This window comes from Ursus americanus, chromosome 34 (genome assembly GCF_024610735.1).
Source record: "Ursus americanus isolate L20-20 chromosome 34, mUrsAme1.1.p, whole genome shotgun sequence".
In the NCBI taxonomy this organism is placed as follows: domain Eukaryota; kingdom Metazoa; phylum Chordata; class Mammalia; order Carnivora; family Ursidae; genus Ursus; species Ursus americanus.
In genome coordinates, this window is record NC_142160.1 from 5,516,862 (window position 1) to 5,661,040 (window position 144,179).

At 41.7% G+C, this 144,179-nt stretch overlaps 2 protein-coding genes across 6 annotated transcripts in view; both read right to left on the minus strand.

The window, feature by feature from the left end:
• Nucleotides 1-1,304: 1,304 nt before the first annotated feature.
• On the minus strand, nucleotides 1,305-98,212 carry PDCD1LG2 (programmed cell death 1 ligand 2). Of its 4 annotated transcripts, XR_006775358.2 has the most exons (9): nucleotides 97,850-98,212; nucleotides 85,717-85,785; nucleotides 75,821-76,126; nucleotides 66,815-67,084; nucleotides 59,568-59,702; nucleotides 55,315-55,364; nucleotides 32,733-32,806; nucleotides 22,753-29,346; nucleotides 1,305-22,533 (listed from the first exon to the last, which is right to left on the minus strand). XR_006775358.2 is itself a non-coding variant. In XM_045772462.2 (7 exons), the coding sequence occupies exons 1-7, from the start codon at nucleotides 97,869-97,871 to the stop codon at nucleotides 32,795-32,797; spliced, it is 864 nt and encodes a 287-aa protein (XP_045628418.1). In that variant the 5' UTR covers nucleotides 97,872-98,212; the 3' UTR covers nucleotides 1,305-32,794. The 4 variants fall into 4 exon arrangements, 2 of the variants coding, with proteins under 2 accessions (XP_045628418.1, XP_045628419.1); XR_015722955.1 differs by having other exon boundaries at nucleotides 22,753-32,806; XM_045772462.2 differs by having other exon boundaries at nucleotides 1,305-32,806.
• Nucleotides 98,213-133,285: 35,073 nt separating this feature from the next.
• CD274 (CD274 molecule) overlaps nucleotides 133,286-144,179 on the minus strand; it is a 20,953-nt gene continuing 10,059 nt past the window's right edge. For both annotated transcript variants that reach the window (XM_045772531.2, XM_045772530.2), the window contains exons 4-7: nucleotides 141,328-141,618; nucleotides 139,239-139,346; nucleotides 137,503-137,562; nucleotides 133,286-136,135 (exon numbers count right to left, since the gene is read on the minus strand). In XM_045772531.2, the coding sequence (XP_045628487.1) occupies nucleotides 136,113-136,135; nucleotides 137,503-137,562; nucleotides 139,239-139,346; nucleotides 141,328-141,618 (482 nt within the window). In that variant the 3' untranslated portion in view covers nucleotides 133,286-136,112. The remainder of the gene's footprint in view (nucleotides 136,136-137,502; nucleotides 137,563-139,238; nucleotides 139,347-141,327; nucleotides 141,619-144,179) is intronic.

Sequence of the window (144,179 nt, forward strand, 5' to 3'; positions counted from 1 at the left end):
ATACATACAATGGAATATTACTCAGCCATCAAAAAATGAAATCTTGCCATTTGCAATGATGTGGATAGAACTTGAGAGTATTACGCTAAGCAAAATAAGTCAATCAGAGAAAGACAATTATATAATCTCGCTGGTATGTGAAATTTAAGAAACAAAACAGAGGATCAGAGGGGAAGGGAGGGAAAAATAAAACAAGATGAAATCAGAGAGGGAGACAAACCTCTTAATCATAGAAAACAAATTGAGGTATGCTGGAGGGGAAGGTAGGTGGGGGGATGGGGTAACTGGGTGATGAAGATTAAGGAGGGCACGTGATGGAATGAGCTCTGGGTATTATATACAACTGATGAATCACTGAATTCTACCTCTGAAACTAGTAATACATTATATGTTAATTAAATGAATTTGAATAAAAAATATTAAAAATAAATAGCTAAAAAACATAATAATAAAAAGAGCATCTCAGTAACTTTGGTCACATGTGACTCACCAGGCTACCTTGTCCCCAATCCTCCCAACAGCGTTAAATATGACTGGAAATCAATTAACCATAAAGGGAGGGTGGCTTATTTTTAATGGGCCTTTGTGGTTGTAAACAAGACTCTGGGCTGGAGCAGGAATATGAACTAGAAAAAACCGTGAGAAAGCCTACTGATTCCTAACCAAGCGAAATGGGAAAAGAGTTACTATTCTCTCCCCTCACTTTGTTCTTAGAAATTAAAAAAAAAAAAAATTGCTGGACACAGCAATTTTTTGAGTGAATTTCACTCAAATTCACCAACAATAACAATTGTTCTGTTTGACTATGTCTCATTTTCCATTATAAAAAATGTCATACCTGAATTTTCCATGTGCATTCTTTATTAAAATAGCAAGAAGAGTTGAAAAAAAATTGTTTAACTCCATTGTGTGAGATAGTAGAGAGCTTACCATAATTCTAATTAGGCCTCTCTCTCTCTTTCTCTTTCTTTCTCCTCCTCCTTCTCCCTCTCTATTCAGACAAACATGTCTTCACTAGTTTGGACAAAAATCCACAGTCATTGTGTTATTTCTTTATCTCTCATGTTTATCAGTTAGCTTGGAGTCAAATTTAATGCCTACTTACAACAATCCATTCCAGTGTCTAATAATTTTTACTTCTGTCCCATTATTGTTATGTTTTCCACTAGGTTTAATCTGACAACTTCAAGAATTAAAAACCCTGAGTGAATATAGTTCTAGAAATTAGCAATTTCCATGAAAATGTTTTATCAGACCAAACCTTAATGTTAACTGTATAACCTCAGTTTCGTGACAATCCAAAATGTTAGAAAAGGGCAAGGCTGTCTTTTTATTATCTCTTAGTATGGTTTACATTCTTTTTTTTCTTACTTAGCAATATATTTTATTTTTCTTAATTTGATTTATATTCTTTTATTGTGGTAAACACATAACATAAAATCTACCACCTTAACCATTTTCACGTGTTCAGTTCACTAGCTTAAATACATTCATAATTGTGAAACAAATCACCAGAACTTTTTCATATTGCAAAACTGGAACTATATTCATTAAACAGTAACTTCTCTTTTCCCCCTTCCCCTTACAAACACCATTCTACTTTCTGTGAATTTTTTTTGACTACTTCAGATTCCTCACATCGATGGAATTGTATGGTATTTGTCTTTTCATCACTGGCTTATTTCACTCAGCATGATGTCTTCAAGGTTCGTCCACATTGTAGCCTGCGACAGGATTTCCTTCCTTTTTAAAGCTGGATAATATCCCGTTGTGTGTGTGTGTGTGTGTGTGTACCTATCACATTTTGTTTACCCATTTATCCATTGATGGGTACTTGGGTTGCCTCTACATGTTGGCTCTTGTGAAAAAGCTGCTGTGAACTTTGGTGTGCAAATATCTGTTCAAATACCTGCTTTCAACATATACCCAGAGGTGAAATTGCTGTATGTATCATATGTAGTCCTATTTTTAATTTTTAGGAAACTCCATGTGGTTTTCCATAGAGGCTGTGCCATTTTATGATCCCACCAACAGGGCATAAGGTTTCCAATTTCTCCACTTCTTAAAAAAGTATCTGTCTTCGTCGATGTGAGATGACATCTCGTTGTGGTTTTGATTTTCATTTCTCTGATGGTGAGAGATATTGAACATCCTTTCACATACTTGCTGGCCGTCTGTATGTAATCTTTGAAGAAATGTTATTATTGCCTTTGATACTATGTCATGTCAGCAGGTTTGCACTTAAAGATTTGTTCACGAGCTTTGAAGTTTCAGAGGATGTAATTTTAGTCTGAACGGAGTTAATCCTTATGCTCAAAGAATGGCAAAACTCTTACAAGTATGACATCAGAGTCAGAATGGGCTTTAATAGTATCTAGTCCAGTTTCCAGACCCGACAGGAATATGGATTTTTTTTAAGATTTTTTATTCATTTGAGAAAGAGACAGAGCATGCGCATGAATGAGAGCATGAGCAGTGGGGCAGGGGAGAGGGAGAGGGAGAAGCAGACTCCCAGCTCAGCAGGGCTCAGAGCCTGTCTTGGGTTCTATCCCAGAACCAGGGGATCACACGACCTGAGCCAAAAGCAGGTGCTTAACCAACTGAGCCACCCAGGTGCCCCTGGGCTGCATGTTATTAAAAGAAAGTCTAGAGGGACAGCCATCAAGATATTGGTAATCATCATCTATAGAAATCATAATTACAAATGGTTTCTATTTTCTTTTTTATTGTTTGCATGTCTAAAGTTTTTCTTTTATAACGAGAAGAATAGTAAGTTATTTTTTTAAGTATGTTAATTTGTTGTTGAGGAGATCAGTTTTCACGAAGTGTGGTCCTCTTGTCACCTGCATCAGAATTACCTGGAGACACATTTAAAAGGCAGATTCCTTGGCCACGTCCTAAGCCAAGAGTTAGCATTTCTAACGAATATCCCAATGATTCTCATGCATATTAATAGGTTGATAAAGAGTTGATTAAGAGTGAAATAGCGGAAGTGCCCCCTGTTTATACTCTTTGCACATGTACTAGAATCTCTGACCCACATCTCTCCGTTGTCATGAGCAGGGAAACAAGTCAGAAAGTGCGTGCTGCCTTCCTAGTTGCCGTGGGCATGATCCCTTCTCTGTCAAACCTTAATGTTCTTGATTTCCTGATGAAAGGGCTCTCTGAAGGATGTAACAACCCTGCTGTAGAGACCAGATGAGAGGAAGTGGTTGGCACGATCTGAGGTCATTCAATAGCAACCTTCACCAGTGAGCTGGCCAACTCACATCCCCACCACTTTCATGCTGCCCTGTGGGCCCTCTCAGCTTAACTGGTCCCCATCAGTAGAATGAAGATGATAATACTTATCTAATCACATTTTCACTTTTTTTTTAATTTTATTTTTTAAATAATCTTGACATCCAATGTGGGGGTTCGAACCTACAACCCCAAGATCAGGATTCACAGGCTTTACCTACTGAACCAGCCAGACTGTCCAGATTTTCACTTTTTTTAGTGCTAGAAGCCAAGAGCCCAGAGCACTCCACAGCTTAGACACAAAGAAGACTTTCCTAATGGTTGGTGCTGTTTTACAAATAATAGTAACTAGTATTTATCCAGCCCTTATTGTGTACTAGAAACTGCTCTAAGCACTCGGCATTAATTTTTATCCTCTTAATAATTATATGAGGCAGATATTATCCCTATTTTACAGATGAAGAAACTGAGGTTTATAGAGAGGCTGAAGGTTCACAGACCTAGGAAGTATTGAAGTCCAAACTTGAGTCCAGAACCCCAACACTTAGTGACTTCACTCTATTGTCTCTTTCCACAAACTTATATCCTCACTAAATAAATGTACATAATAATTTATCTCAGGCTGACTTATTAATTGCATTTTTTAATTCCTAAGAATATTTGTTTCTTACTTAACCCTTCATGCAAAAAAAAAAAAAATTACTCTGCTAAGAAAATGAATGAGATCAGCCTTTTCACATTCACCTGGAGGATAACATCCTTTGTAGCTTAAGCAAAAATGGAGACAATAATTTATCCAAAGGGTCAAGTGAATTCTTGGAAATAAGCAGGGCAAGGAAGAGAGGGAAGAAGTAATCACATCACCCAGGAATGATGTCAGGGGCAATAAATAAATCAGGAATTAACCTTTTAATAATTGGATGGTATTTTAACAACATTAACCCACCCACCTCATTCAATATATGACTCACCAAAGAAAGACTCTCTGCCTACCCAAGTGACTTCCCAAAGATACCCAAGGTAACACTACAGGCTCCTACTTTCCTCCAAAGGTTCCTAGGGTTTGATTGTGTTCTTGCCTTGCGCTGCACCCCGTTGCTTCCCAGCACAGGGATCTTCTTCTGCAGGACTCTGAGAAGGGAGCACAGTGGCCCAATTTCTCCCTTCAACCTACACTTTCCCAGCTCCAAGCAAGCTCATTGTTCTCAGAGATTGTCTCAGGATTCCTCTATAGCAAAGAAGAAATGGTAAGAATGTTTTTACCTTAACCAGGTAAGGGGAAGCACCTGTGTGTAGCTCAGCCTAGAGTGTAGATTAGAAAAGGAAGCTGGCCATTGTCTGTACATATTTTGCTCTTAAGGCCATGTCTTTCCATGATATGGCAGATAAAAACCAGTTTATCTATTAACATCTGTTAAAAAGCAGTGAGGGGTTATTCAGCTCTGTAGCCCAGATCTCTGGTGAAAACACTATTTGGCTAAAATGTGGCAAACATACTGGGATGCTTCAAGACTCAAGGGATGGGGAATTGGGGAATGGGTGCTGAAATCCTCTAAAGATTACCTCAAAATACCCTATTTTGCTTATACGGTTCCCTCTTGTGGCTAAAGTATTCACTAGAAGAAATATTTACTAAAGGTTTTATCATCTTCTATTTTTAAAGAATTCTATTATTGAAGTATCGTTGACATACAATGTTATATTAGCTTCAGGTGTACAACATAGTGATTCGACATTTCCGTACATTACACTGTGTTCTCCACGGTAAGTGTAATCACCATCTGTTCCCATGCAATGTTAATTCAATATTGACTCTCATCCTCATCCTCGTAGCCTGCAGATTTTATAAAAATAATGGGCATTTCTAAGTTTCTTCATCATGAAAGTACTACTAACAATACCCCTGAGGAAAAGTTTCAAAACACACTTAGACCACACAACCAGCATATAGTAAATTTTAAAGTTGTCCAGTTTCAAGCAAAGCTCCATTAATGCAGACGTGAAGTTGAGTATATGAAATCAAAAACAATCAAGGAATTAAACTGTGTGAACTCAGTAGTTAACACTTGATGGTGCCATTAACCTTAGCAAAGCAGGGGTTTTTCCCACGCTCGGGTGAGTCCCTGAAAATGTATTTAGGTACCTTCGGAAGTTCAGTTAATCAATGAAGGGCATAGAGTCCCAACTGCAGAAACTATCCTGTAAGTGTAGTAAAGTTGGTAAAAGCCCTAATTTAATATGAAACAGTATATAGCATGATTACATTCAGGCCACGTGTTACCTGTGAGTTACTCCTCCACCGCGATTGTGTCTGTACTTTTTCTCTTCCGTTGACTTACGATTACATCCTCAGCATTCTATGGAGAACATGTTGACATTTCTACCTTGTTTTATTATTCCAGTTATTAATAATTGTATTTCTTGGGTTCTCTTACTTTTGATGAAACTTTGGACAAATACAAGTTAAAAAAGAATAGAGCAAAAGAGAACTTCTGAAAGAATTCCCCCCAACCAAGCAGTCGAGTAACCACCAGTGTGTCAAGATTCAATAATCCTCCAAAACCTTTCTCTAAAGGCGACACAAAGACACTGTCACCTTCCAGAACAGGGAACCATCTATGAGTAGCTTCCCCATGCTCCCCTTCCAGCAATGTAGTGCCTCTTCTAACTGGGTTCTCTTCCTTCATAGGCTCACCTTTCCTTTACTCTTTATCTTTTGTTTCCCCCAGAAGCTGACTCTGAGACAAGAACACACATACAGCTTATTTGGGTGGTGATGTGAGGAAGTGCCAGCAGGGGCAGGAAGACAAGGTGGGGAAGACAGCCCACAAAGGGAGTGTTTCCAAGCATGATAGCACGATGGGTAACAGATACTTAGTTCCTCTGAGGAATTCGGGAGCCAGTGTGGAACCCATGCCTCTGAGTTACTCTATCTGGGAACTGAAGGGAGCTCAAGACTTATACACCAACTCTTATCAGTCAGTAATGAAGGGCTGCTCCTGGGAGGTGTTAAATCTCCACATACTCAGTTTCCATGCTCACAGCCGGACCTCCAGCCACTAGAAAAAGCCATTATGAGGTGGTGAACCTGTTGGCAGTTGATAAAGCCCCATGGACACATGGTCAAGGCCCCAAGAGCATCTGCTACACTGGTGTCGGAGATTCTAACCCAGTACAGTGAAACCCATTATCAAAAGCCAGGGCTCACAGAACAGGCAAGAAGATCAAAGGCTCTGGAGACAGACTGGTTTCAAAACCGGGGTTCTTAACCTCTCTAAGCTTCAAAACTCCACAGAAGATTGTTGTGGGGATGGAAGCGTGTCATTCACGTAAAAGCCCCCAGTATTGGAATTGGCACATAATCCATATTCCCCCAAATGCTAGCTATGAACCTTTTTATTAACACCTGATCTCCTCAGAGACCTAAAGTCAGACATGACTTAAAAATGTTCTGCTTGACCAGGTTGTCCAGCGGGCACTCAGAAGTTTCCATCTTTTGACTGGCACAGCATTGACATTGGCATCAGTGAGTAGAACTGACAGAATTTCTGGGTTTCAGTCCAACTACTGTAGTCTTGAAGACATGGCCAGATGGAGCCCTGAATTATCATCAGAGCAGGGAGAGGGTTCTCTCAAGCTGAGTGGGGCTCGAAAGGTCACAAAAGAGTAGATAGATCCCCCAAGCAAGGAATAGGTTCTGGGGCAGACCCACTTTGTGGTTCACCTTACCCTCTCCACACTGTTTTCCTACCCAGCCACTCAGACAGTCTTTAATTTTTTTCTATGTTTATGAGAAAAAGTAGGGGAGGAAAGAACTAGTACTTCTTATTCTCCATAACAAGTTCCAACACAAAAACATAACTGCCCTTTCAATAAGCAAGTATTTTTGGAATTCCTTAGTTCAAATGAAATTACATGGTTCACATGCTCAAAGCATTTTTTCCAACTGTTTTTCCTCCCCAGTCAGCGAAGACCAGACTTTTGGAAAAGCTCAAACTTTCATTAAAGTTCAGCCATGCAGGATATAAAAGCTGGGTGGGTCCTGCTCAGATTTTTCTTTGTTGCTAAACATCTCTACCTAACTGACAGCAAGCACAGATTTTGGGAAGGGATGCAGAGGGCTATGGAGAGCCCTATGAGGCCATATAAAGACAACAATGAAAGCAAATTTGGAGGAAAAAAATCCATATTTTTTAAAGGGCAGAAAACACTAATATTCCAATTCTTAAGATAGTGTCTAGAATAGACAGCAAGTTTATTTCAGTACAGTGCTGTATTTTTCTAAATTGCTCATTGATGGTGAAGATTATAATTGTAATTACAAATTTCAAAAAAATATTCAGCAATGAGTATTTGCAGATCCTTGATGAAAAAGTATTGCCTGCCTTAATGAAAATAAGCATACCCTCCAAAATTGGCACTGGAAGGAGAATCTTCATGTGGAGAGGAATAGCTGGATCGCATGCCCCCCTAGGCTCATCCTTCCCGCGGCCCGAGGCGGAAGGCACTGTTTTCTGCTGTAATATTGACCTAAGCCAGGGCAGGAGACTGTTGGATTCCAAGAGCACTTCCCAATAAACTTCCTGTACCCTAATCTCTGTCTCAGAGTCTGTTTCCCTGAAAACCCAATTTGTGGCAAGTACCCATAGCCCAGGGGCACATATCCAGACACGTTAACTCGTCAAGTCAAGACACACAGAAGACTAAAGGAGGGGAAGGTCAAAGCATTCTACTATTATCTGTTTGTGGACCTGTCTTTGCTTAGTTGATTGGTGGCTTTTTCCTCTTTGTGGAAGGAAGTTTGCCTATCTGCCTTCCGAAGTCTCTGAAAAATAACCATATCAGAATATAACCAAGAAGGATAATATTTATAAATCTGTGGGTTGTGGGGCAATGTGTTGTAAACTATCTTATAAATAGTCAAAATAAATTAGCGAAAAAAAAAATAGAGTAACTTAAAAGAAAGAAGTACTGACATAGCTCACTTTGTAAAAAACATGTTCCTAGAAAGGGGGACTATGAATCACATTTTGATGAATTCAATTATATTTTAATGTCTGTAGTAGAACTTACCATTTAAAGATTTCTATGACAAAATTTGGCAGAGAAAAACTGCAAATTTAAATCATCACCTTCCAATTTGTTATTTTACGAAACTGGATTTTTGTTTACTGAAATGATTTAAACTAAAGTATTTGTTATTTACATCTAATTTCATTAAAATGTAAGTGTTTGTAAACATATGTGTAGAAGCATACAGGAATAGCCCTGTGCTTAACTCATTAAAACTATATTAATGATAAAATAACATGTTTGTTTTTAAGAATATAGATGGACTTTTTATTATCTATGGTTTTAGAAGTATCATTTTTTAAAGAAGTGTATTTTATTATAGGCTGATTAGTTTGTCCCTATTTTTTTAAAGCATTAATAAAAGCGTTGTTTTGACATGGAAACAAAAAGAAAAAAACTACATTAATTGTAAAACAAAATAAAGTATTTGTTATTCAAAGTATAAAACCATAGCAAAACATCTAACATAAAATTGCATTCAACTCTACTTAATTACTCTTGGCCCAGTGAATTTAGATACAGAGGGAGGAAAAGTCACTATAGGTTATATATTGTTGTAATATTCTTGAGAAGATTAGCCAAACTTTTGGCCAGTACTGGAACTTTGTTTTATTATTATTGCTCAAAATAAAGGCATTGACAAAGACATCATTATCTCCCTTAAATAATTTTAAATCTTTTTTTTTTTTTTTAAGTAGGCTCCGCACCCAATGTGGGGCTTGAACTCATGAACTGGAGAGAAAGAGTCACTCTTCCAACTGAGCCAGTCAGGTGCCCCAAATAATTTGAATTCTAATGCTGTGTTTTGGCAGTGGATTTAAACTGCATCCATATGAGTAGTCAAGAAGAGAGGAATGAAGGTTAAGAATTTACTCTTGCCTGGGTGGCTCAGTCATTAAGCGTCTGCCTTCAGCTCAAGGCGTGATCCCAGAGTTCTGGGATCAAGCTCCGCCTCGGGCTCCCTGCTCTGCTGGGAGCCTGTCTCTTCCTCTCCCACTCCCCTGCTTGTGTTCCCTCTCACTGGCTATCTCTCTCTCTGTCAAATAAATAAATAAAATCTTAAAAAAAAAAAAAAAGAATTTACTTTCCCATTCTGCCAGTGTTCTTTTCCCCCTCAGACTAGCAGTCACAGAGCAACCATTGATAATTTGATACTAGATTTGGATAGAGGATTGAGAAGTTGGCCTTAGCTCAAAGCCAGTAATTCACATTTAAATAAAATGAACATTTGGATGCAGTGCCCAAATTTAGTTAAGGTTATATTATAAAGATCCAGGTGGAAATCAGTCCCGAGATCACAACTATTTGCAGTGGAATGAGTAACTTCCTTTGAAGAATAATAGTAAAGGTACACCTGTTATTGTAAAGTTACCTAAGCCTGCATATATGATATCATCAGAGGCAACAGGCATGAATACAAGGGTCAGGAATGTCTCTTGGAGAGGAGGAACAGCGTGCACCCAGATCCAAAATACTGACATGTACTCTTTTGAGAAGAGTTTCAGATGCATAAGGGTATTTGTTAAAAACAGACTTCTAGAAAACTACTAGAACTGATAAATGAATTCAGTAAGGTCACAGGATACAAAATCAATGTACAAAAATCTGTTGCATTTCTATACACTAATAATGAAGTAGCAGAAAAAGAAATTAAGAAAACAATCCCGTTTATAATTGCACCGAAAAGAAGAAAATACCTAGGAATAAATTTAACTAAGGAGGTGAGAGACCTGCACTCTGAAAACTACAAAACATTGATGAAAGAAATTGAAGGTGACACAAACAAATGAAAAGATATTCCATGTTCATGGATTAAGAGAACAAATATTTTTAAGAGTCCATACTGCTCAAAGCAATCCACACATTTAATGCAACGCCTACCAAAATATCAACAGCATTTTTCACAGAACTAGAACAAATAATTCTAAAATTTGTATGGAAGCACAAAAGACCTCAAATAACCAAAGCAATCTTAAAAAAGAACAAAACTGGAGATAACATGATCCCAGATTTCAAGATATACTACAAAGCTGTAGCAATCAAAACAATACTGACAGAAAAATAGACACACAGATCAATGGAACAGAATAGAAAGCCCAGAAATATATCCATGATTATATGGTCAATTAATCTATGACAAAGGAGGCAAGAATATGCAATGGGAAAGACAGTCTCTTCAACAAATGGTGTTGGGAATATTGAACAGCTACATGCAAGAGAATGAAACTGGACCACTTTCTTACACCATACACAAAACTAAACCCAGAATGGTTAAAGACCTAAATATGAGACCTAAAACTATAAAACTGCTAGAAGAGAGTATAGATAGTAATTTCTCTGACATTGGCTGTAGCAACATTTTTCTAAATATGTCTCCTGAGGCAGGGTAAACAAAAGCAAAAATGAACTATTGAGGGTACATCAAAATAAAAAGCTTCTGCACAGCAAAGGAAAACATCAACAAAACTAAAAGGCAACCTACTTGAAAGGGAGAGGATATTTGCAAATGATATATCTGATAAGGAGGTAGTACCCAAAATATATAAAGAACTTTTGAACTCAACACCAAAAAACCCCAAATAATCCAATTTAAAAAATGGACAGAAGACATAAACAGATATTTCTCCAAAAAAGGCATATAGATGGCCAACAGACACATGAAAAGATGCTGAACAGCACTCTTCATCAGGAAAATGCAGATCAAAACCACAATGAGATATAACATCACACTTGTCAGAATGGCTAAAATCAACAACACAAGCAACAATTGTCAGCAAGGATGTGGAGAAAAAGGAACACTCTTGCACTGCTGGTGGGAATGTAAACTGGTGCAGCCACTGTGGAAAACAGTATGGATCCTCCTCAAAAAATTACAAATAGAATTACCAGATGATCCAGGAATTCCACTTCTGGGTATTTATCCAAAGAAATTGAAACCACTGAGTTAAAAAGATACATACACCCCTATGTTTTTTGCAGTATTATCTACAATAGCCAAATTATGGAAGCAGCCCAAGTGTCCATCAATAGATAAATGGATAAAGAAAATGTGGTATATATACACAATGGAATATTGCTCTGACGTAAAAAAGAATGAAATCTTGTCATTTACAACAATGTGGATGGATCTAGAGAGTACTATGCTAAGTGAAATGTTAGTCACAGAAAGACAAATACCATAGGATTTCACTCATATGTGGAATTTATGAAACAAAACAAAGAAAAAAAGAAACAAACAACAACAACAAAAAACTGATTCTTAACTACAGAGAGCCCACTGATGGTTACCAGAGAGGAGGCAGTGGGGTGAACTAGGTGAAGGGGATTAAGAGCACACTTATCATGATGAGTAATATATAGAATTGCTGAATTACTATATTGTACACCTGAAACTAATATAACACTTTATGTTAACCATACTAGAATTAAATATATATATATGTACATATGGGCTTCTAGGTTACAAGTCACTTCACTTCTCCAAGCCTCTTAGACTTCTCATGTGAAAAGATAACAGACATTTTGTGCCCAATACAGAAGGTGGAGGTGAAGGAGGGGCCATATTTCCTCACACTGAGGAGATCTGTGCAGGCTCATAGTTCCTCTTACTCCTTTAGGATCTGCTTCAGTTTCTCCAGCTCTTGGGTCTGGTCCATGTTTAAGTCCATGATGAATGCACTAGAGATTTGGAAGTGGTGAGAGACTAATGCAGAGTCCAGTCCATCCTTGTGGGTTCCAGTCTGTCCTTGCTCCCTCAACTTACATCCTTACTACCCACTACAGGGACTATTACCAAGGTGCAGTCCCAAATGGAGGTGCTAAAAGTGAGGGTAAATGAGGAAGAAGAGAGAGTCGGTGATATAGAAGATAAAATGATGGAAAATAAGGAAGTGGAAAGGAAGAGAGAGAGGCAACTACTAGATCACAAAGGGAGACTTAGAGAACTCAGAAATTCCATGAAGCAAAATAATATGTGGATAATAGGGGTCCCAGAAGACGAAGAGCAGGAGAGAGGGGCAGAATGTTTATTTGAACAAATAGCTGAGAACTTCCCTAATCTGGGAGAGGGAAACAGGCATTCAAGACCAGGTGGGACAGAAAACCACCGTCAAAATTAAAAAAAAAAAAAGTCAACACCCTAACATATAATAGTGAAGCTTGCAAATTCCAGAGAGAAAATCCTGAAAGCACCTTGGGATAAGAGGTCCTTAACCTACAAGTGTAGAAACAAGGCTGGCAGGCCAGAAAGGACTGGCATGACATATTCATTCAATGTGCTAAATGGGAAAAATAGGCAGCCAAGAATATTTTATCCAGCAAGGCTGTCATTCAGAATAGGAGGAGAGATAAAGTGTTTCCAGGACAAACAAAAACTAAAGAAATTTGTGAACACTAAACCATCCCTGCAAGAAATATTAAAGGGGATCTTTTGAGCAAAGGGAGAACCCAAAAGTAACAAAGGCCAGAAAGGAACAGAGACAATCTACAGAAACAGTGGCTTTACAGGTACTACAATGGCACTAAATCATATCTTTCAATAATTACTCTGAATATAAATGGACTAAATGCTCCCATCAAAAGACATAGGGTATCAAAATGCATTTAAAAAACCAAGGCCCATCGAAATGTTGCCTGTATGAGACTCATTTTAGACCCAAAGATGCCTGCAGATTGAAAGGGAGTGGGTGGAGAACCATTTATCATGCCAATGGACATCAAAAGAAGCTGGAGTAGCCATCCTCATATCAGACAAACTAGATTGTAAACCAAAGATTACAATAAGAGATGAAGAAGGACACAAGATCATCATAAAATGGTCTATCCAACAAGAAGATCTAACAATTGTAAATATTTATGCTCCTAACTTGGGAGCAGCCAAATATATAAACCAGTTAATAATAAAATTAAAGAAACACATGAATAATAATACAATAATAGTAGGGGACTTAAACACCCCACTCACAGCAATGGGCAGATCATTGAAACAAAAGATCAACAAGGAAACAAGGGCTGTTAATGACACACTGGACCAGAGGGACTTCACAGATACATTCAAAGCATTTCATCCTAAAGCAGAATACACATTCTTCTTGAGTGCACATGGAACATTTTCCAGAATAAGTCACATACTGGGTCACAAATCAGGTCTCAACTGGTACAAAAAGATTGAGATTACACCATGCATATTTTCGGACTACAATGCTTTAAAACTTAAAGTCAACTGCAAGAAAAAATTTGGAAGGAACACAAGTACATGGAGGTTAAAGAGCATCCTACTAAAGAATGAATGTGTTAACCAGGAAAATAAAGAAGAATTAAAAAAATTCATGGAAGCAAATGAAAATGAAAACACGACAGTTCAGAATCTTTGCGATGTAGCGAAGATGGTCCTAAGAGGGAAGTATATAGCAATACAGGTCTTTCTCAAGAAGCAAGAAAAGTCTCAAATACACAACCTAACCTTACACCTAAAAGAGCTGGAGAAAGAAGAACAAATAAAGCCTAAATCCAGTGGAAGAAGAGAAACAACAAAGATTAGAGCAGAAATCAATGATGTAGAAATAAAAAAAAAAAAAAAACAGTAGAACAGATCAATAAAACTAGGAGCTGGTCTTTGACAGAATTAATAAGATTGATAAATCCTAGACTTATCAAAAAAGAGAGAGAGAGAGAGAGAGAAAAGACCCAAATAAATAAAATTATGAATGAAAGAGGAGAGAACACAACCAACACCATACAAATACAAACAATTATAAGAACATATTATGAGCAATTATATGCCAACAAATTAGGCAATCTGGAAATGGATGCATCCCTAGAAACATAAACTAACAAAATGGAAACAGAAAGAAACAGAAAACCTGAGCAGACCCATAACCAGGAAAGATATTGAATCAGTAATAAAAAATCTCCCAACAAACAAGAGTCCAGGGCTAGATGGCTTCCCAGTGGAATTCTACCAAACATTTAAGGAAGACTTAATACCTATTCTTCTGAAGCTGCTTCAAAAAATAGAAATGGAAGGAAAACTTCCAAACTCTTTTTATGAGGCCAGCATTACCTTGATACCAAAACGGGACAAAAAACTCACCATAAAAAGGGCACCTGAGTGGCTCGGTCAGTTATGTGTCTTCCTTTGGCTCAGGTCATGATCTCAGAGTCCTGGGATTGAGTTCCATATCGGGCTCCCTCTTCAGCGGGGAGTCTGCTCCTCCCTCTGCCTCCCACTCCCCCTGCTTGTGCGCTTTCTCCCTCATTCTCTCTCTCAAATAAATAAAATATTTAAATAAAAAAAAGAACTCACTAAAAAGAATTACAGACCTTGATCCCAAGACTAGACAAAGACCCCACCAAAAAGGAGAATTACAGAACAATATCCATGATGAACATGGATGCAGAAATTTTCAGTAAGATACTAGGTAATAGAACCCAACAGTACATTAAAAGGATTATTCACCATGACCAGGTAGGATTTATTCCTGCTCTGCAAGTGTGGTTCAACATCCACAAATTAATCAATGTGATTCACCACGTTAATAAAAGAAAGGATAAGAATCATATGATCGTCTCAGTAAATGCAGAAAAAGCATTTGAGAAAATACAGCATCCTTTCTTGGTAAAAACTCTCTGCAGTGTAGGGATAGAAGGAATATACTCCAATATCATAAAAGCCATATACAAAAAACCCACAGCCAATATCATCCTCAAGAGGGAAACACTGAGGGCTTTTCCCCTAAGGTCAGGAACACGGCAGGGATGTCCACTCTCAGCACTGTTGTTCAACATAGTACTGGAGGTCCTCGCCTCAGCAATCAGATAACAAAAAGGAAAAAAAAGCATCCAAATCAGCAACGAAGTCAACTTTTCACTCTTCACAGACATGATACCCTATGTAGAAAACCCAAAGGACTCCACCAAAAAATTGCTAGAACTGATACAGGAATTCAGCAAAGCTGCAGGGTATAAATCAATGCACAGAAGTCAGTTGCATTTCTGTACACTAACAATGAGGCAGAAGAAAGACAAATCAAGGAATCGATTCCATTTACAACTGCACCCAAAGCCATAAGATATCTAGGAATAAACCTAACCAAAGAGGTAAAAGATCTGTACTTTGGAAACTATAGAACATTGATGAATGAAATTGAGGAAGAAAGGGAAAAATGTTCCATGCTCATGGATTGGAAGAACAAACATTGTTAAAATGTCTATGCTGCCCAGAGCAATCTACACATTCAATGGAATCCCTATCAAAACACCATTAACATTTTCACAGAGCTGGAACAAACAGTCCTAAAATTTGTATGGAACCAGTAAAGACCCTGAATAGCTGAAGGAATGTTGAAAAAGAAAACCGAAGCTGGAGGCATTGGTAGGAGCTGGCTGAGACTCCCCAGGAGGATTTGGTGGCCAGGGCTGAGATACACTGCATTAAGAACATATGAAGAGGGGAGTGACAAGCTCAAAAGTGGGCTTATGGAAGATTTGCAGTCTTAGATCGTGCGCTGCTTACCTCTAAGTTTATTTAACAATTTGAAATATGGGAAAACATCGTAACTACTTAGTTCAAAATTGAATTTAAGAGAATTTCCACTATTTCTTTAAAAGAAAAAAAGAAGAAATATTCTGTGTCTCAAAATAAGTATTCTCTATTTTCAGGGGATACGATCATTCACCAAGTGGGTATAATTCACAGTGAAAACTGCTCACACAAGCCAGTGATTCTGGGCAGGGAGCGTGACTTGCGCTAAAATTCCCCTAAAGGAACATTGTGCTCAGAACAGTGAGGCACCGTTTGGACACTAGAGGGAGCCATGGGGTGTGATTTCAAAGAAGTAGGTAGAGTTTGAAGGGAGGGAGAGGCTCAGAAACCATGTGCTCTAACCCTTCGTTTCATGTTTACTTTTTAATTTCTTTTTTTCTGTGTGCCACATTGACTACTTTCCAAATAAGCTATACAATCATGTAGTTCTAAACATACAAGGTGAGAAGGCTGTATAGTCTATGTGGTAGATAGTCTATCTGCTCTTCAGATCCACCCACCACCCGCGTGGAGCTCTGGGACAATGCTCACCTCTAAGGGTGCCTTGACCATATTCTCTGCCCTTGGGCTTCTTGTAGATTTTCCCCAGGGGACAGCACTGAAAGGAGTTGAAGGCAGGAGGAGAATGGGATCAAGGTATTTATTTCCCCAATTCCTCCCTGCTGGGCTGTGGGTGCATCTAGGGAGGGCTCTGACATCTGTCCAGGGGCTCCTTCTCTACCTACAGCTCTCACTCTCTCTCTTTCTGGGTTCAGTTGACCATTTACTCCCTTGTCCCTTGGGGCCTAGGCATGGTAATGATTCACAAGGGTGGGCACAGCACCATCTGGGATAGGTTCCCTCCTCCCATCTCTCTGTTCCCCATCCAACCCATTCTCTGAAGCAGCCAATTCTATAGGTTTCCTATGTTGGGATGTACAGATAGATATAAAGAAATCCATAGATTCCTATCACCCTCATTTATTCAAATTGTACCATATGATGTACCCAGTTCTGCACCATGGTTTGTGTGTGTGTATGTGTAAAACAATATATTCTAGAAATCACTCTTTAGCAGTATTCAGAGAACTCCCTTACTCCTTTTTTATGGCCGCATTATATTCCATTTTATGGGTTTATAATCATTTTTTTTTAAAGATTTTATTTATTTTATTTGACAGAGATAGAGACAGCCAGCGAGAGAGGGAACACAAGCAGGGGGAGCGGGAGAGGAAGAAGCAGGCTCATAGCGGAGGAGCCTGATGTGGGGCTCGATCCCATAACGCCAGGATCACGCCCTGAGCCGAAGGCAGACGCTTAACCGCTGTGCCACCCAGGCGCCCCTATAATTATTTTTTAGCCAGTCTCCTCTCAAGAGACATGTAGGTTGTTTCCAGCTATTCACTATTACAAACGTTGCAATAAGGAATAATCTTGTACATGGATATAAGGAAAATGAAACAGAAAGAGATTCAGTCAATTGTCTGAGGTTAGTTCTGGGCAGAACCCATGTCATCACAGTCACTGGTTAGCAGGATGAGACTAGAGTCACCCGCACATGGAATATAAATTTTGCTGAGTGTCTCCCCACCCACCCCCACAGTTTCCTACACATTTCGACTCTTAAATTTCTATGCTTATGCTTTCATTCCCAGGATAGTGGTTCCAAAAATGGACTCCGGAACAACCATGCCAGGGAATGTTTCCTGCTTCATCATGAGTTGGCAGTGTGACGTTGGACAAGTCATTTAGCGTCCCGGGGCCTCAGTTTTCCCATCTATAAAATGTTTCCTATCTCAATGTGCTGGGAAGAGCATTTGTGCTTGGAGCAGCGCCCAGCTCGTAGGAAGAGCTGTAACAAACGCTGGCTCTGATTAGTGGTGTTATTGTCATTCCTCTGCTCTGAGCCTGTGCTTCCACATTAGCCTCGAGTGCAACATGAGAGAGCTGGCTCATTGTGTCTCATCAGTAGTTAACCTTTTAACTGAGATTTCCTGACATGATCAGAACACCCCCCCTTTTTTAAAAGTAGATTCCGTGACCAGCATGGAGCCCAGTGTAGGGCTTGAACTCACCACCCTGAGATCAAGACCTGAGCTGAAATCATGGTTTGGTTGCTTAACCGACCGAGCCACCCGGACGCCCCAGCCTGATTGAGTCTGAAGAACAGGTGTGGATGAGGATCAGCAAAATATTAGGGAACTGGGGCCCTGAAATGGGTCCTAAAAGAGAAAGGAGATTCTAAAGATAACCTTGCCCACTTCGCAATTTCATTTTGATTTTCTTGCTCACATGTACTTAAAACAGTGAGACCCACAAATCTATCAGCTGCAGGACAACCTCCCCGGGTGTCTTCCAGTTTCCTAACTAGACTCACTGTTCACAAGCCCTCCACCGTCCGCCACCCTTTACCAACAAACCAAACCCAATCTTCTTCTCACCGTCCCATAGCACATTTGGGTGGGTCAATTTAAAAAATCTCAGAATCATCCTTGACTGCTGTCTTTTACATGTTTCATGGCAAATTTGTTATCAAGCCCTGTAAGTGTATTCTTCTTAATAGTTTTCAACATCATTCCATCCCTTTCTATCTCCTCTGAGACTAACCTTAAATGAGACTCTTGTTATGTCTATGGGCCACTAACCCTAACCTTAACCTAGTCGTATTCCTTAATTCATGAAATTTATAATCCAGAGAGAGAGACAGACAGACATTAAACATATAAGTACACAGACACTTGGTTCAGGATAACAGGGATGTGGTCTCCTAGCCTTCCCATGAATGGAAGGAAGAGTACAAATCCAGGCTTTGTGACTTGGAGGTCAGAGCTTTCTAGCCCCAGGGATGCATTATCACCCTTGCTTTAGGTTTCCGGGATGATAAGAACTGGAGTTGGCAGGCGAAGAGGTAAAGAGGTGGCCTGATGCTCAGGAGGAGAAAGAATGTCTGAGACTGGCAGGAATAGGGAACTAGAAGCAGCAGACTCATGGCAGGTTCTGTGAGAGTTGGGGATCTGCTTGCACTTTTGCATAACGCTCAGATAGGATGAGACCTCTGGGTGGGGGAAGGGGGAGCCAGGAGGGGTGCCTGTGATGACCTGCCCTGAGCACCTGGACCCCAAGAGCAGTGGCAAGAATCCCTAGTGGTGGTGGGGGGGCACCTGGGTGGCTCAGTCAGTTAAGTGTCTGCCTTTGGCTCAGGTCGTGATCTCCAGGTCCTGGGATGGAGTCCTGCCTCGGGCTCCCTGCTCTGCGGGGACTCTGCTTCTCCCTCTCCCTCTGCCTGCCACTCCCCCTGCTTGTGCTCTCTCGCTCAAATATATAAATAAACAAAAACCTTAAAAAAAAAAGAATCCCTAGTAGCAGACCTGTGACCCAGAGAGGACCTTGGTGGAAGCGTATCTGCGGCCTGACAAGGGTAGTAGAGACCAGCAGATGCTAAAGGGCTGGCTGGAGATGGGTAGTGAGTGGCACGGTAGCTAAGGGACCAAAGTCTAGGCACCTGTCCATTTTCATGGCCCTGGGTAAACCTGAGGGTTTGAGATGACCCATTATGGGGTTGGGGTGGTAACTGCAGATCCTTCGTATGAGACAATAACATGCTGACTTTGTCATGAGCCTGACTCCACGAGCCATTTCTAGAAGGCCAGACAGGCTAATTAATTTCTGTTCTTTTCTTTTTTAAAAGGAAATAAGCCAACAAGGAAATACATATTTTTGAAGCCACAAATGAGTTGTGTTACCACAAACATGGGTCTCAGTTTCCTTATCTGTAAAATGTAGGGGGACGATGCTGAATTTCCATCCCAGCTCTGCCGTCCCGGTATTTTATGTGGTCTCATCCAAGAACAGCATTGTTAATATGGCCACATGAGGGTTTCTGGTTTTGCTTGAGTCATGTCGGTTATGCTCCCAGCTGAGAAAATGAAAGCTGATGGGGCTTATGCACGTCAAACGACAAAGTTTTTATCACTCACGCTCATTTCTTGAAACTCTTCCTGGAGATGAGTTGCAAGGGAGCAGTAAAGCTGAGGCAAGAAGCTGTGCTCCCTGGAGCTCTTGTCCCGTCTCTGTCTGAGGCTGATCACGTGAGGCCGACACCCAGGAGACCTTCTCTCATAGAGCTGGTGGCCGAGGGGGGCTGGGGCAGGGACCCCTCAACCCAAGACACTCTGTGCTAAATGAACAAGAAAACTCACCTTCATGCCCCTAGTAGCCCAGCAGAGTGTTGGTCTCCATTATGTCCTGTTGGACAGGGCGTACATGAGGCTTCACGGGCGAGCAGGTGGCTTCTCCCAGGGACCTCAAGGAAAGCAGTGGTTTGAGAATGCAGAGCCCCTGGACTTCACATTCAGTTATTCAAGTGGACACGTCAAGGGACGGACGTAGACAGAAGGAATCAATGTAATTTTCCAGTTAGGGAAATGGATTGAGATGAGACACTTGAGTGTTGTGGTTGGTGACAGACTGACCCGGGCTTCCTGGTTCTATCACGGCTTTGCCATTTACCAGCTCTGTGACTTTGGGCAAATCACTCTCTGTTCCTCATATGTGAAATAGGAAAATGATGGTATCTAGCTCGTGGGAAGGTTACGAGGATTTAATGTTGAGGATTAAATGAGTTAGTACTTGTAAAGCACAAAAAACAGTGCCTGACAAGCAGGAAGGATTTGGTGATTGTCGCCTCGAGGCCAAGCCACACATACTGACTCAAACTGTTTTGGTGCTTAAATCAAAGTTTGAAGTTTGAAGCTTCAGAACTCAGCCTCAAGACAATGCCAGTATCATCAAGTAAGACATCCAGCAATCTACTATGAGGTGTCCAAAGGAGGGAGATCACTCCCAATTTCTTCTGAGAACCAGGTAAAGAAGCTGAGAAAGAAGAGCTAAGTAAGAAGGAAAAATGTTGTGGACACTTAGAAGAAATGTCTTATAAGTAATAAAATAACCAGAGTCGATCTTTTTCAAAAGGGTACATGTAAATTGCCTGATAAATAATGTGTTGGGATTTCTCTAACTTTCCCGAGTGGATTTTTCCCTTTTTTTGTGTGTGCCAACCATAAGAGATATTCCAGTATCTGGGGAGGTGATTTCAGCTTTCCTCCAAAATGCAGAGCCAACAAACAAGTGTGTCCAAACCTTTCCAATCTCTTTTAAGACAGAAAGTCATGTTACAGATCAGGAAATGTGCACTCTTATCCAGGGAAAGTCACATGTTGTCTTCATTTTTGAATTTGACATGTAAGATTTCCAGATTAGTTTACTTCCATAGTCGCAGTGCTCCTCAAAGTTAAGAACATGGCCCGCATCTGATTCACTTAGTGGATATGTGAACGTAGCTTTTCCTCTGCTGATTTTCTCTACGACTTTTGAAAAGCTCCAGCAAGCTTTGGGTAAGTTTGTGCGACTTGCTGGCATTCGGACGGATCTCTCTTTTTTGAACTCTTCGATGATTTCCAAATTTTTCTAAAATGAGCATGTATTTTTTAAGAACTGAAAGTCTTTTTTTTTTTTTTTAAATTAACCTTTGCAACATGGCTTATTTTCTTAGGAAAAAAAAGAAATTAACTAGCCTGCCCTTCTTCTAGAAATGACACAGGGAACAAGTCTATGAACTTAGCATTTTTTGTCGCCTTAAAAAGAGGAAACTTTGTATTTATTGAGTTGTCGGCTCAAGAATAGCCCATAGGTTGTTGGGCAGCTTTCAGCGTTAACTGTTAACGGTGGTGATATGTCAGAAAGACCTTATCTCTCCATTCTTCTCCATGATGACTACACATCATCTGATCACAAAGTTCATCCCAGATAACAAGAACAGAAAGTCCCTTAGAGGAAAGATAAGGCCCAAAGAGCTGTTCTGCTCTTTCTGATTGTTTGCCACACTGGCTGGGCAAAGAAATCTGGGATTAAATTCTGAGAAGAGATAAATGGGGATTTAGAGACCTTACCCTACTTTCCTTTCTGTGTGTGTGAGTGTGTGTGTGTGAGTGTGCTGAGTTTAGGTTTTGTTTTCAATAACATGTTATCCTGAAGTCACATGATAGCATACAGTATTCAAGATTCTCACTTCCCCTTACTCCAGAACCATGGCTGTACCTTTAGAAACTGGCCTGAGCGAGAAGAAGGCGATGTAAGAGGCAAAGTCCAGATGCAAGGTGTCAGTATGTTTCTCAGAAGAATCTCTTGCACCATTCCAAAGTGAAATTCTGACTATGTTGACTGAGAATTATTAGACCTTTGCTCTTCCTTATTTTATCAGCAATGACAGCTGTAAACTCCCTGCAAGTCCAGCTCCGGCTTCATTTCATAGAACATCACGCCATCGTGGGAAGATAGAAGGGGTCTAACCCTGAGTCCCCACTTCCGGAAGCTCAGTCTTGTCAGAGCCACGCTCACCTGGAAGCAACTAAGGAGTTCTCGCAAAGCAGATCAGAGGAGCCCCAATTCAAAGACTGCATTGAGATGCTCCTTTATCCAGTCTGGGCCCTTCTCCACGAAGCCCAGAGCCTTCAGAGTCAGAGGAGACTCACCTTCACAAGCTCGGACCTTGGCTTCTGTTTCTGACTTCAGCCCCTCAGGTGAATTCATTGTTTTGTAATCACCTCTTCTTGTCCTCAGGATGTTTTTGCTGTAGAAACCGCTGCTCTCAGTAGCCTCTATAGCTTACGAGCAGTCTTCGGAGTCTCCCTCATCTTCCCCTAGATTTGGAAAGATGTTACAAGTCAGGTTTGCTTGTGGGCAGCCTCTTTCTTTGCTCGTTCTGATGAGTTGTCTACAGGTGCTGACTGCAACCTTTCTGTTTCTTTTCACTAAAACCTATTACAGTACTTTCAGTAAGACTGGGCTTTGAGGACCTTGCCTTTTCAGCAGCACATTAGCAAATCCCAGCTCTCTTGCTCACAGTTGAGCTGACTTACCATTAAGACTGAATGAAATTATTGTCTGTGCATTCCTCTCTGTAGCTCTTCATTTCTTTCTCTCATCACTCCTTCATTCAAGGAACATGTTACTGAACACTGAGCTGTGACATCTCTATTTGGAGATAGAAACCAAAAGATGGATGACACTCCATGTCTGGTAGGAAAGACCATCAGCCCCTATGGCACCTTTGTGTGATCTGGAAAAAGTCAGCCCTTCCTCCTGGTGGAGGCAGCTCTGTGCCAGGGCTCAGGGATAACATGTGGGGAACAGAATGGATTTCGGCCCCTTCTTGCCTCCTTGGCCAAGGACCCCTGTGTAGGGCATAATCTGAGTAGCCCTGTGCTATGAACAAGGAAATGTAAACAGTATATTATGGTACAGTGTGATGAACACAGAGTAGAGAGGATCTGACTTCCTGGTAGGCTGGGGAGTTGGGGAAGGTTTCATGGAAGAGGTTACATGTGAGATGAGCCATGAAGGAGCTCATCCAGTGAAGGGGGGTGAAGGGCAGAGGGAAGATGGACAAAGCCACAAAAGTGTGAAGAGCCTGGCATGTTTGGGGCTCTGCAAGTCACTGATGTCCAGAGCGTCCAGCAGGTACATGAGGGTGGAGGAGACCTGACAAGAATTGAAACTGGAAGACGATTTTGGCAATGACCTAAGCTGGGACCTAAACTCTAGGCCCTCGCCACTCAAAGTCTGCTTCTCCTTAGGGCAGCTTCGACGTCACCAGACAAACTGTTAAGAGTGTAGACTCCTGGGCCCCATCCAACCTACTGAATCAGGACCTGCATTTTATTCAGCTCTTTGGGGAGGAGGGTTTCAAGGTGGCTGTGTCGGAAGATCCTGAGCTCACCTCCTTTCCCTCTGAAAATGGTCTGAAAACTAGATGAACTGCTCCTGACAACAAAGGATAAAAGGACAACATCAAGATGGATAGAGAGACAGAGATATGGTCTCGGCAAAAAAAAAAAACACCGGCCCCAGCATGGGGGCATCTAATAGGGGAGAGCTCACCTGGCTGGGGCTTCTCCTGGAGGAACAAGGGTTTGTGCCTCACATCAGGCATTCCAACTCTGGGGATCTGCAACAGAGAGATGAGCTTCCCAAACCAATGGGGACCCAAAGTGCTGTAGAAAACTGAGGGTCTCCTTTCAAATGGCTTGTGTGTGGGCTCAGTCACCCCAGGATCCAGCGCAAAAGTACCAATTTGAAATTCCCCTAGGCTGTTCTTAAAGGAGATTCATTTGCTGGTCTGAGGGCATCTGCTGGAGCGGCAGGGACAGTTGAGTCGCCCTCTGAAGGCAGAGGTGCCAGTGGCTGTCATCTGTGCACTCTCCTGCTGCCTCCCGCTGCCTCCTGCTTCCTTGCTGAGGCTGGAGAGCACAGGCAGTCACAGCAACCCCCTGCTCCCTGGCTGGGGCAGGCAAAGGTCAAAGGTCCTGGCATTCTCCCACTCCCAGCCTGGGGCCAACGCATACTTGCAGTCAGGCTGTTTTCCCACTGCTTTTCTGAAGCTGGCCCCATCTCCTACCCTCTCCAGCCGCCCTGCTAAAGCCGGCAGGCCCCCGCCAAACACACAGAGGCTGCCCCTCGTTCACCTGGCCCTGGTGGCCAAGGGGGCAGGGATCCTGAGCTAAAACTATCAGAAAGATAGGTGTTGGCCAGAGCACTGCACAGACAGCATATTGAAATGCACCCCCAGTCTTTGTGTGAAAGAGGCCTATTTTCTAAATCTGGAGCTCAGCCGGAGAGACAGGCTTCAGGGTTGCCATACAACTAGAGGCTGTGGAGGTGCTCCCAGAAAATGTATTAGAGACACCATCCTTGCACACGCCCTGGGCCCTACTACAGCTCAGTAAGACCTCACAGAAAGGAGCTTCTCCGTTCATCTGGTGCCCTGATTTTTGAAACTGTTGCCCAGGGACACATCCAGATCCTACAATCCAGAGGCCAGCAGGGTTTAACAACTGTGGCCCCACGGGACTGTCTAATCTGCATACTTCAAAATCTTCTGTGGGAGAGTCTGACTTCCAGTCAGCCTGAAACTGGGTGCTAAGGAGATTATTCTCCTTGGAACACTGATAGACCTTGGGACACTCTTAACAACAGGGACTTACCAAGAATAAACCAGGCCCTTTAGATATCACAAAGGTTCAAGAGACAACCAAGAACGAGGGCAAGGGTGAATAAGAAATTTCATCACCTCCATAAGGTTGTTCCTTCAACACTCAAAGAGGTAGCTGTTTCACCGACTCCATAGAAACACAGAGTATCAAGCAAAATGAGGAAACAGACAAGTCTGTTCTCAGTGAGAGAGAAACACAAAACTTCAGAAAAAAGACCTTGATGATATGGATAAAGATCCCAAGTCATAGTCATAAAGGTGCTTGCTGAACTCAGGAGAAGAATGGATGAACAGAGTGAGAACTCCAAGAAGGAGACAGAAAAATATAAGAAAACAACAAGCAGAAGTCACAGAGCTGAGGAGTACAAGAACTGAATGAAAAAAATACACTAGAAGGGTTTGACAGCAGACTGGATAAAATGGAAGAAAAGACCAGTGAGTTGGATGAAAAAGCACTGAAACCCACTCAGACAGAGCAACAAAAAGTAAAAAGAATTTTTAAAAATGAAAAAAAAAAAAAACCTAAGAGACCTAGAGGAGAAGGGGGCGGGGAGCAAGAAAGGGCACCTATATCGATGAAGAGATCACATGTGTCAATAGATAGGTAATCCACTGACAGAAAATTAATAAGGAAACATCAGCCTCAAACATCGCATTAGACTGGAGGGACTTCATAGATATATATAAAGAACATTCCATCTAAAAGCGGCAGAATTCACATTCTCAAATACACCTGGAATGATCTCCAGGATAGATCACCTGTTCGGCAAGACAAAACAAGTCTCGATAAATTCAAGAAGATTGAAATCTTATCAAGCATCTTTTCCGACCACAATGGCGTGAAACCAGAAATCGATTTCAAAAAGGAAGCTGGAAAACCCACAAATACGTGGAGATTAAACACTGTGCTACTGAGCAACCACTGCGTCATCAAAGCAATTAAAAGGAGAAATTTAAAAATACCAGAGATTAATGAAAAAAGAAAAACGACACTAAAATCTATGGAATGCAGCAAAGAGTTTCTAGGAGGGAAGTTCATGGCAATCCCGGCCTGCCTCGAGAAACAAGAAAAATCTCAAAGAAACAATTTAACCTTACACTTAAAGGAACAAGAAAATGAAGAACAAATGAAAACCAAAGTTAGTAAAAGGAAGGCAATAACTAAGATCAGAGTGGAAATAAATGAATTGAGGCTAAAAAGATAACAGAAAAGATCAGCAAAACCAAGAGCTGGTTTTTTGAAGAGATAAACAAAATTGACAGAAGCCTTTAGCTAGACTCACCGAGAGAAAGGAGAGAGGGCTCAAATAAAATCAGGAATGAAAGAGAAGCTACAACTGACACTACGGAAACACAAAGGATTGTAAGAGACTGCTACGAACAATCATATGCTAACACATTAGACAACCTAGAAGAAATAAACAGATTCCTAGAAACATACTGAATCAGGAAGACACAGAAAATCTGAACAGACTGAGTACTAGTAAGGAGATTGAATCAGTAATCAAAAATCTCCCAACAAACAAAAGCCCAGGACAAGACAGCTTCCCTGGGGAATTCTACCAAATAGTCGAAGAACATTTAATACCTATCCTTCCCTGGAAGAGGTTACATGTGAGCTGAGCCATGAAGGAGCTCATCCAGTGAAGGGGGGTGAAGAGCAGAGGGAAGATGGACAAAGCCACACAGGTTTGAAGAGCCTGACATGTTTGGGGCTCTGCAAGTCACTGATGTCCAGAGTGTCCAGCAGGTACATGAGGATGGGGGAGACCTGACAAGAATTAAAGCTGGAAGACGCTTTTGGCAATGACCTAAGCTAGGACCTAAACAAACCAAACCAAACCAAACCAAACCAAACCCATACTCACAGATACAGAGAACAGGTTGGGTGTTGCTGGAGGGGAGGAGGGTTGCAGTGAGGCAAACGGGTGAAGGGGATCAAAAAGTACAAACTTCCAGTTGTAAAATAAGTAAGTCCTGGGATGTAAGGTAGAGCATGGGGCATGTAGTCAATAACATGGTATTAACCTTATAAGGTGACAGATGATAACTGGCTTACTAAGGCGACCATTTTACAACATATACAAATGTCACATCGCCGTGTTATAGACCCAAAAGTAATGTAATATTGTATGTCGAGTATACTTCATTAATGATATGGTAAAACTCCTGAGTGGTTCAAGGGCACATTAAAGTCTGAGGAGTGGTGGTTTAGGGAAGAGCGGATAAGAACTAGGGTCTGTTTTAAAGGTGTGTTTTCTAGATACTGCCAAATACGGTGTTTCCCTTTACAATGTCACAAATCTATGGTCAGTGGATTTACCATCCCGGTGCCTCAGTGATATTAACTACAGTTCATAGTTATAGAAAACAGGGCGTGAAGAATTTAACATCCACGGAAGCACCAGCAGACTGAAACAGAAGGAGGAGAATGCAGACTTCTTGGCTCACCTTTTCCTTTTCTCTTTTGTCTTACCGCTCAGGCTTGCTTTGTCGTGAGCCTTTGCCTGGGAGGTGCGGAAATGGACACCTAAGTCTAGCCAACACCGAGACTGGAAAGATGACTGATCAAGAAGCCTTCAGCCTGGAGGTGGTGTCTATGCACCATCCTGGAGCCAGTGGAAAAAATGGAAATAACTCTAAAAAAGATCCTAGGAGGAAAGTAAAGGTGAGTGTCGTCTGTACCCAGCCCTCCCATCTCTTATGCTTTTTCCCTTTTGCCCATTCATTCATGCACTCATTCAATTATTATTGAGCACCTACTGTCTGTCAGGCACCGATATCTTCATATTCCCAGTAACTACAGAGCTCTCTTCACACTTCCAGATCTCCTGAGAGATCGCTTCCCAAAGCTTCCACTGCCCTTCCTGCGCTAGACTTTTCTCCCTCCAGCCCTGTGTAGCTCATGGGAACGGCTTGAAGCTGGAAGGCTCTGGGGTTTCTGTTCTATGCTCAGTCCTCTGCGTGGGGGCTGTCCTGATTCTTTTTCTCCAAGAGGAATCCTGAGGAGGAAAAAATCCAGGTTCGAGTGGGGTTTCAGCTCCTGTGGGAGGTTATTACTGCAGTTGGCTGAGGAACTGGCCCTGGTTTTTGTGTGTTTTGGCCACTGGGGTAAGGGTGGGGTGTACAGGGAAACATAGATTAATTTCCATCAAAAGAATGGGTTGAAGAGTAAGTTTGAGGTGCATAAAAGGGACCTTTGGGGAGGGGAAGCAAAAGAGAAGTAACATTCTTCCCCCAAACTGTTTCTGCGAATTCAGCATAGAAATCCCTTAAGGTCATCACAGTATCATCACTCGGTGATGGAAAATCATGTTACCATAAAGCAGAGTTGAGAAAGGAAAGCTACGTTGGTGGTAGGGTGGTATTTGGTTTGGCTTTTAAACCTAATTGTACAATATGACTGTAGGAAGGCCAAGTCGGATGCTTGCCCTGAGCTGGGAACTCTGCTTACGTGTTCTCTCTACCTCCTTCCCACAGGTAGCTGGTTCCTCTAACCCCACGGGCGGGCGCAGGAGAGCCAAGGGGGATGGCAGGGGAAGAAACATGCAAATAGCAAGGCCCTACCCTAAAGCCTCTAGAGGCAGCTTTGATTTTCAAGATAAAAAATAACAGTTGTGCTCAGTTATACAGCAATCACTGTAAAGAAAATAGGGTCTAGATCTCTTACTCTCTTACTTCCTTCAGAACGTCTGTAGTCATTGAAGACTGCTTCAAGCAGGTCTGTAGGTTGCTTGAATTAAAACAGAAAAAAAAAGACAAAAAGAGGAAGAAAGTAATCTGCAATTAATTGATAGGTGGAGACCACCTCGAGGGTCAAGCGGTCAAGTGGTTGGATTTATCCTGGAAGGAACCCTGGTCTGGCCGTTGTAATTCAAAGTGAGGTGGTAACAGTGCTTCTCCAAGTGTGGTCTGTGCATTTGTGTTGAGCCCCAAAGGGTCCCAGGTCTGCAAAGGCCTGTGGCCGGTGCTTCCTGAGGGGACAAGAGGGACGGCTGTGAACATCAAAGTGCAGAACACAGATGTGCCTTTATATCTAAATGTGATTTTGCTTGGGAGGCAGGATGTTTTTTCAGCTTCAGCTGTCGGGGCCAGATGAAGACAACAACATGTGTTTGAAACGACGGATTGATATCGATCTCCTAGGCAACTGCTCGATGTCCTGGGATGCATAGACGTGGTCCCTTTACTCCTCTTGTCCAGGGAAGGTTAGAGTTTGCACATGATCAGCCTGAAACTGCTTTTCGCCACTTCTTTTTCCTTTATGGCCGTTGGCTGAGTGGAGAGGAAGTGTCTGAACTTGAGCCTGGGCAGCTCGGTTTCAGTCACAACCAGAAGTGAGTGTCCACCGGAGAGACAATCACTTACGTGTGCTTGGAAGTAGTGAGCCTTTGTCCCGATCCATTTCACTTCTTAATTATGTCTTACGTCCATGAGCCCTAAAACACGTCCTTTGTGGTCTCTGTAAAAAATTTTGGAGTTCGAGAAAAATGTACTTGGGCCCCAGGACTATTCCCTAATTACCAGACATGGTACTTTGGACATGGGACTCTCAGCTTCCATTTCTCATCAGGAAAATGAGGATAAGCCTACCTATCTTGCCAAATTGCTCTAAGTGGTTACGTTTAATGATTCATGCAGAACAGCTCGTGCAGTGTTTAGCACAGCAGACTTCCTTGTGTGCTCCTTTCGTCTTCACTTTCACTTGGGCACCAAAGAGCCAAAGCGTAATGAATGGTTAGCCACTAGGATGGTCATTTGTCTCAACACCTATATTGTGGGACAACAGAGTCTGCTCAGTCAGCCTTCATGCAGAAGGGAAAATCCTGGGATTTTCAGGAAATAAGCTCTTAACAGAAAATTGCCCTATGTAATGAGGCACCCCAGCTTAAACTGGGGTTCAGTGTTTCATGACATCTTAATTGCTGGAAATAGGAAGTTGGGGTGTGGAGGTGGAGAGAAGCTGCTATTTCCAACTCACCAGATTTTTTTTCCCAGAAAGAACACTTTAAGTTTACCTTTGAGGTTGACTGTTTCAGGGGGGGAAAAACCCTTAATAATTAGTTTAATCACATAAATGTAAAACCAAGATCCTAACTGGAATAGCTTTGGCTATTTGGCTACATACTAACCAGGGTGGGTACATTAGTATGTTATCCTTACTCCTGTCAACGGTGCTGCTGGGGAAGATTGATTATCTCACCTGTGAGGAAACAGGCTCAGAGAGGGACCCGCCTGCGGGCGGGTTTCTGATCAGTGACAGAGCAGCTCTGACTCAGGCCTGTATCTACCAGTCTCAACTCAGGTGGGAAAAGGTCATATAAACCCAACCAGGAAACTTTATGAAATCACTTCCGATTTCCCCCTTTCCCCATGAGATTCTGCCACGCACCCCCCGTGGTTGTATATCTCTGCAGAAGTTAGCCATTGTTACTGATGGAGAGTGTTTCACTATCCTCCAGTGTTTTGGGGTAAAAAGTCTGCTTTTATAGCATGCCACGTCTCTCATCTGCCTTCCTCTGTCTGAGGCTCCAAAAGAAAGTCCTGAGGAATTCTAGCTCTTTGGCCTTACCAGTATTGGCCTGGGGAGTGGGGGGCTCCTTACTTAATTCTGTAAAGGATTACCTGAAAACATAAAATCCTACAGAAAAATTCATGGCCCCAGCGCTTGACGGAGAGGTCCTGTTAGACATCCCTCCAGTCCTTGCAGGATCCCTGTTCCCTCCTTGGGGGTACTGCCTTCCACTGACCAAACCAGTGGTTTCTAGCTACCCCCCACCTCCCAGTGACGGGAGGGTAAAGGCCCATCATGGGTTACCCAACCACACATACCCCAGCTGCTTTCCCCATCTGAGTCATCTTAGAACATCTTTCCTTTCATATAGGGTACAACTATGTAAATGGTCAGAAAGACGACTTCTATGATCTGCAAGTCCCTTGAGGACAGGAATGATGTCTACTATTTCCGTCTCCCCCATGCCTAACATATAGTGCTTAGCACTAAATCGGTGGTAAATACATGAAAGAGAGTAACAGTGTGGTTTTCCCATGACTGCATCTTCCAAGGGGAGCCCTGGACCCTACCTCCCCGAAAATTACCCTTTCTCCCAGTCTTGTCTGTTGCCCTGGTTGAGTTAATGAATAGCTCCTAAGGAGCTTCTTAAAGTCTAAAAAGGCTTTGAGGCCTAAAGGAAATTATCTCTGAAGGTGAGTGTTCAGGCAGAAAGATGGAGACATGCAGGTGGTATGTGCATAGGGGAAGGGTAGGGACTTCCCAGCCTCTCTCTTCACACACCCAGGCACAACCACTTCCTTTGCCTGCAGTGCCTGATCCTATCTGGATGCAGTTCTCTAAGGGAGAGTGACTCCTGGCTACCGCCGTAAAACCAAACCCAGAACTTCACCTCAGCTCTTCCTCAATCCTGACGTTATTCTCCAGGTAAAGGCAGACACTGACGACCCTTTACGTAGTTTCTCGTTTGTGTCTTTAGCCTCGCTCTGTGTTTAGATACAAGGAGTGTTGAAAACGGGATGTTTGAGTTTAAAAACAGAGTTTAGAGGAAAAAGTAATAATACTAAGAGAGGAATATGGCTGGGTGCCTGGGTGGCTCAGTCTGTTTAAGGGTCTGCATTTGGCTCAGGTCATGGTCCTAGGGTTCTGGAATCCAGTCCTGTGTCGGGCTCCCTGCTCAGTGGAGAGCCTGTTTTTCCTTCTCCCTCTGCTACTCCCCCTGCTTGTGCTCTCTCTCTCTATATATATATCTTTCTGTGTCGAATAAATAAATAAATCTTTTTTAAAAAAAGGAATATGGCAAGCTGACATAGTTCTCAAGGAGCCATACCAATGAGGTGCAGAAACTGGGCTTATTTGATGGTAGATTGATTGGAATATCTGGGCAGAGGAAAGGTCATTTGAGGATGAGATCTAGAAAGTCATGCTGCTGATGAAAGATCTGGGTCTCTGGTATTGTTGTGAAATATAAGTGAAGCCCCACCCCAGAACCAGATGCATCAGAGAGGGTAGAGCTGGAAACCATCTCATTGCACCATCACCCTTCACTCCCCCCTGACCCCGAAGGAAGTTGAATGACAAGTTCGAACAGTTATAGAATCGTAGGATAAAAAGGAGACCTTACGAGTTTCCCTCCTCAGGGAAGAATACCTTCTAGAGCATCCTAAAAATGGTAGTTCTGGGGTGTGTGTGTTTCCAGGATCTGGGAGATGAACGTTGGTGAGTAGGTCTAGTTGCTAGTGAGATCCTGCTGGTTCTGGGTCAAACTCTACTTCAATGTCACTTGTACCTCTTGAACTTGCTTTCACGTCTTCCCTTGATAATTCTCCAGGAAAAATGCACCTAAGTCCTTTAAGCAGTCCTAATCCACGGTATTTTCCAGCCCCGTCACTATTTTGGGTGCCCCACCCCAGATCTATTCCCATCTATCAATGTCCCGGTTAAGTAGGGCCTCGAAGAGAACAAAACACTCCAGATGCACACTGGTCTACACATCGAAGTGACAGCAAAACTATTTGTCCCCAGGCCTGAACAGTGTCCTGCTCTCGGATATGCTAACGTCCTTCGCTTTTTAGCAATTGGATTTCAGTTTAACCCACCTTTGTCGTGACATGTGACACGTGTTATGTGTTATGACACATTTGTAGTTTATGAGTATGATGTCACTCATTATTTCATATTAAGTCCCCAGAATTTTTTCATATTCATTGCTAACAAAGCAAGCTTCTTCCGTCTTCTACCATCTGCCCACACACCTAAAAACAAAGACTTTTACTCTATCTCTTTGGTCTTGACTTAGTGAAGCTGGGATTTTAAATTAGAAAACTCTCACTTACCTGACTGACTATTCTCCCCACTTAATTAGCCTTCAGATAACACAGGCTCATCTTCTATTGTCCTATGTGGGTCGCTGGTTAAGACAGAGGTAAAGAGAAAAAAAGACAATTTTTTTTAATAGATGTTTTGTCAGTCTGACCTCTTCTCCCAGCCATCTTAACTGATGTACATACATATTAATGCAACTCTTTGTATGTGCTGTGGTAAAAATGAAGATATTCTGTGCTTACGGCATCTCCTTGAGCTAACCAACTGGTAACTCTGCTTAAAAAGAAATGGGTACATTCGGCAAGTTACTTTCCTTCTCTCAACCTGATTTGCCTTATCACTGAGATGAGAATGTTTGCACTGTTTGCTTTACCAATTGGCAGTAAGGCTCAACTAGATATTGGAAAATGCTTTGCAAATCTTAATGTGCCACAGAAATCGAAATGATGATGATGTTACTACTGTCGAGTCCAATTGGTTCGGGCTCCATTCGTTTCCTTCTCAAACCTGTTTGCAAAGCCGGACAGCCATCAGTTCCTGACAAAACACTGTGACTGGATTTCTGATCTGTCCTTGCCTCCCTGTCAGACCAGCCTCCCCTGAGGCCTGACTCGGATCCATACTGATTATGATTCACTTGTTTCCTCCTGTTGCCATTTGCAGATTCTGACCTGGCTGCATATCAGGGCTTGTGCCATGAGACCCAGTTCCCATGTGACAATTCCAGCTCTGGATGGACTCCTCAGCTGAGTGCCCAGCTGACAACATCCAGGGGCCCTGAGTTTGTGAGAGGAATGACGAGATGACTGAATGAAAGATGCGTGATGGCTCCCTTCAGACCCACGTCTTCATCTTTACCTATGTTTTTGGTCTCTGCGGCCAGACAGACAGAAAGATAGGTAAATATGCAGACAGAGAAACAGACAGATGGCTAGTTAGACAGGTAGATAGACTGACAGACAGATCAAATGAAATGCCACATACAAAAGCAAGTTTTACACATTGTATACATTTTGCCGTCATTCAAGGCTGATTTTCAGCAGATACTGGTATGGTTGCACCTTTGTAGTGGGTAGAACTATCTAGATAGAAAATAGTCACAGTCCAGAGCACCCTGAGTGATCCCCCGCCATCCTGCCATCTCCTGAGACTTGCTGCATCCCTTAGGTCCCCCCAGATAGCCCCCTGGCCACCACTTAACAACCAGCTTCCAGGATGCTTCTCCGCCTTTGGACCAGTGCCACTGCTGGGCAGGTCGGCGAAGTTTCTGAATTTCAGCCCTGCCACCGTTACTGATCTACTCCCTCCCTGTCACTAAAAACCTTCCAGGCCCAGTACATTTCTCTTTCCCTCCCTAGTCTTGTGCTTCTCTTCCCACTCACTTGAACTCCTTTGTGTCTTATGTTCTGTTTCCTCTCATCAGACCCTTAATTGTATGTGGCCTTGCTTTTTATTTTATTTATTTTATTTTATTTTATTTTATTTTATTTTATTTTATTTTATTTATTTATTTATTTATTTATTTATTTATTTATTTATTTAGTGGCCTTGCTTTTTATACAACCTTTCCCATGTGAATTTCTCCAGCCCCGGAGAATCCCTGAAAGTGTAGTGTATATCTCATAAATACTGTGTACCCCTCACATCTCCCACCGTGCTGACGGGGGTCCCAAGCCCCAACATGGAATCTGATGGATTGCTGGGACTAGACCAGCGGCCTTTCCCCCGAGGTGGCCCTGAAAGGGAGATGATGTTGTTGGGGAGTCCAGTGAACCCCCCGTCTCATCTATGAACACTCAGAAAAGTGCAGCGTCTGCCAGCCTGGGCTTGAAGTTTTCTTTCTTCTTTCTTTTTCTTTCTTTCTTTCTTTCTTTCTTTCTTTCTTTCTTTCTTTCTTTCTTTCTCTCTCTCTCTCTCTCTCTTTCTTTCTTTCTTTCTCTTTTTTTCTTTTAGTGTTCAACATTTCATCCGTGGCCATAACACCCAGTGCTCATCACCACATGTGCCCTCCTTAATGCCCATCACCTGGTCACCCCATCCCCCCACCCCCTCCCTTCTGTAACCCTCAGATTATGTCCCGGACCATGAGAGACTCTGGACTCTGGGGCTCGAACTTTTCATTAAACCTCTCACGGGGGCGAGCTGCAGATGGTCGGACCGGCATTTCCCCAAACAGCTTCCAACCGTCACATTCCAGCCCCTCACACTCACTGTTCTTTCCTTCTCATTTTTAGACAAGAACTCAAACAATGTGTGTGTTTTGGAAAGACCCCTCACACTCCCCACCCTTGAACTGCCTGGTCCCGGCAGGGTGGTTTCGGAGGTCAAGTCCCCAGGGCGCGACGTGGAGCAGACGGGAGGGCTCGCCCGTCACATGTGTGTGTCACACGTTCTGTCACAGGCCGGTCATGCGCTGTGCGCAGAGGCCGACGTCACACCTGACTGAGCGGGCAGGATGCTGGCAACCCTAGCGCCTCTGCACACTTTCACTCAGTCAACTTTTCTTTTAGTTTCTTTTTAATGTCTCTTAAAAACACGGGTGAAAGTGTGCGCCTGACGTAAGGGAAAAAACAGGCTGCGCGTATAAAATTTTTGCCAAAAATACTATACTCTTTGGCATTCATGCAACCTTTTGATTTTCAAAAGATAGACACTGAAACTCTAAAATTTCAAAATATTTTTGAAAGGATTTTATTTATTTATTTATTTATTTATTTATTTATTTGAGAGGGACAGACAGAGAGAGAGAGCGCGCACAAGCAGGAAGAGGGGCACAGGGAGAGGGAGAAGCAGGCTCCCCTCTGAGAGCCAGAAGGGGCGCGATCCCAGGACTCTGGGATCATGACCTGAGCTGAAGGCAGACGCTTAATGGACTGAGCCACCCAGGTGTCCTTAAAATACCAAAAAATTTTTAGGGGCGCCTGGGTGGCACAGCGGTTAAGCGTCTGCCTTGGGCTCAGGGCGTGATCCCAGCGTTATGGGATCGAGCCCCACATCCGGCTCCTCTGCTGTGAGCCTGCTTCTTCCTCTCCCACTCCCCCGCTTGTGTTCCCTCTCTCGCTGGCTATCTCTATCTCTCTGTCAAATAAATAAGTAAAATCTTTAAAAAAAAAATCAAAAAAATTTTAAAGAATCTTCTAAATTTAAATAAAATAATTTAAAACATCAAGTTTACTGTTTTTTTCAGATTAAAAATGTAAAATGTTAAGATGCCTGGGTGGCTCAGTTGGTTGAGCGTCTGCCTTCAGCTCAGGTCATGATCCCAGGGTCCTGGGATTGAGTTCTGCATCGGGCTCCCTGCTCAACAGGGAGCCTGCTTCTCCCTCTGAGTGCTGCTCCCCCTGCTTATGCTCTCTCTCTGTCTGACAAATATAAATAAATAAATGAATAAATGAATGAATGAATGAATAAATAAATAAATGTAAAATGTGTTTTTTAAACCATGAGAGACTCTGGACTCCAGGAAACAAACTGCGGGTTATAGAAGGGAGGGGGGTGGGGAGATGGGGTAACTGGGTGATGGACATTAAGGAGGGCACATGTGGTGATGAGCACTGGGTGTTATACGCAACTAATGAATCGTTGAACATTATATCAAAAACTAATGTACTATACGCTGGCTAATAGAACATAATAAAGTAAAAAATATTTAAAAAAAAACCTTTCAAATACAGGAAGAATATAAAGAAAATAAAAATTAACCATAATCTCATCACATTGACAGAGACAGAGATTGTTATTACCATTCTAATTTCACAGCTGAGACAGCAAAGGAAAGGAGGAAAGAAAAAAGGAAAGAATATGTGCTTTTAGATTTTCTTCCCAAACGTGCTAAAAACAGGACTTTGTGGAAGTCATCCCCCCAGTTTTTTTTTTTCTAAAGATTTTATTTATTTATTTAACACAGATAGAGACAGCCAGCGAGAGAGGGAACACAAGCAGGGGGAGTGGGAGAGGGAGAAGCAGGCTCATAGCGGAGGAGCCTGATGTGGGGCTCGATCCCATAACGCTGGGATCACGCCCTGAGCCGAAGGCAGACGCTTAACCGCTGTGCCACCCAGGCGCCCCCCCCCCAGTTTTTTTTTTAATTGAAGTATAGTTGATATATCATATTTGCTAGTTTCAGGTATACAACATAGTGATTCGACACGTACAGACGTTATGAAAGGATCAGCACATTAAGTCGAGGCACCATCTGCCACCATACAGAATTATTACAATATTATTGACAATATTCCTTATGCTGTGACTTATTTATTTGAGAACTGGACGTTTATACCTCTTCCTCCCCTTCACCTATTTTGCCTGTCTCCCCATCCCTCCCCTCTGACCACCACCAGATTGTTTTCTGTACCTCTGAGCCTCTTTCTCTTTTGTTCTCATTGTTCATTTCTTTTGTTTAGATTCCACGTATAAGTGAAATCATAGTTCTCCTCATCTCTGAAGAAAATGACAGATATTCCTATTTCTAATAACACATTGCCAGACGTACCATTGCTATTTCTGAGTACCACGGTGTTTCAATGATCAATATGCATAAAGAGCTCTGGCTTTCATATCGTGCTATATAGCTGTATTTTCATACGGAATGCTTTACAGAATTTTGTGCACAGGGCCATGCTAACATTCTATCTTTCCAATTTTAGTGTATGTGCTGCCAAAGGGAACACTTAAAATAATACTTTACAAAAGTGCTGTCCATTACCAAAAATTTTTGTAAAATAGAGAAAAGGGGGAAGTTCCACATACAGCTCCTCCACTTTAACAAAACCTTATTAATAATTTAGTGTATATACTCCTTTCCAGCTTTTTGTTCCATTCTTTTTTCTTATTTGTTGTTTATTTATTTGGACTTGACATTGTAATAAAAAGGAAACCATTAATATAAGACTCCCACGTTGTTGTTCCGGGCTGATTCTCTCTCTCTTTACTTTTGCTACTTATCCTCAAGTGTCTGGGGATTTATAGCATGCTAGTTAGATAAGGAGAAAGGGCTTCCATGTCAGTTAGCTTAGGTTTGAATCCCGGCTCTACTGACTGTGTGAACTTGGGAAAATTACTAATGAACTTTGTCTGCACCTTCTCATCTAACAATGAGGATCACATCCTTTCTGCCCATCAGACCGTGCGAGCGTGAAAAGAGATCATGTACATAAACTGAGTGACGTAGTGATGGGCTCAGGGTGAGAAATTATTTTTTTCACTTAAAATTATATTGTAACAATTATTCCATATTTCCATATAATCTTTTCAACTGTCATTTTACGACTAGATAGTAGTCTGCAATACAAATACTAATTACTATCGCTAACTCACTTCCATGTTGTTTGACAGGTTATTTCCAGTTTGGGACCATTTAGATAAGACTGTAATTAGTACATTTTTTCATATAAGACATATTTTACTTCAGTCTATGGATTTCCTTTAGAAAAATCCTTGGAATGGTATTTTTGGGTAGAAGTATAAACCTTGACATGGTTCTTGCTACATATCCAAGCATATTTTTTTAGTTCATTTTTTTATTTTTTTATTTTTTATTTTTTTTTTTAAGATTTTATTTATTTATTTGACAGAGAGAGACAGCCAGCGAGAGAGGGAACACAGCAGGGGGAGTGGGAGAGGAAGAAGCAGGCTCATAGCGGAGGAGCCTGATGTGGGACTCGATCCCGGTACACCAGGATCACGCCCTGAGCCGAAGGCAGACGCTTTAACGACTGCGCTACCCAGGGGCCCCTAGTTCATTTTTTTTAAAACTTTAACTGAGTATAGAGTTATATACCTTGCTTTTTTTCACTCAATGTTATGGAAAAGCTTTTTTAAAAAAATCACATATTTAGGGATGCCTGGATGACTCAGCTGGTTAATCGTCTGCCTTCGGCTCAGGTCATGATCCCAGGATCCTGGATCGAGTCCCACATCAGGCTCCCTGCTCCATGCAGAGCCTGCTTCTCCCTTTCCCTCTGCCTACCGCTACCCATGCTCGTGCTCTCTCTGTCAAAGAAACAAATAAAATCTTTTTAAAAATCACATATTTATATTTGCAGTGAATGTCTCCATGTCTTTAGCTTTCTATATCTTTTTGAATTATTTCCGATTTACAGAATACAATTAAACAAATGGTATGACAAATTGTATGGCCTCCAATCTATTGACAAATGTGCCTCAAAAAATTGTACTGATTTATATGACCACTAATAATTTATGAGTCTACCAATTTAATGACATATTCTGGAGCAATATGTGTTATCATTAAAAAACATTTGCCAATGTTATGATTGAACAGGCCTCCTTAAATTTCGTGCTGATTTAAACTTTAAATTACCCATAGGTAGAGCATTTCATGTGCTGAGTTTTAAAGCAAAGGGGGATCAAGACCCTGGGAAGTTGCCTGATTTGACCAGCAGTCTGATTATATTTCTTCTCTCTCTCTCTTTTTTTTTCTAACCTGGTTATATTTCTATTTGATCTGTACAACCCCAAATTCTGGGCATTAGTTGCTTCCTCTGTACTTCTTGCATCTGTTCTAACATGGAATTCTATTTTTATAGGACAAACAGAACAGAGCCGCAAACATGCTATTTGGAGTTTACTTCCCCTAAGAGGAGCCTACTGTTGAAAATACAAAGTCATGTTTGACAATAGATCACAAAAAGGAAGCAGAGGGAAGAGGTGGTAGAAAAAACCTGGATCCCGATGTCATCGTTAGACCCTTGTGCCCACCCACACCTTTGTCTGTTCTGTTACATAAGCAAATGCATTCTGTTTTTTTTAATATAAGCCCATTTGCTCCAAGTTTTCTTTCAATTGCAACCAAATGATGCGACTGATACAACTTCTTCTACAAAATGCATTTAAAAATAAATTTATTTTGTCCTATGCTCCTGGCCAAAGCAGTTCCCTATTGCTATCTTCTTCTCCAATTAATCAATAAATGTATATTAGGCCCTTGTTATATGGGCAAATGCCACAAAGTTTAAGAAAGTTCCTTGTGCCACAATGTAACTGGAATCCACTGCCTCTGTATTTTCCTCTCTCAGGAGATATATCTCTGTTTACCTAGATAAGTTTTGATGCAGGAATTGGTTATTTACCTCCCGTTCTCCATTCCAAGCCTACCTTCCTCTATTCTGTTCTGCCAGGCTCCGGCTAGAATTCAGCAAACTGCATTTACCAGCGTCCCTTGCCAGCTGGCTTCCTGTAAAGTTCAATAGATGGGAGGCCCTCGGGGATGGGAATGTGGGAGGCAGAGAATTCCTTCCTGTTTCCAGTTCCTGCGTTTGTCACTTCTGTCAGCAGCCCACAGCAGAAAGCTAGCTGCTTTCTGCAGCTTTAATATTTGGGTTTCTTTGGTATCTACTTTTTGCTCTTTCTGCCTTCTAGTATCTTTATAACAAATTCCTAATATTAAATCCACTTCACTTTCCTGACTGGACCCTGGCTGGTACAGGACTGGATCAGCAGTGGTCCTAGGAAACAGACTCTGAAAAAGAGGATGCTGGGGTTGATTTGCTTCGAACTCAGAGCTTAACTCTCTGCCAGTGGAAAATGGGAACCAGTAATCTACAGCATGCAATGGCATTGTGATTCATTACATTACGGTCTATTCGTGCTAGGTCTGAGTGCCAGCAGGAGGCAGGGATTTGGAGATGCACTAACGGTCACCTTACGGTGGCAAAGATGGTCATGAGGAATGCAGGGTAAGGTGGCTGCTTCGGACTGCACCAGGGTGCTCGCAGGAAGGAAACTAGGAGCCCAGAGCTCGCCGCTCAAATCGTCTTCAGAGCATCAGATGGCTTCTAAGCCTCCCCAGACCGTGTCTCTTATTCCTTTTAGTTACAGGACAGACATATCTAAAAAACCAGATCCAAGGCAAACAGTCACAGACTGGCCAAGTCTCACGTGTGGAAGTTGAGGCAGAAATTTGGAAGGAATAGGACTCTGACGACTAGGAACAGGAACGTTTGGGCGGACTTGGATGATCCTGAAAATCTTGACCTCCCCTAACCCCTCAATATCCCTGAGCTTCCCTGGGAAGAAGCCTCTTAAGCCCTATTTGATGATCCCAGCCCCCCTGTGCTTGAAAACCTGTAATAAGCACAGATGAGGCAGCTGCCTTGCATGGGGATCCCTGTCCTTTCTACACCCACTGCTCTCACCTCTCACGGTCTTGGGGCTTTTATTTAGAGTCAGATCCTAGCGTATTCAGGGGGAGAAGGGCAGAGTCTGGCTCTGGAGGAAAAGGCTTTACTCCAAAAGAATCACAAGATTTTGTTAAATTCATATGGGAAGAAACCTACCTAATAAACAATGGGATGGACTCTAAGGGTATCAGACCAAGAGAAACAGAATACAACCTTGGACTGGGGCCAAATTTAGGTAACTCTGATATAATACACTCTCCATGGATTTTTGGACTTAATGCTATGGTAGACTGTTACAGCAGTAGCCTCCAGGGAATCATACTATTTTATAGATCAGGCCCTCACGTAAGTCCCTCCCACATTGATTTTGGCCTAGCTACCTGACTTGCTTCGGCCAAAGAGACATTAGCAAATGTGATGCAAACAGAAACCTGAAGACTACTTGCACATTGGGGTTGTCCCTCTTTTTGCTGTTTTGGGCCAGCTTCCATACTGCAGAAGCATGGATAGACCTGCTGAAGGTACATGGCTCAGCCCGCAGCCAGCACCAACTCCAAGACATGTGAGCAGGGCCACCTAAGGCCAGCATCTTCCAAGCAATGTGTCAACTGATTGCAAATGCGTGAGTGAGCCCAGCTGATGCCCCATAAAGCAGAAATGAGTTGCCCCCGCTGAACCCAGCCTAAATTGCTAATTACACAATCATAAAAGCATACATGAGAAACATAAGCCATAAGCTGTGTTACACAGTGAAAGCAAGCTGAAACAAATGTATGAGTTTGAGCTGGAAGTGGTCTGTTTACTTAGTTGTTCGGCTGAAACTTGTGCTCAACAGTGACAATGAGTTGATAGAATTTCTGTGGAATAATGTACAGGAAGGATCCTAAAGGCTTAAGGAGTTAGAGAAAATGGAGTAATTTATCATATGTAACCCGTGCATCTTTCCTCACCTTGAAAGGGCCCAAGGAATATTCCCTTCACCAAAGCATTGAGAAATGCTTTAGTGAGGGAGCCCCAGCCACGTTGGACACCTCCAGGTGGCTTGTTTTCTGCAGGCCGAGGGTGCTGGAGGGAAATGCTGCCCTGGGATGGGCTTCCTGATTTCAATGGAGATAAGATCTCAGAAGAGCAATCAGAATCCTTTACTTGTAGGAAATCTTCAGTGCTGGTTGGCCCTAAGAATTAAGTTGATGGCCAGTCTATCAAAGCATTACTTGATCTATATGATAGAAATCTGACTGGAGTTTTCACAACGGAGAGTCATAGCTTCTTCCCCAGTTCTCAGAAAGGACCCTGCAACAACGCCACAAATACTGTAGATCTTCCTCGAAGCCATCCCCGAAGGGACTTGAGGTCATTTATGAAGGTGTCTGTGCACTGGGGGAAATGGAAATACCCAGGCCTTTCAGGGATTCCTAAACAACTCTGAACTGATACTAGTCCTTAGGAACCCTAAATGTCACTGTAGTCCACTAGTCAAAATACGGGCTTATGGCGGTCAGGGGATGAAGAGAGTTTGGGCCCAATCCTCGCTCACTATGATCTGTGACTCGTGCATCCATTAAAAATGATAATTAGGAGAACTAGTCAGCCACATAGGTGGGAGCCCGTGGTACAATGATAAATTTGGAGAAAAAAAAAGAATAGAAAATCACAACTATGGCTGAAATCGTGTACATGTCTGGACAAGGACCAAACGCCAACAGCAAAAATGAAAATACTTGTGTTGAGATGATGAGATCATAGGTGATTTTTGTTTGTTCGGCCTTTCTCAATTCCTCAAACTCTCCCAAATGCTATTTTTGCATCCTTTGTAAAAGGTACTTTTTTTTTTTTTTAAAGACCCAGAACTCATCCAGCTCTTTTGTTTTTAAGGATTGCCATTACATTCCTTTTAGCCAATCATATTAAGGTCATACAAAGTAAGAGTGTTATACGTAGCCATCCTCTTCCATATTAGGATGCGTCTTAGAGCTGATGGTGCATGAGGCATCTATCCCACCCAAGACGCTGCAGCACTGCCAAAATCCTGCTCCCTTCTTGCCCTCCAGGAGCTCGCAGTCTAAGGGGAAGACAGAACATGTGCTCCAGTCCTCATGGTTCCAAACTGAAAACAATAACCCACTAACCTAGGAGGACTCTGCTGTGCTCGACGATGCACACATTTGGATAGTTCATAGGTCAGCTAGTGCCCTGAGCTTCACGGCTGCAGCACACAGACCAAATTTAGCAGGATTAACGGGTTGTTGCTACGTGCAGTTACCCTCCCCCTCGACACACACATAAGGGGATTCCACAGCATTTCTACAGCACCAGCCATCAAAGACCTCGACTCGTGAGTGTCACTGTGTCACAGACGTGGACAGAGCACTGAAAGGTGGAGTTTAAAGTCAGAGAGAGGGCCAGGAAAGGAGCCTGCATTACGGGTACCCATCTGATATCTTTGCAGGGACAGCATATTAGCCAAATTTTTAAAATGTATGCCATTGGTTTCTGAGGTTAAAAAAAAAAAAACCAGCATTTTTAACAGAGAAGATGTAGTTTTAAAAAAATCATTTAATATGGTGCCATTACAGGTTAAAACAAATGCTTCGTGATTTACATCTCACAAAAATACTCAATGGCCTTTCTCCACAATTTGGAGTTGTCCACTGTGTACTTAAATGCTTTCTGTTAATTAAAATAACTCAGATTCTTTCAAGATTCCACTAAGCTGTATGACATATCAATTATGGCTCGACTTTGTTTAAAGCTCTGTGAGTTCATGGACTCAATAGGCTTTTCCGGAATCCAGAAGAAACTGCAGATAAAAATAACTCTATTGGCAATTGGTCCATTTCTGTAACTGAAAATTTCCACTCATCTCTGCTTCTGGAAGTCAGTTTGGATAAGTGTGGGGGGGGGATTCCCTTTGTTTTCAGGCTGGCAACAAGAAGGAGCCTCAGAACACGTATCGGGGTCTAGGATCCGGGCGGTCATTTTCTAAAGTGCTACAGTGCTTGTTTAAGTCACAGGCTGCAGAGGTGAGCGCCTGGACCTGTGAGGGCTGGCCTGCCTGCCTTCTCCTGAGCACACATGGCCAGGTGCTGCCTCTCTCTTGTTCAGAGTCCAGAAGCTTCTTGAGGATGTCCCATCAGGTCACCCCAGCTCCTGAGACCACAGGTTCAAATCTGAGGAGAGAAGTCCACAAATAGGAAAATCAGTTTTCCGATCAGAAAGTTTATAAGCTCTCAAAAATCCGATTGGAGTGAGAAACTGCTAAAGGGGAAAAGCTCATGTATCTGAGGGCAGCCTAGTTCCTAACCCTGTGCCCCTCTACCACTGCCCAGGGTCTGCGTCTTCAGCCTCTCTCTCCAGACCTATTACAAGAGCCTTGCTCCCTCCATTCTCTGGCCTGCAGTCAGCTCGGTTCGTGGGGCTCGCCTATTCAAAACCTTTGCTAGTTCCCCATTGCACCAGACATTTCCGTTGTTTCCTGCAGACTCATTCTCCTCTCTGCTCTACCCTGCTCAGGTCCCAGGAGGATGACATTGGACTGCTCAGTGGGCTCTCTTCTCTCTAGCTTCCATCCCATGCTTTCCGCTCAGGCCAGAAGGTAAATAAGATTGCAGTGGGCAGCACCGTGAGGTTTGGCGTGCATGCTTCAGCAATCTCCCAGACACGTTGCAGACTGGCTTTATCCTTGTGGGTGGCCCTCTCCTACTGCTGTTTCTCACCAGCCTGTGGTAACTCCTTCTTCCCTTTTCCCCTTTCCCCTTCAGGCCTTGGGCTGGTCCACTCTTCCCTGCTCTTGCCAGTTCCAGAGTGCTCAACCTCCCCCACCGCTCTCCCCCAACCTTGCTCCTGTCTTTGTAACTAGTAATAACTTGTAAGTGTGCCTCAGTCACCCCTCCTGAGTGTGCCCTCTGCTTTCTGCTGAGACCTGACTGAGGCACCGTGCCTGATGAGTAAAATCTAACCTCCTTTGCCTGGAACTCCTGGCTCACGGGATGACCCCAACAGTCTTTTCTCTTATCTCCCACCTGGCTCTTCCCAGGCTAGGAGCCCATGCCTTTTCCCACAGATGCCCATGTCTCCTGCCTCTGCCTTCCTCCCTGTTCTCTTCTATCTAGAAGTCTGTTGTCTCCATTCTTGCCTGGTTCAAATGTCACCTCCTCCATGAAAACTTCCCTCTTCCCTGATTATCCCCAGCCTAAAGTGATATTTTCCCCCATCTCTGAACTCTCATGGAGTATTTGTACTTCCTGTAAAGCCATAGAAAACTATAAAAAATACACTGGCTTCTGGCACAATTAAAAACTCATGAGTCCAGGCGAATGAGGCCATTACTGTTTCCTCCTCCAGTGCCCACCTCCCTCAATGGAACAGCTCTGCTCTGTGTGGAAGGAAGATGGACATGGGGCAGGCATTTCTGGGGATTCTGAGGATACATAAATAAGGTGGGTTTTGGGACAGAGTGATAGTCTGAGAGCTACAGGATTTTCTGAATATGTTCCAAGAAGCACATATGTACCTTAGAGGCATTTGCAGGGACATATGTAGGGTGTTTATATCCCTCACTCCAGTTTCACCACTGTTTTAATCTGCTTTTGTGAAATAATAGAAAATATATGTACTGGTCTCTGACTCAGGTTCCTGGCACAGAATTCCTAAAATCCTTGTGATTTCCTATGAGATAAGAGCACTAAGGGCATCTTTTGTTCTAATGTTTGGCCTTTGACTTCACTTCCTGACAGAGCTCCCAACGCCCTTGAAATTTCCTGGATGATAGCACTGTCTTTTGTTGTGAAGAGGTGACCCTTGCTGAGCTCCTGGATGGGGGCTGGTTACCAGAAAGACTGAGCTCTGATTAGAAGCTTAGGATTTTCAGCCCCACCCCTCACCCCCACCCCCCATTCTCCAGGAAGGGGAGAAGGGCTAAAGATGAAGTTAATGATTGGTTATGTCTATGTGATAAAGCCTCCATAATAATCCCTAAAGTAGGGCTTCCAAGAGCTTCTGCATTGGTGAGCACCTGTTGGTGCTGGGAGAGTGACGCATGCAGAGGGCATGGACGCCCCACAAACTTTGCCCTATGCTTTTCTTCCACTGGATGTTCCTCTACATCATTTGTCATAACCTTTTATAATAGATTGGTAAACGGTAAGTAAACTGTTTTCCTGAGCTCTGTGGACTGCTCTAGCAAATTCATCGAACCTGTGGAGGGGACAGTGGAAACCTCAGATTTATAGCTGATTGGTCAGAAGCACAGGTGACCACCCAGACTCACCATTGGCATCTGAAGTGGGGGGTGGAGGGCGGGAAGGGCAGTCTTGTGAGACCGAGCCCTTAATGGGTGGGATCTCATGCTATTTCCAGATAAATGGTGTTATAACTGAGTTAAATCACAGGACACCAAGTGGGTGTCGCAGAGAATTTCCTCGTGCAGAAGAAACCCCGTGTGTTCATGTCAGAGGTGTGTATGCAGTAGTGGGAATAAGGGAGATGCACAGGAGGACTGAAGTTTCCCCCACTCATTACATACAGGTATTCCATCTAATATTTCCTTTATGAAAGGGTTATCATGGGAAAAGAAGGAAAAGATTGGCAATCACAGATGAGAAAAGGGGAACAAGGCACCTGTGCCATGGTGGACCTGGGGGTTGTGGTCAGTTCTCAGATGGAAGTTCCTACGGGGAAGACAAGAGTCTCACGCAACAATAGAAAACAACAAAAACACAGACATCTGATCAATTGTTGAGGGTATGTAGAAATCCGGCTTCTTTAATTTTATCCCAAATTATGCTAATGAGAACAGTTTTTTGAATACCTTATCTCCAATACTTGATTATAAGAATCTTGGAGTACTAATGTTGTGCTTCATTCATCCTTACAATTCCCACATAGCTGACCTGAGAGTCATGCAAAGAGCAGACAGGACGTGTTTCAGAGTGAATGAGAGAATGAATACCACTATCCTGGGAATCATAAGGCCTTTTACTTTTCTGTCGTTATTTCATTCAAGAAAGTCACTTAACACCCCTTGGCCAAATCTCGCCGTCTGTAAAATGAGGAAGTCAGGTTACATGGTTTATAACTGCTAACAAACCATGTCATGATGACTAGGATAACTCTCTTTTAAAGGAAGCATGATATATATCTATGGTGTCAGAATCAACTCCTGAAGTTATATTGGTTGACAGCTTGGTTGCCTGCATGAGGGCAAGAAGCCATGGGCCGAGACCTGATCTCTTACATCCTCGGTGTATGTATCCACTCCTTCTAGGCTCACTGGGTTAGGAGCCTCTGAAAGGCAACTATGTGCCGTTGAAAGAAGACTCCCTAGGGTTGATGAAGGGGTTGATGAAGTTGATGAAGGGTTGATGAAGACCCAAAGGAGAGTTCTATACAATGCATTTGATATGCTGGGAGAGGAAAGAGATGATATATAGAATGAGAGATGAGGATAGTGAGATCATTCTTTGTCTAACAAGCACTGCTGGGTACTTAAAAATGATATACTGGGAAATTTAAAAATGTATTCAAGTACAAAGAAAATTCAGAAAACATAAAAAAAGAAGACAATACAAACTTCCAGTGTAAAGACAATAATTATGGGCATTCAAACATTTTCACTTCACTTCTTTGGGAGAAAGGGGTGTGGTGGTATATTAAAAACATTTTTTTAATAGAATAATGATACAGTAAGTATATATTTGTATTTTACCCTTCTTTTCTTTTTGTTATATAGAAAGCATTTCCCCATGTTATTCCTCAGAAACAGAACTGTAAATGGCAGTACATGCTGTATTAAGTAGAGGTTCCAGTTATTCCCTGTTGTATCAGTCAGGATGAGACTTGATTATGCTGCAGTAACAAACAATCCCCAAATCTCTGTATAAAAAACAGAGATTTAGTCCATGTTCACTGAGGGTCAGCAAGGGGCTCTGTTATTTGTAGTTACTCACAGACCCAGGCTGAGGAAAGAATCACTACCTCAAATGTTGCTGTTTATCACACTAGACAAAAAAAGAAAATACAGTAAAGCACAAGCTAGCCCTTATATCTTCAACCCAGAAGTAACACACATCATTTATGCTTATATTTAGTTGGCCAAAGCAAATCACATGACCGCACCTAACCACAACCTAATTGTAGAGAAGACCAATTTTACCATATACAGAAAAGCAAGAGATCCAGAACTCTGTGAAACTGCACTAATGACCACCACATCCCCTACTGAGAAAAATGGCAATGAGCTATCTCTTTGGCCACATTGAGTTTGATCTGAGTCTTCTGATTTTATTATATTAAAGTGAAGGCCTTGAAGGCCCATCTGGGAGAGAAGTCTGGATTTGGATTTGCACAAGAATAAGAACAGGCAACACCTCTCCCAGAGTTGCCTAGAAAGTTCAAGGCAGAGCCATGGAGTGGAAAACCTAGCTCTACACACAGCTGTCGCCTGAGCTAGTCCTGCTGGGCACTCCCACATGAATTGGGTCTCATGTCAGTCTCTGTTCAATGAAGCAAAACCACCAAGCTCTTCCCTTCTTAAGTGGGAAGGGAGAATATTTACCTGAGCAGAAGTCTTGTCAGACATATGTGTCAGGGCAAGTCCCAAGACTCCGTCTACTAGGTAAATGTGACTAAGAGCGGGGCGGGGGGGGTGGGGAGGGGGCGGCCAGGATGCCGCCTGCACAGCCTGCGACCTGACACTGTCTCCACAGAGGTGGCTTGGGGGTGAGGCAGAGTGGGAGAGTAGAGGATGGGTGTGGGAGAGTGAGAGCCCTGAGGGCCGTGAGCTGGCTGGACCCCAGTGGGGCTCTGTCCTCAGACTTTATGAAGCTGAGATGGGAGCTGGTGGTAGCATTAGAGCCTTGAGAGCAAGACCGAGTACATTCAGTGTGAGGGAAGGCATAGAGCCATGGAGAACTTCTGGGTCAGGAGCCAGCACACGCTATCTGTAGGGCCGGATTGTAAAATATTTCGACTTTATGGGCTATATTGTCTCTGCTGCAGTCCCTCAACTCTGCTGTTGGAGGCAGGGAAAGAGGTGTGAGGTTTGGGGGACAATGAGGAAACACTGAGCATGGCTGTGCTTCAATAAAATCTTGTTTACAAAAACAGGAGACGATTTGGCCCCCTGGCTGTAGTTCACCCACTCGTTTTGAGCTGACACATATCAATGGAGAGCAGAATGTTCACTTTGGTCGACCATCATTTCATAGGTAGCTACTGAAAGTATAACACATCCTAGGATGTAATAGTCTTTGAAAGGAAGAAGAAGACACTGCACCTGCTTTCTAGAAATGTGTAACTCGGTCCTCTGGGAACAGCAGATCCTATTCAATGTAAGCTATTAGGTAGCATAAATTTTATAATTAATATAGTTTTCTTATTTTTCAAGACTTTATTTATTTATTTGTCAGAGAGAGAGACAGAGCGCACAAGGAGGGGGAGCTACAGGCAGAGGGAGAAGCAGACTTGCTGCTGAGCAGGGAGCCAGACATGGGGCTCGATCCCAGGACCCTGAGATCATGACCTGAGCCGAAGGCAGACACTTAACTGACTGAGCCACCCAGGTGCTCCTATACTTACTTTCTTTTAATGAATATATGACATATAGAACATTAATGTTTATAATCTGGTCCTCTGAACCTAATTTTACTATACCCAATACCTGTTTTCTCAGGATAAGAAAAAAACAGCTTAACAGTAATTGACAAATCAAGGGGAAATTTATAAAATATATAGCAAGTAATGGGTTACTATTAGCTCTAAGTGAAGACATAAGTAAAAAGATGGACAAAAGATGCATAGAGAGTTCCCAAAAGAAGATAAAACCTATACATTTATGAAAATATTTTATCTCACTAATAACTTTAAAATGCAAATTAAAATAATAATGATGGGGTTGCTTGGGTGGCTCAGTCGGTTGAAGTGCCCGTCTCTTGATTTGGTTCAGGTCGTGATCGCAGGGTTGTGCGATTGGGCTCTGTGCTGGGTGTGGAGCCTGCTTAAGAGTCTGTCCCTTTTTCTCCCTCCACCCTTTCCCCTACCTCCTGCTCACACACACTCTCTCTCTAAAAGAAAGCAAGAGAGAAAGCAAGAGAGAAAGAAAGATGTACAGTTTTTAATTTCTAAGTTAGCAAAATTTAAAAAACAGTAATACCCAGCATTGGGACAGGTGTAATGATAAAACTAGCTCTTTCACATATTGCTAGTACAAATTGGTACAACTTTTTAGAGGGCAATCCAGCAATACATTTTGAGAGTCTTAAAAATGCCTATAGGTTTACCCCAGTAATTTTGCATCTTAGATTTTTACCCCTGGTAATAATTAGAGCTGCACATAAAGATTTATGTATAAGGCTATTATTGTGATAATACTTAAATAACAAAAATGTAAAACGACTCTATGAGGTAGACATGAAATGTCCAACAATAGGGAGTTAATAAGATAAATCCCAGTCCATGTATACAATAAAATATGGGAGCCGTTAGTTATATTTTCAGCACATAACTAATACTAATGACAAAATTAGATTAAAGAACTATATCAAGCTATACATATTATAATTTAACTTTATAAAATTTAAATACAGAAAAATGTTAGAAATTCAAGCAATCTTAAGTATTAACCATGGTAATCTGTGTGCAATGGATTATACGTTATTTTTATTTCCTGTATGCCTTTTTATTTTTCATTTTGCTCAGAAAAAATATGTAATTTAAAAAATGTTCTGAAAGTTGTATAAGTTATTTATTTTTGAGCTGGCCAACAACTAAAATTAAGCAAGATTTATCTTTTAGTAGTGAGACAAATTCGGTCAAAATCAGTTACCTCTTACATTTACTGTAGAATAAACTACAAGGAGTGCAGACAAATGGACAGTAAGACAAATCATTTCCAAACCCCTCAGTTTAATTTTATCAGGGAATTTTGGTGACAGCGTTGTTCCTCCCCCTCCATATTTACTTAGCTATTCATTATTTCAAAACACATGAAGTGCAGGATGCTGATACCACACACATCCTTTTGTTGCTGAAAGAGGCAGTGAGCTGAGCAGAAGACCCTAAACAGTGAGTGTGCAAGCACATGTGGGGTGGCGGGTTCATGGCTGACTGGGTTTTAGACAGAGCCCTGGCCTCTCGGACAAATCTGTGACCAGATAATAGAGAGTCACATACTTCTATTTTTTTTAAGGCTCAGGGAACTCTGACAAATTCACTTACTCCAGCCAAGACTACCCCCCTCACACTTTGGTGCCTGTGATGATTAATTTTCTGTGTCCACTTGGCTAAACTAGTGTATCCAGTTGTTCGGTCAAAGTTAGCCTAGATGTAGCTGTGAAGGTATTCTGTAGATGTGATGAACGCTTGCCATCAGGTGACTTTAAATGAAGCAGATTACCTTCTAGAACGTGGGTGGTTCTCATTCAATTAGTTGAAGAGCAACAGCAGAGATTTCGCAGAGAAGGAATTCTGCCTCAGACCCCACCTGAGTTCCCAGCCTGCAGGCCTACGCTACCGTTTTGGGATTCCATATTTCACGTCTTAGCTGAACTTCCGGCCTGCAAGCCTGCCCTACGTATTTCACACTTGCCTGTCTCCGAGTGGTTCTGTGGTTTTGTTTTTCCGGAGAAGCCTGAAGTACCCCTCCCTCAAAGACAGGCATCAAGTTTTCTTGGCTATCCGAACAGTGGGACCCAGACCCACCTTCTTTCCATTCCCCAAATCAGTATTTCCCTGTCCTGCTCCCTGTTCTTCCCAGGCGACAGTCTCCAAAATGCTAAATTAGTTCTCCATTAAGAGTCAACAACTGGTGAGCAACTTCATAGGGAGGAACTTTAAAAAAAATCTACTGAAATCTAACACATTGGTGTTAGTGTTGGCAAAATCATAAAACGTTATGCTAAAAATGAACTATTCCACCACCATTGATCATTGTCAATTTCTATATTTGAATCAATCCGCAAACAACTGAATGCAAATGGAACACGTAGAACACAATATAATATGTCAGCATTACCTAAGTGTTAAAATATGTATGTACGTGACATAGAGAAGCACAGATAAACACAAAACTGTTTTTGAAAAAGAGCATCTCTTCCACGTTTGGCAAATATATGGCCAAGATCTCTGTCTTCTCCCCATCCAAAGCAGACATCATTCATCAATCACCACACTCCCCGCCTAGAAATGGTCTCCCAAACCATCCTCATCGCTGCCCTAGGCACCTTCTGAACCTGACGGGAGGCCTATTTGCCCTCCTCTGCATTTGGTCCAACCTTCTCGGTTCACGGGTGACAAAACTGAAGCCCAGAAGGGGGTGGATCTTTCCTAAACGTGCATAGCTAGCTCACAGAAAAACTTGAATCTTAACCTCTTGAATTTTAATCATGACCTCTTTTTTATAAAAAGAAATATTTCAGGCATCCAACAGAGTATAAGAGTAATATCATCAATGGGTAGTAAGGAGGGCACGTATCGCATGGTGCACTGGGTGTTATACGCAAATAATGAATCATGGAACATTGCATCAAAAACTGGGGATGTACTGTATGGTGACTAATAAAATAAAAATTATAAAAAAAAGAATAATATCATCAACATCTGCATACCCACCCCCCAGGATAATATCAACATCTGTGTGCCCACCCACCAGGAAAATATCATCAACATCTGCATTTCCCACCCCCCTGGATAATACCATCAACATCTGCGTGCCCACCACCCAGCTGAAGAGGTTAAATTCGGTGTTTATAAATTCCATGCTGTTTTTGTACTTTTACTTCACATGACTGTTTCCATAAACACTACATAGAGGTTCTTTGCAAGCTTTTAAACTCTGTAATTGCCAATATATTGTCTATGTCTTTCTGGAATCTATCTTTCCTCTCAAAATTGTATTTTTCAGAGTTATTCATCTCAGAAATACATCCAGTTTTGGTGCTTTCATTTTAGTTGCTATGTATACTTCCTATTCACCTATTCTCCTACTGATTCACATTTGATTATTTCTAATTTGTTGCTCTTGTAAATAGTAATATCGGGAACATTCCTATGTGAGTCCTCTGTGATGTATACCAAAGCGGCCCTGACCTCTTAACAGTATACCACATATTCTCAGGTAAGTGCCAAGGAGGGGTGAAGAAGAGAAAGGAAGAGCATCATTCTCTCACCTCCTTGACTCTCCCCTCCCCAGGTTCGAAGCTACAAAGGGTAACTATATATAACCAGTTGGGGGGAAAGAGAATTAGTCTAATTTCTTTAATTTGACTTTTGACCAAGATATTTTATTTGAATTTCAGATACTACTGAAAAAGGGTATGAGATTTTTCTGTTTATAAGGAGATGTATTGTTTAAAAATGGGTGTGATACTGTTAATCCAAAGAAATCACACTATTAACAGTGCAAAATTCAGACCATGTGGGGGCCATGGGATGGGACATTTAGAATGGTTGCAAGCCTTTGAAGATTCCTCAGTTCCTCAGATGGACAGCTCTGCCTTCGTTACTCAGATTCCAAGCTCTTTTTTTTTTTTAATGATTTTTTATTATATTATGTTAGTCACCATTCAGTACATCCCCGGTTTCCGATATAAAGTTCGATGACTCATTAGTTGCGTATAACACCCAGTGCACCATGCAATACGTGCCCTCCTTACTACCCATCACCAGCTTATCCCATTCCCCCACCCCCCTCCCCTCTGAGGCCCTCAGTTTGTTTCTCATAGTCCATAGTCTCTCATGTTTCATTCTCCCTTCTGATTACCCCCCTTTCTTTATCCCTTTCTTCCCCTACGGATCATCCTATTTCTTATGTTCCATAGATGAGAGAAATCATATGATATTTGTCTTTCTCTGCTTGACTTATTTCACTTAGCATTATCTCCTCCAGTGCCGTCCATGCTCTTTCTGATGATACTTTCTCTCTAGGACAGAGGCTGCAACTGGTCATTGATGGGCTCAATTAGCCTATGGACATATTTTATTTGCCTTGTTTGGTATTTGAAATACTTTCAGGAAGCATTTAATAACCAGGACATTTTACATAAAAATCTGGTTTTCCATCTTCTCTGACAGCATTAGGCTAGTGCTAAATTGACAGGGAATATGCCCTCCAATTTGTCACCATTCCCGATCCGGTATTAGAGTGTCCTTTTTACTCATTTCAGCACCTGCCTGGCCCTGTGGGCATCTGAGTTTACCATCACTGCTCTCAAGACTTTCACTATTTCTTCCTCACATTGAGCAGTTGAAGGAGACACTTACACAAAGACTAGAGCTCATGAAACTCAGGCAAATGTTGAGGCTGCTCCCATGGAAACTCACCTGTAGACCAAGTGCACCCATCTACAGGGACACAGGAGTTTTGTTTCTCAAGAAACAGATGTTTCAATTAGGATGACCAGCATGAATCTGAAGCTTTTCTGAGTCAAGAAAATCTCACTGCTGATTCAGTGAAACTCAGCATAACTGGACCTCAAATATAGTCCAGGCCTGAGCTGCATTTGTTCCTTGGTTCTGTGCCTAGGGATGAGTATGACGGTAACAGGATGTATATCATGAGTGGGCCAATTTCATTCCTTCCGGTCATATTTTGTGCTTATGAGTTGTCATGTGTTCTGTATCAGCCAGACACAGACCCTGATATTGAAGGTTTTCTGGAATTGTTTTTACAGTTGGTGTCTCTGGAAATTTACAGATATATTCTGCAGAATTCTAAAATGACCGGTTCTGAATGTTTTAAGTAGCAGATAACAAAGTTATTTAGAACTTTCTGTGAATTGCCTATAATTTTGGTGAACTCATGAATTCATGTGTCACACCACGTGATTCCTAGATTACAAAAGGAAAGGTGGTTTTCCCAAGAAAGCTAGAAATATTCACAATATGACCTGGGCCTGTGGGTCCCCAAAACAGCATTTCCCCAGGGTCGAAACTTTTCATCCAACCAGCCTGAATGATTTTAGCAACTCCAGTTCTCCAGAACTCCACATCACATCTTTTCCCCCAAATTCCAGCTCCAAGCCTGTCAGCCTCATGAAGAGACCTCTACTCCCCAAACATTACAACCTTGACCCACAGTCGCCAACAACGTACTTAGTAATTTTTGCAAAACCACGAACTGTTGACTGCTTCATAGTTGAATATCTTTCCTTGCTGTTAAGTGTTAACCATGTGTCTAAGTACCTGAGCCCAGATGTCCTGGTGCTGGAGTGCTTAGGAACAGAGACAGACCAAAGGCTCTACAACTCTTCGTGGCTATACAGCAGATACCTTTTTTCTCCCAAGAACGGTATGGAACAACGTAAATTTACAACAGCAGCTAGCTGAAATGCCACTCAACAGGAAGATTCCATACAGGCTAAAACTATTCAGTTGCCCTTTGTGCATTCACAGAACAGGGGCTATTTCTTAATTCAAGCTGGGAGAGAAAAAGTTAAGAAAAATCATGACTACTCACAGCTCTGTCCACTTCCCTCCTTACGGTGGTGACAGATTTTTTTGTTGTGTCTGAAAAAGAGAAATCCCGGTGATGGAATAAGATTAACGAGAAAAGTTTTCTGTTTCTAGACTAAAAGATGGGAGAATAAAAAGTTGATCCAAATAAATCACATGTAGAAGTCCAAATGTGCACTGTGGCTTGAGACCTTAGGCTGAAGGACAGAGTAAAACTGTACCCTTAGGTGAAAATTGCAAACAAAGCAGTCCTCTACTTTCTGTTCCTTTCTCAGCCCCTGGTCCCAGGCACTCAAAGGCTGAGGGACTGCTAACTTGGGTATTCAGCCCAGGAAGTGTCCAGCTTCAGAATTCTCTCTCCTTTTTCTGCTTTGCTCTTGACTGCCACTTCCTTCCTGTCTGCCCTACACAGAGCAAGAGGCCTGATCAATCAATTTACACTAAGATGTACATGACAGATACTGTTTCAAAGCAAGTCGGGAGGCAGAGGCACAAGTTCACATAATGGGATGCTGCTCACCACTGTTTCCCTGGTTTCATCTCTTTTTCAACTTCTTTTTTTTTTAAAGATTTTATTTATTCATTCAACAGAGAGAGAGACAGCCAGCGAGAGAGGGAACACAAGCAGGGGGAGTGGGAGAGGAAGAAGCAGGCTCCCAGCGGAAGAGCCTGACATGGGGCTCGATCCCAGAATGCCAGGATCACGCCCTGAGCCGAAGGCAGATGTCTAACGACTGAGCTACCCAGGCGTCCCTCTTTTTCAACTTCTGACGTCACATGTTCCCCCCCACTCTGATTTTCTTGGAGCTTGATGCCCATGTCCCAAAGTTGCCTGGGTTCCTGAACTCAGTGCATCCCTAATTCTGCTTTTGCTCTGCACACCAGATTTTTAGGAACTCCCTCATGACAATGCTAACCTTGGCCTGGACTTTGAGGGCCTCCATCCAGCACTGCTGTCTCCTCTAAGAGGATTCACATTTGAAAGGAGCCTAAGAGTTAACCCTCAGAAATTGCCCTTGCATGGTAGAGTTTCAGGGCAGTCCTCTCTAAAGCTTGGGGTTAGTGCTGCCATTTTGTGGTTCTTATGCACCCATCTGCCAACATATTTGGTCTTCGGTTTAAATCCCTGTAAAGTCCTGGCTCAGTATTTTAGGGCATTGCCATTCAAAGTGTGGAGTCCGTGGGCTATTGGTGGTAGGTGACCTACTGCTCACCAGCCCACAATGAGACAATTACAGAGATTTAGCATAAACATTTAGAAGCTTTTATAGTAATTCTTTTACTGTGTTTTTTCCCCCTGATATTTATTGAAATGTCATATATTTATTGAATCCAGCAAATACTGAGCTTATATGTCTTTTTATTTCACTTTTTAGTAATTCCGTTTTTAGTATATATTGCAAAAGCATTGACCCTATCGTATTAGAAATATAAAAATAAATGGTTCCTTACCACGGAGAGGTTGAGAAATACTGTGCTTAAAATCTGCAGGCCTCTCCTAGAGATCTGGTCTCTATAGCTGGTGACTCTTCCTGGATTCTGTTCTTGGCTTTGCCATTGGCTCAGCCAACGATAAAGTCACTCAATTCTTTTGGGTTGAGATTCTCTCCTTCCATTGCCCAAAATAATACTATTCAGATTGAGTCAATTTTTCTTAAGCACTTTTTTAACAAAAGGCCACACATTTTAGTGTCAGACAGATCTGTGTTCAGACCCCAGTTACATGACTTTAGGAATACTTTCTGAACTTCCATTTCTTCATCTGCAATATAGACACTACTCCTTGTCTCAAGCAGTTTTTGTAAAATTAACTGAAAAGGAGTTTGTAAAGGGTCTAGCCCAGTGCTGTCTAACGGAACTTTCAGCAAAGATGGAAATATTGTATATCTGCTCTGTCCAATGCAGTGACCTCTAGCCCCATGTCACTGTTGAGCACTAACAAGGTATAAGCTCTTAAAATGTGACCAAGGAATTACATTTTTATTTAATTTACACTTAAATAACCACATATGGCTATTATACCATGCAGAGCAGGTTAGTGGGTACCTGCATACAGTAGGTTCAGTGTAAAATTTTATTGAATGTCTACATATGCCAGGTAATGATTCAGACAGTGGACATATATTAGTGAATAAGAGAAACACAGCCCTTATGCTCATGAAGCAGAACTTGACATTATTTTTACAAAAGAAGTTGCCTGATTCTTCTCCAGAATTTAGTGAGTCACCTGGAGCCCTGAACTGTTGGGGGCTCATCTTAGGTAGAGATGGTTAGGAGAACCTTTTATGGACTGATCCCGGCTGCCCTCCCCATGCATCATGGTGTGCAGAGCTGGTCATTGAGACATAGGTGGGTAAATGTGTTTAGGAGCCGAGGAGCCTTCTGGACAGAAAGGGGCTGAGATTGCCACCCTTTTACTTGACTCTCTCAGATAGATTGAGAAGTTCAGGATGGCACTGGCCCTAAGAGGAACTCAAGAGAAGGAAGTTAGGACTAGCATCCCAGGCTTAACATGAAGGCCTTGAGCCAAGGAGGCTGGCCGGGCACAGTTGTGTTTAAAGTAGGAAGCCCCTTAGGCCTCATTAGCTCTTGAGGGTCTTGCTTTGGGAGCAATGGCAGAACATGTGAGGGGACCCAAGTTGTCATCTTGGGTCACTCTGGTCTGTGTGGGGATCTGGACCAGCAAGCCTGGTGGATGGAGACCCTCCCTCCCCAGAGGGAACAGAGATGTGTATGGCAGGAGTAGAAAGAGCAGCAGCTCAAAACCAGGGCCCTCTGGGGAACTGACCTGGCTCTCCAGGAACTTCCCTGCCTGTTTGGAAGCAGCATCCTTGTGGGCTAAGTTAGCCTCCCGACAGTCCGTGGGAGGTAGGGAAGTGGAAGCTGTGAGAGGGAGACATTGGACTTCTGGCTAAGAGAGGCAGGTGGGTGCTCAAGGAATTAATTGGAACATTAAAAGGGATGCAATTGCATTTGGAGCCCAAGGTATTAAAACAGGTCCTAGATATCTAAGTGTGTGCTGAGTGTATTGAAAGGGGACGTAGGTACCATGGAAGCATCTCACAAGGGGATTTGCTGTAATGGGTGTGATGAGGGGGCAGAATCAGGGGAGACCTCATGAAGTGGCAGCTTTGCTGAGATTTAAAGGATGACCAACTTAGGTGAACAAGGAGAAGGAAGTACTTTAAGAACAAAAGCTGAGTATGGTGAGATGGCCTTCCTCTCCATTTCTATCATTTCTCTCTTTTTTTTCCTTTTCCCCTTCTTCCTCTTTTCCTCCCTCCCTTCTTCATTTCTTCTTCCTCCTCAACCCTCACACCCATTTCTGTTGACAATAATTCCTCAGATTTTATAGTAGAGGGTTTTGTGGTTAGCACCCAAGTTGGGGCATACAAGGGCAATGATATCTTATGGCAGAAGAGAATATAGAAGTTAGACTGTAAATGTAGCATGATGACCACCACATGGGAGGGTTTTAACCCTCCCAATTCTCAAATAGTGACCACCCCAAATTTCTATTGAATTAATCCCACATATCATTTCTTTTCTATAGACAAGGCCATGTCTAGACCCTGGGAGGAGCTCATTGGGTCCTGACAAAGGAACAGTTCAGGAAAGCGCCAGTCTGCAGATATTGTGGCCAGGGTTCAAAGGTTGCACAACAGGAGTGGGTGGGTGACAACAGGACAGGCTGAGGAGGGACTCCTGAGGAGCTGTTAAAAGACTTCAGGGCACCAGCAAAACAGGTGCTTTTCCTGTCCCAAATGGCCTCACACACTTTTCTCCTTTCCTTACCAATGAGGGGATTCAGATTCCTGGGGGTTAGGGGGAAGGCTTAGCCCAGCTAACACCCAGCCTGGGGAAATGAGGGATGAGAACTGAAGGAATCCTCTGAAGTGATCTTGGCATCCTCCCACCAGTGAACTCTGACTACATAGCAGTCTGCATTGCCAAAACAACACTGATCTCATGAGGCTAATGACACTTCTTAGCTCAAAGAACAAAGTAAACTATTTCAGCACAGGAACAAAACATTCCCTTTAAAATACTCAGTATGAGGATTTCAGCTCACTGAAGACTAGAGCCATTTTCTTCTGGGGAAAAATCATCAAGATGAGTCCCCCTAAGCCCAAAGTGATGCATAAGCCCTGAGGAGATTTGTGTGAAACTGGGAAGCTGAAGGCCATTGGGGCAAAGCAGAGCCTCAACACTGCAGACCCCCAGTCCATTTGGTTCCCTTGAATAAAACTCACTTACCTTTTCTAAAAGAAAGCTTTTGGAAGAGCTGTTTTCTTAGGCCTATCATCGTAGCTACGAACATCAGAGCAATGATGAAGGAAGGGATGAAAACATGAAGCAGCCAATTTGAAGAGATGTCAACTTCTTTGCCACCTGGTTGGAAGAAAAGCACCAGAAACCCATTACATGGTACCTTAGAGGTAAACCAACAAGTTGGCCATCTGAGTAGGTTACAACCAACACGGCCAACACGCAGAAAGCATTTATTCCATGCCAGGTACTGATCTATGTGTGCTGCAGGTACTGGCTCGTTTACTTCTCACAACCACCCTATGTAGCAGGATTTGCAATGAACCTCATTTTGCTGGTGAAGAAAATGAGGTGCAAAGAGTCTAGGAAACTTTCCCAAAGCTACACAGTAAGAGACAGAGCTCTGATATAATCTAGGCTGTCTGGTTCCAGATTCCGTGTTTTTCATCATTCTGATACATCTGTCTGTCTATCTATCTATCTATCATTTATCTATCTATCTATCTATCTATCTATCTATCTATCTATCTATCTATCATCATAATTTTTCTTTCCAGTAGGATAGTCCCTCAACCCAAACATGTCTTCTCTCTCCATTGTCAAGCATTTGCGGTGCTCAGAATCTATGCCATTAGTCATTCAATTTCAAGAATTAACAGGATCCTTTTGGGAAAATACAATATTGTAGATGGTGTTAACCAAAATCCAGTCATTCATACCATAGTATGAATTACTACAAAGAGCCCTTTCCTTGGTTCAGCTAATCAGTGTTCTGGCACTGAGGAAAATGTGAGCTTAGTAGAGAGATGAATGAGAAGAGCAATTTTGGAGACAGGGGAAGGCCTTGTAGAGGAGAGCTCTGGGTATCTATAGGTTAGAATAAGGGCTCCAGACTGACAATGGGGAGGCCTGGAGGGGGCTTCATAATAAGAAGTAGAAGAGTACCCAAAGTAAGCTGTGCCCTTTCCAAGACCCTGAGTTTTGCCCCATGGTGTAACTTCTACAGAATAAACACAAGAGTCTGGTCCAGGAAAAAACTGGCAAAACTGCTGGGGAGGAAGGGCTCAATCCTGCCAACTGCCTTCCCTCTCCCCCATCTCAATGCAATCTGAGAATCATAGATCATTTTAGCTGAGAAGGAATTAGACATCATTTAATCTGAGCCCCTCATTTTAGAGTTCAGGAAGTAAGGCTCAGACATGCTAAAATAATCTATCTGAGGTTATCACTGCTAAACAAGTAGCAAAGCCAGGATTGCAAGCCTGGATCTGTTTGCTCCAAAGCTCAGGCCCCACAGTTATTTGTCTCTATTGAAAACAGTGTGGTGAACAGTAAGGAAAAAAGGATTCAGAAGCCTGGCTCATCTACACACTGGATAACCCGCACTGACTACAAATGCTTTTACTTTTAGGAAGTGCTTATTAAGCACCACTGCAGTAGCACTGGGAGTCAAGGAGCCCTGGGACCTTCAGTGTCCTCACAACAGGGAAATCCCTACCTCAGCACCTTTGTGCAAACCTGTTGTGTCCTTTGCAAGTTCCTTCACAACCCCTTCCATGTACAGAAGTTCTACTCAACCCTGAAGACTTTCTAACGATGAACATTGGTCTGCTTAGATTGTAAGTATTTGGAGTGCAAAGACTTCACCTAAGTCACCTCTGAATCCCTTATAGAGCCGAGTACCATCTACATGAAAGATGTCAATAAGGATTTTGGGGGCTTAATTAATCATCTGCCTACCTAGTCTACCTGGTCCGATCCTCCCTGTCCTTAGTTATCTTGTGGTAGACCGATGCTTATCCCTTAAATCCATTCTCCCTTTCTTTCCTATTAGGACATTAGCTGGACACATGGCTTCTCAGAAAGACTACATTTTGGAGCCTCCCCTGAGGTTAGGTGTGACCAACCATGAAAACTAAGTTCAAGTCATGAGTCTTCTGAGTCCTGGCCTTAAGGCATTGGATATGTCTTCACTATTCTTTTCCCTTTCTGAAACATGGATGTGGTAGTTACCCAGTGACTACCCACACAATTCAACAGAGACAACATTCTACAGCATGGGGGAGCAACAAGATAGAAAGAACCCAGAAAGAATAGAATATAGATACTTCCCTGCTCTGAATCACCTTCTATCTCTGAATATTACATAAGAGAGAAATATGCTTCTATCTTTTGAGGCCTCTCTGTTATGGCAGCTTAGCCTATATCCTAATATATATTCTTATAGATTGTTTTATAATAATTACATGTTACTTAACAATGATATGATGATCCAATGGGAAAACCATGCTTTATCCTTGCCACAGTCCCATGCACTCTTGCTAAAGGCACTATATTTTTCCCCATTTCCATGCTTTCTGAGTGCTGAGGACTTTGCAAGCGTGTTTCATTCAATCCCTACAATCACACTCTAAGGTATCTATCATTATTTACCCTTATTCTACAAACGTGAGACCAGGCGCCAGGATGTCTCAGTTATATGTTCATGTTCTCAAAGCTAGTAGTAGTAGAGAGAGGATTTAAAGATTAAGTTTGTTTGACTTCAGAGCCCATGCTCTTGACTATCAGAGAGTCCCCTCCAGGTCCCTTGGGAGGGCTTCACTTCCCACACCACAAGAATGTTGTTAGAGTTATTTCCTGTCTCCATTTTCATTACATTTCCTCATGAAAATGCAACAACTGGCCAAGCAGAAGAACCCTTGTTTCAAAAACAAAATGGTCTCATTGACCTCTCATTTCTTGTTAAATGTTAGGATGTTCAATCACATTCTAGAGCCACTGGAGCACCTCCGACCACCACTCTCATTGCTGTATTTGCTTTATTCATTGACTTCTGGAGAAGTTTGTGATGGGTCACAGAAATCAGCAAGGAGCAGCTCAACTGATGAGAATGAGTAGAAAGGGGGCAGTCATAAGGCAACTTAAAAATCCCTTTGAGAAATAGAAGTGAGGAACTGTGGGAGGATGTGTGACTTTGGTCATTTGTTGCTGGTATTTGGACCACAAACTAGGGCATCATTTGATTGCTGAGACCTGGATGCCCATACAGTCTGGCAGCTGGGATAATGGGACTGGGATTATCAAGACTAATCCTCCAACCCACTAATCTGTCATTTATTGAGCACTTAGTACAGGCAGACTGCTCTGTTTTTGCTTTAGTCTGGGTATAAAGAAGACCCATGTGAACAATTAAAATACATGGAAAATAAAATAGCAATGAAAGATAAAAGACATGTATAGTCACAGGCAAACAAAGTCATGTCTGCATGAGACTGCAATCAGTCTCAGGAGGAGAAATAAGATAAAGACCTCTTGTGTCCTGGAGTTATATAAACTGCTCTGGAGAAAGGGTGGGCTTGAAGTTGGTGAAGAGGGTGATTATATTTTATGTGGGAGAAACCGCCTGAGCAAAGAAATCATGGAGGTGGGAGATGGGTAAGCAAGTTCAGAGAGCACACAGTGAGGAAGGGGAGCTGAATGGAGCCCAGGAACCATGTCAGGGGGTAGTAGCATGGATATAACTCTGGGAAGGATGGGTAAACCCAGGCTGAGAAATCTCTAATGGCACAAAGATATCTTTATCTCTTTGCCAGTTGCATTTATGAGTGATACCCTGGAAGATCCTGAGCTGATGCAGACCCCACAGGTCCCTCCCATGACTGTTGACTATGCATTCAGCTACGTTGGCTTCCATGGAAAGAAGGGCCACTTTACTTCATTTGTAACTTTTCACTGGTTCAAGGTTTCCAGAGGAATGGTCAGTGTGCCCTGCCACTTCTCTACCACAAAGAAAAAAAATACTGATGTAATCAGTGGCAGAAAGGCTACATTCTAGTTATTTCTAAATTCATCTTACTCAGGCCCCTAATTCCCTGACCCTTCTGGAAAACCACATTCCATCCTTAACCAGGCAGGAGATTCCACAAAGCAAAGGACAGTTAAGTAAGCAATTCTAAGAAAAATAAATTCCCCTGTGATCGTTAGCATTTAAATGCCTCCAAAGTTCTAGTATGAATTAGTTATAGCTCAATTTTCATAAGGTGACAAGTCTGGGGATCTTCACTGTGATAAAAAAGAGAGAGAATGTTGAAAGACCAACTTGCCTAATTCACTATTTTTACTCAAAGTTGACCCTAAAAATGAGGCATTTCTAATGGCTTCATTTCTACCAAGATTCTTAACACAACTCTTCTCTTTACCTCCTTATTTTATCACAATCGGTTAGAAAGAAGCTGGGCAAACTTTCGTGTTGGAATTGGGTAGTGAAGTGTGGATGGGGGAAGTAGGGAGTTGGTGATGACAATGCAGCTGGCTGCCCTGAAGACTATGTCAGGGAGGATATTTTCCCTAGAAGAAAATCCTGGAAAATTAATGACAAGATGGACATTGAGTCACTTCAACGTTCTTGGACTTGTCTGTAGACTGGTGCCAGTCCATGATGAGATGTCCTTAAATTTGAGATAGATAAGATATCTCTGATGCACCAGGTCCTATCCTGTCTGTCCCAGCCCTGATTTCAGCGAGGGCTGAATGTGGCTGAATGATGGATGGTTCTGGTCAGGTTCTGATTCACTTGCCCCTGACAATCTCGCTTCAAGCACATGCTGCTTCTGAGCCAGGGCTTCCTCAATGCTGAAGTTTGGTCCTTCTCACCATCATATCCAGTGACCCACTTGTGGAATGTTTGCTTCTTATCTCCACAAATGTAGGCTCTACTGGATTAAAGGTCCAGCTTCCTAGTGGCAAGTGCTTCTATCAAGGGTTATGTCCTACTGCATCTAAACTTACAGCTACTGCCCAGTCAGCTTGAGTTCTACCCACTGTGGACCAGCAGGCAGAGAAAAGAATTTCTGTACTGGCAGAGTGATCATTCTTGATGACCATGAAGAACTTGAATGCTGCTACCTAATGCAGGCAAGGAAGACTATGTCTGGAACTCAGGGATCCATGATTCTCTGATTTGTGTGACTTCCACGCTCAGTAATAACAATGAAAAGGTAATTGCAACAACTCTGTCTGTTCAGGGCAAGGCAACTAAAGGCTCAGTTCTCTCAGGCCTGAAAGAGTCACCAGTCCCCTCCCCACCCCCAGGGAAGCAAATTCTCCCATCTGAAGTGCTGAGTGAGGGAAATCTAGAATGTATGGTGGATGAGAGAGATCTCAATGATCAGTTATGGTTTGGGCTCAACTGTAGCAGCAGGAACTGTAGCTTGTTCTGTGAACTCTTGCATATGAAATCTTTTGAAGTGATCATGGCTGCCTCCCAGCCTTACAGCTTCGTCACAGTGGACTTAATGTAGGGTCGTAGGTGAACTTCAGCAGTGCAAGGGACAGACTGCTGCAGTCTTGCGTCACTGCCTCTCGGCTTTACCTCTAACTTCAGCCACGGCTCAGTAGAAGTCTAGGTGGACTTCATTCACCTCAAATGGCTATTTTGCTCTCTGCCCTGGGATGACTCTGACACTGCAGATGCTGGGGGGAGCTCACTCAGCCCACACGCATGCATAGCTCACGGTGGGAGATGCAGTGCATACTCCTGGACACTACCGTCAATCTATAGGGGTGAAAGCAGATGACCTCCACCTGACATGCTTTGAGTGAGCATCTGAGGAGGCCATCTGTACACTTCCCAGGTGGTCCTTGAGTATTTGAGCTCCTGTTTTGCCAACAGTAACAACTTTGATAATGTACTCTTATATTTACTTTTCCTCCTTCCCTGTCTGAATCTCCTGAACCTCTCCCTTTTGCTCCCTGAGGTCACCACCTGAATACTTACATGCTACACACACTCCTATCATAGGCTCTGTTTTGTCTAACTAAGACACAGGGCAAAAAGTGAAATACAATGACAGCACGGTAAATTTTCTATAAAGTCAAATTAAAGCAGTACTAGGGACTGTCCTTTATTTGGACATTATATCCTTTGCTGGTATGGTAGAATACGGACTCTCCTCAAAGATGTCCATGTTTGAATTCCTGAAACCTGTGAATGTGTTACCCCACACGGGAAAAGGGATTTTGCAGATGTGATTATATTCAGGACCTTGAAATGGGGAAATTAACCTGGATTATTGGGTTAGGTGGAGGCATCGAATGTAATTACAGGGGTCCTTACAAGGCAGAAAAGGGAGGCAGGAGAATTAAAGAAAGATGTGATGACACAGAAGCAGAGGTCTGAGGGATGTAGTTGCTTGCTCTGCAGGTGGAGGAAGCGACCATGGGCCAAGGAAAGCAGGTGGTCTCTAGAAGCTGGAAAAAATAAGCAAAGGAACTTTCCCTTAGAGCCTCTACCATCCTATCAATACCTTGATTTGAACCCAGCAAAGTCCCTTTTGGATTTCTGATTTTCAGAAGCTAAGCTAATAAATTCACATTGTCTTAAGCCCACAAATTTTGCAGTAATTAGTTATGGGAGCACTAGGAAACTTATGATGTGCTTGGTGATAAAATGACCTGTCTCTTATGAAAGAATTTTGATACTGGATGTTAATTGCTCTTATTTGGCAAACAAAAAATAGTCAGACTCCCAAAATTGTTTGAAATTGTTCTGGTGTATGAAATTCTAAAGGACGGGACTCAGCATAGTCAGCAAAGGCTCCGAAAGGTTTTACAAAAGGCCAGTTTTCCTTGGAAATCCCATAACCACTTGACTATCAGCAAAGCCAGCAAAGTAATATTCATCCTGCTGACTCCTTGCACTGCGCCTGAGTCACAGTGATTAGATTTGTGCTGGGTATTTTCTGTTTCCTCTTCAGATCCATTCTCTACCCTTCCACGCTGTGCTCTGCGCTTTGAGAGGCTGACCTTTATGGAACACAGCAGTGGACTCCCTTGTTCTCTGACTTCCAGCTGGCTTCGGCCAATGGGGGGCACCAGCTGGAGGTTGGAGGATGGGAGGAGGAGGAGGTTGGGGGGTTCATTGACCCAGCTTCCATCGTGCAGAGTTGCTGCAGGTGGCAACATCCCCTACTGGAGGCAGCCGCTCCTGTCAAGGGGCACGTTCCCTAGAGCTCCCTTTCCCAGGATTCAGTAACCACTCCAATGGTGGTAATTGTTCCTCTGACTGTTGAAGCCCCAGGGTCCTGCAATATCCTTACTAGCTTCCCTAAATCCTGACCACAACTTCATAATCAGATCTTTTATCACTTTATCCTCAAATTACTCATTCTGAGTGTGCCATCTATTTCCTGTCTAAACGGGGACTGATGGAGTTAGGAAAAGGGGGCCACTCTTACCATGAGGGTCAATGACGGCTGAAAAGAGTTCTTCCACGTCGGCATTCCAGAACACACAGCTGACGTTCTTGCCAGGGTATGGCTTTAGGCGCAGAACACTAGTGATCTGGTAGAGGCCTTCAGAGGTCTTGGTATGGCTGGTGTTGGCAGGAACACTGATGTTTGGCCAGGACACTTCTGCCAGGGGATAACCTTCAGCCTGGCAGGTGAGCTCTACCTCATCTACCCCTGGGATCCTAAATAAATGAGTGTTTATTTTCTTGTAGGAAGCTGGATAAGACAAGAAGAAAAAGAAATAAGTCTTTCTTTTCTGATTCCTAGACAGCTTTGTACTCAATGCATGTGAAATGACTACAGTTATCATTATCAATATGAAGTAATAATGGTTTTAATTTTTTACACATTTCTTTTGTCTCAGCAAGCTATTTACACTGAATGATTTAATTCTCACAATATAACAAAAACGGCATTGTTGATATTCCCAATCTTTGCTGGAGGTAACTGAAGTGAGATTGAGTGTTCTGCTTAGAGTCACAGGGCTAATAACTGGTAGAGCCAATGTTTTGCACATTGGAAGTTTGATTCCAAATCTCAACAGTATTTTATCCCACAACACTCTGTGGCTTCCTGTAAATTATGTCACAACTGAGGACTGGAGAAAAGAGAGGATGATAAATAAAATCACTAGAACACCCCCACATTCTTGTTTTATCTGGACCTTCTTCTACAGGAGAAAATTCTCTTCCCACTTCCCCCTTTCCTTTCTTCTTTGTGAGATTAGGAGGAGAAAAAATAAAGACCTAGATTCTGTCTATAAGTAGTCAGGAATTGGCTGTATCTATTACTTGCTTCTCCTGTCCAAAACACAAACACACACATACACCACACACACACACACACACACACTTTTGTGTAGTATATGCTGAGTGAATTAATCAAACGTTCCTCCCTGTCCTCTAGAAAACTGAGATCTAAAATGAATACAAGTGACATTGAAAGCAATAAGAAGACACGAGGACAAATCGTCCTATTATCTTAGATGATAAGCCAAAATAAAGAAATATTAACAACATATGCAGATATCAGGGAATATGGCAAGTAACCTGTTGATTTTCGGTGAAGGGAAGAAGAAATGAGTACTAGCTTTCATTAGGTAGGAAATATTTAAGAAACAGAATTTTGATACAAACTTTGCATATATGGCACAGAGGTGATAAAACTATTTTTTTCTTAAATTGTTGGGAGGAGTATAAATGGGCACAACTTTGGTGAAAAGCGATTTTACATTAAAATCATGGTAACAGCCATGCAGAAAACATCAAACATGTATGAGGTACCAAGGGTTTTCTAGGTGCTAAGCTTCATGCCCTGTGATTTTATATATTGCGGAGGGAAAAATGTTCAGGCTCCTCTCCACAATTTTTGCCCCTTGAGCACCTCCCTTTGTGTCCCTACGTTATGAGTCACTAACTTGATTACTTATAGCCAAAGACACTCACTGGATCACGGTTCACTGGACCAGGTGACTGCGTCTTAAAGCACGGTTCACAATCCGCGGCCCTCTCTTAAGCTCTTGCCTCCACGTGGTAAAGCACACTCAGCTGGGGCTGCTGGCCTGTCTGCCTCAAAAAACTCTGACAGCTTCCCTGCTCACAGTTTTCCACCTTCTGCTTGTGACTGGGTGGGTGGGATGAACTTTCTTACCCATGAAGCTGGATAGATGAGTAGCTTCAGGGTCTGTTCTGCAAACCTGAACTCTAAGTTAAGATGAGGGTACAAGAAAAAAGAGGCCCTTATTCTAAGTCATGTTCTCCAGAGAAGCCCTGAATTTGGGAGGCAGGAAAGGAGAAAATCATGTGCTTGTCCGGTTATTAATTTAAAAAAAAATGGAGTGCATTTCCCATTGATTCTTGTGTGTATAGCTCACTTGGTAAAGGACTTGGAGAGGAACGAGGGTGAGTGGCTCTAAAACCTGATTCTATCTCTTTAGCATATATTACCTCACTTAAACTCTTCAAGGACCCTAGGAGGTAGGTAAAATTCGTATTCTTATTTTATAAAGAAGAAAACAGCTGAAATCTGGGGTGAGGAGGGGGACTTGAACTCATGCCCTTCATGGCTACATTATTCTGAATTCTGTCTTGGAATCATCAAAAGAGGATGCTTGTCCATGTAACTGCAAAAAGTCTAGGGATGGAGCAACAGACACAGGAAGGGCGGGGACTTAGGGTCACACGGAACTGGTAGAAGATGAGGGGAATCAGGTTTGAGGCAGCCTAGTGAGGACTTGGACTGGTTAGACTCACCAGTCTCCTTGAAGCCAATTTTGATCTACCTCTAGCAATTCAACAATATCTGAAGCACGCATTTTGAGGACTCACCTATCTCTCATTTTTATGTTATTTATCTACACTAATTTTCCCTTGGTTTGATGTCCTCTTATGATCATTTATCCTATTATAGTGTAGATTATTTCTGTAAGCTCTGGGGTCTTTGGGCGAAGGCATGGAAGAGAATAAATGGATGCACAGAAGCAATGTGTTGCATATGAAGGTCTGGCCCATTCCTGCAGGGTAGCTCAGAACAAGAAGCTGATCTTGGGGGCCAAGTTGAGAAGTGATTTCAGAGGTAGGAGGGCCAAGAATCAGGAGGGAGGCTGAGGCTGTAACCTGGGATATATAAATGCAGGAGAAGATGAGAGAGATGTTCAACTCAAAGAACAAGCACGGCTTGGGGAAGAGATGGGAGCTCATAGCCTGCATGTATACAATATTAAAGATGCCTCCACAGCCTTGTGCAATTTGGGAAGTGGGTGAAAAGGCAACATTATTAGCCACAGACAATGGGGAAGCTGGACCAGGGGGGATATTCTTAGGAAAATATGAGTAAATTTTAGAATTTCAGAGCTAAAAGTGATCTTATAATTCAAACTAGTCCAACCTCCTACTCTGCAGTTGTTGGGTGTAAGTTTTACACATGTCAATTAGGCCAAGATGGCTATGTTCACACAATTCTTCTATTTCTTTTTTGTTTGCTTTATCTGTTATAATAGAGATGAGTTGAAATCTCCAAATATGATTGTGGATCTACTTCTCCTTTTAGGTCTGTCAATTTTTGTTTTATATGTTTTAAAGTTACGTTGTTAGATGTACAAACATTTAGGATTGTTACGTCTCTCTGTCATGACTTCTTTATCATGATGAAATGTCCCTTTTTATGTTTAATAATACTTCTTTTCTGGGGGTGCCTGGGTGGCTCAGTCGTTAAATGTCTGCCTTCGGCTCAGGGCGTGATCCCAGGGTCCTGGGATTGAGCCCCACATCACGCTCCTCTGCTGGGAGCCTGCTTCTTCCTCTCCTGCTCCCCCCTGCTTGTGTTCCCTCTCTCGCTGGCTGTCTCTCTCTCTGTGTCAAATAAATAAATAAAATCTTTAAGAAAAAATAATACTTCTTTTCTGATATTGGTAAGCTGCTAGATAACTAACTTTTGGCTAAATACATCTATAAATGGAAGCTTCTACTGCCAGGAGCAGCCATTACCATGATTAGACAATACGAAAGTTAAACTTTCACTGGAAAGATCATCCCTCTGCCAAGTCAAACTTTGCCTCTTGGCAGCTTCAGTCCACTGGTAATTGTCTGATTTAGTAAGACAACATATGAGCAGCATAGTAGTTAAGAACATGGTTTGACGAGGCTTGAGCCAAGGCCTGGTTACGTGACCTTTAAAGCCCTCAGGTGCTCATTTATAAACAGGTATGATAATACTTATCCTTAACAGAAGTGTTATGAAGATTGAATGAATTAGGTGCCTAGAGCATAGTAAAAACTCAATGTTACCAATTATTATTAACTGTTGCTGATGATCCTTTGCTACAATCCTTTGGGTATTTGACGATAATTGGCAAGACTCCATATAGTTTTTCCCTTCTGGGTAAAACACGCCTACTTCCTTCAACCATTTCTCACAGGACAGTTTTTAGACCCAGCTCCACGTACCAGTCTTGTTTGCCAATGTAACGTGACCTATATTCCAGATTTTACCTAAGCAGCATGAAGTACAGTGTGACTAATTACTTCCTATGTGTTGAGCACATTTTAGGCCCACGCAGAGTTTTAATGCAGCCTAAGGTCATACGATAAATTTTATTAAACGAGTGATCTAGGTGCAGCTAGGTTGGCTATAAGAGCCCTGTTGGCACCTGGAGACTGTCTCCTGGTTGACCCAAGACCATTCATCACCCTTTGTTAGCCCTGAGTCAACACCAACTAGTTGTTCAGTCTGTTACAGTTCTAGTCAACTACACTACTATTCATCTCACATTTTACCAGTTTACGTACAAGATGCATGCTGTGTGGACCCTGGGCCTGTCTGCCCTCAGATCCATCCCTTAAGTGTTCTTCTCTCCTCTGTACTGTGTGAAGGCTGACTCCTGCAGGCTGTGTCTCCCAGGCTCCCGACAGCCCACAGGAGGCACGGTGGGAAGGCTGGAGGGCAAACAGGAGGGAGAAGTTAGGGTGTTTCCCCCTATGCTCTACGCTGCAAGGGCATCTGCAGCAGCACCCACAGCTCTTCCTTGCTCCTGCTGCCACTGGATGGGGCCCGTTGTGGTTCTAGTATCTGTCCTGTGACTCCTGCCCCTGAGCTCCATTAACCCTGCCTTCTTCCACTCCCTCCAGTCCAGTGTGGGCAGCAGCTTCTTGTTATTGCTAACTGCTGATTTGCCTCCCTGTTCCCCCCATTAGTTACTCAGTCTGTTCTATTAAAAGAATTTCTATTTTCAGATTTAAATTTCTGCTGGTTCGAATGGTTCCTGTCTCCCTGGTCCTTTCTAACTATAGAATCCCTACACGACTGGCAACTCCAGCATCTCTGAAACAGAGATAAGCTGCAGGAAGTATCTGCTTTATCATTGTAATGACGGTAATGAAGGTGAAAACATGTAGTTTTACACGCCGTGGTCTTACAGAATGTAGGCATGTTTCTAGGAATCGCTGAAGGAAATCTTTTAGGCTTGCTCCCAATTCATCTGTTAGATGACCTGGGGAGGAACCTCAGGTTACACAGTTTGTATGCCCCAGGAGCTTTTTCCCATTGCAAAATTCAGAACCTTACTGTCTTAACTCCAGTTTTCCTTATTACCCTTCTGTTTCCCCAATGGAGGAAAGGGAGAGTTCAGCCTATCAGTAAGTGCTTTAAGCCAATGCTTTCTCTAGGTCCAGAGGCCAACTGTCGTTACCTTGCAAGGCTGCACTGCTTCTCTTGGGCTGTTTCCTCCCCAGGTCCTTTGTCTTCCCCTCCTCAGGGAAAAGGCCATTGTGAGAGAAAATGGAAGCCTTGTGACCTCCTTCCTCCACTTGCTCAAGTTGAACTCCCATCTAGCCTGAGCCTTTTCGTGGGTTTCTGTGAGTCTCAGTCCATTCCGGAGGTTGGCACTCTCCCACCCCCTCATGTCCTGCCAGGACCTTGGGGCGGGTTTGGCCCTTCTGTTCTCAGGATTTGTTGTGTGTCTGTCTGGGATCCTTGGCTCAGGCCAGTTCTCAGCCTGTGGGCTCAAGCCCTGGGCTCTCTGTCCTCTTGGGGCCATGGCGCTCTTCTCTTTAGCCATGCTCCCCACCCTCCCTCAGACAGGTTACTCGTCATCAGGTAGTAGCAAGCGGCCTGTCAGGAACCGGTGTCTTCTAGACCCTCTAGCCCTTCTACCTAGTACTGTTCTTCCTGTGCTTTTGAAAAATTAGTTCTCTTTTCACTATATTTAATATCAACTATTGCCCAGATATCAAAGAAGGTGCTATAAACCTGTTTTCAAGTTTATGCTATAGATCAGGCATTTTAAGGAAAAAGCACATCCTCCCTCCAGTCCTGTTTCATTGAAGCAAACCCTAACGGAGGCGCCAGGTCTCCCCTGATCAGGGTAGAATACTCTTAGGTGATGGTCTTCAACTTTTCCTGTTTTTGTTTGCATTCCTCCTAAAAGCCTGTGACACAGTATGCACCCTCTCATAAGTTTATTAGGTAGGTTCTTAAAATTTGTCCTAAATGTCCATATTGGAAAAATAGAGAATGTTTAGCATTTTATAAACATTTATATTTTAAGTAAAACAATGATTTCTCTCTTACACACTTACCTAATGCTGTCTAGATATCAAAGGAGGTATCTTTTATACACACCACCATCTATGGAAAAATACACATAAAAATTCTCCTGTAGGGGCACCTGGGTGGCTCAGTCAGTTAAGCATCTGCCTTCAGCTCAGGTCATGATCTCAGGGCCCTGGGATCGAGCCCTGAATCAGGCTCTCTGCTCAGCAGGGCGTCTGCTTCTCCCTCTCACTCTCCCTCTGTGTTCTCTCTCTCTCTCAAATAAATAAATAAAATCTTTAAAAAAATTCTCCTGGAATGGTCAGAGCTTTACACTGTCTCTTTTTTACACTGTTTCATTCCATGATGCTCAGTTCCCACTCCACTTTTTCTATAGGATTCTATCTTAACTCAACATGTTAGAAAGCTCTTGTATTAGGGATCCTTATGTTTCTTTGCAACAACAAAATACATATAGCTATTGAGATTAATTTTTTTACTTGTGATCACAAGGCTTCAAGTGTTCAGTTTCCTTCTGCATTGAAATCTAATTTCTATTATCAGCGCATCTAAAATCAAAATGGAAAATATTATGAATATTGATAATGATTAAAAGATAAGATTTTCTGGAAATGTATCCCTTAAGAGGATGGATGAGGGTCTCTTTTTTGATTTGTTCTTGTATCCAAGATGCATATGGCTCTGGCTGGAATGAGACAGGACCAGCCTCAGCTCTATGTCAATTTTTCCATTTCTATGGCAAGAAAGGTTAAGGAAACTGACTCATATGAACAAGTCAGTGGGTGTGGAAGCAGTTTTGTTATTGAGATGTCATTTCATGCTTAAAAGCCTTCTGATTTATATGGCAAAAAAACAAAAAAAAACCCTACTTCATTTTTTACCATCAGCTCTTAACTATATTAGGGCCTCCTCCAGCTTTGTTGAAAACAGAATTTGGCATCACCTGTTTTGCAGAAGGATTTGTTAGTCATTGCATTTTGATAAGGTATCAATATTTCCAATCGCTCTTTTGTCTAGCACGATGGAGTTTTTCTACACCCTGAGGCAATGCACCACACTGGTGAGAGGTACCCTTTTTATGAAGTGGAAGAAGGCGATGATAAAAGAGGAAGTGTTTTAGGGGAACCCCAAGAGCCTTGCCTGGAAGGCTGATTCTCAGGCACACTCAGTTTGGGGAAAGAATACGTGGGGAAGATGAAGAGTTAGAAACTCATTTCCTACAACCGCCTGTGCCTCTGCAAACCCTCAGAAAGTCTTGTGATCCCCACAGACCGTAGTATGAAGAGCAGCAAGGATTTAAAGAATAAATAATTACGATTTAAGGAATACACCTCTTCTGCACCTGAGCCATCTCTGCTCTAGGTGATGAAGCTGCCCCCTGGCTTCCCAGGAATGAGGGGCAGCCCTCAGCCGGGAAGAAAGAATGCAAGGACTGGCCCCGAATTGCCCAGAGACCCTACATGCATTACAGCATTCAAACAAAGGTTAACAAACTCGGAGGCAGTGAGTTAGGGGTGTGGATACTGAATACATTAGGGGATCGTGAGTATGTAGAGCCAGCTTTCCTCCCATTAATTGAAATCAGAGTAACTTCAAAGTTCTGGAGTTCATCCCAGTTGTGGATGGAAGAAATGCAAATAAGATTGAAGGCAGTTACATCTAGGCTAATGACTCTTCTCCTGACTCATTGAGAATTGAGGGGACCGGCAGTCTTTGAACCAGCTCTCTGGACACTCACCACATGCCAAGAACTATGCTCAGTTCTTTATGTTCATTATCTCTTTTAATTTGTACAATAATACTCCGTGCTAGGTGCTACTGTGGTTATCCTTTTACAAATAAGAAAAATGTGAGCTTGTAAAGGTGAGATAACCCGCCCAAGGTCCCAGGTGAAAACATTTACCCTCATGTCTAATCCTCCTAGTTTATCCTTCCTTGTACCAGATCACGAAGTCAGAGCATTGCTGCCAAGGTCAATGGTCTTTAGGGACCAAAGTCTACGGACTTTCCAGAAGACAGAACAGATCCTCTGAGGCTTACTGGGTGAGACTGGGAGGAGGCAGAGAAAACCCAGAACAGTCAGTGTGGGCTGAAACACACAAGCTGGTGAACTGAGTCGAGTCTGTTCTTTTACACTTGTTAGAGGGCTTTTGCAAAATGGCCTCTTCCAAAACAAACATGAACTGGAAGATTCTCTTCAGGCTTCGGTTCTTGGCTTGTGTTGCTGTGCGGAGAGCTCTTAACCTAGAGGAATGGGGACAGCTATGGACTTGACTGGGATCCCCCTTCACTTCCCTGGACTTCAGCGGCTTCACTTGCAGTATGTGAAGCTTGGACTACAGCAGTGTCTTTCAAACTTTTTGGACTATGTCCCAGAGTAAGAAAAAATACTTTACATCACAATCCAACACACACACACACCCCCTCTGAAACAAGTTTCACAAAATGACGCTCAGCCCTACTATGTCATGCCTTCTGATCTATGCGTTTTACTTGGAGAGAGACACCCAAACTGGTTGCTACTCACTAAATTGATAGTTTAATCCATGGATGGTCAACAAACCATGGTTTAAAAAACTGGACTAGAGGAATAAGCTTCTCTTAAAGAGGAGCTCGGTGATGAAGTCAGTGTTGTTCCTTGGGGGATCCGTGAGGGAGGCAAACCTTATCTCTGGGACCCTCCCGGCTTTTAGGGACCCATTTCCTGCCTTCCCTCCAGACCCATGTTATTCCTGCAATTCCTGCCCCTATGTACCCTCACCTCAGCTGCTTTATACTCAGATGTTAAGAAATATTTCTGGGCAGGTGCTTCTGTTTTCTCTAAGATAGCCCCGTCTCCTTGGAACCAGCCTCCCAGTTTTTGCTTCTGCAAACCCACAGATTCCAGTCCTTAAAACGACTCACCTTTGACTTTCAGAGTCAGGTACTTGTAGTCCCAGGCGACCCCGTAGATGATCAGGCAGCAGTACTGGCCTGCATCCGTCACTTGGACTCGAGGGATGTGGAATAAGGCCTTCCCCAGGGGCAGCTGCTCCTCCAGCAAGCTGGCTCTTTCGCTGTGCAAGAATGTATTGTTTTCCATCTTGTGCAAACTGGCCTTTAAGTCTCTGAGTTCCACATGACCTCCCGTGTCAAAGTGACACTCCAGGGTCACATTGCTGCCAGAGTCTACTGTGTACAGTTCCTTAGGGACCGTCACTGTGAATAAAGCTGAACAAAAAACAAGACATTCTCCCGTTGTCTGCCTTCACATCTCAGTTCTGTGCAGAGTGGGAGCTGAGGAGGCCCATCCCACCCCCGTGTTCCAGGAGACCCCTGTCATGAACTGGGCCGTCCTTCAGGCTCCTTTCTCTCCTGTGCCCTGTCCTGTCTGGGCAAGAGTGGAACTCTTGATCTGCTGTTTTGAGGTACTTCTCTCCTCTCAACACGCCCCACCTGCACAGCTGATTGCTGTTCTGTCACCTATTATTCAGGCTCATTTTCTCCATATGGATCAAATTATATCATCCCTGCCAAATACAACCTCCTCTCACGACTGGGAATAATAAGAACTATCATTTGTTGAGTTGTTACTATGTGTTAGTCCTCCACCAACACACAATCTCATTTGGTCTTCCAGAAAGCTAGCAAGGTAGAGCCAGCCTCTTTTTAGAAAATGAAACCGAGGCACAAAAGAGTAGCCAGGATCAGACCCAGGTACTGCTAAGCTCCAAGCGCCCTTAACTACCGCATCACACAAGCCCACTGGACAAGCTGCTTCTTTTCTGTCAATAAGGAGAAAGGAAGAAAGAACTGTGCTAGGCTCTTTATAACCACATCACTTAACCCTGAAAATACAACCACGAAATATGTATTATTATTACTGTTTTACAGTTGAGGAAACTGGCTCAAAGAGGTTCACGCCAGGACATACAGTTAGTAAAGTTAACATTCAGAGCCATTTAGATGTCTGGCTTAAAATTCTATAGTTTCCACTGTAACAGTATTTCCCAAAATATGAGGCACATGTGAAGTATGAAAAACAATTTTATTTAGGGCAGAATTAAGGCCTAAAGGGAACTGAATTATTCAAGAGGAATTTATTTCCTCTTCAATTCTGTGTCAACTCTTCAAGTAACATAAAATTTGCAACTAGACTCTCACACCTCCAACAATGGCTATTTCTCGTTTTAATGAAACGGAAAGCTCCCAGGCAGATACTGTAGATATCTGGGTAGAATTTAATAACACTACTTTCATCACATTTATTTTTTGCTTATATCCTCTATTTACCGGTAACAGTGATACTGGTTTTCCATTTACCACAAGGGTATACCATTTTGCTTAAAGAATAAAAGCTGAGTTGGTTTTATAGAACTCTATAAGAACAACGGCATGAGGAGTGGTGAAGCAAAGTCAGACTAACGAAGGTGGTGTATGCATGAATACACCGTGGGAAACTGTACAAGATTTTGCCGCCGCCATCATTAATGAATGGAGGTGTGGCAAGATCCTAAGGTAATTTCTGAATCATGACAAAAGATTAGAACAGATTATATTCAGGAGAGCTTGCTTCACTCATTCATTTAATTATTAACAAATGTTTGCGGATGGCTTCTAGGCATATGCTATTCAAGGAGTTTTTACCATCAGAAAGAGTGGTAGGTAAGAGCATGGGGTTTAGTGAGGGATCATCTGGATTGAGATTATGAGCCCTTTGATCTGGAATGTGTCATTTAGCTCTGTGAGTCTCTGCTTCTTTATCTATAAAGGTGCAAGGTTAATATCTGCCTCTAAGTATTGTGGTGAAAATTAGACAAAATGGCACGTGTGAAGTGTCTTGTTTTGGCAGGTGATAGGTGGTCAGCAAACTTTGGCTCCTTTCGTTTGTACTCTATTATGATTCTTGGGACGGTGGTAATCCGTATATGCAACACAGGGCCATTCTTTATTAACCATGATATTTTATTAACCAGGACAGCCCATTCCGTGACCACCCTGGCAAGAGATTTTTTTTTTTAAGATTTTATTTATTTATTTGAGAGAGAGCACAAGTGGGGGGAGGGGCAAAGGGAGAGGGAGAAGGGGACTCCCCACTGAGCAGGGAGCCCAACAGAGGGCTCTATCCCAGCTGGGATCATAACCTGAGCCCTGGGATCATGACTGACTGAGCCACCCAGGCACCCCCTGGGCAATAGATTTTAAAGTATAAGTAAATTTTGCATTTCCTATTGCTTAAATGATTCACATTGCAATTCTCTTCTGACCTGAGTTTCTCCTCCTATAATCCAGCAAGACTTTGAAGGCAGTGACCAGGCTGAGTTTGTATTGGTATCTTCAGTGCCTAGCACATACTATGTTCCAGTTAAGCGTTTGGCAAATGGCAGCAAGAGTGAGAAGTAAGAAAGGATGAGCCTAACCATACTCACTTCTGTTTTCGTCTCATCAAACTGCAACTTGCCCATGTTGCACAAACTGGCTGGCATTCTTAATCATCACACAGCACACTTGACAGTTATGCTCAAACTTGAGATTTATCAAGAACAACTGGGCAAGTTTACATTTTGCCTGCAACCCCTGCTTTAACCATCACGGTAACATTAATGTGCTTTTCTAACAGATCAATGGTACAGGAGCAAGTTCACATCTGCCCAGCATGCTGTTGTGCAGGCTGGGGCGGAAGCAGGTCTAGAACATGAGTGTTTCTCGGTAAAACACTGCTGATCACACCTGAATTTGCTTGGACAGGTTGAGAAGACTGTGGGATGTCATATGTGAAAAGAGATTGTGCTTCCGAATTTCCTGCATGATTCCATTTCATGAAATCCACTCGTAGTAACTCTCATCCTGGGTCTCCCTAATAGGACCCTCTGAAGGGTAGATCCCTTTCTGATGGGGATCATCTCCAAATTTTGAGTTATTACGTCCCCTTTTAACCAAGACAGAGCTGCCTGCTACCAAATCCACTCTGGCCTGAAGAGGGGCCACTGTCAGGAGTTCACTTTTATTCTCCTTTTTATTTTTTATTACACCTGATATAACAGGAAGCAGGGAAGAGAAATGGGCTTGCACGGAAGTTCAGTTGCTGAGTCTGAGATATAAGTGTCAGAGGACTTTGGGTGTTGCCTCTATTGAATTTATTTAGCAAATTTATTTACCGCACTTAGGCTCTCTTCTCATGAGAGAGAGAATGTCTGTAACTTCCTCTGGAACTCCCCATAGCAGACAGCAGAACTCCCCTCTTTAAACTCTGGGCCTTTGCTTCTCTGTTTGCTTCTCTCCTCTGCTTTGTGCAGAGTGTGTGTACAGGGGTTGCAAGCATAAAGTGTGTTACCTCTTAGGCAGGTGGTATTTTTCAGCGAATTGTTCATAAGAGGAAAGAGCGATTAGCAAGCCTGAATCAAATATCTGAGTAGCTCAGAATAACTAGAGGATTAATTGTTATTTAGTGTAATTTTGCCTCAATTAAAGCTTCTAAGACATGCAAAGCTGTGAGCTTGATTACCCTATAAAAATGAGGAGTTCAGAAATGCAATATACTTTTAAGATCCTAAATTACTCTTACTTATTGTAAATTACAGAGGCAATAAAAACACTCTTGCAAAAAACTGCATGAAGATATTTTTCTCAAGCCTGGACGCACATCAGAGTCACTAAGCAGAATGCCTCAACTTTAGCCATCTTGGAATCACTTGGGAGGCTTTTTTAAAAAATACCAGGCCCCACCTTGGATTCTTTAAAAATAAATTCTAATTCTTTTGTGAGGACAGTGTCAATCTTTTTTTAATTTCCTTGGAAGCTTCTAATGTGCAGAGAGTATTGAGAACCATTGGTTAGATAAAAAAAACACCTGCACAGGTGGAGCGCCTGGGTGGCTCAGTCGTTAAGCGTCTGCCTTTGGCCCAGGGTGTGATCTCAGGGTCCTGAAATCGAGCCCCTCATCGGGCTCCCTGCTCTGCTGGGAGCCTGCTTCTTCTTCTCCCACTCCCCCTGCTTGTGTTCCCTGTCTTGCTGGCTGTGTCTCTCTCTGTCAAATAAATAAATAAATAAATAAGCTTAAAAAACAAAACAAATAAAAACACCTGCACAGGCAAACATCTTTTATTACCCCGCCCTGCAAAGTGTCCTCAGCTTCACCTGGGAGCAAGTGAGGGATTTTGAATCTCAGGCCCTGCCTCAGACCTGGAGAAGCAGACTCCACATTTTAACCAAGTTGAGGTGCTCCTGTGCACATTATTGTGTGAGAAACGGACTTATAACACGAGCCTGCACTTGGGCTGTTACTAGGAAGCAGAGTAATCATCAACATGTATTAAACACAGTGAGCCAGACACTGGGGTAATCTTCACATCATCATCTCATTTGATATTCCCCAAACTCCGCAAGGTAGGAGTTATCGTGCCTCTCTTACAGATGGCAAAACTTAGGCTTACAGAAGTGATACAACTTGCCCAAGGTCAAAGAGTGGTAGCTCATGGGGTTGGAATTCCAGTTCATATCTCTATCTTGAAAGCCTGTACTGACAAGTCTACAGATAACAACCATATATCCACTGGCATGTATATGTTATATCCATGAAGGAGATAGATACACTTTTCAACTTTATGCTAAGGAAAATACATTTGGTGTGTGTGTGTGTGTGTGTGTGTGTGTGTGTGTGTGTGTGTGTGTATGTGTGTGTATTTATATCTGGGTTCTTTGTGCTGTTTGATTGAGCTATGTGTCTGTTTTTATGCCAATACCATACTGTTTTGATGACTATACCTTTGTAATATAGCTTAAAATCGGGGGTTATTATATTAAGCTTCAATCTAGCATTGAACTCCTGAAGTTATGAGACCAAGGAAAACTGGAAGGTTTCCACAACTATAAGATTAAGCAGACAAAAACAAAACAGGTTTTCCCATTCATTTGGGCCCCCTGACTAAATTAAAGGGCAACAAATTCGGCCAAGACATGAAAAATTCATACATGCAGTTTCTTTAAGCAGATCAAAGCAGCTGGGTTCAGTAATGCTGGAGCCTTTTTGAAAGTTCTTAGGGAAACTGTGTATTTTATTTGCAATCAGGCATCAATAGGAGCCAGCACCTGTCACATCTCCAGAAACACAAAACAAATCATTTGCATTACCTCCCAAGATAGCTTCCTCTTTAAGCTAATTTTATACTTTTTTTTCCATTTAATAACAGAAGCTGAAGTTTTTTTCAGACTCCGTACTTAATGAACTTGAAAGGTGGGGGCTGCTTCACACAACTACAGTCTTCAGAAAACTCTAGTTCCTAGTTTAGGATAGAATCCTGCTCTGGGCACCTGACTCATCTGCTCCTCTTTGTAGGAATAATGCATGGGGACATCTCATCCCTTAGAAATCCTTTCCGCAACCTGATTCTTCTGCTTTGTATACCTTGGGGGTCTGAAGAAGTAGTTTCAGAGGTTGAAGATAGGTCAAGTGGAGTGACCCAGGGTGTGGTCCCCACCCCAGAATGACCTCAAGCATCACCATGGTCATGTGACCCCCTGGTTTTTATCCCTTTCTGGAGGATGAAGAAAGAAGGAAAAAACCAATAAAAGGAATAATAGTTGGGGTTACTTTTCCTCCAAGACATGACAAAGTACAGAAATGAATATTTCCCCTTAAATGTATCTGGGTTACAAGATGTCCTTAGGTTTTGAAACAAAAATACAAGACAAAAAGAATTACAACATTACAGAAATCAGAAGACTGTGCTATGAGGGAAAGAATATACACAGAACAGATGGCAAAATGGAGTTCAGAAATAGACCCACACAAATATGACCAATTGATGTTTGACAAAGGTGCAAAGGCAATTCAATGAGGAAAGGATAGGCTTTTCAACAAATGGGGTTGAAGAAACTGGACATCCGCACACAAAAAAGAAAAAAAGATGACTTTCAACCTATACTTTATAACTTCTATGACAATTAACTCAAGATGGATTATAAAACTAAATGTAAAATGCAATTATAAAGTGTTTAGAAGAAAATACAGGAGAAAATCTTTGAGAGCTTGGGTTAGGCAGAGTTCTTAGACATGACGCCAAAGCACAGTCCATATAAGAAGAAAAAGATAAGCTGGATTCCACCAAATTTAAAATCTTTGCTGTGCAAAAGACACTGTTAAGAGAATGAAAAGATGAGCCACAGACTGAGAGAAAATATTTGCATATCACACATCCGATAAAGGACTTGCATCTGGAATAGACAAAGAACTCTAAAAACTTAGTAAGAAAATGAACAAACCAATTAAAACTGGTCAAATGGTTTGAATACAAACTTTACCAAAGAAGACATATGGATGTCCAATTGCCATGTGAAAATATGCTTATCATCACTAGATATTAGGAAAATGCAAATTAAGCCACAAAGAGATACTTCTACACACCTATTAAAATGACTTTAAAAAACACGACAATGTCAATACCAAGTGCTGCCGAGAATGTGGAACAATTGGAGTGCGCAAACTTTGCTGCTGGGAATGCAAAAATAGTCTAGGCACTTTGGAAAGATTTGGTGGTTTCTTATAAAGTTAAATATATACTTACCACATGACCCAGCAATCCTACTTCTGGGTATTACCCAAGTGAAATGAAAACCTACATTCTCACAAAAATCTATACATAAGCGCTTATAGCAACTTGATTCGTAATTGCCAAAAACAGGAAACAACCCAAAAGTCCCTTAGCTGGGGAATGAATAAGCAAAATCTGGCATATACATATAGTGGAATACTACTCAGCAGCAGAAAGGAAGGAACTGCTGAAACATATAACAACATGGATAACACTCAACTGTGTTATGCTGAGGGAAGGAAGCCATACAAAACGCATCTCTAGGTATCTAGTGGATAATCCCGTTTATATGATAACCTGGAAAATTTAAAACTATAGAACAGAGAATAGATCAGTGGGTACCTGGGATTAAGAGTTGAGAGGGTTTTTTGTTTGTTTGTTTGTTTGTTTGTTTGTTTGGCAAGTGGTGGAATTGTTCTGGATCTTGATTGTGGTGGTGGTTATACGACCACACATTTGCCAAGAACTGTAGATGTTTCTATTAAAAAGACTAAATGTTACTGTATGTCAATTTGAAAATGAAGAAATGTTTTAAAAATGAAATGAAAACATTTTCTGCCAACTTTTCTCCTCAAACTTGAAGCTGTTTTGTAGATAACAGATTAGAGCACCCACAGACATTACGAGGAAGGAAAGAGTTCATGGCGAATGGTTTATGTGGGTCATACTCAGAGTCAGTCTTCAACACAGTCTTTAGGAAACACATTTTTTTTTTCAAACACTAATCCAGCAAGAAACAATCGTTTTACATAACTGTAATTTCTCTCGATAAAGGACTGGTTAAATCAATTACAGCATGTCCAAAAAAATAGAGAGAGCTATTTTAAAATGAGCAAAATCTATATTTGCCGATTTGGAAACTATAAAGAACATATCTTGATGAGTGCTTACACAGATTTCTTTTAGTGATATTTAGAAAATTTTTTAATGGAGAAAAGGGTAGATAGTACAGTGCTATGGGGAGGAGGTTATGTAGGACTGGGGCAGGGGAAGGGTTCCGGGCAAGGCTGGTACAGTTCTACTACTTGACCTGGGTGACGGTTACGAGTGCTCGCCTTATGATAACATGATGCTTTACACTTGTTTCATGTGGTTTTCTGTATTGGTGGTATCTTTTACAACATAAAAGTTTAAACACAGAAAAAATTCTAAAAGACATCGAATCAAATAAAATGAACACCTGTGAATCTTACCACCTAACCCAAGAACCAGAACATTACTAATAATGCACATCTACTTCCTTCGCCAAAGGTAATCAGAATCCTGAATTTTTTGTTTATTAATCTCCAGCTTATTCTTTAGCTTTATCATATATATATATATATATATATATACACACACACACACATGCACACACACACACATATACACACACATACCCACATATACATACATATATCACTTATATAACATATTATTATGATATGACTATCACACGCATTATGTGCATATATTATACATATATACGTATACATAGGTAAATTTTTTAAAATTTTAAAGTAATATATACAGGTATAAGCAATATGTATAGGTATAGGTATATATTGTTTATAAAAAGGACATGGTACTATATATTGTCTTCTGTGCTTGAGTTTTTGTGTTTTTTTTTTAACTCAATGTAATGCTACTAAGACTCTTAAATGTAGTTGCATATTTTTGTAATTAATTTATTTGCATGCTGCATATTTTTCCATTCTGCTAATATACCACAATTTATGCATTATGCTGTTGATGGGCATTTGGTTGTTTTGTTTTGTGCGGTTTTGTGTTTTTTTTTTTTTTTTGGAAGAACTAACAATGCTGCTATAAGCATTCTTTTTAAAATTTAAAAAATAAAAAATTACATAGAGAGGGTAATAAAGAATTATATTGATTCAATTCCTGTTATCTTTTTTTCGTTCTCAAAGAGAGTGCAAGTTTAGGGGTGAACAAGCACAGTGAGGGGAATGAGGCCATCGGTGCGGCTGCCCTGATAGTGGTGGCTGTCCTCAGGCACCGGATGGTATCACCTGGTGCCTTCAGAGGTGTTTTAAAGCATTCTTTTAAAAAGAATACTTATATTTTAAAATTTATATTTTTATCATACAAGTAAAACTTCTTGTATATTTCTTTTAATAGACAAGTAAGACTATAATACTTACTTTAATATACAAGTAAATGCATACTTCTTGTTAAAAAAAAACAACACCTGGGAAACATAATAGTTAAGACTGTCCTTTTTTAATCCTCACCCCAGATAGCTTCCCCTCCCCAGAAGTAAGCATTCTTATCAGTCCTCAGATCCTTTTGTTACATTTTTCCCCTCAGGTAGCCTCTATGAGAAACCTTTAAAGTTAAAACTCCTTAATTAGGGAGACATGAAATTATAAGATTTACCAAAAAAATACCCCTGAGGAGAAGGCAGTCCAATTTAGGCAGGTAATTAATATTTGTTTGAACTGATACTATCTGCATAATGTATAGTGAAAAGCGGAGAAGAATTCTAAATTTGAGGAAAAAGCAAGATACAATGTTTTTACTTTCCTTTTGGTTAATTCTTTTTTTTTTTTTTAAAGATTTTATTTATTTATTCGACAGAGATAGAGACAGCCAGCAAGAGAGGGAACACAAGCAGGGGGAGTGGGAGAGGAAGAAGCAGGCTCATAGCAGAGGAGCCTGATGTGGGGCTCGAACCCAGAATGCTGGGATCACGCCCTGAGCCGAAGGCAGACGCTTAACCGCTGTGCCACCCAGGCGCCCCTCCTTTTGGTTAATTCTTAAGCATAATCCATCGTACATACTTTTTGGTTTTGTGAACATCCAGTATCAACATTCAATATATGTCTATAATCAAACTTAATTCCAAAACCCCATTCCAAAGTGGGAAGATTAGGGGTTGTCTGCCATGCTCGATTATCCATCACCATAGCACAGTAAGGTAGAAAGGACATTAGTCGTGTAGGAAGCTTGCCTGTGCCGCCTATTGACTGTGTAATCTCAGGTAAATTAAAGAACTTTTCTGAATTCCAGTTTCCTCCTCTGTCAAATGGTTATTATTTCTGTAAGACAGGGACATGGGCAAGCACAGGCCACCCTGGGCACCATTCTCTTTACTGTGCATGTAACAGAGAGTAATCACACTTCCTCTCAAAGAAAGCCCTCAGCCTGAGGACCCCCATTCTCATCATTGGCTTCAGCTAGGGGCAACTGCTCACTCATCTTTCTCAACCCCCTCCTTTTGCCCTTTCTTACCTGCTGTCTGATGAAGCTGCATTCCCAGGCTCAAAAGTAGCAGAAGGAGGAACATGGTCTGTACCCGATCTGAAATAAACAATTGAAAGTCTCAGAGCCTCCTGCAGTTTTGCTGGGTCTTGTGATTTGGTGATTTGCTTGTTCCTGAAAACAGGGAAATGATGTGGAAACAAGCCCCTGGAAGAGAAGTTAAAAGTTGATTGCCTGGAGGAGAAGGGAGACAAGGTAAGAGGAAGCAAGGTGTTCTTTATCAATCCAAATTAGAAGCTCTTCTTCCTCTTGAGACTATGAACCAGTTCTCATGAATCACCCACACTGAACCCCTTTGTGATTATCTGAGCCCCTTTGTCTCTTCCACAAAGCCTCCCATAGTTTTTTCAGTAGTGGATCCTTGAAAATCAAATGATTGTCAAATGAATAATGCACACCAACTTCTTCAGGTGGACTTGAACTCTGGGAGTCAGATACTCAAGGACAGCACTCAGTTGAACAGAGCTAGATTCTCAACAAACACTTGATATTTGCCTGGATAGGAAAGTGTCAAGTTCTTTTGAGTGTTGTGGTGGAGTTTGCCCATTATTTGAACTACCTGTTACTAAGAAGTTTAGACAGGGAGAGAACAGAACTGGCTCCACTGAGTGGGTGCCCGACCTGGTTCTGCCACACCTCCTATGCTTCTACCTTTGTTCCCAGGCTTTCTCCCATCCAAAGACTTCTCGTGGTCGAGGCAAAAGGGACAGAATATATCACTGTGAGCAATTGTGTCCTCAAAGGGGCTTTCAAAATTTTATCAGCAGTGGAACCATTTCTCCAAGGGAAATTGGTTGGAGCCATACATCTAAGTCATACGCTGGTCACAGTGGGATGGAAAGCCCGCAGAGGATCTGGATTAGGTGAACCACATGATCTCATTACATTTCTAAAAGAGGACTCAGCTTTGGTGTAGACAATAGACTCTCCGGAAGGACAGTTGGTTGGACAAGATCAGAAGGATGATCAGTGAGGAATGTTTTCACAGAGATGATGGTTTGGATCGAGTGGTGGTGCTGGTAGAGGTGAGAAGTGGTCTGCAGGAAGGTATATATTATACACAAATATATATTTGATCTTTACATTTATTTTTCCAGCAGCCTTATTGAAGTATACTTGACATACAATAAAGAATGTGTGTGTGTGCGTGCATGGGTGTGCATATGTGTGTATATACATATATACTTAAAACACAGACAATTCAGTGGTACAATTCAGTGGTTTTCAGTATATTCACAGAATTGTGAAACCCACACCATTATCTAATTTTGGATCATTTTCATTACCCCAAAAAGGAACTTACTACCCATTGACAGAAACTTCCCAATTCCCCTTCCCTCTCCTTCCAATCTCTGGCAACCACCAATATACTTTCTGTCTCTACTGTTTTGCTTATTCTGGATATTTCATAAAAATGGAATCATACACTATGTAACCTTTTGAATCTAGCTTCTTTCACTGAGCTTAGTATTTCCAAGATTCATTTATGTTGTAGTACATATCAGTACTTGATTCCTTTTCATGATTGAATAATATTTCATTGTATGAATATACCTCATCTTGTTTATCCTATTCATCAGTTGATGGACATTTGGATTGTTTCTACTTGTTGGCTTTTAGAATAATGCTGCTATGGACATTCATGTACAAGTTTTTGTGTAGGCATGTTTTCAATTATCTTAGATATGTAGGAGTGGAATTGCTTGGTTAAATGGTAACTCTATGCTTAACTTTTTGAGAAACTGCCAAAGTGTTTATCAAATATATAATGTGCAAATGCTTTCTCTCATTCTGCAAATTGTCTTCTCAGTTTCTTGATAGTGTTCTTTGAAGCACAAATATTTTAATTTAATTTTAAAGCACAAATTCATTTAATTCTGGGGATGAAGTCCAATTTATTTATTTTCTCTTTTATTGCTTATGCTTTAGGTGTCATATCTAAGAAACCATTGCCAAATCCAAGGTTGCAAAAATTTACATCTATGTTTTCTTCTGAGTATTTTATAGCTTTAGTTCTTATATCTAGGTCTTTGATCCATTTTGAGGGTTTTTTTTTTTAAATAATGATTGTTCTTTTTTAAAAAAGATTTTATTTATTTATTTGACACAGAGAGAGAGCACAAGCCGGGGGAGCGGCGGGCAGAAGGAGAGGGAGAAGCAGGCTCCCCGCTGAGCAATGAGCCCTATGTGGGACTCGATCCCAGGACCCTGAGATCATGACCTGAGCCAAAGGCAGTCGCTTAACCAACTGAGCCACCCAGGAACCCCAATAATTGTTCTTTTATAGCCTAAATCATAATTTTAGCCACTGGAAGTCCCTTCAAGGTAGCCTCTGTTTCCTTTTCACACAATCCTATTAATCTTGGGAAGTTTGTTTGCTTTCTGAACAAAATGCCTTAAGCTGATTTCATGACTTTGCTGCCCAAACATGCAATTAGCCTTTCCCTATGAAGTCCTTTTTTTTTTCCAATTTTTTTAAAGCTAAAAATAAAACAAAACCAGTTTACCCATTTCTTCCACTCACTAAACCCTTACCTCTGGCAACCACCAATCTGTTCTCTGTACCTGTGAGCTTTGTTTGTTTGCTTGCTTGTTTTAGATTCCACATGTAAGTGAAACCACACAGTATTCATCTTTCTCTGAGTTATTTCGCTTAATGTAATAATTCCTTTGAGGTCCATCCATGTTGTTGCAAATGGCAAAATTTCATTCTTTTTTTGGGCTGAGTAATATTCCATTACACATACACACACACAGGTTGATTCATGTCTTATATCAAGATTCATATCTTATATGAATCAACCTGTGTGTGTGTGTGTGTGTGTGTGTGTGTGTTCCAGAAGTATTCCCAGAAGTGGAATTGCTGGATCACATGGTAGTTTTATTTTTTATTTATCATTTTTTTAAGGAACCTCCACACTGTTTTCCATAGTAGCTATATCAACTTAGAATCCCACCAGTGTGCACAAGGGTCTCCTTTCTCCACATCCTCGCCAACACTTGTTGTTTCTTGTCTTTTTGATACTAGCCATTCTTAACAAGTGTGAGGTGATATCTCATGGTGGTTTTAACTTGCATTTCCCTGATGATTATTGATGTTGAGCATCTTTTCATGTATCTTTTGGTTATTTGTATGTCTTGTTTTGAAAAATGTCTATTCAGATCCTCTACCCATTTTTATATTGACTGTGTGTGTGTGTGTGTGTGTGTGTATGTTACTATTGAGTTGTATGAGTTCTTTAGATATTTTGGATATTAACCCTTTATCAGATATATGATTTGCAAATCTTTTCTCCCATTCAGTAGGTTGACTTAATTTTATTGATGATTTCTTTTGCTGTGCAGAAGCTTTTTAGCTTGACACAGTCCCAACTTTTAATTTTTGCTTTTGTGTTTTTGCTTTTGGTGTCAGATTCAAAAATCATCACCAAGTCCAATGTCAAGGAGTTCATCACCTAGGTTTTCTTCTAGGACTTTTTTGGTTTCACATCTTATACTCAAGTCTTTAATCCATTTTGAGTTAATTTCTGTGTATGGTGTAAGAAAGTGGTCCAGTTTCATTCTTTTGTGTGTGGCTGTCCAATATTTCCAATGCTATTTATTGAAGACTTTGGAATATATTCCTCAGTTTCTTCATTTTGCCTGACTCTCTGTGTTTCTATGCAGCAGATGAAACAACTACGTCTACAAGTCTTGAAGAATTAGTCTTATGTAGGAAATGAAACTTGATATTCAACCCTGCCTCAGCTCTTAGTTGTCTTGCAAAGCTTTGTGCTTGTCCAAGCAGTCAGTTCTATCTTAAATAGCTCCCAGTAGTAGAGGATGTACCAAGACCTGTCAGTAGCCCGAAGGGGAGGAGCTTTGCACCTAGATTCAGGTTGGTTGAAAGTCAGATCCTTAGGCAGCAGCTTGTGAAAGTATACAAATAATACAGTCCTGTGGGCTGGAAGTGTAAGTCCTATTGGCCACCAAGGCCAGGCAATCTGGAGGTGTTCTCTGGGTGGCAGTCACAAAAATCTGGGTTCCAGATGACTATATAAGCTTTCTGCTGGATCATACCGGTGAGTGGAAGCAAGGCAGAGGGCGAGCACCAAGATGGTGTCCACAGCCTATGTTCCTTGAGAGCAGCTTTGTAGGCCACTTAATGTGTGCAAGACCTTAAGACTACCGCTCAGGCTGAAGCTCTAGGAGAAGCAAAGAGGCTTCCCTCACAGAGAGACTGGGGTGTGTACATCAGTGTGCTGTCTATTCAGTGCTCTGGGGGCAGAAGCCTGCCAGGAGACATCTCTGATTCTCACAGTCCCGTGGAAAGGAGTAATTCAAGCCCCTGGCCAAAAGAGGCCGATGACGTAGGGGTGGGGAGTCCCCTGGGCAGATGCTGCAAAAACCGGTACACCAGACACCTGCAAGGCTCCCTGCCAGGAAATACTGGTTCTCTGGAGTGAGTCAGAGAATAAGTGTGCAAAGAGCACCAGCCTTCCACGGTCCCTGGAAAGAATTATACCAGCCCCTAGAAGTGTGTTCGTTTGAAGCCTGTCCCTCAGACTGTAGCCATGTAGATTAGCTGATAGGCTTCCTTTACAGAAAGACTGAGCTGCAGGGTCTGTGGCTATTCTGGCTCCCTTACATTTCCATATGAATTTTAGGATCAGCTTGTCCACTAACACACACCAAAAAAGGCAGCTGGACTCTCGATAGGAGTTGCACTGAATCTGTAGGCCCATTGGGGAAATTAGCTATCTTAATGATACTGAGCCTTCCAAATAGGAACATAGCATGTCTTTCCATTTATTTAGGTCTCCTATCTTTTCAAATAAGAACTTATGGGGTTTGCTGTCAGGTTGGATATGCAGTTTGACAAAAATAGAGAAATCCAGGAAAATTTCCAGATTTGAAGCTTGAGGCATTAGGGCAATGGAAGTGCTAATTTTAAACTGGAGAAGACAGAGAAAAACAGATTAAGGAGCAGAAATCAGTCTATGTTTGGCATGTACGTGGTTTGAGATGCCAACTAGACATCCATGCGAAGATGTTTAGTAAGCAGTTGGATAACAGATAGTCCAGAGTTTGGAGTACAGATAAATTTGGGAGTCCTCAATGGCTACATGTTACTTAATGCCAGGGGGCTGCATGACATTACCACGAGAGACACATGGGAGAAAAAGTGTCCAAGGATAGAGATGTGGGGCAGTTCAACATTTAGGGGTCTCTGGGAGGGAGGGCACTAGCAAAGAAGATTGAGGGGAAGGGCAAAAAGGCAAATTAATCATGTCTTTTATTTTCTGTTTTCTGATGCTTTGATGTCTGATGCTTGCTGATCCTGCAGGGACTGCCCCTCCCAGGATTAGCCAGTTCCTAGAGATAGTAAACAACTCACCCAGGGCAGGCCTTTCAAATGCAAATGAAGCAACCCAGAACCCCTCATTCCAACCACCTCTATTACTGCCCTAACCACCCTAGGGCCAGGTACCCCACAACAAGGGACAGCCCCTATGTTCCAAATACTGATGAACTATTTCAAACTAGACAATGGAAGCCTGCTTACCCTGCGTTGCCCATTCCTTCTTGTGGAAACCACAATAAAGACTTCTGGCCACATTTCCCCTTCTGCTCTGCCTCCTGTCTGACCCTGGTGCTTCCCTGTGTGGCCCCTGCAGTGTGACATGTCTCCTCTCAGGATCCGAGAACACGACAAGGTATTTTTTTTCAATAGCAGTTATCTCCTGATCTGTTGGCCTTGCCATACTTCAATTACAATGAAAGCTAGAGTTTAAAACACAGTGCTACAAGGAGGGAGTGCTCAGCTGAGCCAAATGCTGCTGAGGGTTGGCATTAGCAGTGTGGAGGTCATGAGTGAGCTCGCCAAGCAGGACATCGGGGGATTTGGTGCAAATGAAATCCTGTGTAAAGTGAAGAGAAAATAAGAGTAAGGGTGCAGAGCCAATGGAATATAGGCAACACTTCAGAGAAGAGTGCTATAAAGGGAGCAAGCAATGAGGCAGTAGCTAGAAGGGACTGTGAGGTCCATAGTGGGCAGTAGTCTTGTTCTCTTTTTTAGGGAGGGACATATTAGCAGGCAACAACTGGGAGCCCCATCTAGTGCTTTCCATAGGGAAATGCTGGACCTTAGCTGGTCTTGAAGACCCTCTTCCTTATTGAAAATGCAAATGTACCCAGACAAGGTATCATCTTAATGTGGCAGTTGCCGAGCATCCTTATTTCTGGAGCTCAAAACGATAGCGTGTAACATGCTCTGGCAACAGAAAGGATGCCTGGCTCACCCACCTATAGCTGTAACTTCCCTTTCTTCCTTGCCCACCCGGGGGGACTTTCCTTGTACACTGCCTCCTTTGGCCGACAGAGAGATAGACGCTGCTACGAAGGTACTTTCCAACCAGCCGCCTTCTTCCTTCTAGGGATAGTATCTTCCATGCAATGGATAAGATCTCACACTCTAAAGTCAGACACATCTGATCTCAAATCCTGGGCCTAGAAATAAAGTGCCTCTAAGACCCTGGGCACTTTATTAAAACTCCTTGTGCCTCATTTTCCTATAATGCCAATAATAATAACACCTACCTCAAGCCAGAACCTTGGGGGTGTCATCTTAAACCTCTATATCTCTTATCTTGCTAATTTAGTCCATCTCCCAGTCCTGTTAATTCTGTGTCGGGATACTTCTGGATGATGATACTTCTTTCTACCACCCACTGCTATCGCCCTAATTCGGCATCTTGTCATTCCTCCTTATACTGTAGCAGAGCATCCTGCTCAAAATCCTTCGATGGCTCAACATTTCACTGAGAATAAAATCCTATGTCTGTCTAGTAGCCCAAGCAAGGGGGACATCTGCCTTGAGTCCCATGCTTTAGAGGACCCAAGAGTGGCCATGCCTCTCCCTGCAGTGTGATGTGTTTGCAGAGAGTTAAGAGTGTCCTCTGGAGCTCTTGACCTACCACCCATTACAATTTGGGTTCTTGGGATTCTGGAATTCTCTCAATGGCCCTAAGCCTGCTCCCAGGCCTGTGGGGCTTCTTCCCCAGATCCATTGCCCCAAGGGCTGACCTTGCTTCCAGTGTGCACTTGCCTATATCCAGAGACTTTCCTTGCTCTTTCTGGTGAGACTGCCTCATGCAGAATCGCAAGAGCGCCACCTCTCCAGCATTCCCAACTCTCCTTACTATCTCACTTTTCCAAAACACTCATTACCATCTAACATACCATATAATGTACTCATTTGTTTTTATTGGATTATCAGCTGCCGTCTTCCATAAGAATATAATCACTGAAAGGACAGAGATCTTTGTTTGGCTTCCTAATATCCTTCAGTCCCTAAAACTGTGTTTGGTAGGAAGCTGGCACTCCAATTACACTGGTTGAATGAATTAGTCTTTTACCTGGTAGGCAGAAGAATCTCCTGAACACAGAATTATCAGATGTGATCGTGATGCCCCTGCTTAGACTTCAATAGCTCCCATGATTTATAAGGTCAAGTTCTCCTTAACATGGGCTACACAGCCTTCTGTGATCTGGTCTCTCCTGCCTTAGCCACAGAAATAATGCGTGTGTTTTCCATGACTAGGTCTTCACAGGTGCTCTGAGATTCTAATCTCATATCTGATTTCCTTTTATTTTGTTTAATCTTACCTTCCCTCTGTCTCAGTTTCTACTTGAGCTCAAAGAAACTGCCCTGGGTCATAAATATTTCCTTAAGTGGCCTTATATTCTGCCTTCGACACAAGGAGATAAGCCTTTTCTAACTGCTCTAAGCTGTTCCTCCTGCCTCAATTGTTATCTCCTATTAACTGGTGTTAGCACTAACCTCCTTACTGGTATAGTAATTGGTTACACATCTGTCTTTCATGCTAGAACAAGAGTTCTTTGAACTGTGTTAAGTCCTTATAACAATTTTCTTTTTGTTTGTGTGTGTTTGGTCTACGGCCATACCACCCTGAACAGGCCCGATCTCATCTTTGTGTGTTTGTGCGTATGTGTGTGTGTGTTTCATGACTGTTTATAACTCTTTATAACCAATTATGACTGCTCCCTGAATGGACAGATGAATGAGTGCATACGTGGCAATTTAGCATCATACTCTAAGACTACTGGCCCCCCAGCTGATTCCTTTCTCTATTGGAGAAACAAAAAACTTAATTTGGTTAATAATTTTGGCCCCAAATAAGAAAGAAATTTTCATCAGTTTAAGTCACTGACAGTGGAATGGGCTGCTAATGGGGTGGGGACATCATCACCCCTGGAATTGCTTAAGCAAAGGTGTAGGTAGAAGGAAGCGTTTCCATAACAGATGGGAGGTTAAAAGGATATCTCTTTAGTAAGATTATTTACAAGATTGTTTCCCCAAAGAATGTTCTCATAGGTACCTCAAGCCTCTCAACCTCTCTCATCAAGGTACCTCAACATCAAGGTACCTCTCTCATAGGTACTTCAACCTCATCAACCTCTCTCAAAAGGCCAGTCCATCTCAATGAAATCTTTGCCCTCTGGGTGCCTTAGGAAAATGACATTTTCTGAAAGAGCAGGTTCTGGAAACCTTCAATATTAGGAAAGTATGAACTCTTTCATATTCTGGCTGGCAAAACCTGAAAGAGTTTATTTGGAGAACTTGAGTACGTTGCCAAAATTAATTAACTCAAGGATGTATGTAAGACTCTCCTTTGGCCAAGAGACTATAGAGATGACTATTCTCCATGAGATGAAATGAAATGGGTTCAAACAACCATGGCTCCTCTTCAGTCTCCCCTTTTAAAATTCACCTTTGTTTGGATGTAAGGATCTTACTGTCCAGGCCTGCGTGGCTTTTCATTTTTATCTTAATTGTATATTCCTTATGCAGGAGTTTGCTTGTGCTGGAGCTTCCATCAGGCAGAGGATGCTCACTGAAGCCATGTGTTCTCAGGCAAGCTACCCTCTAAGGGATACATTGGAACATGAGCAGAAGAAGCCAGTTTTCAATCACATGATCAGTTTAGCTGAATTTCTTAATTTCTGGATAATTCTTAATGAATTTTTGGGTAATTCTTAACAATTCTGCCTATGAACACACCCCAGCAGTTGAGGCATCCTCATGGTATGAAACAGAGTAGAACAGCATAGGATATAAGATTCGAGAACATTTTCTGGTGGCTCTACAAAGAGTCATGAAGGGCCTCTCAGTCACAAGTTCTCAGGCTTGAGAAAGAGAAGAAGCAAAGGCTACTCTTTTTAGGTTGGTGAGGAGTCTTGCTCAGATTGTTGCCCTGCCTTTGCTCTCTCCCAGGTCACTGGGGAAGCTGCTTCTCTTGATGGCATGGTCTCTGAGCTGGGCATTAGGAAACATTAGTCTATTTAGTCTCAGTTCAAATTTAACTTAAATTCAAATTGCATCTCAACTTTTTAGCCAATAAATACTATTCTCCCACTTTTTGCAAGTCTTTGAATTAGGGAATCAATTCAAATCAAAGTGGGGAATCAAGAAAAGGATTCATGTAAGAAAGGGTTCCTGCCCTTGAAGACATGATAACGTAGTCAGAAAGCTGAAATTCTGTACACATGAAAAATAGTAAGAAGTGATGTGAAAGGTTTTGCATAAAAATGCCCAAACCATGCAAGTTGATTGGTGGAAGGACACTTCCAAGATGAGTGGGATTTGGAGAGTCGGAGCTATTCTTGAGGCTCCTGCAGAAATGTTAGAAGTAATCTCGGAGGTTCACACACACACAGGGCTTGTTGAGGGGGACTGGGAGTAGCATATCTATGCTGAAAATACAGGTCGAGACAAAAATGTCAAGGGCTTAATGCCAGGTAGATCTGCCAGGGGAGATAGTGACAGTTACTCAACAAGTGAATGACAATACCAAAGGAGTGTCTGAAATAGATTAAAGCTGGTGGGGATTTGTTTAGTTTTGTTTTTATCTGTATAGAATTGAGGGAGTGAGATGGAATGCCAGTCACTCAATTAGAGTGTCATGGTGTTAATCCAGATATTTGGTGAAGTCCCTGATTCAGGGTCAGAAAAGGGAAGAAAGGTTGAGGAAGGAGAAACTTATTACAAGACAATGCACAAAACAATTGACAAAGCAATTAACAAGCAGCTATCCATCCAGGAAAGAAGGAGAAGCAACAAGTGAACTGTGGTTTTGAGACCTGACAATCAAGACAATACTGATGCCATTGCATAAATGACAAAGGAAATACTAGATCAGGAGCTGAGTTTTAGAGCTGGGTTCTATGAAATGAATTGGGTTTGAGTCATGAAGTAATTAAAACAATTCAAGAAAAATGAAAGTCTTATGTTTGGGACACAATTCAGCGATAGAGATAAAGATGATAAAGTTATTCTAATATGCAAATGTTAATTGACATTGGGGAATGAATTAAGTCTCTTGGGGGGAGACTACAAAAACACAGGTTAGAGAAAAAAGATCTGAACTCTGATGAATGCCCCCAAATTAGGAGATCAGATGTAAGAGAACAGAGAAGAAGGCAAAGAAGAAATGGTCCTAAGAGTATGAGAAGCTCCCCCACTGTAGTATCTCAGAGCCAAGGGAGGAAAACTTCAAGAAGCAGAGGGGTTTGGTAATAGAGGTCTGGCAAATAAGAACTTGAAACCAGCCCCTAGAGGTGTTAGAGAGGGCTGGAAGGCATTGAGCTGACTGGGGCTGGATAAACTTTCAGATTCCCTTATCCATCCTGGAATTCTGTCACTTGATGAAAGACTGGGGAACAAAATCTATGGGAGCCCTGCTGCAGAAGAGCAGGTTGTGGCACGAGGAGGTCAGGCTGCAGGTGCCTCATTACAGGGTAACTCAAGTATGCCCCAGTAAAGGCACGTGCTGTATTTGGACACTGCTATGTGGAATAAAAATGTCACACAACAATCTATGGACTCTGTCCCATGCATCTTAAACCAAGTGAACTCAGAAGCGTGACCTGAAATACTATCTCTGAGTTCATTTGCACTGTCTCCTCAAATCAACCCCAAACTGCCCCCCGAATATTCCACAAACTTCCCACATCTGGGGATTCAAGCTGTGGATTCATCAAATCAGGTCATTTACAACTCAACAAGCATCTAGTGAGCGCCAATGCACTGTGCCTGGGACTTGGGACTGAGAGAACCTAAAAGGCGCGGTCCTTGCCCAGGAAGAGCTCCAGCTGAATGGAAAGGTTCACACACAAGAGAAATATGGGAGAAGACACCTGGAAGCTGCAGATAACGAAGAGCTGCTGGTAGTGAGAGTTCAGGCGATGAACACTCACAGACCACTTCTGAGAGACAAGAGTAATATGGTTCATCCATTCATTGACTCTTAGGCTTGGAAGGGAGCTTGGAGAACATCCAGTCAATTGGCATTTGACTCCTGAGACTATGTCTGATTACTGTTGACACTGACTATCCTTGCTGTGCATTTTGTCAATGGATATCTGTGATTCCGTTCCACAGAACCACAGGAGTTCAGTGTTAGAAGGCCTTATTTGTAGGCAATTTTACTCAAGCTGCTCACTTCAACCCTCTCCCACAAGAATCCACAGTCATCTCTTTTCTACTCTACGCACCCAGGCAGTGAGCAGTAAAGAACAGTGGCTGCAGGTTTCTCTCATTTAGCTAACCTTGCTCTAAATGAATCATGTTTTAAAAAAAAACCATGGTTGCCTGTATTGTAAGTTAATTTAATTGTAGTTGCATTTTTGGTTGTTGTGGTTCTGTGTTTTAAATAGCTTATTCTTAGAGCATAGCTTGTAAACACTGACTAGCCTAGAATGGTGATTGCCTGCCATAGGGATAACCACAAACAGATGTCCAATGTAAAAAAAAATAAAATAAAGACACAAATTTTTAAGTTCCAATAACCCTCCTCAATTCTAAGCTGAGAGACAATCTCAAGATAGTTCATTTTTTTCACTGCACATTTATTATGTGCAGAAAAAAGAAAACTCATCTCCTTAAACTTCCCAACACGAGTAATAAGTAACGAGCAAGTAGGAGAAATCCCGCTATTTTGGAGACGGCCAGAAATGAGCTTGTTGGTGTGCCTGAGCGTAACTGCCAAGCAGATTTCCTCCTGCCCCCAGTGATGTGGAGTGAAAGTTTGCCCACACTTACCCAACCGTGGCGGCCTCATCATCGTCTGCAACACCAACTCAAGGTAGGAGAAAATCTCAACCTACTAGATACTCACAGCAGAACTTAGCACCACTCCTCAGGGAAATACATAAAGGAAAATACAAAAACAAACAGCTGCTCTTGCGTCAGAGCCCCTCACAGAAGCCAGCAAACAGCCAAAACAAAACAAAACAAAACAAAACAAACATAGGTTACTGTCTTGAACACTACAACAAGCAGTAGCTCTGAGCCAGGACTCTTTCTGGCTGGCAGAGGGACATACGAGGGTGGGTCACGAAAAGCTGTCACTAAGGTACTTGAAGCAAGGGAAGAAAAGATATCATCTCCATCCAGCTCAGGCTTCCTTGTAACATGAGGGTAATTCAAACCAAAACTGGCTCTGAGGAACTGACTGAAGCCCAGCCTACTGAGAAGTTTTGGTTTTGCTTTTAAGCATGTCTTCTCTGCCCTCAGGTACCCCTTGAACTGTGTCCCTGGGGAAGGTGGTACAAGCTTAGTGGTAGGAGAAGGGGACGGAAAGAACACCAGCATGTTCTCGCCCTGTGCCTGGAAACTTACACAGGTACCTTTGTGAGTTTCCCAGTGCTGTAGTCAGAAGTTATCACAGACTGGGGGACTTCAAACAGCAGACACTGTGCTCACACTTCTCTCACATTTCTGGAGGTGAGAGACATGTGAAATCAGGCCACACTTCTTCTGAAGTCTTTAGGGATGAATGCTCCCTTGCGTCTTCCCAGCTTCTGGTAGATTCTGGTAAGCCTTGGCATTCTCCTGGGCTTGTAGCTGATCACTCCAATCTCTGTCTCCATCTTCACATGACCTTCCTTATGTGTACCTTTGAATGTCCTTTCCTCTTCTTAGAAGGACACCAGCCATTGGATTATTGCCCACCCTAATCCAGGATGACTTCCTCTTAATTAATTACATCTGCAAATACCCTACTTCAAATAAGGTCATATTCTGAGGCTGCAGGTGGACATAAATATTTGGGAACACTATTTAACCCACTACAGTACTACACTTCATTCTTGGAGCAATGTGCGGTCTAGACACCATTAGGCCCATTTTATATATGAAGAAAGAGTCAAGGTCTAGCAACCCTTCCTCAGTTGCATGGCTGAATTTGAAGTTAGACCTCTGTGGTCCCACTACATCGTGAGGCTTTTCAGTAGCAAGACTCAAAGCAGGTGCAAGAAAAGGCCAATCTGAATGCAAGTCTGGGTGACCGACCCCATTCCTACGGCCCTGTCTCCTTGGGCTCATACGGGTGGATGAGCAGGGACAGGGCTCTGAAGCCCAGATGCGACCTGCTTTCTTAGCCATATTTCTTTAATGCTTTCGCGTCCTCTCTCCATGCCTTGCCTTTAGTTGGTTTTCTTCCGAAAAAGCAGCATTCTCCTTCCCTCCTTTTTCTTTTAACTGAATCCCTCAAACAAGAAGGAATGAAACTTGTATTGACTACAAATGGGACTGGCTGCCTAGACCCCAAGGATGGGGCTGTGTCTGTGGGAAGCCAGCCTTCCCCTGGGGACCTGCTTCTCCCCCCACAGCTCCAGGTACACGGTTTCACGGCAGATGCCTGCTCTTGCCTGACCTTCTTCCCCAGCTACCGTGATAGTCTGAGGAGTGGGCATGTGTCTGTCCCCTGTGTGGCTCTCAGAGTTTAGTATCCTCAGGATCCCCACCCCATCCAAGGAGTTCCTGTTTGTCTTGAGGAGGGAGCCACATTCCCCACCGTATGCCTTCCTCTGTCTGGTCTAAGCCCCTCTCTCTCTGCTGCTTTTCTGCACTCTTTGCTCTGGGCTCTTCTCTGTGCAACTGAGGTTTAGGAAAACAGACTCACCTCAGACCAGGAAAGGCTGGGGTGTTTTGACAACAGCACCCAAATAAAACTCAAACTGGTATCTCAGCACATTTGCTTGCCTCCTAAATCCATACGCCTCAACAAAACACGAGCGGGACAGATACCAAAGTGTTAACAGTGGCGTTTCTGGGTGGAGGACTTGCAGGTGATTTTTTAAAGGTTCCATCTTTTTACTTATATTTTATTTCCTAAATAACTTGCCATGGACACAAATGGCTTTTGTAAAGGCATAGAAATAATCCTTAAAAATCAGTCATGGACAGTACAGTTCATGGCTAACCAAGAGCAACAAGAAAACATTTAAGAACTTGGCCAAGGGCTTATGTCTGTTTCCAATTTATTTCATTTAGTGTTGTTCCCTTCATAACAGAAGATCCTGTGAATTGTGTGTGTATGTGCGCGTGGGTGCGTGCAGGCACAGGTAGAATACAGGCCACTCCCTGTTGCACTGATACTTGGTAATGGAAAATTAGAATTTAGTCATAAATACTGTGATATGATAAGCACGGTCATGACCGCCCCCCCCCCCCAGCGTACACCCCCAGCCTACGAGGCCCTATCCATTCATTTCGTAGAAAGGAAGATTGACGCAAAGAGATTGTGCATCTTCCCCAGGATCCCCTTGTGAATGCAGGGCAGAAGTCACTTCTATCCTTTCTTCCCCAAATATCTTCCTCCAAATGCAATGTATATAATGTAATGTGATGTGATGTAAATGTTCATGGGAAGTCCCTGGAAGAGTCCTTGTCAAATAGCAGGAGTTAAACCAGCGTTAACTAGTGCAGATCCAAAAAACAAGTCCAACCTTTCCCACTCTGCTTCACCTGATAGAGAAAACAAAAGAAGAGAACACAGCCTAAGAGTGAGAAAGGAGTGTAGCCAGGGTTTGGGGGAAATGAGCAAAGATCAAGAGCCCAGGAAGAGGTGAGAACTCAAGGAGCCAGCAGGTTATCTGGAACCAGCCTTAACAACCTCCCCAAAGTCAGCGACCAAGGTATGGATGTGGGTTTATCTGGAGTGTGATGACAGACAATGATGGCTAGCCCCCTCTCTTGAAAATGGAGAATGTCATAAGCGGCTGAAGGCAGAGAGAGAGGAGAGGAGATCAGCTGGGGCCACCCTGAAAACCGGCCTTCCTTGACTCATCGTCAGCCCAGGGACTGGACATCAGCCTCTGGTGATCCTACAGAAAGTCACGCATGTGGCGTGGATCGCACTTGACCCCTGCCTGTGAAGGAGGGCCTAGCCTTCCTGTGAGGAAAGGGAGGGTGTGGAAAGGGTGTTCTGGCCAGAGCAACAGAGACGGATGTTTGTTTTTAGAAGGAAAGAGATCAAGGTTTGGCCCATTCCCTGAAAGCAACTCAGATAAAAGGGAGGTTTATTTTAAGTTGAATGGGTTGACGTGAGTTACTGATGAGGGATGCTTCCTACCCCATCTCCTCCCAGGTGACTGCATAGGGTTGAAACACTTGGGAGACAGCTCCTTCCGGAGAACAAAGTTACTGCAGTCACAAAGGTCAGATGCAATAAGGGGAGTCTCTGAGGTACAGGGCCGGGAAACGAGGGTGGAGAATGGAGAAGTGGCAGAGGCTGACCTGGTCCACTAGCCTTTCTAATGTAAAATACAAGAGAGGGATTCCAGAGACAAGGAGGACAGTTTGGGGACCTGAAGGGAGTGTGGACTGTTCTCTGCCCCTCTCATCTGTGGGGGAAAGAAAGGGATGCTGGATATCCTGAGGTTTGAGAGTGCTCTTAATAAAATGTGACACCTGCTTCTTGCCTGGTGTTTCTGAAGGTGGGAGGGAGGGTCCCTGAAGTACCTCATGGCTGGGGGTGGGAAGGGCTGCAGGGTTGTTTTCAGGGATGAAGAAAATGGGGACACCCTTCATCCCAGGCCCTGGAGCCCTCAGTGACCATCAAAGACTCCATGGCTCCTGTGTCCTCAGGTACAGGGGTCCTAGGCCCATTTCAGAGGCCACACTTGATGACCTGAGCCAGACCCAGCCCTGGGGTATTTGTCTCTCCTACAGCAAGATAGTTGAACCACACATTTGCCCTGTTCTGGGAGTGGGGGAAGATTGAAAAGGATATGAGACTGGAATTTCAAGTGGGACTGGGCTCTGGCAGTTCCCTTAAATGTGAAACCTAGAGTTACTATATGACCAAGCACTGCTCTCCTAGAGAGGAATATAACCAAGAAAAAATGAAATACATGTCCATATAAACACGTGTGCCCCAATGTTTTTAGCAGCATTATTCATGATAGCCACAAGTGGCACAAACTCAGCTGTCCAGCAGCTGATGAATGGATAAATCCACGTTGGTGTACCTATCCAGTAGAACAGCATTCAGCCTCAAAAGCGAATGAAGTACTGTATTCAGTCTACACTGCATGAACCTCGACAACGTCATGCTCAGTGAAAGAAGCCAGTCTCAAAAGATCACATATTGTATAATTCCACGGATATGAAATGTCCATAATAGATAACCCCTAGAGAAAGAATATAGTCAGTGGTGGCCCAGGACTGGAACCGGGGTGGGGCGGGGGGAGTTGTGGAGGCCTGATGACTAAAGGGTATGGGGTTTCATTTTGGGTTGATGAGAATGCTTTAAAATTGATTGTAGTGATTGCTGCACAGCTCTGTTCATATACAAAAAGTCACTGAATGGTACACTTTAAATGGGTGAATTCTATGGTATGTGAATTATATCTCAAAAAGTTGTTAAAAGACCTGGAACTGAACTGAGTCATAAGTGACCTGCAAATTATGAAACTGGACTGAGATATGGTGAAGCTCACTCTCTACCCAACAGGTGGGGTACAGGAGGGTGGGTGGGGAGGTAGAGGGCTACTTCAGCCACGTGGCCCATGGAAGCTCCTCAGAGAGTTATGGAAGAAAGCAGCAGAGAAGGGAGAGACAGCCCTGACTTGAACTCTGGTCCTTGTTCCGGTCCCTTCTGCAGTCTGGCCTGTGGTTTCAGCGTCACGTTTGCCTAGATAGCTGGTGGAATTACTATTTTTGCTCAAGTGTTATACCAGACAGTTCTGATAACACAAAGGAACAGAGGAGCCTGAGAGTCCCCTCTCTGCTGTATGCTGACACAGGCCTGGCCTCATTTGTAGGGTGGTTTGGGGCAGAAGGACAAGGAAGAACTAGGGAACTAAATAATCTACATGCATCCCAATGTTTCTCTTGTTTCCTGGTCCTGGCTCATCTCTGGGAGGACAGAGGGAGGCAAGACTGTTGGCCCCAGACATCGTGGCCCACTCTAAGATGCATCTGGTATGGTCCTGGTAACTCAGGATGGAAGGTTCCCCAGAGCCAGGCTGAAATGCTGCACCCAGTTTTAGTGTGTGTGTTGTGGGTGGGTTTTTCCCACACCAACCAAGCAGCTTGGACACCAGCTGGGTGTCCTACGATTCAACTCAATTCTGACACTACCTACCCAGAGATCATATCAGATTCCATAGGTTAAGGGCTCAGTCCTACAAGACTGACCCCACTTCATGTGCCAGTCCCAAGTCCACACTGTTACCTGGGCTTCTGAGGGAGAAGTTACTGATCAGAAGTTCCCACAACCCCTCCCTGGGTTTGGTTAATTTCCTGAAGAGGCTCACAGAGCTCAGGAAACCCGTTTACTCACTAGATTACCGACCTGTTAAAAAGGACATTAAAAAATGCTAATCAACAGCCAGATGAAAAGATACAAAGGGTGAGATCCCAAACAAAGGCCCTCCTGTCCTGGTAGACTTTGGGCCCAGCACAGTGGCACGTGGAAGCATTCTGATTCGCCAACCTGGAAGCTCTTTGAACCCTTTCCTTTTGGGTTTTTATGGAGGCTTAATGAATTCATTGGCATGATTGTTGAAATCACTGGCCACTGGTGATTGATTTAACCTCTGAAACCTCGCTCCTGCCAGGAGGTCAGGGGGTTAAGACGATAAGTTCCAAGCCTCTAATCACATGGTTGGTTCTCCTGGGAACCAGCCCCAAACTTAGGTGTTTGTGAAAGTCACCTCACTGACATAACAAAAAAATATCTCTTGTCACTTAGGAAATTCCAAGGGATTGTGGAGCTCTGTGCCAGAAACAGAGACCAAAGACCAAATGTCTATTTCTTTTAGAAATCACGGTATCATATAGCCCTTTCATCTAGGGACTCCCTAACCATGGCTCATTAGGACTACAACATGGTCCCAGGACTGAATGGAGGAGGGAATCTTTCTCCTAAGTCCTGGACTGATGTCCTTTGTCCTTAATATCTTTAGAAGAAGATGCAGTGATTAGGTGAAGTGAAGAGGACATCTGAACTCAACCTCAGATAAAGGAAATAAGAAGTTCTCACATCGGCTCTTGGTTTCAACTCAGTTAAAAAAGAAAAGAAAGTGAAATGATGATTCATCTTTTTAAATGCAGTCACAGACAGGAGAAGACAGCTGACTCATGTTTTGAGGAGACTCTGACCCAGATCAGTTTTTCCCAAACTGGTGGCATATCAGAATCCCCTGGGGAACTTTAAACATCTAGAGGTGCCTGGGCACTCCTGGGCAGACCTCCTGATTGAGAATCTCCATGGTTGGGATGCAGAAACAGACATTTTGGGGGAAACTTTGATCAGGTGATTCTGATGTCACCAGCGTGCCCTAACTGATGGCTCAGCATTAGAGAATCCCACGGTTTGATTACTTTGGTCACGGCCATCCTTGTGAAGAAAAGTGAGTAAATGGGAGGAAAGGAAGATGAGAACCCAAAAACAAACAGTGGCCATTGCAATATGTGCCTTGTATCTGCCCGTGCTTCTTCAATTTTTTCTTATAAGAAAAGCTGATTTCGTGAGATCCTCAGTTTACCCATGGAAGAAATATGCAAGCACTCTAATATGAGGTACTGTCCTAGGGGCATGTGGGGATTCCACAGGAATCAGTCAGTGGAGGGAGGCACCATGTGGAAAGTAGAGCAGTGGACATAGAGAGCAGAAAAGCTGGATTGCGCTCCACTCCGCACTAGCTGTGTGACTTGACTGCTTTGAATGGTGGTGGGAAAATGCCAAACTAATAGAAGGAATTTTGTAAATGGTATTTTCTAATTTATATAGAAAATTAGTAGATAGTAAATTATACTTTCTTGAATTAGGTAATTAACACAAAAGAGGGTCTCCTGCATAAGTGGCATGTTAAAAATTAGTGACTTCTTTACTTAATGATCATTTCTACTCTGAACATGGTGCCAGATGAGGTAGAAAACAGAAAACTAAAAGAAATTAATACACAAGCATTGCTTTCCCTGACTATTACTCTGAAGTCATAAGACCACATGGCTGTAATTTCCAGAGTTTCACTCCAAGAAGGGTGTTTATTAATTAAACAATGTTATGTTCTTGGCACTGGGGATGCACAAGACATTGTCTCTGCCTTGAAGAGCCCATGTCCGGTGGGGAGAATGACAAATGAACAGAATTATTGGAGAGGATGGTAAAGGCAGGCACAGAAACACCCCACTGTCTTCTAGCCTGCCTTGACAACTTGCCCACTGAGGGACACTGGAGCCTGTCTCTCATCCTGAGATAGGTTGTTGGTGGTGACAGTGGGGGGCAGTATAAGTGCCACAGGAGAAGTAGCTACTAGGTCCACATATGGTATAGAGGGGACTCAGTCATTTTTAAGTTGGGAGGTCTGAAAAGTCTTGTTTTACAAAAGAGGAAACTGAAGCCGACAGGAGTTAAGTGAACAGGTGGCCAGGGGGAGGCTGAAGAGCGTTCAGAACAACAGTGGAAGAGGACAGAGTCCTACTCCTAGCACCACTCGCTCCTTCTCAGACCTCTACGCCTCCCTGCAAATAAAGGGCAGGTGAACTGGACATGCAGCAGCACAGCAGTCATGTTCAGAGACCTCTGCCCAACTCTCTGTTTCATCTTGTACCGGTTGTGGGAGCTTGAACAAATGACTTTCTCTCTTGGTACCTGTTTCATTATCTGTAAAATAGGGATAAATCTAAAATGTTGAATGTTGTACGGATTAAATGGCTTGAGACACGAAGAGTGCTTAGAACAGGTCCTGTTAGCACATAGTAAGTGCTCAATAAATGTTATTTATTCTTATGCCATTACCTGTTTGGTATGGTCAACCCAAGATCGTATTTGTAAAAATATGATTAAAACCTAGCTCATTTCCCCCCCTCAGAATTAAAATATAGAAAGCTTTGTTTTTTAAATTGCAAAATGATACATTGTATCATTATAAAATGTATTTTAAATTAAAAAAGTAAAGATTACCGAAATACCCATACCTGAGATAATTGCTAATATTTTGGTAAATACAATTTTCTATAGTTCTCTGGACACATATATATGAATGTAATTTTATTTTATTTTTTTTAGCTTTTTTAAACTATTATTATATTATGTTAGTCACCATACAGTACATCCCTAGTTTTTGATGTAAAGTTCCATGATTCATTACTTGCGTATAACACCCAGTGCACCAGGCAACACGTGCCCTCCTTACTACCCATCACCAGTCTATCCCATTCCCCCACCCCTCCCTTCTGAAGCCCTCAGAATGTAATTTTAATACACACCATTATATTAGGATGCTGTTTATTGAACTGCTTCTATTATTCATCAAAGATATTGTGAGCACCTTTCCATGTCAGTAATTATAGATCCCATGATTTTTTGTAAAGACTGAGGAGTACTTCATTGTGTGGTACAATTTATTTAAGCTGTCACTATTGATGGCCACTTAGGTTATTTCCAATATTGCTGATATTACAAAACAATGGCACCATAAATGACCCCACCCAATGAGCTCTGGGCCCCTGTCTGGTTATATCCTTGGGGAAACTTGCTGTAAGTGGTATCTTTGGATCAAAGGGCATATACCTGAAGACACATGTCCCACTACAGTAACACATACTGTGGAAAAGCAGACTGGCCAGTCACCTGGCTTAATGGCATTTAAGAAGCCACCAACCTGTGGTTTTTGCAACAACTCAGGACCTAGTTGTGGGAGGGCAAGTGGGCCAGTGGTCAGTTTGTAGGAGGGCAAATATTTGGAGGCAGTCTCTTCCCACAAGCTTCAAACACGTTCCCATGTCAGCAGGTAATTTTTCAGACCTGAGAAGGAACTCAGTGGGAGAATTTACTGATCTCCTTGGGCCACCAGGGCCATGCAATTTCTTTGAATATCTGGCTTTTCCAGGAAATCAGATAGGGAAGTTCATTTGGTTGAAAACGTCACTTAACTTTTGAGGAACCTTCTGAGGGTATAATGTTCAAGGGTATTTTGCTCCAATCGTGTTTGGGGAAGATTTTTTCCTAGCCTCAAGCCTGTCTCATCACCTGCCCAATAATCTTGAGCATTTTCCTTAGCAAATAAAGATGGGATGTACAGCAAGAAACATGAGTGGTGGCCATGAGACTCAGCACCTTCTACTGCCCAGAGAGTAAAAAAAGATGAATTGAGTATGGAAAGGAAATGGACACAGGCTGGACCGCGTCTAGATTTGGCTAGGTCAGACTAGCTCTTCCTACAGGTGGAGGAGGGTGAAGAAACACCTGGTCCTTCACCCTAAACCAGAGGCCAGCCACTCCACACATTTCACTCCAGTCTCCTTTCCTGACCACCTCGGATCCTTGTTCTAGGATAGGACACTCCATCACACTGGCTTGGCGTGGGAGAGGCGCGATCAGGAGGAATGAATGAAACGAGCAGTCTCTTCCTACCTGTAGTAATTCCTAGCTGGAGAGGAAAGCGGTAATACAGGCTAACATTCACGGAGTTCAAAATATTGCCAGGGCAGTTCCAAATGCTTTATGTGTATGAACCCAATTAACTTGCATGACAACCCTAGAAGGTAGGTACACTCATTGGTCTCATTTTATAAATAGGGAAAACAAGGCACTTAGAGGGTAGACCATTTGCTGGAGGTCATATATTAAGTAAATGGGAGAACTGAATTTGATCTCCCATAGTCTAGCTCCAAGTTCTTTTATTTACTATCGCTTCTCTTCATGTTTGTAATAATGGGCATCTAGCTTCAACCAGACACTCCCAAAATAATTAGAGGGATAACCTTAGAGAAGCCAATGGGAGTTCTTCATCCTGTTATTCAAAGTGAGACCTCTTTTTTTTTTTAAGATTTTATTTATTTATTTGAGAGAGTGAGAGAGAGAGAGAGAGCATGAGTAAGGGGAGGGACAGAGGCAGAGGGAGAAGCAGACTCCCTGCTGAGCAGGGAGCCTGCCGTGGGGCTCAATCCCAGGACCCTGGGATGAGGACCTAAGCCGAAGACAGATGCTTAACCGACTCAGCTACCCAGGCATCCCAAAGTGAGACCCCTTAGGAGTATCAAACCTGACAAACGAAAGAGGATGGAATGAAGGCCCTCCTGGCCTAGGGTTATAGAAGAGAAGAACAGCAAAGAAGCATGGGGATTCTAGTGGCAGGATCTGACAGTGACGTGCTTTGCACTTAAAGTAGGAGATATGTGGGTATCTTTGCTTCTACTCTTTGTCAGCTCTGGTTCCTTTACTCGTCCCCTCCTGTTCCCTTAGTCCCCTCTTCATAGGCTGTGGCTACTTTGCATCCAATAGACAACAGGCATTATTGATCTCTTTCCCATGAAAACACTCTGATACGTGTGTATATCTCTATGCCTACAACATCTATCTATGTATATATCCATCCATATTTCATGCATACAAATATATATCTCTACAAATTGTTAGTTTTCTAAAAATATTAGTAAGTAATCAAATTTAACAAACATTTTACTCCCTATATGTTATGTCTAAGGTCATTAAATTATGACCTCACTGCTCAATAAAACAGGAAGATAGCTGAGTCAAATGGGGTACCTAAGACTGCCAAAGGCCCAGCCAGAGGCCTGAGCCACGACATGATATGAAGAATGAAGACACAGAGATCTGGGGTAAGTGACCTAAAAGAGCAGACAGTTAGCAAGCATGTGTGGTGCATTGTCTGGGTTGGAAGGAAACTGGACTGGCTGGGAGGGCTGGCCTGAAGGGGGGGAGCAGTACATTTCCATTATGGATACAGCAGCCAGGATATTCACTCCCTGTCCATACCCACGCTGGGCAGTCAATGCCTCTTTTCCCCTAGCAGATTTAAGGATAATCATAGAACTTTAACTTGCCACAAGCTCACTTGCAAAAGACATTTGCTATGTCTTTTCAATAGATGTCTGTGTGCGCATGTGTGTATGACATTATTCATTTCCAGTAAGTTCTTGAAGTTCAAACCAGAGCACTCTCATAACCATCCTGATTTTGAGGAAGCAGTCTCCTGCCGTACTTCCCTCTCTCCACGTTTACCCCTTGGTTCCCCAATTGTAACTCCTCTCTTTATAGGCACCAAACTTGAGGCTTCCCTGACGGTCCACAGAATTCCCCAGTATCTCTCTCTCATTTAATCCAGGAGAAATATCGAAGAGAAACTTCTTTCTGAGCTCCATGATCTACATTTACAAATTGTTCTTAGTAGCAGTTTGGATTTTCTGGATCCACTTTCTCTAAAAGTCCCAACTGTCTTCCCAACTTAATTCTCTTATTTACCCAAAAACACCAAACCTCTTGAGAGACAATATTTATTCTTTCTAGGCAATATAATGAATCCCTCTTGGAACGAAGAGGGACCTATGTCCTAGGATTCTAGGACTATATAGAATATCCAGAAAGGATTTAAGGGTCTCTAACATACAACACAAAATCACAAGTGAAAAGCAGGCCAAGAAAGGGGAGGGAAATAAGAATAAAGACAAACCACAGAGTCTCCTCTTCCCTCTGGGAACAAGCCAGGAATGCATGCTCCCTGTCAGAATATAGAGGTTTGCTGTGGTTGAGCTACCATCTTCTTTTTTCCAGACTCATGACACCCATCGCCTGACTGGTCTCCCTGCTTCCATGCCCCTTCAATGCTTCTACACTGTAGCAGAAGTAATCTCACAACACAAGCAAGATCAACCACTTTCCTCCTGAAAACTTTTGACAGCTTCCCATTGCATTTAGAATGGAAATCGAACTTTTTATCCTGAACTAAAAGTCCTGTATGGCTCGCGTTTCCATTTCATGCCTTTCTCCCTACCTCACTTGCTACTCTCCTGTCACTCTGGCCTCCTTTCTATCCCCTGATCATGTCAAGCTCAGTCCCACCTTGAAGCTTTTGTGCAAATTGTAGCTCCTGCTAGAAGAATACCAACTTTTGTGTGGTGCAGTTTAAATGTTACCTTTTCAGAGAAGTTCTTGCCCTACTCACTATGTTTAAAATCAGTTCCTGACTCTTTAATTTACTTTGGTCCCTTATTTATTGGTATTGTTGCACTTATGCGGTCATGCATTTGTTTATTATATATTTCCACCTCTACCCCCCTACCCTCATCTAGAGTGTGAGTTCCAAGAGGCAGGAGCCATGCCATGTCTGTTTTGTTCTCTCTTAAATCTTCAGTATCTAGCTCAAAGCTTGACCTGTAGTAAATACTCAGTAAATATCAGTTGAATGAAAAAATAAAATTGGATCTAAGCTTTCTAAGCCAACACTGGAGAGTTAAACAATAAATAATATTTCCAAGGTTGGGTGGTAAAACAAAACAACTTCTCACTTGAGGAACACAACTATTTTGGCATTGAGATCAAAGGGACATTTTTCCTAGTGTTCCTTAGAAAGCACACTGCATAATGAAGTGAAGAATGTCCTCATCCATATTTTTAGACTATACTCAATGACCAGTTTCAAAAAGTCACTTTGTTAAAATAACCACAATAGAGGCCAATGATTTATAGCTATTTCAATTCAATGTACTCTTCTTGCTGGGATACCAGTACCAATATGGTTTTGTCGAGATGCTCAGCTGTAGCCAACATGGATAGCTCTCCCTCCAAATTCATATACTCCTCTTTTCCCAGCTACTCTACATGTCCCAGCCTCCCTTGCAACTGGGTATGATCATGTGACTGAATTCTAACCAATGGAATGGGAGAGGAAATTCTGCGCCCTGTCTCCAAACTTGGCTCATAAGAACCTTCCATTGAGCTCCTCTACGTTTTTCTAGCTTAACAAGCTGTAACGAGACCCCCAAGGAATCTTTGGAAACCACGTACTGAATATAACAGAGCCGTCATCCATCTGAGTCCTTGAATGACTACACAGAACAGACTGCCTACCTGGGTGGATACTGACTCTGTCTTTTTGTTTATAGAAATATTACATGCCTAGGGACAGAGCATATATATTATTCCACCAACTCACATTCAGCATTTACAATGTGCTTGAGGGTTTTTTTTATACATATTAATTCGTGTAATTATCCTAACAGCTCTCTTAAGTGAGATATTATCATTGGCTCCATTATACACATGAAGAAAGAAAGAAGTAACTTCACTAAGGTCAAATAAACAGGAAGCAACAAAGCCAGAATTCAAGCCCGAACAGCCTAACTCTACAGTCCCTGCTCTCAATCACTCTACTATCCTACTTTCTTTTTTTTTTTCTTCAGAGAGGGGGGGAGTGGGGGAGGGGCAGAGGCAGCAGGAGAGAGAAAATCTCAAGCAGGCTCCATGCCAGTGCGGAGCTCAACGCAGGGCTCAATTCTGAGATCATGACCTGAGCTGAAATCAAGAGTCAGACACTTAACCAACTGAGCCACATAGGCACCCCAACCTATTTTTTAATAGAGTTTTATTAAACTCTTCTTCAATACAGGTGCAAACTAACTAAATAAACAAACCAAACTTTAGTCTTTTCTAACATGTTTGTGATTCCTATGACTATTGGAAATACTTTAACACTTGGCGTGAATTATTGTGGGTCACTAAAGCAGTCTCTCAACCAGTGTTTCACACATATAGTTCTAACAGTGTAATCCTGGGATCACATCCTTTTGTATCTTCAGCTTTTTCCAGGGAGATGGAGGTAGTGTAATCCTGGAATAAAACTGCATGAATTGGTGGTGGGGGGGGAGATGATGGAGTAGAAAAGCACTAGGAGTCCATCTCACCACCTGGACAATAATTACATTGGCAGAATCTGTCTGATACAGCTATTTTGGAACTCTGGAGTCTATTGAAGGCTTACAACATCCAGAGGAAGGCATGGTAAATTGCAGTTAATTTTGATACATTTCAGTTCATAGCATTAGCAGGTACACATCTCCCACCCTGAGTCCTGTGGCAGGAAGCTAGCCATGTACACACTCCTGGAGTAGCTCACACACAGCTTGTGGGAGCCAGGAAAGGCAAAAAGCCTCTGTCCTCCCAATATTGAGGGTCTGTTCTCTGATCACTGATTGTTGCATCTGATCACAGAGATGCAGACAAAGTGGCAGTGGCCACTGTTTTTGTACCTCCTCTCCTTGCTGCAATCCTCTCCACCTCTAGGTGAAGTGACTTCCAGGGGACTTAAAGGGTCAGCACCCTTTTTATTACTTCTTCCCCCCCTTTTTTTCCCCCTCTGGGGAGCCAGACATTAAAAATGAAGACATTTATAACAATGGCATATATGGGAAAAAATGTAAAAGTGACTGCATATGGCCAGGGAAAGGAACAGGCTCAGAGAAGACCTGAGAAGACTTTACGTTTACACCTTAGTTTGATCCTTGGTACAGAGACAGCCTACAACAATAACAACAAACAAGAAAAACAATAAACTGAAAACCATAACAAAACAGCAAACTATGGGGAATGTGGAGAATCTGATTTCCAGTTACCACATTATTAGATTCAAGTGTCTTGTTTTCTACAACAACAAAAAATAAGGCATACAAAGAAACAGGAAAGTATGGTGCAAAGGGAAATATACATCAATAGGAACTATCCCTGAAAAAGGCTTGATAGCAGATTTACTAGACAAGGACTCTAAAACAATTCTTAAAGGTGCTCAAAGAACTAAAGGATGATATGGAGGAAGTCAAGAAAATGATGTATGAACAAAATGGAAAGATCAGTAAGGAGATAGGAAACCTAAGAAGAAATCAAAAAGAAATTCTGGAGCTGAAAAGTGCAATATCTGAAATGAAAAATTCACTAGAGGGATTCAAAGGCAGATTTGAATGGGCAGAAGAAAGAATCTGTGAACTTGAAGGTAAGACAGTGGAAATAGAGAGGGAGAAAAGATGGCGGAGGAGTAGGGGACCCCTTTTTCAGCTGGATAGGTACTAGAGACTCCCCTGAGTCGAGCTGGATAGGTACTAGACCATCCTGAAAAGCCACGGAATCAGCCTGAGATGCAGGAAGATACATCTGGATCTCTACAAATGAACATCTCCAGCGCTGAGTATTGAGGCATGAAGCAGGGAGCCGTGAATCCGCACACAGATATTGGAAAATAAACGGAAGGGGAAGGGAGCCGATGCGTTTGGGCACCGGGAAGCAGTAGCCACCTGCACTGGGGAGCTGGTCAGACTCATGGACCGACACCCACAAGAAAGCAGACTGAGACCGTGAGCCTGGGAACACGCCTACGACCACACTGAAAACTGGAGCTCCAGAGCGCTCACTGGAACCAGACTGATACTGGGAGATCGGGAGCGGCCACGTGTCCAGACTGACAACTGGAGCTCCGGAGCGCTCACTCGAACTAGACTGAAACCGAGAGCTCGGGAGCAGGCACACAACCAGACTGAAAACCAGAGCTCGGGAGCGGGCACAAACCACACTAAAACAGGGAGCTCAGAAGAGCGCGTGGGAACCGGGGGCGGCTGGCGGTATTGGAAGCACAAAGGACAGAGATGTGAGGGCCCTGGAAGTGAGGGCTGGGAGAGTGGCTGTGGGGTGCACAACCCAGGATGCTGCAGGGTTTTTGGCAGCACCTACAGAAACAGAGTTAAAGTGGCCAAGAGAGAAGAGTGGAGAGCTGACTGCGATCTCTCTGTTCTGAGACAAAGGCTAGGATTTGGCCACTGCTGCTCTGACTCTAAGAAGAGTCACAGAAAACCACCAGGGAGAGCCGCCAGAGAACAAAAGCCCGGAAATACTGGCTCACATTTTGCCCATACCCCATCCCCCCTCTCAGGGGACAGGGCAACTCTACCCAAACAGGGCTGCCTGAGTATCAGCGTGGCAGGCCCCTCCCCAAGAAAGCAGGCTGAAAAATCAAGAAGCCCACATCCCTAAGGTCCCAATAAAACAAGTGCACACTGCCTGGGTCCTGGTCAATAATGTGGGCTCTGGGCAACCCTGCAACCTCTCCTCATCAGAATGATGAGGAGGAGAAACCCTCAGCAAAGAAAGGACACAGAGACTGTGGCCTCTGCCACAGAACTGATGGATATGGATATAACCAAATTGTCAGAAATGGAGTTCAGAGTAACAATGGTCAAGATGATGTGTAGGCTTGAAAAAAATATCAATAAGAATATAGAATCTCTAAGGGTAGAAATGAGAGCGAATCTGGCAGAAATTAAAAATACTATGAATCAATTGCAGTCTAAACTAGATGCTCTGATGGCCAGGGTAAATGAGGCAGAAGAACGAATTAGTGAATCGGAAGATGGGATGGTAGAAGAGAAAGTTAAAACAGAAACTTGGCTCAAAAAAATCCAATCTCAAGAATGTAGAATTACTGACTCAATGAAATGTTCCAATGTCAGAATCATCGGCATCCCTGAGGGGGTGGAGAAAGAGACAGGTCTAGAAGAGATATTTGAACAAATTGTAGCTGAAAACCTCCTAATGTGGCAAAGGAAACAAGCATTCATGTCCAAGAGGCATAGAGGACCCCTCCCAAGGTCAATCACAGCAAACTTACACCATGTCACGTCATAGTGCAATTTGCAAATATTAGATCCAAGGATACAGTATTAAAAATGGCCAGAGTGAAGAGATTCCTTATGTACAGAGGTAAAAATATCAGAATAACATCAGAACTGTCTACACAGACCTGGCAAGATAGGAAGGGTTGGCAGGGTATTTTCAAAGCTCTATCCAAGAAGAACATGCAGCCAAGGATCCTTTATCCAGCAAGGCTGTCATTCAGAATTGATGGAGAGATAAGGACCTTCCAGGATCAGCAGAAACCAACCAAATTCATAACCACCAAACTAGCCCTACATGAGATATTAAGGGGGTTCTATAAAAGTAAAAAGGCCCCAAGAGTGATACAGAACAGAAATTTACAATCTATAGAAACAAAGACTTCACAGGCAACATGACATCATTAAAATCATATCTCTCAATAATCACTCTCAATGTGAATGGCCTAAATGCTGCCACAAAACACCCACAGGGTTGCAGATTGGATAATAAGACATGACCCATCCATTTGCTGTCTACAAGAGACTCATTTTGAACCTAAAGATACATCCACACTGAAAGTGAAGAGATGGAAAACAAATTTTCATGCCAATGGACCTCAAAAGAAAGCTGGGGTAGCAATTCTCATATCAGACAGATTAGATTTTAAACTAAAGACTGTAGTTAGAGATAGAGAAGGACACTGTATTATTCTTAAAGGATGTATCCAACAAGTGGATGTATCCAACAGGGGAGCATCTAGATACACAAGCCAACTCTTAACCAGAATAAAGAGACATATAGATAATAATACGTTAATAGCAGGGAACCTTAACACTCCACTATCAGCAATAGACAGATCACCTAAGCAGAAAATCAACAAAGAAACATGAGCTTTGAATGACATACTGGACCAGATGGACCTCATAGTTATATACAGAACTCTACACCCCAGAACAACAGAATACTCATTCCTTTCGAATGCACATGGAACTTTCTCCAGAATAGACCATACACTGGGTCACGAAACAGGTCTCAATCGATACCAAAAGACTGAAATTATTGCCTGCATATTCTCAGACCACAATGCTTTGAAATTGGAACTCAATCACGAGGAAAAATTTGGAAGAAACTCAAACACTTGGAAACTAAGAACCATCCTGCTCAAGAATGATTGGGTAAACCAGGAAATTAAAAATCAGTTTAGGGGCGCCTGGGTGGCACAGCGGTTAAGCGTCTGCCTTCGGCTCAGGGCGTGATCCCAGCGTTATGGGATCGAGCCCCACATCAGGCTCCTCTGCTATGAGCCTGCTTCTTCCTCTCCCACTCCCCCTCCTTGTGTTCCCTCTCTCGCTGGCTGTCTCTATCTCTGTCAAATAAATAAATAAAATCTTAAAAAAAAAATCAGTTTAAACAATTTTTGGAGACCAATGAAAATGAAAATCATCGGTCCAAAACCTATGGGACACTGCAAAGGCGGTCCTAAGGGGAAAATACATAGCCATCCAAGCCTCACTCAAAAGAATAGAAAAACCTAAAATGCAGTTTTTATATTCTCACCTCAAGAAGCTGGAATAGAAGAACAGGCCTAACCCACACATGAGAAAGCAGTTGATCAAGATTAGAGCAGAGATCAATGAATTAGAAACCAGGAGCACAGTAGAGCAGATCAACAGAACTAGAAGCTGGTTCTTTGAAAGAATAAATAAGATCGATAAGCCACTGGCCAGACTTATTCAAAACAATAGAGAAAGGACCCAAATTAATAAAATTATGAATGAAAGGGGAGAGGTCACAACCAACACCAGTGAAATAGGAAGTATCATTAGAAACTTTTATCAACAGCTTTATGCCAATACATTAAACAACCTGGAAGAAATGGATGTATTCCTGGAAACCTATAAACTACCAAGACTGAAAGAGGAAGAAATTGATGTTTTAAACAGACCGTTTAATTATGAAGAGATTGAAGCAGTGATTAAAAATCTCCCGAAAAACTACAGTCCAGGGCCTGATGGATTCCCCGGGGAATTCTACCAAACATTCAAAGAAGAAATAATACCTATTCTCCTGAACCTGTTTCAAAAAATAGAAACAGAAGGAAAACTACCAAACTCATTCTATGAGACCAGTATTACTTTGATCCCCAAACCAGGCAAAGACCCCATCAAAAAGAATTACAGACTGATATCACTGATGAATATGGATGCCAAAATTCTCAACAAGATCCTGGCTAATAGGATCCAACATTACATTAGAAGGATTATCCATCATGACCAAGTGGGATTCATCCCTGGGGTACAAGGGTGGTTCAACATTCACAAATCGATCAGTGTGATAGATCATATCAACAAGAAAAGATTCAAGAACCATATGATCCTCTCAATTGATGCAGAAAAAGCATTTGACAAAATACAGTATCCTTTCCTGAGTAAAACCCTTCAGAGTGTAGGGAGAGGGTACATTCCTCAATTTCATAAAAACCATCTATGAAAAGCCTACAGCTAATATCATTCTCAATGGGGAAAAGCTGGAAGCCTTTCCCTTAAGATCAGGAACACAACAAGGATGCCCACTCTCGCCACTATTATTCAACATAGTACTAGTACTAGTACTAGTACTAGTACTAGTACAGCAATCAGACAACAAAAAGGGATAAAAGGTATCCAAATCAGCAAAGAAGAAGTCAAACTGTCTCTCTTCGCAGATGACATGATACTCTATATGGAAAATCCAAAAGACTCCACCCCCAAACCATTAGACATTATAGAGCAATTCAGTAATGTGGCAGGATACAAAATCAATGCTCAGATCAGTTGCATTTCTATAGATGAACAATGAGACTGAAGAAAGAGAAATTAGGGAATCCATCCCATTTACAATAGCACCAAAAATCATACATTATCTCAGAATTAACCAGAGACGTAAAGGATCTATATTCTAGAAACTACAAATCACTCTTGAAAGACACTGAAGAAGACACAAAAAGATGGGAAAATATTCCACGCTCATGGATCAGAAGAATTAACATAGTTAAAATGTCTATGCTACCCAGAGCAATCTACACTTTCAATGCCATCCCGATCAAAATACCAATGACATTTTTCAAAGAGCTGGAACAAATAGCCCTTAAATTTGTGTGGAACCAGAAAAGCCCTGAATCGCCAAGGAATTGCTGAAAAGTAAAAACAAAGCTGGGGTATCACAATGCCGGATTTCAAGCTGTACTACAAAGCTGTGATCACAAAGGCAGCATGGTACTGGCACAAAAACAGACACATAGACCAATAGAACAGGATAGAGAACCCAGAAATGGACCCTTGGCTCTTTGGGCAACTAATCTTTGACAAAGCAGGAAAAAACATCCAGTGGAAAAAAGACAGTCTCTTCAATAAGTGGTGCTGGGAAAATTGGACAGCTATATGCAAAAGAATGAAACTTGACCACTCTTCCACACCATACACAAAGATAAACTCCAAATGGATGAAAGACCTCGATGTGAGACAGGAATCCATCAAAATCATAGAGGAGAACATAGGCTTCAACCTCTTTGACATCGGCCAGAGCAACTTTTTTCATGACACATCTCCAAGGGCAAGAGAAACAAAAGAAAAAATGAACTTGTGGGACTTGATCAAGATAAAAACTTCTGCACAGCCAAGGAAACAGTCAAAGGAACTAAGAGGCAGCCCATGGAATGGCAGAAGATATTTGCAAGTGACACTACAGATAAAAGACTGGTATCAAAGATCTGCAAAGAACTTCTCAAACTCAATACACGAGAAACAAATAATCAAATCAAAAAATGGGAAGACTCATTTATGGAACATAAGAAGTAGGAAGATCGGTAGGAGAAGAAAGGGAAGAAGAAAGGGGAGGTAAACAGAAGGGGGAATGAACCACGAGAGACTATGGACTCTGGGAAACAAACTGAGGGCTTTGGGGGGGGGTGGGGAATGGGGTAGGCTGGTGATGGGTATTAAGGAGGGCACATATTGCATGGTGCACTGGGTGTTATACGCAAGTAATGAATCATGGAACTTTACATCAAAAACTAGGGATGTACTGTATGGTGACTAACATAATACAATAAAAAATTTATTATTAATAAAATGTGCAGATGTGAACAGACACTTTTCCAATGAAGACATACAAATGGCTAACAGACACATGAAAAAACGTTCAAAATCATTAGCCATCAGGGAAATTCAAATCAAAACCGCCTTGAGATACCACCTTATGCCAGTTAAAATGGCAAAAATGGACAAGGCAAACGTTGGACAAACATTGGAGAGGATGTGGAGAAAGGGGATCCCTCTTACACTGTTGTTGGGAATGCAAGTTGGTACAGCCACTCTGGAAAACAGTGTGGAGGTCCGTTAAAAAGTTAAAAATTGAGCTACCCTATGATCCAGCCACTGCACTACTGGGTATTTACCCAAAGATACAGACGTAGTGAAGAGAAGGGCCATATGCATCCCAATGTTCATAGTAGCATTGTCCACAATAGCTAAATTGTGGAAGGAGCCAAGATGCCCTACAACAGATGACTGGATTAAGAAGATGTGGTCCATATATACAATGGAATATTACTCAGCCATCAAAAAGAACGATTAAACAACATTTGCAGCAACATGGACGGTACTGGAGGAGATAATGCTAAGTGAAATAAGTCAAGCAGAGAAAGACAATTATCATATGGTTTCACTTATTTATGGAACATAAGAAATAGGAAGATTGGTAGGAGAAGAAAGGGAAGAAGGAAGGGGGGGTAAACAGAAGGGAGAGTGGACCATGAGATACTATGGACTCTGGGAAACAAACTGAGGGCTTCAGAGGTGATGGGAGTGGGGGACTGGGATAGGCTGGTGACGGGTATTAAGGAGGGTACGTAGTACAAGGTGCACTGGGTGTTATACACAAGTAATGAATCATGGAACATTACATCAAAAACTAGGGATGTACTGTATGGTGACTAACATAACATAATAAAAAATTATTATAGAAAATAAAAAATAAAGAAATAAAAAAATAAAAGTAAATAAAAAAATTATCTTAAAAAAAAAAGACAGTGGAAATAATCAAGAGAAAGAAAAGACATTGAAGAAAGGTAAAGAGAGTCAAAGGGACGTGTGGGACACCATCAAATGAGACAGTATGTACATCATGTGGGTTCCAGAATAAGAAGAGATAGAGAAAGGGGTAGAGAATATTTGAAGCAATAATGGCTGAAAACTTCCCAAATTTGATTAAAGACATGAATATAAACATCCAAGAAGCTCAAAGAACTTTAAGTTCTGAACTTTACTGAGACACATTATAATCAAACTTCTGAAAGACAGAGAAACTTGAAAGTAGCAAGAAAGAAGCAACTCATCACATACAAGTGATCCTTAAAAAGATAATCAGCAGATTTCTTACCAGACACTTTGGAAGCCAGAAAGCAGCGAGCTGATAGTTATTACTGCTAGACTTGCTCTGCACAAAATGCTCAAGAGAGTCCTGCAGGGTGAAATGAAATGACAATAGACAGTAAGGCCATATGAAGAAATAAAAATCTCAAAAAAGGTAAATACAGAGGCAATTATAAAAACTAGTATTATGGTAACAACGTTTTGTAATTCCACTTTTTGTTTTCTAAATGATTTAAGAAATTAATATGCTAAAAAGAATCATTACTTAATGTTATGTAAAAGATGTAAGTTTGTGACTTCCATAATCAAAATGGATGGGGACCAAGCTGTAAAGGATCAGAATTTTTGTATGTTATTGAAGTTAAGGTGGCAGAAATCCAAATTAGAGAGTCGTAACTTTAGAATGTTAAATGTAATCCAATGGTAATCACAAAGAAAATTGCTACAGAATATGCACCAAAAAACAAAAAACAAAACAAAACAAAAAAACTGAGAGAGAGAAAGGGATTTAAACATCTCCCTACAAAAAAAATAAACTAAACATGAAAGAAGACAGTAATGCAGTAAATGAGACAAAACAGCTATAAGACATATAGGACATAGAAACATGACGAAACTAAGTCCCATCTTAATCCATAATTACTTTAAACATAAATGGATTAAACTCTCCAATCAAAAGACAAAGATCAACAGGATGGGTAAAAACACGTGATCCAACTATATGCTGTCTATAAGACATTTACTTTGGCTCCAAAGAACAAATAGATGGAAAATAAAAGGTTGGAATTTATTCCACACAAATAGTAACCCAAGGAAAGCAGGGATAGCCATACTAATATCAGACAAAACTAACTTTAAAACCAAAAAGTTTATAGGAGACAAAGAAGGACACTATATATTAATAAAATTTTAATACAGCAAGAAGATATAACAATTAGAAATACATTTAGAAACTTAATTACAGACCATCAAAATATATGAAGCAATAACTGACAGAATTGAAGGGAGAAATAGTTTATAATAATAGCTGGACACTTCAATACTCCACACTCAATAATGGATAGCATAAGCAAACAGAAGAGAAGTAGGTAAATAGAGGACTTGAACAACACAACAAACCAACTAGATCTAGTTGACGTATACAGAACACTGCACCCCACACCAGCAGATTACACATTCTTTTCAAATGCACATGGGACATTTTCCAAATTAAGTATATGATATGACAAGTATAATTGTTTGATAAATAGCATACAAAGTATTTTCTCTGACCACCATGGATGAAGTTAGAAATCAATAAGAGAAATAAAACAGGAAAATTCATAAATTTCTAAAAACTAAACAACATCCTTTTAAACAACTAATGGATCAAAGAAGAAATCAAAAGGGGAATTAGAAAAGACTTAGGAATGAATAAAAAAACCACACAAAAAAATTCTGAGTGCAGTGAAAACAATCTTAAGGGGAAACTTACAGTTATAAACACATCAAAAAACCAGAAAGATCTCCAATCAAAACCCAACTCCATATAATTTAAGGAACTAGAAAAAGAGGAGCAAAATAAACCCAAAGCTAGCAGAAAGAAGGAAATAATAAAGATTAGAGCAGAGATAAACAAAATAGAGAATTGAAAACCAACAGAAAAAAATAAATGAAACCAAAATTTATTTCTTTGAAAGGATCAACAAAATTGACAAACCTCTGGATAGATGAACTAAGAAAAAACAAAAGAGAAGATTTGAATTACTAAAATCAGAAATCAAAGTGGAGACATTACTACTAATTTTACAGAAACAAAAAGGATTATAAGGGAGTACTGTGAACAACTGTATGCCAACAAATCGGATAACATCCATGAAATGGATAAATTCTTAGAAACAAAATCTACCAAAACTAAACCATGGAAAAATAGAAAATCTGACTAGAACTATAACTAATAAGGAGATTTAAACAGTAATCAAAAATCTCCCCACAGGGGCACCTGGGTGGCTCCGTCAGGTTAGAGTCTGCCCTTGGCTCAGGTCACGATCTTGGGGTCCTGGGCTCGAGCCCCATGTCGTGTACCTGCTCAGCGGGGAGTCTGCTTCTCCCTCTCCCTCTGCTGCTCCACTTGCTTGCACGAGGTCTCTCTCTCAAATAAATAAAGTAAAATATTAAAAAAAAAATCACCCAACAAAGAAAAGCCCTGGACCTGCTGGCATCACTGGTGATTTCTCCCAAACATTTAAAATAAAACTAATACTAATCTTTCTCGGATACACAAATAGCCAATAAGCACATGAAAAGATGCTCAATATCACTAATCGTAGAGGAAATGCAAATCAAAACCATAACAAGATACCACCTCATATCCTAGAATGGTTACTGCTAAAAAACCAGGAAAATAACATGTTGGGGAGGATGTATAGAAACTGGAACCCTTGCACATCATTAGTGGGAATGTAAAATACATAGCCACTGTGGGAAAAATGTGGCAATTCCTCAAAAAATTAAAAATGGGATTACTACATCAAAAGCTAATGATGTACTGTATGGTGACTAACATATCATAATAATATAAATAAATAAATAAATAAATAAATAAATAAATAAATAAATAAATAAACAAACAAACAAACTGGGGTTTTGCTACAAAAATAAAATAAAATGGTAATTGGTCATTCGAAAAAATGGGATTACTATATGATCCAGCAATTCTACTTTTGAATATATATGCAGAAAATAAAACAGGGTCTCAAAGATATATTTGTATATCTGTGTTCATGACAGCATTATTCACAATAGCTAAAACTTGCAAGCAAACTTAGGTGCCGATGGACAGATAAGCAAAATATACCGTATACACTGAATGGAATAGTATTCAACCTTAAAAAGAAAAGAAATTCTGACATATGCTACAACCTGGATGAACCTAAAAGACATTATGCTAAGTGAAATAAGCCAGTCACCAAAAGAGAAACACGATGTGATTCCATGTAAATGAAGTATTTTAGAGTAATTAAAATCATAGAGACAGAAAGTAGATTAGTGGTTGCCAGGGGCAAGGTGAAGTGGGGAATAGGGAGTTATTATTTCATGGGTATAAAGTGTCAATTTTTAAGATGGAAAGAGCTATGGAGATGGTAGTGATGCTTGCAGAACATGACTATATCTGTACATTTAAAAATGGTTAAGATGGCTAATTTATGTTATGTATATTTTACCACAATTTTTAAAAAGCAATAGCATCATGGAGAAAAAAAAGACTGCATGAGTTAGGGTGTGTATCTGCTGGTGAGGGTAGCAAGAAGAGCTTGAACTGATGACTTGTCCAGATATTAAACATACGGTAGAGAAATAAACCCATTTATTTGTCTTAGTATAGCAAATCCATGTGCCACAGCTTGGAAAAGATTTGAAATAGAGCCCTACAGGATTTTTTGATCTTTGAATCAGTATAATGATCTAACTGAATTAATACATTTACAAAAAGTCTTGCTGCTACAGTAAATTTGATGATGTATCAGATATGAAGCCCAGACCCTGCCAGATATCCCGCATATGTGGCACTGCCTCAAACCATTACCTTGTCCTCTTTATGGCTCTAATGGGGTGTTGCTGATATCAGTTTAAGGTCCAGTGGAGTGACGGGTTTTTTAAAAGGCAGAGTTTGTCAAAGTGTGGTCTGGGGGCTAAATCTGGTCTACTCTCTGTTTTTGTTAATAAAGTTTTATTAGAACAGAGCCACACTCATTTGTTTACATATTATGTATGGCTGCTTTTGCAGTATAATGGCAGAGTTGAGTAGTTGTGACAGAGATCACGTGGCCCACAAAGCCCAAAATATTTACTATCTGACCCTTTACAGAAAATTTAAAAATGCCCACCCCAGTTATAAGAGAGTAGGGAGAAGGAAGGACAAAGGGATAGGTTGGAAGCTCATTGTGGGGATCTTAAATGGGGAGGCCAAGGTGTTCGGATTTAAACTTCACTCAGTGAGGAGCCACCATAGTACTAAGAAAGTGCTATGAAGACAGACATACATCGAAGGAGAATTATAGTGGGTTTATTATAAATGTTGAGAAAATGGCGGCTAAAAACAAAAGGCAAGGAGCATGATTAGAAGGAAGCTGTAGTTATTCAAACTGAAGCGGTTAGGGTCTGGAGCAGACACTGTTGGTTGTCTGTCATCATTCAAACCCCCATCTTCCATGGTGGCAAGGCCCTGACTTTGTTAAGGTATCTATCCTCATGTGACCCAGAGAAAGATGATCTCATCCCTGGCTCCTGGGTAAATTCTTTGCCAACAATTGGTTTTGGGGTGGGTATGTGATCTGGTTGTGGAACTACCACAGCTGTCTTGATATAAGGTTCGGTGTGGAGTCAACCACCCAGTAGAGTCAGGCCAAGAGAATTAGAGAAAAACAGAAACAGAGCCATTCTACCTGTATATGTCTTGCTATTTAAGATAATGATCTTCCTATTGTTTAAGCCAGTATGAACATCCTGATATAAAGTCCAAGAGAGTACAGTAACAGTGAGTTCACAAAAGAAGTAGTTGGAATAAGAGATCTGTGAAAGGGGATTAGATCAATATTGAAGCTCAGCTATGGGGAAAAGTGGGCCGTGAATATGGTCCTGAGATTTTAGTTCTGGTGACTGGGAACCTAAAAACCATTAACAGCAATGGGGAAATGATGGGCATGGCCCGCTGTCTTTGTTTTCGTCAAGTTCTTGCCCCATGTGGCCAACAGACATCCCATCAGGGAATTTGCTTTGCATATTGCTACATGACTCTACTACAAACATGAGAATATGAGATAAAGTTTATTTGATCCTACAATTTTGTAGCTGTGAGCAAACACTCTAGGAATGCAGTTATATGCAATATTTATTTTTTATTATAGATGTTTAAGTTATAGTAGAAAGGATGTATCATTTTATAGCGGTGGTTAGATTGGAATAAAATCACTTCCTTGTAGAATTCAAATACCCATTTTTTCAGGGTGAGAGAGCAAAATATTTTTCCAAAATTAGAGTGCACTGAATTTATAGTAGAAAAAAATTCATTTAAGTATACATAGATAAGTGTAACTTTATTTTTAAAAAATATATTAAATCCTATATTCATCTGCTTTTAAAATAATGCACAAGGAAGAGAAGATATCCAATAAAAAAGTAAGTGGTGAGTATGCTTTTATACTTAAAAAGAGACAAACATATTCAGACAGAACAAGACTGAATAAAGATTTGGGGTGAAGTGGGAAAGAAAAATAGTAGGGGAAAGAGCGGCAGTATCTTTCATTGTGTAAATTCCCCCAGGATGGAAGCCTTGGTGGCTGCCATGGCATGGCTAGGGCTGCAGAGGAAATATCACAACCTCAAGTGTTGTCCTAGTCCCAAGAAGCAAATTTCAACTCATTAATACTGCTTTAACAAAGTTTCTAGACAAAAAAAAAAAACAACAAAACAAAACAAATGAGTTGATCAAATGAAGAGTCCAGGAATAGATAAACAGATATGTAGATATAGATACAGTGACACTGCAATACAGTGAGGGAAAAGATGGTCTTTTCAATAAATGGTGTAGGGACAACTGGTTATCCATATGATTTTTAAAACAAGTATTTGACCCTGCACCTCACATGATATGAAAACAAATTAATTCCAGAAGGACTGAAGATCTAAAGGTGAAAAATAACTGTCGATATTTTAGAAGAAAACATGGAAAGAGGCCTACATGACCTTGGAGCAGGCAAAGTTTGCTTAAATGGGATACACACACACACACACACACACACACACACACACACAAGGGAAAAAATGGTAAACAGGACTATGTAAAATTAAGAGCTTTTTGTTCATCAGAAGACCCATTAAGAGAAAGAACAGACAACACACAGTGTGAGAATAAATCTGACAAAGGACTTATATGTAGAATCTGATAAGAATTCCTACAAATGTATGATAGACAACCTAATAAAAAGTGAACAAAACATGTAAGAAGACACTTTGTGAAAGTGTATTGCCACATGGCTAATAAACAAATGGAAAAGAGCTCAACTCCATTAGCCACCAAAACAATGTTAATTAAAACCATAATTTGATACGTCTACAGATCCACCACCGCCTAAAATAAAAGCAACAAAATGGCAGATGTTGGTAAGAATGTGGAGCAAGTGGGGTTCCCATACACCAACACGGGGAATGCAAACTGGTACATTTTCCCACATTTCCACACTATGCCCCAGAGATTCTCTCTTAGGCATGTATATACCAATGATTCAGCAATGGAAGTTACCAGGTATGTACTGAACAGAAATAAGTTCAAGGAGTCATCAAAGACATATACCAGACTATCTATAGCAACAGTAGACAGATTAGCTCCCATAGCCTGGAAAAACAAAAATGTGCAGGCAAACAAACCTCAGACTGCTTCTGGAATTGCCCAACCCAGGTGGGTATCAGTATTATGCTGCCGCAATAGTATTAAGCTTTGCAACCGCTTCATTAACATGACTCAGTAAGTTGTTCAGGGGTAGCATAGCAGAGTTTAAGAGCATGGGCTCCAAAGCCAAACTGTGTTTGCCTCCTGTGGCCAGAGCTTACCAGACACATGATTTTTGGTCAAGTTATCTAAACGTTTTTGTTCCTCCATTTCTTCAACTGTCAAGAAGAGATGATAACAGCCCTTTCCTCATAGAGTTTTTTAGGAAGACTAATTGAATCAATACACACAAAGCACGGAGAATATTGCTCAAGATGCAGTAAATATTTTTAAAAATCTTAATACTGTTTATTAAATCTCTTTCGTACGTTCTCGTGCTCTGATGTGGCACTAGAACCGATGAAACCACAAAAATACCACATTTGGGTTAGGACCAATGAGGCCTCAAAATACATGAAATAACTTTGCAAAGCTTTGGTAAAACACGACTTCAGTGGTAGAGAGTATAAAGGTTGAGTTCGGACTGCTTAAATGAATTTCTGGGCTTCAGTGGCTTTCCTAACACTTATTTGTGTCTTGTGTTTTGTTTTGTTTTGTCTTGTTTTGGGAGGAGGAGGAGAAGCTATGCCCGTAACTTATGACAGTATGTTTCAGTCCTCGTGTTTTTAAGGGCAGCATGGATGTTGGGGTCATCTCTGTAGTCTCCATAAAGCCTAGCAGATACAGTAGGCACGGAATGAATGTTTGTTCAAATTAAGAGGACAAGTTCTCACTTACAGTGTGCTCAGTTCTGTTTAGTGAGAAACCAAACAGGGTCATTGTTTTGCTATCTTTTGTTTTCAATTTGACTGAAGAATAGACAGAAATATTTGACTTGAGGTGTAAAAAGAGGAATTGCTCTCCACTAGAGAACAGTCTGTTCTGAAATTACCAAGGTGTGAAGCATCTTTCTTTAAAAACAAAACAAAACATAGCTATCCAAATAAATATTTTCTAGATTGTCCCTAAATAAGTTACATTATCCTATGTAAGTAATTTCTGTTTTATGGTAGCTCAGCATTTACTGACACGAGAGGCCCAGATGAATCAAAAAGGGATCAATGTCAGAATTTTAAATGTGCAAATTGAAAAAGAAAAGAAATTCTGGTTAATTTTAACATAATGAAAAATTCCAAAATTGTTAAGATGATCAACTTAGACCTTCAACCCAGCACAACTTTAATTCAGTTATTTTACTTTGTAGAAGGAAAAATTAAACATTTCAATGTTAAATTTTTTAATTTTAAAAATAAAATTTTAATAATACAGAATTAATTTTGATTTATTAATTTTTAAAGATTTTATTTATCTGAGAGAGAGCACGAGTGGGGGGAGGGGCAGAGGGAGAAGCAGACTCCCTGCTGAGCAGGGAGCCTGATGTGGGGCTCAATCCCAGCACCCCGGGATCAGCTGAAGGCAGATGCTTAAACCGACTGAGCCACCCAGGCACCCTGGAAAATTAATTTTGATTTAAAAAATGGTTTTAAAGTCATCCATAACAATACCAGTCTAATTAGATTCATAGCTCTTGGACCTTAAAATAATTTAATAAATCATTTCTTGATATCAATACTATCAATACACAAGCTGATTTCACCACGCCTTCTACAAAGCATACTAGAGATGGAGTCCACTTAGACTTCACTCCATTTTACCCAAGGAAACAAGTTTGCTGAAGTTAAACTACATACCCAAAGTCATAGAGTTAATAAGACTGGAGCTTGGGTCTGACTCCAGGTCTCTAAAGCAACCTCTCGCTCTTCCCAAATCTCTGTACGTTTCTCAGTACAGCTCAATTTTTTTTTCACCTTCCATTGTCACCCGGAATGAAGCAAATTTTAGAGCAGTGGTAGGTACAAACAAGGGTTTGTTGTTTTTTCCTTGTTTTTCAGTTTTCTCCTAGATGCATGAATCTTTTTAATCCAGGTTTGAAGTCATGGGGCCTCTTCAGTGTCCTAGAAGAGACCATTTTGTTTGACCTCATATAAGTTAGCATTTATAACTTATTCCAACCTTGAAAAGGGAGCTGGTTGACAGAAGCTGCTGTCACTCATTTGTTGTTGCTGATATATTTTTCATTATTCAGGCTTGACATGGCATTTTAACTCTCACAGCAAAAAAAAGTTCTTCTAATCAGTTTCACTTATGTAAATTTTGTTGTCTATTGAGTAACTTCTCCGTGATCTTGCTTTTTTTCATTTTTCACAACTGCAGAGCATTGAGGTGAAAACAGCTTTCGTGTCTTGTCAAAGACCGGCTGCTTGATCTTCAGACAGCCATGGAGAAGCCAAGATGCTGAAAGGGGAAGCCTAAGTTTGGGGGATTTTGATAGTCACCAATAACCCCAAAAATGCTGGTCAAAACTTTCACCTTGCAGTTATGCAAAAACTTCACTTGGGTTAAAACTCAGTTCTCAGACTGGATACATATGTTACGATCATACTCCCCAGTTTCCCCAAGGTCCAGATGTTTTCGTTATTTCATATCTATGAAAGCATATTTCATGTCTATAGCGCCATAAACAAGGGGTCGATGTTCGTCTATTCATTTTTTTATAATAGTATCGTTTACTATCACGCAGCTCCAGATCCACAGTGTGCAAATCAGAGTCCATAAATAAACTGATCGTGCTTCCCCATACTCAAGGCTGTACTGGGAGTGAAACCAGTGAAAAATAGGTAAAAGGTAAATGAAAGAAAACAATTCAGTCCAGTTGGGTTCAAGTCCAGATTAAAAACCCAGTGGTGGTTGAATTTAGTTGTTTAAACTCCCTCACCTTGGATGTTTATATTTGGTCTTACACATTAATGAGTTATCATTTCCTTACAAGTACTTGAAAGTTCCCGGAAGGCAAATAATTGAGCTCAGACTTTAAAAATTATAATTTATTTGGAATAGGTAATATGTTCACAGGTTTTAAAAGTCAAAAGGTCTTACCAGTAAAATTCTCCCACTAGGAACCCAATATGCCACTCCAAAACCAACCAGTCTTAATAGCTTCTTACGTGGGTGCCTGGGTGGCTCAGCCTTCGGCCCAGGTTGTGATCCCAGGGTCCTGGGATTGAGTCCCACATTGAGCTCCCTGCTCAGTAGGGAGTCTGATTCTCCCTCTCCCTCTGCCCCCTCCCCTCTGCTCATGCTCTCTCTCAAATAAATAAAATCTTTTTAAAAAGCCCAGCTTCTTATGCATCCTTTCAGATATACATTTTTTGCACATACAAGCAAATGTGTATCTATATTTTTCCCTTTCAAAAAATGCAAAATTTATATCTGGAAGGATACACAGTGTACATAATATACAAATTAAGTGTACATAGTATACATACAAAGTACCTAGTGAGCAAAGTGTCCATAGTATAAACGTTGTATACATAATTTATATAAGGTGCAAAATGAGCATAGCATACTCTCTTCTATACCTTCTTTTTTAATTTAACAATAAACGTATCTCAGAGATCTGTTTCATATCAGTACCGAAAGAACTTCCTTATCTGTTTACGTGCCTGTCTGTATAGTATTCTCTTGTTTGGATTCTGCCACCCATTCATTTAACCAGTTCCCTATTGATGGACATTTGGGTTATTTCCAGTGTTTTGCTATTATAAACAAAGCTGCAATGAAAATCCTTATACATATGTCATTTTTCACATATGAAAATACAACTGTAGGGTAAATTTCTGTAAGTGGAATTCCTGGGTCATGTATAATTTTGATAGATATTACTAGATTATCCTTTTCAGAGTTTGCACCAATTTACATTCCCCCTAAAATATAAGGGATCACAGATTTTCTTCTATTGTTAAACTTATCCTGTATGCAATAAATAAATAAATAAATAAAATTATTTAAAAAGCTGCTCTCCACATGCTATGGTCTGAATTTTGTGTCCCCTCAAATTCACATCCTGAAATCCTAACCCCCAAAGATGATGGTATTAAGATGATGGGGCCTTTGGAAGGTTCTTAGGTTATGAGGGTCAAGCTCTCATGAATGCGATTAGTGTTCCTATGAAAGAGACCCCACAGAGATCCACTGCCCCTTTTGCCATGTGTGGGCACAGCTAGAAGGTGCCAGTTACAAACCAGGAGGAGGATCCTGACCAGAATACCAACCATGCTGGCGCCTTGATCTTGGACTTCTCAGACCCCAGAAAGGTCAGAAATGAATTTGTTGTTTACAAGCCACCTGCTCTGTGGTGTTTTGTTTTAGCAGCCTGCACGGACTAAAAATGCACACCCTCAGAGGTAGGCATCTTCTCCATTCTCCAGGGTCCAAGCCGAATCTGGCCTCATTGTTGAGCTTCCTGGCACCTGGGATTTCCTCCTTCCCCTACTTTATAACATTTGCTGTCCTCTCCTCTCACTGTCCTGAGACACATCCTTAAACTCTCATATTCTCTAGCACTTGAATTATTACTTAATTATTCTTGAATATATGTATCATGTCTTCAGTTCGACGGTGAGCTCCATAATAGCATCAGCCACATTTAATATCTTCGACTCTTCCGCAATGCCTTGTGAATGCCTGGCCTGTGGAAGTTGCTCAACGAGGAACTGAGACCCACCGAGATGTTTGTAATGGAACTGTGAAAAATACGAGTGGAATTTCAGCTATGAAAGTGGTAGTTTCTATGTCTCAGCTTTGGCAGGCTGGGGAAGGGAAATCAACTCTTAGGCTACAAAGAAGGGGAGCACAGGTAGAGAGTAATACATGAAGAAAAATCAGATTAATATGTTGAGCTGTGCCAAAGCCTTCTTCTGGCAAACGCATTTACTTCTTATCTTGAGAATTTTCCTCCCCCAAAATGTAGGCACTTGGAACACTGTCCTAAACTCGATTTCACCACCATTGTGGTCATCCCAGCGATCTCAAAGCACTGAATTTGAGTGTGTGTGATCCTTTGGCCGGTCTCCAGCCCAGAGTTTATGCAAGACTAGAGATTTACCTCCTTTTACTGCCCCTTCAACCAAGATGCTGCTGCCTATTGTCTTAGACCTAGCCTTGTAGTGTGTGTCCCTTCTGCACTGAAGAGGGTCTTAATATTTCTGACCTCCCCTCCCCATCCCAATCATCCCCTGGTTTGCCATCTGGCCTGAAAGGCTCTAATGAGGGACTGAATCCTGAGGCCTGCGTGCAGTTTCACTCCACACCACAGACTGCTGCCCATCTCCCCTCTTTGACTCTCCTTTTCTGCAAGAGATCTAAAGACGCCACACTGACTGGTGTGGAGGTCAGGAATCTACGTGTATTAGTTTCTTGGAATGGAGATAGATATTCTGAACTTGCTCTCCATCCAATTCTACTTTTTTATACTACAGAATCTGCGATGTGTTCACAAATCGGTGGAAAACAGCCAAAATATGATAGCTTCACAATAATTAAGAAACCAAGAAGTGTACATTTCAGCCCATTTGGTCACTTACTCTCTATTCAAAATTATGTTATACTCTTACATTCATCACTTTTAAATGGCCATTTTATGTTTTTTTGTTGAGAGAAAAGATATAAGTAAATAATCAGCATGAATTACAATAAAAACTATCATTTGGTGTATCTCATCATGAGCCCATGGCATTAAATGAGAGAATATATGTAATCCCAGTGTCTAGCATGGCATACACGCTCAATAAATGGGAATTATCGCAACTATCAATGATAAAACCCCACCACTAACAACTGTTTGAATTTCTTCAAACTTTAAGTTCTTTTAAAATATAAATAATTCTGGGAACATTTAAATGATAATAAGGGTAAGCTGGCTTATTATATTAATTTCCTTGAAACTCTGGGGACCTGGAGCAGGGAAAAATTATAAAAAATGGAATGTATCTGTCTTCACAAATTTGGCCAGCAATAGCAATAGTGCAAAAGTTAATTTTGAATTCTAACTTTTAAAAGAGTAATAATTTATACATTTTCTAAAATATTTAGATAAAAATATATTTGACCCACTTGCAGCAGATAGTTGCATGCTTGTAAAAAAGATTGGAGTAAAAATTTAGTGAAAGGCTACAGTTCCTTTTCAGGCTTCTTTTCCTATAATACGGGCCCCCACCCCTCCAAAGTCACAAAATTCCAGCCAGAACCATGGCCACCATAGCCAGACAGGAAGACTGGTCAGAAATGTGAGATATCCCACTGTCCAGCACCCATTTTTATTGCTTTGATTCCAGCAGCTGGCATAAATATCATGTTGTCATCATTTCTACAAAGATATTTGATATTCTTTCCTTAAATAAACATCTAAAAACCAACATTCTTAGGAATAGTCATCATCATCTTTTGAGCGTCTGATTCAGAGAGATGATCACAAGTCTCTTTAAAGTGAGCTTGATGACTCGGCAATTAAGGGTCCTACATTTCCTTGACTGATAAGTGTCGTAATGTTTGTCTTAAAACTATAAACCTTTTTATGGCCCCACCCTAGACTAGGCCGTACTCCTCTCCTTGACTTCATGCTAGACATCTCACTTCCTTTTCAGAAGGCGAAGACTGGAACACATCCAGCTTTATAGGCACTGGCTTGCACACCCATGTTTACTGATCTGAGAAGAGTCCTTGCTGAGAGGAAAGCCCCTTTGTTTCCTCAGAGCTGTCTTGGGGATCACTCCTTCTCTCTCACCCTCCCCCCCTCAGATCCTTAATTTGTACAACACAATTTTGACTCTTTTCTTGGTATTGTCCTAAATGAAGCTACAGAGTAAGAGAGACTGAAAGTTTTCAATACATTCTTTTGAAGAAAATACTTTTTTGGGTATTTTTCATCGCACAGAACTAAGAGTATGCTGCACAAACAGCAGCCATGAAGTAAAGAACTAGGAAGGTAGCTGCAGATATTCCCAGTAACTTTTTCCACCGGGACATTAAACTGGATGTGGTTTACAAAGCCTGGAAAACAAGACAGCGGACATGCTGCGGCACCAAGGAACAAAATAAATAAGAATATTTTATTAGATTAATGCAGGTGTAAACAATGACAATTAAAATCCAGAACTAAATATCCTCTCTATGTCATTTAGAGTGAAACACAAGACAAGGGGATAAAGTGCCTTACAACTCCCACACCGTATGAGAGCATTAAAATTTAGGAACAGAGTGAATAGACAGTACTCCGGCTCAGCCAGAATCCTCTCTTATACTTCACACAAAGATACTGTCACGCAAACAAGGGATGCTGTGCAGATGGATGTGTATGAACAAGTAACAGAAGGAGTTCTGTTGGAGATTCTGTTTCTTCAGCCTTGACGAGCGGCAAAACAAAGGTTTTCTTTGTCGATAATCCAGGTAAAAGGCCAAGAGAGCAGGAATACACTGAGACCTCCTGGGAGGCATGTGAACCTTAAAGACTTTGAAATGCAACATCTTAGATCTATGTAGTGATGAGAACTGGTAGGACTCAGGGGTTTAAGCACAGCTCATGGCCTTTTCTAACACAGGTGAGAGTCAAGGTACATTACTGGAATTTCCAAAAACAAAAACAAAACCCCACCCCTGTCATTTTGCAACTGCAATATCAAAGTCTAGTTTTTACTCAAGAGAAAACAGGAAAAAAACACAAGTTCCAGACATGATTCTGTCATACAGAATTAGTAATAAATTCAGCCTTTAGGACGAGGTTGACCCAGTGTGCCCTGGAGAACCCAAGGGTCTCACTTTGAGAAACACAAAATAAACCAAATCCAAACTCAGTCATACGGCAAGCAAATGCTGGCTGTCCAAATGTCGATGAACTACATATTTAGCATGTACTATGTCTTATAAAAGATACTAACAGGCTATGGAAAAGCTGATCTAGAAATAAAGAAGACCTAGTGCCTGGCCTCTGGGAAAATCACACTTGTTCCAATGGCCCCAAAAGAAATAATACATTAAATAAAAATAGCAAAGTGCACAGCAGGCGAATAGTGTGTCACCACTTCTGTGAATAAAAAATATACTTTTCATGTATATTTCTACATATACTCATAGAATGTCTTTAGAAGGCTACAAGAACAAAAGACAAGAGCAGCTGCTTCTGGAAAGGAAAACCAATGGCTAGAAGGATGGAATGGAGGCTTTTTAATGTCTCTTCTTGGACCTTCTGAATTTTGAATCATGGAAAGGTATGAGTTCAAACTTCAGCAGCACTTAAATAAAAAAGAGAGAACTGCTGAGCAATACCAACACCGTTTACATAAGTTTCGGACTGCACAGCAAAGGCAAATAAATCAGACAGAAACATAATGATAGAAAAGGACCTCAAGTTATTTTCCACAATTTATCCTCATAAACTAAAATCACTTTGATTAAAATGTATTTTTGGGGAGCCTGGGTGGCTCAGATGGTGAAGCGTCTGCCTTCAGCTCAGGTCGTGATCCTAGGGTCCTGGGATCGAGCCCCACGTTGGGCTCCCAGCTCAGCAGGGAGTCTGCTTCTCCCTCTGCCCTTCACCTCATTTGTGCTCTCTAGCTCTCTCTCTCTCTCTCAAATAAATAAGTAAAATCTTTAAAAAAATAATAAAATAAAATGTATTTTCAACTTCCAAGGAACACACCAGTGGGCTGCCCAAGGCATGCCCTCCCTTTGGCAGCCTTTCTAGACTCTCCTCTTCACGTCGTCATTCTCCTCCAACATCTTATGCTATGACACTGCACTAAACTGTAATAATGAATTCCTTATCAATCTCCCCATGATACTATGAGCTCCTGGAAGAGAGGTACTTGTCTTGTTCAATCACTGCCTGGCATAGTGACATGGGTGCTTCCTAAATGCTGAATGAATTTCTTACAGCAAAACACAGCTCTAGACTGTATTCTAAAAGGACAGTGGGTGACAGCCGTGGAAACCTGAGGTCTGCTATTTACTGGCTTGGGCTGGTTACGTTAGGTCTCCGCTCCCTCAGCTGGGAAATGGCTAGAATAGTGCTGACCGCAGCACAGCTACCATAGGCATTAAGTGAGATTCTGTGTGAGGATACCATACAGTTGTTAACGCTGACACTTAATATAGAACAGATACTACAGTAACATATCTTACCTTAAGGTCTGAGAGTAAGATTATTTGAGGCAACCAAGTACTGGTGGGTTAAACAAGGTAATATCCTATAGAAACCACGGGTCTGTTCTCTATGCTTCCTATGTCCTGGTGGCTGTGGAGGATACCAAGTACCTTATAAATACTATACATTTTATTGAACAAGCATAACTCACTAAGCAGTAAGTCTAGTTTTGTGACAAAATTTTAACTTCAACTACAATATATCTTCAAAAGAAATCATTCACAACCACACTCACGTGACAAGACTCCAAAGACTCAAAATAAATAGAAATAACATACTTAAATACTGTTGCAACACTGGGACTCTCGGTCACACAGACGACAAACAGAGACGTTGAGTGAAGGCAAAGGGCACTTCTGCAGGAACTGACCATTAAATCAGGGAATCTCAACTTGTTTTCCTAGGATGAGCGATGGATGATTTGCGTGGGGGCTCATCTTTCAGAAGCGTCCCTCCTCTCTCCTGTAGGCGCCCATGAGTCTCCCAGTCGTTTTGAAGTACCAAGGTCTCCTTGCAGGCTACCCCCTCTGCTCCTTCTTCCTTTGTTCTCCTCCTCTTCCCTCGCAGCTTCCACTGTTGAGTGCTTGGGCCTGGGAAGTCCTTCATCATCTGCAGCTGGCCTGGGCCACTGCACTGCTCTGGTCACGCGTAGCTCTGCTGAACTCAAACCACAGGCTGAGAATCCCTGCTTTAAGATCAGGAGTTTCAATGCTGGATTATGTCTCTTCAAATTGTTTATCTGGAGAATGATAATGACAAACGTAACTCATATTTGCTAGATGACAGAATAGATTTGCAATGAGAGGCAGATTATATTTATGTCCAATTATCTTTATATAATAAAGGGTGACCAACCATCTGGTTTTCCCAGGTTTGTTCTGGTTTTAAAACCCAGAGTCCCGTGTCCTGAAAAACCCTTTAATTCTGGGCAAATCAAGAGAGAAGGCTGGTCACTCTACGATACGCCTAACAACATTCATGATTTAGTTTTATAAAACAGTTGAGTGGACTTGACCACATAATGAAACCTGCCTGATTGGTAGGAGAAGGAAGGGAAGAATGAAGGGGGGGTAAACAGAAGGGGAAATGAACCATGAGAGACTGTGGACTCTGGGAAACAAACTGAGGGCTTCAGAGGGGAGGGGGGTGGGGGAATGGGATAGACGGGTGACGGGTATTAAGGAGGGCACATATTGCATGGTGCACTGGGTGTTATATGCAAGTAATGAATCGTGGAACTTTACATCAAAAACTAAGGATGTACTGTATGGTGACTAACATAACATAACAAAAAATTATTATAAAAAAAAATGAAACCTGCCTGAGCCCGTCCAAACTACTTAGATTACTTTAAATTAGGGTTTGTTGTGAAGTTTAGTTTCTGACTGCATTAAAAAGAATTAGAAAGCTTAATATAACTTTCTTCTTAGTTCAATCAGCTGGGTGAGGTCTTTCTGAACTTTCATAAATGTAAAGATTTGTAGTGAAATGAATTTAAGTGGTTAGGTCAAGAGTAAAGTTCTATGGTCAGGCTAGTGGGCTCCAAAGCCTGATTTCTGTCAGGTCTGTGTTCTTGGGCAATTTGATATATTTTCTTGACTGTTTTCTCTACTATAAAATGAGAAATATCCTAGTATTTATCTCTTTGATTTTGTGGGGGGAGATTAAAGGAGGTACTGGTCCCTGCTTTTAACATAGTACCTGCTACTCAAGTTTTATCTATCTATCTATCTATCTATCTATCTATCTATCTATCTATCATCTATCTATCATCATCTATCTATGTTAATCACCCACTGAAGTCAGCTTGGTCCCCTCTTGCAGGGAGGTGTTAGGATGCAGAGCTATAAATCTAGCAGAGAGAAGCTGCTTCCTTCCCTATCCCCAAAGCTGCTCACCACTCTACACTCCAGGGCCATCCCTAAATCTCCCCGGACTATGGGAAGAGCTCTTGTGTTAGAGTTGTGAGGCAAAGAGGAGCCAGCAGTTCCAGGAGCCAGCGTTCTTTAAAGTGAGGAGAGATTATGGCTGATGGCTTTCTCCGTTATTACTTTAACTTTTTGTTTCTTCTTCTTTCAACTTCCTAACCCCTGCTAATATTCTTACCATTTTGTTTCTTTGAGTTCCTATCTCGGATGCCACATCTTTCCACATCCATCATTTTCCCTTGAGAAAAGAAAAAGTCATTTTTATTCCCATGTAACACAACTCTACATCCCACATAGTGACTCAAGTTTAAATTCCAAGTTCCTATGAAGCATTTTTAATCCCCTAGGAAACCTGGTAGACTTCCGAATTTATTCCATGGGTTCCAACCCCTGAGGTCAATCCAACAGTTCAGGGCATCTGCTTTTGCTCCTAGATTTTATTTTATTTTTAAAGTTTATTTTTTTAGTCATTCCTACACCCAACGTAGGGCTCAGAGTCATGGCCCTGAGATCAAGAGCTGCACAGTCTTCTGACTGAGCCAGCCAGGTGCCCCACTCCCAGATTTTCTATAGGAGTATATACTTTCATTCTCCATCCTTCCCTCAAAGAGAGACCATATGCTGAGGAACTTTATTACGCATTAGTTTTCTAGCCATTCCTAATGATGACTAATTATTTTTCATGGGGGAAATATTCAAAACACAAGTTGGCAAGAGTCACTTCCTTGGACAGATCAACTCCATCTCAGGATCATCATACCATTGGACCTCAAGCCTTCTATTCTGGCTAACTGTCTCAGTTCTGTTAAACACCTGTTCTTTAGAAGTAGCTGACCTCCACTCAATTACACCACTTTCCCAGATCTACCCATCCTCTTAAGCGGCTGTGGGGAATTTTTCAACCACCATTGGAATTCCCTTCCATCTTCCACTTCCCTATTTGACCTCAGATAACTCTACACACAGATCATCATTGGATCCCCTGGTATACTTCTCAAAGTATTGGGGGAAATGTCTACTTTGAATCATCTTAAAATGGGAGGAAATGATTTGAATAGACTCATTTTCCTGTGTTTTAATTGTTCCCATGGGCAAACAGAGAAATAAACACATGCAAATTATTTTGAAAATTATATAGCACCCTCAGCCAGAAATCTTGTAAAATACTCTACGGTAAAAGCATCACTGCTCTACGGAAAAAAACTATTTTTATTCTTTAGGGTGCCCAGAAACCAGCTCAATATAACAGTGCAACTAATGCAAGACTCAAATTCAACCAAAACCGACAGGCATTTTAGCTTTTTCTCCTCTACTCTAAGTCTGTGGTTATTTGCATGATGGAAAGAAACTGTATAATGCTTGGTCTTCTTCACCTCTGTACATACCCATTCTCCCACCTCTCACCCCCATACACATGATCTTCACCCAGCAATCCTGCTCGGCTTCACTGTCATTGCTATTGAACAGTGGAATGTCTTTGTGCCACATTGCAAAGGCAAATCAGGTTTCCCTGCAGCTATGATTCAACTGTCACCCCCTTGGAAATTCTACTACCAAGTGTTTACTGCCACCTTCCAATGTAAGCAATGCTGCAGGACGGTGAAATGAACAGGACTGGAGTAAGAGGCAACACACAGTGTCACATGGTAGCATAGCTGAAACCCACTTTGCAAAATTGAAAGTTGGCCCTAGAAGAGAATGCTAACAGGAAGGCAGCATTTTGTAAATCCGTGTTTCCTGACTGGGCCACTGCTAGCATTCTAGGTAGGAGAGTTCCCTCTTACATGGGACCGAGCTGTACACTACAGAAGATGGAGCATCCTGGCTCTGCCTCTAAGTGCCGCTGTGACAACAGTAGCAGACCTGTACATTTCCCCATATGCCCAGTGGAGACCACTGCAATAAAGGAGATACCATTTCTCGTTAGACAGAAAGTGACTGCCAGCGTTACACCAAGAAACACCAGGACAGCTGCCAGAATCATGAAGTGCGTCCTTTCATTTGATGGAACTGGAAGTGGTTCTGAAAAACAAAAGAAAACAAAAAGAAACTAAAGATGAAATTTTGATGGGAAGGGGTCAAGAGAACAATCATCCTTGAAGGTGAATTTCGGTTAGCTCTGGGTTACAAACAGTTCCTGGCCAGTGAGTGGCTGGAATGGTTAGATACTGCTGATAGGAAACCAGGAGCAGTGCAGAAAAGAGGAAGAACCCCAGGCTTCGGACAGATGGTCCTGGAGTTGCATTCTGCTGCCACACACTAGCTTTGGGATCTCAGGCAAATCCTTTCACCTGCCTACAGAATGGAAAGGATAATAAACTTATCGTGAGGCTAATGTCTGTCAAGTGCTTACCACAGGTAGCTGCCGCTCGGTACTAACTGGGAAGCTCGGTGACCTCCCTTGCATTCTTTAATCTAGAAGCTAGCGGCCTGTGGTACATGGTAAAGATGGAACAGGAAGGCCAACTGGCACTGCCCAAGAGCTTCCACCTCCTCGTATATGTGGCCACAATTGAGGCCCATCGCTCGCTATGCTTTCTTTCTCAGTTTGAACATCTCAGGACATCTAATCATGGGTGCCTCTCACCCATCTGTCTGTGGTTCCATGAAGGAAGAAAAGGGAGTCCCTTGGCACGTGATGCTCAGAGACTGCTAACTCCCACCTCCCTCCGTTGGTCATGATCCCTGACGACCTCATTCAAGCTTTAAAGCCACAGCAGTGGTCAGCCTTTCTCTAGCAGCTTACAATTCACAAAGCCTGTTTATACCTATTTCATTTCGATCTCAAAATAAGTTCAGTTAGGCATGCAAGATATTAAAAAAAATCCGAGGTGCTAGATGAGGAAACAGACTCCAAGTAGTTAGGTGAATTACCCTAAGTCTTCCCACAGATAAGTTGTCATAAAGCAACTTTTAAATGGCAGGAACCCACGAATGCAGACCCTACCGAAGTGACTCAGAACCCAGTAAGACCATCTCTTCAAGTTTCTCAACTTTTTTTTTTTTTTTTTTTACTCTTTCCATTCATGGGACCATCTTGTATTGCCTTCTCCTATTGGTTGACTTTTCCACCCAAGTTCTTAGTTGTTTTTTCTGAAGTAGCTGAAGCTATACTGGCAACATCTACTAGAAGAAGGGGCATTGAGAAGTGCTTCTCAGAACACCTCTGGGTTTATGTTAACCTCATGCTCTCCTGCCTCACTTTCTCTAAAGGTCTCAGCCTCTCATCAGACTCTGTATCCCACTGTACCCACTCCTGCAGGGTAGTAAGAAAAAAAAAAAATAACTGAGTCTATGCAGGCAAGAGCCTCATATCATTTTCATAGAATGGCTCATTTGCCCCTACGGTAACCTTGCCCAAAAGTCTGTAACTGTTATGACTAGGGAAACTGAAGCACACAGAAGCTGAGTAGCTTAGGCAGGGACCACAATCTTGTGTCTTACACACTAAACAGACAGACTGCTTTGTGTTGAAATGTCATACACCATGTTGGGGGTGGGGCGCACAGATGGGGAGGACGGATCTTTCTGATTTAGAATAAGATAGAAAAGTATGTTCCATTTGCTTGCTACCACAGAAACCCTGGAAAGAAAAGAGCAACTCTGATGTGCTGGGATCTGGATTCCTGAAACACTGCCTGAGCTGAGACTTCCTCTGGGGTATTCCCCCAGATCCCTCAGCCACAAGAGCATTTCCTACATGGGATGGGATTGCCTTCTCTATTTCTTATCTGTTTCCTGGAAAGCGTGAACAGTATCTTACTCTTCTATGAGCCCCTGATGCCTGGCACATAGGGCATATTCAATAAATATTTGCTGAATGTTTATTAAACAGCAATATGACTTGGATGAATGGAGATGAGGAACCATTTTGTAAAATATTAGTGTTATACATGCATTCACTTATTTAATGAATGATGGATGCCTAAAATGAACAGGCGTCAATGCTAGAGGCCAGAGGACAGCAGTAGGCACATTTGAATTGAAACATTCAGAATATTACCTGGGATGACCAACTTAGCGGTATTGTTTCTGTTTCCCTCGGGACCTGATGTTCGAAAAGTGCAGTAGAAAATCTCATTAGCTGTTGTGTTGATTCTCAGCGTGCTGGTCACATTGAAAAGCTTCTCCTCCCTGTTGGAATTAGTGGTGGTGGTTTTGCCACTCAGGACTCGATGGTCACTGCTTGTCCAGATGACTTCAGCCTCAGGGTAACCCTCAGCCTGACACATTAGTTCGTGTTCAGAGGTGACAGGATCCACAGAAATTCTTTGGTTGATTTTGCGGTATGGGGCTAGGTCATGAGCAAAAAGAAGTCAGGGCTTTCACTTAGGACAAAACTAGATATGTGGCTTGGTGTTGTCTACATTAGGGAAAGTATCAATTCAGGTGGGTTCTCAGTGAAATAAGCTTGATGTTCAGATGTCTCAGCAGTGAGGAACCCGTTAGTTCTGCTTCAACTCGCCCGTTCATAGATGGGCTACGTTCAAAGGAACAACTACCTTGCTATCAAAATCATACTGCTATTTTTTATTGGGCTCCAAGTAAACACATAGATTAAAGAGAACTGTCATCTTTAAACCAACAGTCTTTCTATCCAAATATAAAATATGTCTGTCCGTTTCCTCAAGTTTTTGTATCTTTCTCATATAGCTTTATAGTTTTTACACAGGGCCAACCCATTTCTTCTTAAATTTATTCCCGGTTATTTTCTTTTTGTTGTTGTAATGCTGTCTTCGTAACATGAACCTCTCCAGCTGCCCAGCATGGTTTTCTTAGACTTTATTTAATAAACAGAAAATCTGATTTTCATGTGCCATTTGCTTTTCCAACTGTGGGTCAATGATCAGAAATTAGGTATGAAAAGAGTATGATATCATTATAAAAACTGACATGTGTTCCTGGATAATACTTTTTAAAGTTTAAATTTATTTTTTACTTCAAAATAGTTTTAGATTTACAGAAAAGTGACAAAGATAGTACAGAGCTCCCATATACCTATCACCCAGCTCCCTCCTACTGTTAACATCTTATTACCATGGTGCATTTGTTATAACTAAGAAACCAGTGTTAGTACATTATATTAGCTAAACTTCACACTTCTTTCCATTTCACTAGTTTTTCCCTAATATCCTTTTTCTATTCCAGCATCTCACCCAGAATACCACATTATGATACTTATTTTTTGAACTTTTTTATGCTGGCTATTTGAATAAATCATTATACTCAAGAAATAAAGTTTAAGTTTTAGATCATTGATTAAAATTTAGCTCATTGGTTTGGGACCCTTTTAGGATTAAGATACCATGTGTACTATTTTAGTAGATTATTTAATGCATTTACATCACCTAAGATCTTTATTCATGTTTATTCATTACAAGCATGGTAACGTGTCATTATTTTGTTGGTATAATCTTTATTTTACTCCTAATACTTCAGTGTAACCACCAGCGGTCCACCCAGAACCTTGACTCTCCATTCCTTTACCAAAGGTATAACAATGGCTTTGTGATAAGATATATTCACAGAGATTTAATACAAAACAGCCAGAATCAAACAAGACTGAAATAATGATGTGATGTTTTTGTGCCCTTAAATCAATGAAACCACCAATAGAAACACTTGAAATCAAGATAATTATAATTTCAAAACACATAAGTAATGGTTCTCATGAGTACTTGAGTCCTCAACCTTGTATCTGTTATGTTTAAGAATCCTTAAAAAAAAAATAAGTCCACTGATTGTACTTCCTGAAATAGTATTACCACAACAGGGTCTAGTTCACATAGCACAGAGCTTGATTTCTGGGCAATTTAGTTTTCAAGACTAAAATCACAGATTATGGTAAAGTATTAAAGGTAAAATATTTGCTTTTTTACTCTTATAATTCTTAACAGAATCATAAAGGAGAATGTTGCTTTATGCCTAAGCATATTTTTTAAATGTGGTATACTTCTCAGGGCCTAATAAATGAGTGGAATGGTTCTACTCATTGATTACATATCCACTATTCTAGTCTCTAAAGTAGGGTACATGTGTTGGGACATAGGAAGAAAATTAGAACTTCTACTTATATATATTTTTATCATAATAATTAAGAAATAATCTAAGCTTAACAAACTTTACTAATTGACACCGGGCCTCACTTTCTATGCCACATGAGAGTCTTATGGGAAGAGGGAAGTTTTATAACACCAAAGGGAGAAGAGTGGGCTTATTACAGATTTCCAGATTCTCTTATCTAATTTCAACTAGACTAACCTGCTTACAAAATGAACTACTAATTAAAAATTTTCCCACAAAGAAACTGAGGATGGAATACTAATACTTCAAGTGCAAACCACAAGGAAGTGGCAGAAGGGACACATCTTACCACCACTTTATGAAGTTAAAACACTAAGTACCTAATTGGACCTGATAAAGTATGGATTTAAAAACCCCCAAGATTGTAGACAATGCTGCTATAAACAGCATGTAGGCCTTTGAATTAGTATTTTTGTATCCTTTGGGTAAATGCCTAGTAGTGTAATTGCTGGATCATAGGATAGTTCTATTTTTAACTTTTTGAGGAAAGTCCATACTGTTTTCCTACAATAGCCAGATTATGGAGACAGCCCATTTGTCCATAGCCTGATGAACGGATAAAGAAAATGTGGTATGTTTGTGTATATAAACACACACACACACACACAGAAACACATACACACAGACACACACTGGAATGTTACTCAGCCATAAAAAAGAATGAAATCTTTTTTATTTGCAATGATATGGATGAGCTAGAGAGTACAATTCTAAGTGAAATAGTCAAAGAAAGACAAATACCATATGGTTTCATTCATATGTGGAATTTAA

What these genes read in the sequence shown, in the direction of transcription:
- PDCD1LG2 (XM_045772462.2), bottom strand. Translation starts at nt 97,871, where the DNA reads ATGATGAGGCCGCCACGGTTGG. An exon ending in CCTGACTCTGAAAGTCAAAG is followed by an intron (nt 67,085 to 75,820) that starts GTGAGTCGTTTT and finishes TGTCTTATCCAG; the next exon opens with CTTCCTACAAGAAAATAAAC. An exon ending in AGCCGTCATTGACCCTCATG is followed by an intron (nt 59,703 to 66,814) that starts GTAAGAGTGGCC and finishes TCTTCCAACCAG; the next exon opens with GTGGCAAAGAAGTTGACATC.